This window comes from Xenopus laevis, chromosome 8L (assembly GCF_017654675.1).
Source record: "Xenopus laevis strain J_2021 chromosome 8L, Xenopus_laevis_v10.1, whole genome shotgun sequence".
Lineage (NCBI taxonomy): Eukaryota > Metazoa > Chordata > Amphibia > Anura > Pipidae > Xenopus > Xenopus laevis.
In genome coordinates, this window is record NC_054385.1 from 69,130,123 (window position 1) to 69,274,301 (window position 144,179).

The window sequence follows — 144,179 nt, forward strand, 5'->3', positions numbered from 1 at the left end:
ACATAGGTATAACAGTAGAGACAGTGGTTTCCCTTGGGGCTAGAAATATAGAGGACCCAGTTGGAGGATTGACCGATACACAATTACAGCGGGAAGATTGTAAGTAATGCAAAACATTAAGTTACTCTCTCCCTGCACATATTATTCTGCTCGTCTTCCTCAAGACTTCACCAAGGTCAGATTTGCTCATTGGATCAGCAGAGGAGCTCCAAGCTGAGCTCGGCCTACACCGAGTCCTCCTGGATATTTAGTTCCACTAGGAAATGTAGTTCAGCCGCTTACGTCTCTCCTCCCGTGTCCTAGGAAGCTACAGGAACCTCATACTTGAATCTCCTGCCCAGTCACAAAGTACTTTGTTCTGAACATAGAAGCACAAAGTCAATTAGCAATTTAGAGCCCACTAACTATTTAAAAATCAGGCCCTCAATACTACTATATATAACAATTTATAAAATGTTGCCTCTAGCCCAAGAATAGTTTAAATTCAGTGAAAGGTAAGCACCACAAGTAACCGTCAATCACTAGTAGAGCTCTAAAAAGCACGAACATGTTTTATTTGGGTGCTAGTAGTGGGTGCCTCTGATGTGCAGTGAGTAGCATAATATTGATAGCTGCCAAATGTAGCATCAATCACAGACACTGCATGTGCCATGGCCACTTCAATTCTGAGAGATCTATTCTTGCAACATTACCTGAAGCAAAATGATTGTCAAGACAAGACAGATCCAAACGTCACTGCGCAACATGATTGGTCATTAGAAATACACTCGTTCTTTTTCATTTCATTTTACCAACGTTTATTATTTTTAATAAACAAGTCAATAATGGAGCAGTCCATATACAAAAATTCCAAAATATTGAAACTAGTTCTTTTTCATCAACGTCACTATGATTTCTGCCTTACTGCTTCATTGTCCCTAAAAGTATTGACAGTCATGTTAAGCACCCACCAACCAGTTATGGAATAAGAATATAATAATTATAATAATTATAGCTCTCCTCCCAAGCCCCAACTTACCTAATGTGATATAATGCTGATATATTGTGGCTATGGGGCTACTATTGTGCTACACAGAACCCATTTCTAAGCACAGATCAGTACGGTATGGCCATTCATGTGTGTAATACAAGGGCAGACTAGATCTGATTATTTGCTTCTAGATGGCCTTTGAGACATTATATATACTTCTAAAGTATTAGAGGACTGTTGACGGATACTAAGGGAGCTTGTGGGGAGCCTCAATGAGAGATCCCAGCCACTCACTCAGTTTGCCTGAATGTAGTGTATGAGGGGACATGAGAAACCATTATTTCACTGTCACACATAGAATATGTCATCAAATCATATTGCCTGTTAGACTGTCGTGTCTATTATATCTATAAGTGTTAATTATAGGGATCCGTGAGTTCCCAGTGACTTTCATTTTCCCTGACATCCTCTGCAAGAAATGATGTGTTTTTTTTTCATGGAATCCCATTAATAAAAATGGTTTCTTCCCTTTACCAGCAAAGCTTTGGTCCTGTCGGTTCATGCAGGGTCTGGGTTACACCAGTGGGAATGGCAGGTGGGCTGTCGAAGCGGGAGCTTGATGCCAGACAATAACTGCTCACACATGGTTAGAGACTAATGAATTGCTAATTTAAACGTGTTAAGCATGATGGCAATTAATCTGAATTAACCTCATCAGACCTTTTGTCTTCAGGCAGTGTTTATTAGCCCATAGTATTCATACTGGCAATGATTTGCTGCTTAGGGGACACCGGACAGTTAAAGTGTAATGTGCTTAAAGGAAAACTATACCCCCAAAATGAATACTTAAGCAACAGATAGTTTATATCAAATTGAATGACATATTAAAGAATCTTACCAAACTGGAATATATATTTACATAAATATTGCCCTTTTACATCTCTTGCCTTGAACCACCATTTCGTGACTCTATCTGTGCTGCCTCAGAGATCACCTGACCAGAAATACTACAACACTAACTGTAACAGGAAGAAGTGAGGAAGCAAAAGGCAGAACTCTGTCTGTTAATTGGCTCATGTGACCTTACATGTGGTTTGTATGTGTGCACAGTGAATCTTACGATCTCAGGGGGCGGCCCTTATTTTTTAAAATGGAAATCTTCTATTTATGATTACCCAATGGCACATACTACTAAAAAAGTATATTATTATGATAATGGTTGATTTACATGAAGCAGGGTTTTACACATGAGCTGTTTTACTCAGTATCTTTTAATAGAGACCTACATTGTTTGGGGGGTATAGTTTTCCTTTAAATACTAATTATTATCATATGGAAGAAGACCCTGTACCACTTCTGTTACCTCCTGTCCCATGCTACAACAGAGCAGGAAGTGAGGAGAGCAAAGGAGCAATCGGTAATGCAAGGGAAATCTCACTAATCTGAGAACTGTAAAACTCAATATAAATATATTATTTAAAACAGTCTAAATTCCTTAATAGTGAATAACAAGTTTAATTATAGCTCTCCTCCCAAGCCCCATCTTACCTAATATGATATATTGCTGCTAGGGGGGCTAGTATTCTTTCAGAATGTATTTATAACAACAGAGCTCACAAGGTGCATTATAATAATAATTCATTTTGAACACAAAGTATTTATTTCTGCACTTAGAAGATTTGTCTTTAGACCCTTTTTCAGCTAGTAATAGCGCCATTTTAATACAACAGCTTAGTAAATAGCTCCGTTATGTTTTTTCCTATAAGGTCAAACAGTGCAGAATTGCCTACTCACTGTGTTGCACCCGCTGATTGGCTGCTGCTCTAATAGCTTCAACACCTGCCCGCTGACAAAACTCCCTTCATGGACAGTGATATTCATAGGAGAGAAAAAGAACAGAGATTACAAAGCAGCCCCCCTGAAAAGTTGCCATTCGTGTAATGGGGTTCCACATTTAGGTCTCAGCAGGCCATGTATTAGCCTAACTCTCAGGTGAGTCAAGTTCCATATGACTTTACCTACAGGGATAGTTACTTTACAGCAGTGATCCCCAACCAGTAGCTCGTGAGCAACATATTGCTCTCCAACCCCTTGGATGTTGCTCCCAGTAGCCTCAAAGCAGGTGATTATTTTTGAATTCCAGGCTTGGAGGCAAGTTTTAATTGCATAAAGACTAAGTATAGTGCCAAGTAGAGCCTCTTGTAGGCTGACAGTCCACATAGGGGCTACCAAAAAGCCATTCACAGTCATTATTTGGCACCCCAAGGGACTTTTCATGCTTGTGTTGCTCCCCAACTCTTTTTACATTTGAATGTGGCTCATGGGTAAAAAAGGTTGGGGATCCCTGCTTTACAGTATGGTATATCCCCCACAGTGAACAGTGAAACTGGAGGTTACCTTCAGTCCATTTTGTATGCAACTTGTCTGTCTATTCCTTCTTCATAATTAACCCATCCTTATCTGTAAGCCTGAGACACTGGTAACAATTACAGAAGGCTCTTATTAAGCTCTTTCTCTGTCATCAGGTGAATAGCACACAGTGAGATTTCATTTGATCACATTTTGGACGTGTCCAAACAAGAGGCATTAAAACCCCTGTAATTGACTTCCATTTCTTATAGGTGATTTCTTATTGTGAGGTATAGAGGCTATAGAGGGCATCATTGAAGTGGCAAGTGTGGGCTTGCAGACATTTTGGGGTTTTCTCTCTAGTCATTATAAAGGTCTATAAAAAACACAATACAAGTGAAAAGTGAATGTTCAGAAGGCACATTAGCAGTTTCTGCTGTAGCCCAAGGGACTGATTTACTAGTCTAAATTGGTTTATATTCATTTGTAATTCTGTTGTACTGATCCCTAAGCAATGGCATTCTTACATAGAATTACCTACAGTCTCTGCTCCACGCTGCTTACTCATTTTGGGGAGGAGCTTGGAGAGATCTGCTCCTTTAAAATGGGTGATTGTCTGCACAGAATGTGGACACCAACTATATAATCTGCCAATTCCTCAAGTGCATTTGGATTTAGTCAACTGTATTGCTGCAATGAAACAGACACTTAAATTAAACAGAGATTTTGAGGCTGGGTGATTGAGAAATAGGAGGATGGTTCTCAATAGAGAAAAGAAGAATAAAAAATAGAAAGTGAGACGATATCACCTGGCAGATCTGTATTACTCTTATATCATCTCAGGTCTCAGGAGTAGAAATGGTTTCATGTCAACACCAAAAGGGTTAAGGTCTTGCAGCAAAAGATGAGTCAGTTCCCCATAGGCAGTGAATGAATTACAGGAGTCATTTAAGGTGAAGGATCTAATGGGGAGGGTTATAGTGCCACCATGAGGACAGATGTAAGAAGTGCATGCATTAGAACCAGTTCTTGACAGGGCAGAAGTGTAGATCCATGGCATGAGATGCAATATGTGGTTTATAGATTTGCTTTAAATGAGTTTGAAGACAGACCTTAAAATCAGTTTGCTGCAATTCTAGCTGATCTATTAGTGAGGCCCATAGACAGTGCCAGACACACAACAGACTTTATGTAGCTAGATAGAAATAAAGGCATTTATAGTGCAAATGAAAACCCTGAGCACAAGAGGAGGTGAATATCTCAAAGTGCAGTTAAACAGAGGCCTCTTGTGCTCCGCTTGCTCCTGTCTCCACGTTTATGGTCAGTCCTTGCTTTTTGTCCAGATTGAATCTGGAGAGCAGGATTATTACTATCTAGGGCCTGGGTAGTCCTTGGGACATATATTTTCCAACAGAAAAATCCTTCTTATGGGACCCCTTCATTCTGTTTGCATAAGCTGCACATTAGGGAAGTCAGTTGGAGGTACAAGATGGGTCCAGGGAAAAAGAATGTGACAGAGAAATAACAGGAAGCTTGTGGCATTGGTCACAATTCAGAGGACCAAAAGGGAACCATAAAACAGTTTTGTATTGAGATCCACATTGGAATCCTTACATCTCTGCCTCCAGTAGCTTTGGGCCCCAACCCAAGGATTGGTATGAATCACAAATAATCTCTGTACAGTGTGGCATAACATGTTACCGTTATATGGATATAGAAGAAATGTAATAAATTAAATGGATAAAGTTCTATAAACATATGTAGAACACTAAGGAGCCACAGCGCTGTACAGTGCATAAAAGTAAAATATATATATATAGTGGATAATGTACCCCCTACTGTAATTTATAAAGATATTATGTTACCGAGGAGTTATGTGACCATATAAAAGCACGAGGCCGCAGGCCGAGTGCTTTTATACAGGTCACATAACTCCGAGGTGACTATTAATATCTTTATAAATTTTCAGTGGGGGGTACATTATTCATTATAATCTACAATTTCTGGGTTCAGTTTGTACTTTCTGACGAGTTCTTTGCTTTTTAAATTATGCCATACTTTAGTATATTTAGCTGGGTACCTTTATTTCTTCTTGCTATGGTCATGTCACATGTGTGTTGCAGCTGGGATGTAGTTCTTTCCTTTTTTTCTTCACAGGATTCCTCTCCATTTTTGCGCCCCCCCCCTCTGCATTACCAAAGTCTCCTCCCCTTTGTATACACTACCTGGAGTCTCTCTCACCCTCCCTTTACATTATCTAAGTCTCGCTCCGCCTCCCATCCACTCTGAAGGCTAGCTCCCGCACTGTGTGACATTTTCTTTCACTGCATCACAGACGGGTGAAGGCAAGGGAAGGAGGCGGAGCGAGTCTTCAGAGAGTGGACGGGAGGTGGAGCGAGACTTTGGAAGGGTGAGGGAGGGGGAGCGAGACTTCAGATAGTTGATGCGAGGGGGAGTGAAAATGGAGAAGATAAACGCTAGTGAGGCAGCTGCAGATTTTTTACTGGAGTGAGATCTGCTATGAAGGAAAGAGAAGCCGAAGGGAGGGGGTGGAGCGCGTTGTGGGAGGTAAGCAAATGCAGAGCCGAAAGCTATAGTGGTGGGAAGATCGGGTAGAGGCGATGGCAGCAGCTGCGAGTGCTGTCCCTTTAAGTTTATAAACGGCGCGTTCTGGCGTCAGAACGCGCCGTTTATAAGGATATAATTTACAGTCTGGTCCCATTGGGAAATGACCAGACTGTAGATTATAAAAGTATACATGGGGAAGACAAATCACACAATGAATATACACAGAGCTCATATCAGAACAAAGAGCTTAAGTGCTATGTGGTAAGAGACACAGTGGAAGAGGTCCCACACAATCTATGTGGATAGGAGGCTCAGGCTAACATAAAGGCACAAATTGGTGATGAAACTGTGAAAGGGCTTTGAACGTTAGTAGAAGGGTTTTTATACACTATCCTTTGCTTAACAGGCAGCCATGCTAGGGATTTAGTATGGGTTGAGCAGGTTCCCTTTTAGGAGAGAGCATAAGGATCCTGGTAGCAGAGTTTAAGATTGGAGGGAAGAGAGATGGGAGTCAGGAAGACCAGTGAGGAGGAGATTGCAATAGTCTAAATGGGATAATATAAGGGCATGGATTAGCTGTTGTTTGTGAAAGAAACAGGCGTATCTTGGCTATATTGTGGAGGAAGAAACAACAGGTTTTGGCAGTATTATTAATATGATTAGAGAAGGAGAGGGACTAGTCAAAGATGACCCCAAGCAGCGTGCTGAGTTAACTGGGTTAATAGTCATGCCATCAATATTAATGGTGAAAGGAAGAGAAGAGCTCGGTTTGGGTGGAAAGACCATGAGCTCAGTCTTGGTCAAGTGGAGCTTGAGGTGGCGTTGGTTCATCCAGTTAGAGATAGCTACTAGGCAGTCTGCTATCTTTGTTTGAACGTCAGAGGTTAGTGAGGGAGTGTCTAAGTATATCTGAATGTCATCGGCATACAGCTGATATTTAAGGCCAAATGAACATATAAGGTCTCCTAAAGGGAGAGAGTGTACAAGGAGAACAACAGAGGACCAAGCACAGAACCCTGAGGCACCCCCACATTAAGATGGACAGGGGAGAGGATTTATTTGCAAAAGGTACAGAGAAGGAGCAGTCAGAAAGGTAGGAATAGAACCAGGCTGCAGCTTGATCACAGATACCAATTGAATGGAGAACTTGCATTAGAACAGAATGGTTAACAGTATGAAAAGCAGAAGATAAATCCAGGAGAATGAGAATTGAGTAATGCCCTTTGGCCTTAGCAGTCTGGAGATCATTTGCAACTCTACATAAGGCGGTCTCAGTGGAGTGTGCAGGTTGAAAGCCAGACTGCATAGGGTCGAGCAGATTATTGGTGCAGAGAAAGTTAGTAATATGGAAGAAGACGTTCTAGATGTTTAGAGGCTAGCGGTAAGAGAGAGACAGGGCAGTAGTTAGACAACAGGATGGGTCCAGTGAAGCCTTTTTCAGAATGGGCTTGACACATGCATGTTTGTACTATACAGCATACTGAAGCTAGCACAGTTGAAAGATGCACATACTGAAACTGGTATAAACAGTAATCATGACTGTATTGGTCCTAGATCAACAGCCATGCATAAAAACCCTGTATTAGTGAATGGCTGTGCATTTCAAGGCTAACAGGAACAAACAGTCATGAACCTTGGAACTGCCACAAACCTTGTCATGCAACCAGTGCTGCACACATAAACCTCAGAGTGAAGCTGACACAGACTGGCAGTCATCCAAACTGATCCAGGACCAGAGATCTTAAATATTAAGACTGATGCAATGATACTTTTGTCACTTCTCTGACACACACACATATATATATATATAAATTTCTAATGCTAATGGACTCCAGCTGTACAAATATGGCAGCCCCCTCATACAGGAACATGGGGCATCAGACACGTGATGTAAAAGCATTGTGCAAATACTTTATAGCAAAGTTATATTTCAAAGGCAATATTATGATAGATGTAAAAAAGAGTTTAATTTCTGGTGTCAGTATCTCTTTAAAGGGATACTGTCATGGGGAAAAAAAAATTTTCTCAAAATGAATCAGTTAATAGTGCTGCTCCAGCAGAATTCTGCACTGAAATCCATTTCTCAAAAGAGCAAACAGATTTTTTTATATTCAATTTTGAAATCTGACATGGGGCTAGACATTGTGTCAATTTCCCAGCTGCCCCAAGTCATGTGACTGGTGCTCTGATAAACTTCAATCACTCTTTACTGCAAGTTGGAGTGATATCACCCCCCTCCCTTTTCCCCCCAGCAGCCAAACAAAAGAACAATGGGAAGGTAACCAGATAGCAGCTCCATAACACAAGATAACAGCTGCCTGGTAGATCTAAGAACAGCACTTAGGGCTATTCCACACGGGGAGATAGCGACGCGTTTGCGGTCGCGGCGACAAAGCGCCGCGACAGTCGCCGCGACCGGCGCAGGCGACAGTTTTGTATGGGCGCCTATGTAAAAACGCCTGTGCTAACCACACGAGGCGATGCGCTTTTCAACAGTCGCCTGAAAATGCCTCGCCAGGCTTTTTCAGGCGACTGTTGAAAAGCGCATCGCCTCGTGTGGTTAGCACAGGCGTTTTTACATAGGCGCCCATACAAAACTGTCGCCTGCGCCGGTCGCGGCGCTTTGTCGCCGCGACCGCAAACGCGTCGCTATCTCCCCGTGTGGACTAGCCCTTAATAGTAAAAACCCATGTCCCACTGAGACACATTCAGTTACATTGAGAAGGAAAAACAGCAGCCTGCCAGAAAGCATTTCTCTCCTAAAGTGCAGGCACAAGTCACATGACTGGGGGCAGCTGGGAAATTGACAAAATGTCTAACCCCATGTCAGATTTCAAAATTGAATATAAAAAAATCTGTTTAGTCTTTTGAGAAACGGATTTCAGTGCAGAATTCTGCTGGAGTAGCACTATTAACTGATGCGTTTTTAAAAAAAAAAACATGTTTTCCGATGACAGGATCCCTTTAAGGCCACGTGGCATTCTGACTCTCATAATACTCTCAAGGAGCCATCTTCAAGCAGATCCCAGTATATGTGAGCACTTTTGCAATTTTCAGTTATTTTTTTCCCTCTGTGTGATATTAGAAATGTATGGTTGTTAATATAATGCTTTTGGCTCAGCACCTTTATGGTTAAATCTGGTTAAATGATTCTGCAGGTGCCATGTCCAAACAGATGCCACCCTGCACATTTCTCTTCCTGTCTCCGTTAGATTTTACAGCTGTCTCATACTTTTCTATTGAAAGCGTTGACAGGCTATTAACAGTGTTTTAACGTCATGAGTTCTCTGTGAGCTTTTACAGCAGCAGCCTGTATCAATACCCATGGCCATCTGTTACTTACAGACTCCAATAGCTTGTAATTCCACACACTATAAGGGGCTAATTTATCAAGGAGTGTAGGTAAATGTATTTATTTCTTCCAACTTGGCTCAGAGAAGTCATACCAGAAAACCCTTTCCCTTAGTCCCATAGGGAGAATTACCTAATGAGATCTCCTCTGTAGGCAGGAAACTAATTAGCAATCATAACGTGAACCATCATCAACATGACCTAAGGGAGGAAACTATCATGCTGCACAAAGGGAAATAACGTACATCTCTATAATGTCTCTCATGCAGTGCTAATTATTTAGAGTTAAGGGGTAGTGAAAGGACTTTTGGGAAGATCACAAAGCTAACATTAACAGTGATCAAAATCACTAAGTAACATAATTCCTTAAGTTCCTCCAGACCCAGTAATGTTTCACAATGAGTAGAAGAGGCTTTCACTGGGAGACAGCTTAACCCTAGCACTGTACTCCATAGTTACAGCATCCCCACTGTGTGATGAATAATGTATCTGGGATTCTGTCCAGTTAAAATACATCTTTGACCTCAAGCAAACAGATGCCATTCTCTTTCTCCCTTTAAAGGAAAGCTACAGAAGCAGTTTATTGCCAATAGATTAGCCACAATAGTGCAAGCTATAACACTATATTTATTCTGCAGAATGTTTTACCATACCCGAGTAAACAGCTCTTGAAGCTCTCTCTGTTTAGGATAGCAGCTGCCATATTAGCTTGGTGTAACATCACTTCCTTCCCGAGTCTCTAGCTGCTCACTCATAGCTCTGGGCTCCAATTGCAGCAGGGAGGAGAGGGGGAGCAAACTGAGCATGCTCAAGCCCTAGCCCTGGAGGTTTAAGATGAACGAAGAGAGTCTGATACAGAAGCCCATGTATACACAATAGAAGAAAAGAAATGCTGTGTTTCTTTTGACAGAGGACTCAGAGCAGCATTGCTTTGAGGGTTTACTGGTATATTTATATAGACCTTTGTAATAAAGCTTACTTAGTTTTAGTCTTTCCTTCTCCATTAAAAAGGAAGGTAGAGAAATGTCAGTGGTCCAGGGTAACTTTGAATTTATTTTTGGAGAATAAGCTGGAATGGTTGTAGATTCTCAAATGGGAACGGTCTGCACATATATGGTTTTCTGCCTGAACTACAACATGTTGTATTTTAATATTAGGGCTGAAGTTGAACCCATCATGTTAGGTGATGCCACTTACCTGCTAATCACTTAATACAGGGCACATGCTCCACCCTGTACTGCATCTCTGTGTTGCCTTAAGCACAGAAGGGACGTGTCAAAGTTACTTCCGACAACGCTTAAAATCTGATTTTCAGACTCCCTTTTAATATATTTTATATTAGGATTACTGCAGAAACTGTCATTTCCTTTATGCCCTGTGCAGTGACCTAAACCTATTGCAATTTCAAATATAACGATATTTTCAAATACAAAGACAAGAATTAGACTGTTCCCTCGGGAACTCTGAGCTACTGATCTCTCAGATGAGATGTTCTACACCAGGGAACACATTAACCCTTATTTGGGGTTCACCAGTTGTAACAAGAAATAATTATTGGACAAACTAAAGCTGTTCATACCTAAAGTTTAAAAGAAAAAAAATTATATATATATATATATATATATATATATATATATATATATATATATATAATTTTTTTTATATAAATATCCAAATATATGGTTTAAATGAAGTACAAACCACTTTACATCACAATGCTAAAGGAGACCTGGTTATAAGATGCAAAATATCAGCACAGATGTGTAGTCGCCTGCCTCTTTGCCCCTGCATAGGATCCCCACCCTCCCTCTTATAATAATTTATATTATGATATAATATAAAAAATATGATATAATATAAAAAATGTTGCAACTTGTAGAGTGCTGGAGGAATGGTAAATGAATGGTTTTGTATAAAGACCCTGGCTGTTGTAAGGCAGGGATTAAAGGAAAACTATACCCCCCGAACAATGTAGGTCTAATAATAATATACTTTTTTAGTAGTCTGAGCCATCATAAATAGAAAATTGCCATTTTAAAAAATAAGGCCCCCTGGGATCTTAGGATTCACTGTGCACACAAACAAACTATACACGTTAGGTCACATGAACCAATTAATAGACAGAGTTCTGTCTTTTGCTTCAACACTTCTTCCTGTTACAGTTAGAGCTCGAGTATTTCTGGTCAGGTGATCTCTGAGACATCACAAAATGGTGGTTTAAGGCAAAAGATGTAAAAAGGATAATATTTACTTAAATATATATATTCCAGTTTAATAAGATTCTTTAATATGCCACTTAATTTGATATAATCTGTTGCTTAAATATTCATTTTGGGGTTTTCCTTTAAGCAAGATTAATTTCATGGCTGCCTGCTGGGGAAAGTTAATCAGAGGCTGGCTTTGTATTGGAAAGAAAATTATCTTTGTTTTTGAATTCATGTAAATGGTTAAATGACTAATAAACAAGTTGCGGCCTTGCACCACCATTCAACCTGTGTGTGTTTATAGTTATTTTGGGTTATGAATTTTGTATCTGTGAATACGACCTACCTTTCCCATGGCTATTTCACTCTACCACAGAAGAAGATTGCTCCATGGTGCTTGCTCTTTCCTTCTCCTTTAAAGAACAGCCTGGGCAGTTGTTGATGAGATCTCGTCCTTATTGGGGATTGTGAATGTTTTCAGATCAGAATAAGCAGAGCCAGGGAAGTGGATCCACACAAACATACTGAGAATAAAGATTTCTCCTGGTTCATATGCAAAACAGATGGGATCCTGGGAAGCAAATCACAGTTTTCTTCTGAAATTTCCATTTTAATGGCATACCCTACAGACTGGAGCATGCTTCTGGGGTTTAAAGCAAAAACAAGGCAGTTACTCTAAATGATGCAAAAAGAACTTTAAGAAAATGCATTGAATAAACAATGTCTTGGCCTTACATTTAGGGCAATGGCAGACAGGGCCATGTAGAGCATGTAATAGCTGGCCTATATGACCGAATCGTCTCTCCTTTTACTTGAATGACAATCACAAAGAGCTGCAAAGTGGTCCTGTCTGACTTTACCCTTAATGGAATTAATTTGGAAAATGTATTTTTCAATGCATTTATTGCTGGTTCAAATAGATGGTCTGTAAAAAAAAAAAAACCAGAAGGCTACTTTTACGGAAAACAAAAACAGTGTTGGAAATTAGGCATTTTTTAAAATTGTTTATTAAGCCCAATTTGCTTTTAGGCACATTCTCCTACAATTTGGAATGGAAGGAAAGTGCATTTTATACAGTAGATGTGATGAAACTTGATATACTGCCCCTGATGGAGAGATTCTTTGAAATGCTATCAGTTTAGTGTAGAATTATAGTATGTTCCTCCCGTGTAACACATGTATGGTGTAAACAGCATTTTTTGCAAATGGTTTCATAGTTCTGTAATATTAACAACTTCACGTTTGCTTCAGACAACTCTCAAAATCTGATTTTCACTAACAAAGCGCATCCCTATTAATACGTTATATTAACAAAATATACATCAGGATCACTGCAGAAACCTTGCCATTCCCATTGTCCAGTAGTGTTGTAATAAAATAAATTTGTATGAAAGCGTTTCAACAATTTCAAATGAGTAATTTCAAGCCCCAAATCCCTAAATATAATTTTTCCTGTACAAATTAAATATACATATATATTTAGATATAGAACATTATTTTCCAGCTTAGATAGTTTTCTGCACCATATGAACTTCGTGTCCCTTTCTGCTGGGAGTTGTCCTTTCTTGCATAAATCTTGGTAGAGTGGGGGGAAAAAAAGATAATAAAGGTTCGGGGATTTTGATAAAAAACTACAAATGGCAGACAGGTTCTGTACATGTAGAAACACAACGATTATGCGGAGGAAAAATTCTCAAAATATTGGTTCCATGATAAATAAAAAAATGCTTTGTTTTGAAGCATATGAACATTACAAAAGTGACAACTGTATGGGGGTTAAGGAGCCTCCAGTTAAGAGTAAGGTACCACTGTTCTGTCTGTCCATACAAGTACAAAAATGGCCGTGGAATTCAGCAGTAGTCTTTACAAAGGAAGTGGAAGATGATCGCTAATAAACAGAATGGAGTCCTAGTCGGTTTTCTCCACATTCCCGGAGATTATCTCTGCAAACTTTCTCAGTTGCTCACTGGCATTGCTGGACTCTTGTTGAAGTCGCTGGTTGTTCTGCCGGAGACAGGCCACTTCAGCTGCTAAGGCTACTTTGTCCAACTTTTCCTGTAGAAGTACAACAAGAAATATATACTGTGCCACAGATTATCTCATCTCATTGTTCCTTTAACCGTTATGTGCAAAGAATGGAGGGCCTATGTTGTTGCAAATGGAGGTCTTACTTTCCCTGGTTAGGGGTTCTGGCTGCCATATATAAGCAACACACAATAAACTCAGCAACAGCTGCAAAACAGTAAATATCATTCCTGGGAGTTTCATTCCAGCCACCAGATACTGTAAGTCACTTTTGAGCAGCTGATGATAAATGATGGGAGCCCTTCTGAACCTGCACAAGGACTTTATGTGGCTGGAATTACTATTACTTTTATTATTAAAAAAAGCTCAATTTAATTGGTTCGGGCTTGATTTTTTTCAGGCCTTTTCCCGAAGGATTTTTTTTGATTTTTGCCCGCAAAGTTCGATTCTCAGGCTAATTCCAGCGTACACCACAAAAACTTCAAAATAGGTTAAAGACCTCTGCCACTGACTTATACACAACAAGGTTTGAGATAGCGGGTTTTTGGATTCAGGCTTTTTGCTGCATTGGGCTTTAATAACTCTTTAAAAATTTGAGTTTGAGTTTTGCCCCAAAAAGCCCGACCAGTGTTTATTGCACAGTGTGACTGGGTTGTGTATTTTGACCATTCACTACACTGTATAATCAGTTTTTTAAAAAAAAAAAATATTGGCTTAAAGAATAAACAGCCCCCAAATGACCGACTTTCTATTCATATGAAAAGGAAAGTTAAGTATATCCAAGTGGGCGGAGCTTCAAGCTACATAAAGAAGTTTTCAGCTTCTTGACTCAGTGTAGGGGGAGAGGTATGTCATTTTGGGGGCTGTTAATTTATTCTTTAAGCCAATTATTCTTTAGTCCCTTTTTGAGAAATGTTAAAATAAAAAAGGATTTTTTATCCTTTAAGGGATTTTATACCATTTTTAGTTCTGTACTGCTGTTGATTACTTTTTATAACTTAATATAATTATTGTTACACAGTGTGACTACTTTACTAGGCATTCTAAGCATTGATTTGAGTAATTCTAGTTCATGTTAGCTCCACATTGATGTGCTTATTCATTTTCATCAATGCCCAGTGTGATAAGTTGATCAGGTATTTTGCCTACTGATTATACCACTGAGAACTCAATTTGTCAGTATTATTTACTGGCATTTTATTTGGTATTGATTTATTGGTATTCTACTTAATTTTTCGTTATTTGGACAAGTGTATAAAGAATGCACATTGTGTGTGTTATGCCACTTGAACCACCACGTGTTTATAAGTTTAGTGCAAAAATACAAAATACTGTTTGGCCTGGGTAACAAAGCATTTTTGCTGTTGCGCAGGAGACATTTTCAAACATTTTTGCCAGTAAATGTAATTTCCCTAAGAAAAGAAGAAATGCTTAACTTTTGTATTTTCACCCAAATGATTGTTATAGCTCAATAAATATTACAATTACATTACTGCACCTGTTTAGCAACCCATGCCAACCAATACAATTTTGTGTTTTCACTGTTCTACCTGCAGCAGGTTAATAAAAAAAACTAATCACTGAAAATTAGCTGAAATTATTCATTTATTTCATGGAGGTTTTCTACAAAACAACTGAATTTGAGTTCAAACATTTACATCTAAGTCCCTAGGAAATAAGTTCTACTTTTCTTTATTTCTGCAATACGTTCCACACTTCAGCTGCACTGAAACCACAAATGTTTCTCATCTCATCAAAAAGCCAGGCTAAAAAAGAAAGTCTATGGGGCGAATTCCCTAAGCGGTGAAAATTCGCCAGTGACAGCTTGGCAGCCATTGCAACACTTTGCTAGGCGTAAATTTGCTAGGACAAAGCCAAGTCACTAAAGTGAGAAGTTTCATCCAGGGCGCCGAACGCTAGCGTTACTTCGGCAGTCAAAGCGAAGATGGGCTAGCGTTGCCTAATTTGCATACGGCAGGAAATGATAAAGTTACATGGCCGTATATGTTGCAGCAAATACATTACATTAGACAAGTCCAGGGAACGTTAATAAATAAAATAGAGTTGTTATAATGCCCTACACATAAGCCCACTGTATAGTTGATGTTCCATATGTTAGAAAGTGGAGGGTGGAACCAGGTTACCCAAAAAAATTTTTAAGGACCTTTGCAGGCTATCACTCTGAAAAAAGGAAAAGACGCCAGTGTTTTTTGGGACTTAGAAAAATGTTGCACTAAAAATTGAGGAAGTCCTATGCACTTCACTGGCCTGAGCTGTCGAAGTCAAGCCTGGTGAATGATTTTCAGTAAAATCCACATTTTAGTGAATTTGCAGATTTACGTCTGTTCGCCAGACCAAAAATCCGAGTGAGAAGCAACGCTAGCGTCTATCTCCTTCTCTAGCGAAGTGACGACTGCGTCCGTTAGGAAATCATCAAAGTTTCTAAATGACGTCACACTGGCGAATTTTCACTAGCGTTAGTCACTTCGCCCTTTAGGGAATCTGCCCCTATGTGGGCCAAGTTTATGCACTATTTTCATATGCTCGCTATGGAATCTACCCGCCTTGCACTACTAAGCCATACCTTCTGCAGATCTGTATGAAGCTGTTGCAGCAAAACTTCCAACTGCATCACCTTGCCAGTCAGGTCTGGAGTCAACTCTCCACTGAAATAAATATAATGTAATGTATCAGCAATTTAACATATTCAATAACATTTTAGTAAGCTATAAATGAGAATCATACAATAGTAGAATTATAGAGGTGTCCCAGGATAAAATAATAAAATTATTTTTTACACTTCTATTATTAGTGATAATAGGTCAACAGCCAGTGTAACTATACGAAGGAGCAGATTAAACACGGACAAAAAAAGGCAGATCATCCGCCCCATGTGCCCCTAGCCTAACACGTCGTTTCCACATCCTTATCACCTTCCATAATAATTTATAATAAACAATAAAGTGGATAACATGGGTGCAGATTAGCAATCTAAACCCATAAAAGGTTTTTGTTTATTTTAGTTCTTGTTATGGCATATAGCTATTTCATATTCTCATAGCCAGCAGCCCTATACCCCTTAAAATAGGACTCTCAAACTGCTTGTAGTTTACAGCAGAATAGCCATCCCACTCCTTGAGGTGTTGTGCATATACTTGTCCTGGAGTTTTGGGTAATGTGCCCAGTTCCATGTGCATTAAGTAACTTGTACCTTGATGCAGCATATAGCACTTGTGCCAAGTTCAGTAAGTGGATGATGTTAAAAGAAAGTAATTGCTTGATGTAAATTTAAATGCATAAACATTTATTCACCACAGGTACAGATGCTCTAAGTCATAACAGGCAAAGCAAAACTATAATGCGGCTTATTTGGACTTTAATGTAGCAACATGCATAACCAATTTAGTAAACTCTTTGCTTCTGCGTTACTGCAGAAGTAGATTACAGTTTAATCCAGTCTATAAAAAAGTGAGATATATACAGTCTGCCAGAAATAAAGCACATACTCTCTTAGAAGTTCCATGTACCTGGATGTAGGAGTGCTACGTGGAGTGTGCTGTCGTTCTAGGCTCAGGTGAGTGGTGCCAGTATTTGGTGCAGGACGGAGCTCAGCAACTTCATTCAGAGAGAAAAGTGAAGCAGCTCTTTGCACTAAAGCATAAAAAAAAACCAGGATATGTTACAGCGATTTAATGTGATTGGATCTTCACTATACTGTATAATATACAATAAAGAGTCTGATCTTGCTCACACACGGTACAATACAGTATCTATTCATACAATGTCTGATGTTCCCACACTGTAAAACACTGGAGTGGATTTCCTTGGCAGCACAAGATACAGGTCCTGCTCTCCCTGACAGTTACAGAAGCAACTTACTGTACAATAGTTTGATCTACCTCACAGCTTCTAATGCAGGACCCAATCTCCCTAACACTTTACAGTACAGAGTACATCATGGATCACGGGGTCTGACTGTTTTAAATCTCACACACACTGGACAGTATATGGTTTGATGACCCAAAACTGTAAAATACAGTGTCTGCGATACACCTATATGGACACAAAATAGCATCTGTTACAGCAAAGTGGCAGTGCAGATTTTTCTTACTGAAGTTATGTGTAAATGGAATGACTTTACATGTGTAGCATGAATAACAACATAAGATCCTGCAGCTATAATAAGTTGCACTGGATGTAACTCCCAAAAGCAGTGATCCCCAACCAGTGGCTCGCAAGCAACATGTTGCTCACCAACCCCTTAGATGCTGCTTCCAGTGACTCCTCAAGGTGTTTATTTTTGAATTCCCGGCTTGTAAACGAGTTTTAATTCCATTAAAACCAAAGTTCACTGCCAAACAGAGCCTTCTGTAGGTTACCAGTCCACATATGAGCCACCAGTATTCAACCACAGTTTATAATTGACACACCAGGAACTTTTTGCATGCATGTGTTGCTCTCCAACATTTTTAACATTTGAATGTGGTTAATGGGTAAAAAGGTTTGGGATCCCTGCCCTAAAGGAACCCTGCAATTACCAGGCTGCCACTTACTCTAGGGTTCCTTTGTGTCTATGGATGCGATTGCACACAATTCATTAGATAAGGCTGGCCTGGCACACTGGTGCTCACAATTTTCAAAAGAGCGTGTTTGGATGCAATTACCTTTGTGCCCAATATCTTTTAGATGCATTTTAACAGTTCATATATAGTAAATGAACCCCAAAGTCTCATCTTCTTTAGATAATAAACTTCCCCAAAGTTTGATACACATCTGTATCTTTCCCCACACTGTGCAGTACAGGCTCTGATCTCCCCAGAAATATACGATACATGGCTGCAGGATATAGTCAGAATCCCCCTACTCTACACAGTACAATACAGAGCATGATCTACTCTACACAGTACAATACAGAGCATGATCTACTCTACACAGTACAATACAGAGCATGATCTACTCTACACAGTACAATACAGAGCATGATCTACTCTACACAGTACAATACAGAGCTTGATCTACTCTTCACAATACAATACAGAGCTTGATCTACTCTACACAGTACAATACAGAACATGATCTACTCTACACAGTACAATACAGAGCATGATCTACTCTACACAGTACAATACAAAGCATTATCTACTCTACACGGTACAATACAGAGCTTGATCTACTCTTCACAGTACACTACAGAGCTTGACATACTCTACACAGTACAATACAGAGCTTGGTCTACTCTACACAGTACAATACAGAGTTTGATCTACTCTACACAGTACAATACAGAGTTTGATCTACTCTACACAGTACAATACAGAGCTTGATCTACTCTACACAGTATAATACAGAGCATGATCCCACACTGAACAAGGTTTACATCTACTCCACTACAATCAATGCAGGGGTTGACCTCTGGCAAACACTGATAGGTTAGAGGTTGTATATTGCTGTACCAGATCTGTTCAAAGATCCGACACAGGCTTTTCTGCTCCATTTTATTAGTATGTGATTTAAACCTCTTACCTTAAATCACCACTTGTGTGAAATAAATATTACAATCTTAACACACTTCATTCCAATACACACCTGAGAATTAAAGATAATAGTTTCATTCCCTGGACAGAAACATGTGAAGTGTTACCTTCATAAGCCTTGGCAGCACTGACCAAGCTTGACCACTCTAGCCCAGAAGCAGTGTCTGGCAGCGGCATCATGCCTGGGTCCATATGCGATGTGTCACGTATCTCAGTGAGAGACAGCTCTGAGGAGGAGATATTAGCTGTAGATACAGAGAGAAAATACAGCTTAATTAAAAATACCATTTTAAGGTTAGTCTTGCTTTTTAAAAATGGTATACTGTGTAACTGAACACACATGCTGCCATTATAAATGACTATTGGAAACCCCCACACCATTCTAATACCACGATTACATTTTTAATGAATGTTGCAAATATAGTACATGAATGGTGAAGAAAAGAACACATAAGTAAGAACACAACTGACTAGTTTTGTGAATACTGTAGTACCATTGTAGTTTTTGTAAATTGTAGTTATTAAAAAACTGTCCTGTTCCCAAGGAGAAATGAATTGTGGTGAGCACAATATTTATTTCCTTCTTGCCAAAATGACAGCAGTGTGATCTTGATTATCATTATCTGCAATTCTGAATACAATCCTGCAGAAGCTTGTTCCAGATTGAAAATCTACAAATGCCACAGCTCTAAGCAGCTCCCATTGAGTTTTTTTAGCTCATACGTTATAAAGCACATTGTTATTTCTTCACACAGAAATGCCTGTATGATACTAGCAACAAGGACATTACATGAGATATCAGTTTAGGTAACAATATATCCATGATTACCACACTCATAGTTTTCAGAGGCAAAAACCATCGTCACAAATAAGTAAATGTTTCCATTACCATTGCTTTTTTAGCTGTATGCTCAGAAAAGGAGATAATTCTCCACAAAACTCTCCCAAATCCTAAACCAGTGAAAAGTGTGTGCGGACAACATGATTTGCAACACTGTGTATGTATATACATTATGTGTATGAGAATATTTCAGATATCTTTGTGAAAATAACTCTTTTGCTAAATATACCCAAAATAAAAAATAATAATAAAAAAACATTGTACTGAGTTTAAGTATTTTCGGTGGTCAGGCATTAAAGGGCATATACAAGTAATATCTTACTAGACATGTCTATTTAACTAACGGTGAAACACAGGCCTTTCTTAAAGGAACAGTTTAGTGTAAAAATAAAAACTGGGTAAATAAATAGGCTGTGCAAAATAAAAAGTATTTCTAATATAGTTAGTTAGCCACAAATGTAATGTATAAAGTCTGGAGAGACTGGATGTCTAACATAATAGCCAGAACACTACTGCTTTTCAGCTCTCTAGCACTTTAAGGGGGGGGGCACATGGAACATAACTGTTCAGTGAGTTTGCAATTGATCCTCCGCATGCAGCTCAGATCGAAAAGCAACAGATATGTCTCATGTAGCCCTCCCCTCAAGTCACTAATTGGTTACTGCCTGGTATCAGTGGAAACCAAGAGAACTGAAAAGCAAGAAGTTGTGTTCTGGCTATTATGTTTGACATCCAGTCACTCCTGCTTTTATACATTACATTTTTGGTTAACTAACTCTATTGAAGACATGTTTTATTTTGCACAGCCTATCTATTTACCCAGTTTTTATTTTGATACTGAATAATTCCTTTAAGCATTGGTCACTTTTACTTAATTCTTTCCTGTAGGTTGAGCATGCAACATCCCAGCCCTGGCACATAAATCACTGCATGTCCAACTAAAACTGCAGTCTGAAGGGGCCAACTCAAAATGCTACATGCAGTATAAAGGCGAATAAAGGAGATGGAATCAAGAAAACGGTAGTCAATAGTATTATATAGGCTTGAAGACAATAAGCAGGTGGATCCTGCACCAAACATTTTCCAAGTACCACAAGTGACAAAAAGAAAGAGTTGATTTTATAAAAGCAGTTACCACTTTTCTCTGATAGGCTGGGTGTGTGCTGCCGGCGGACAGGCATTGTGTTGGATGGGTAAGAGCTGGTGAACAAGGAATCCCCACTTAAGGAACAATCCAGTCCAGGAGAGCAGGCAAACCCTGGGTCCCTGCGGCCGCTGCAGAGGCTCTCGTCAGAAAGTGTTCTCTGCAAGGTTTTTTGGGGAGACTAGGATAGAAGAGAGGATGTCATAAGAATGGGTTGATCTTTACCACAAAAAAATGTTTTGGACTTTGCATTCTTATTATGCAGTCACCCAAAACAAGGATATGGTGCATTACGAGTGAATTAGTTTCATTGTATGAAATAAAAACCCTGCATCTGAGTTGAGTGGTTAAGACCCTGCTGCTACAGTGGAAAATGTCAATGCTTAAATATAAGCCTACTAGTGTATATATATGTATATATATATATATATATATATATATATATATAGCAAGTCCAAAAACTGGAGCACACTTTTATATAAAGGCAACTGCCCAGGTGCTGGTTAAATTACTAACTTGTATATATCTCCATACAAACCGCACACATAGGACTTGTAAGTGAAAAAAAGTGAAAAATTTATTCCGACGTTTCGGTTCACATACAGGAACCACCTGAGGAAGGTTCCTGTATGTGAACCGAAACGTCGGAAAAAATTTTTCACTTTTTTTCACTTACAAGTCCTATGTGTGCGGTTTGTATGGAGATATATATATATATATATATATATATATATATATATATATATATATATATATATATATATATATATATATATATATATATATATATATATATATATATATATATATATACTGTCAGGGCCGCCATTAGAAATCACGGGGCCCCGTACAACAAAATTTTTGGGGCCCCCTGGGCCCCGCCCACACTGACGACCAAGCTCCGCCCCATATCCCGCCCACATCGCAGTTAAAAGACCACACAGACATCAGCGCTAAAAAAGTAACCCCCCCCCCCACACAAGTTGTAAAAAGCTATTGATGGTCAGGGCCCCCTTATAAAAAAAATTGGGGCCCCAAAAAAAAAAAAATTAAAATTTTTTTTTTTTAAAAACATTGGTGGCAGGGGCCCCCTGTTAAAAAAAACTTGGGGCCCCATCAAAAAAAATGTAAAAAAAACTAAAAAATAAACAAACATTGGTGGCAGGGGCCCCCTTCTAAGTTAAAAACAAATTGGGGCCCCAAAAAAAAATTTGAAAAAAAAATTAATTTTTTTTTGAAAAAAAAAAAAAAACATTGGCGGCAGGGGCCCCCTTATAAGTTAAAAACAAATTGGGGCCCCAAAAAAAAATTTGAAAAAAAATTAATTTTTTTTTGAAAAAAAAAAAAAACATTGGCGGCAGGGGCCCCCTTATAAGTTAAAAACAAATTGGGGCCCCAAAAAAAAAATTTTTTTGAAAAAAAAATTTTTTTGAAAAAAAAAAAAAATGGTGGCAGGGGCCCCCTTACAAGTTAAAACAAATTGGGGCCCCAAAAAAAATTTAAAAAAAAAATAATTTTTTTTTGAAAAAAAAAAAAAACTGGTGGCAGGGGCCCCCTTACAAGTTAAAAAAATTTGGGGCCACCAAAAAGAAAATTAATTTTTTTTTTAAAAAAAAACCCAAAAAAAAACAATGGTGGCAAGGGGCCCCTTACGAGTTAAAAAAAAATTGGGGCCCCAAAAACAAAAGTTTTAAAAAAAAGATTGGTGGCAGGGGCCTATAGAATATTAAAATAATACATTGGTGGCCAGGGATTAAAAAAAAAAAAACACAAACTGGTGTTCAGTAGAATTGAACTCATGGCTTCAGTACTTCAACTTCGCCTCCTTTCGTGACTTCGGGTCTTTTCACCGCTTCAGGACTTCGGCTTCGGCTGTTTTCGTGACTTCGGGTCTTTGCGCTGCTTCAGGACTTCGGCTTCGGCTGTTTTCGTGACTTCGGGTCTTTTCGGCGCTTCGTGACTTCGGGACTTCGGCTTTTTCCGTGACTTCGGGTCTTTTCGTCGCATCGGCTTCGGCTTTTCGGCACTTCCGCATTCGGCACTGAAGAGGCAAGACGTACGGCTCGGGTGCTCGTAAGGGGGGCCCGGATCTTCAAAAAAATGCAGCGCTGCCGGGCCCCCCTTCATGCCCGGGCCCGGTATGCTTGTCCCCCCTGTCCCCCCCCTGATGGCGGCCCTGTATACTGTATATGTATATATATATATATATATATATATACTGTATATATATATATATATATATATATATATATATATATATATATATATATAGTATATATATATATATATATATATATATATATATATATATATATATATATATATATATATTTTTTTTTTTTTTTTGAATAAAGACCAGCAACACTGGTGTTTCTTATAATCAAAATAGATGTATTATAATATTATAAAGTGCATATACAGCCGATGTGAAGTTTCAGTCCCAACAGGGACTGAAACGCTGAGGTATTCTCATCCTTGGCAAATTTCTTGTGGTGTTTTCCTATTTGCCTTGGAATACTTTGCTGGGTGGTATGTATATCTTTGCTTATACTGGTGTACATGTACTATACTGAATGGCAAAAATGTTTTTGATGTATGTTTTAGTATTTGAAGTATAAAGAATTTTTTCTCATACCTCCAATTTTTCTTTTGAGTGTGCATGCCCAATACATTTTCGTCTTGAAAAGATCAACCTATATGTTCCATGCTTTCATATCTAGCATTGCAGCAGCAGCCTAAAACTAGCAATACAACAGTTTCATTTTAAACTGCCAGTTATATGCCCAGCTTTATACTAGAAGTCTATATGCAACAATGTCCCTATGGGAACCTGTATGTAGCAGTGCCACAGGTCAAGCTAAACACTTACAGTCAGTACATAATGCCACAGACCTGTGCCTAGTTAATTTATAATGTAATAAAAACACACCATGCAGTCCTGCTCGTGGTCTGATCCAAAATTATCCATAATGATAAGCCTTTTCAAGTCATCCTCAATAGTGGACTTGTAGTTTTTGCGAGGTGATCGTAAGTCTCTGAGTGAGGCTCGTAGCCTGGGCTGACCAAAAACATTCTTTGTGTTTACATCTACTTGCCTGAAAGAGATGGGAAGTGAGTGTAGTATATTGAAATAAATAGCTGACCAGAACAAAATCTACTGGATGTGATGAACGTAGTCCCAAGATGGAACTTGCTCCATACCAAGTCCAGAGGACACAGTGATTTCTTTGCAGATACTTTATTTAACTTTATGCAAAGTGATGCCTTCTGAAATCAGAAGATATTTACTTGTCTCATGCCATACACACAGCACTGCCTAGATACCAAAAATTAGAGTTTTAATTCTCCCATAAGGCATCATGGGCGGAGACATGCAAATCACTCCTTTGTGTCCCTTTGGCCAACTATGCATCCAGAACCGCTGGTTTATAGCACAGATACAGCCTAATGGTTCAGAGCCATATATCCAAACTTGCAGACAGCCTGTTTCGATCTTGTTAGAACATCAGTGCAAGATATTGGAACATGGCTTCTGAGAGGTAGGACTTGGAGAGTAGAAAAATGGAGAGACAAATTTGGTTAGGGTGAGAAGGGCTTAAAGGAGCCAAAAAGCCCTTAGCTAGCAATTATATGCAAAGTGATGCCTTCTGGAATCAGAAGGTTTGTACTTGTCTCCGACCCTTCCCAACTATAGTAAGGTGATCCCACAGGTGTCTAATAAAAGGGCAGCCAAGTATGGAGGTTTACTTTGAAAGCAGCTAGTAAGTTGCAGGTAAAACTTAGCCCCTTTGTAAAATGTATAATGAAGCAAGAGAATTCTTAATGAATCAGATGAAAATTGAGCATAGGACTGGCCAGATATGGGATGACTTTGACGTAGTTGGCCAGCTTAAATATATTGCAATATATGGACAAACAATCCCTGTTTTGTTTAAAGTGCAAGTCATTTTTCAAAAGCAGTATGCACAAAATGCCTCTCTTTCTTTCATATATTGATAATGGGTTGAGTGCAGAGGACTCTTGTATTTGTCTATATTTACTTGTCTCATGCCATACACACAGCACTGCCTAGAAACCAAAAATGAGAGAGACATGCAAATCACTCCTTTGTGTCCCTTTGGCCAACTATGCATCCAGAACCGCCCATCTCACCCTAACCAGAATTGGCTCCCCATTTATTTAACTTTAAAAGGGAAGCGGCGGACCTATATACTACAGATAAAAAGATAGCCCAAGGTAGGGGGCACTATGTGCTGCTTTGCTCCTTCTTTTAATTCACACAGTAGTTTAAAGGGACACTTGAGCTCTAGCAGTGTATAAACAACGCTACTTACAAGGATGAACACTTTCTGGATATAGTCTTTACTAAAAACCTCTCTCTTTCTTGTTTTAACAGTGACCCCTTTCACCCATCTGATCTTCATTTGATTACATTTTCCATCTCTCACTCTGCTTTCCCAACTTTCTTAATACGGAATACACGTAACATAGACCTCCCGGCCTTAGCTTAATCTTTCAGGTCTAGCCTCTCCCCTCTTTAGGAATATGTCTGATCCCAATATCCTGGTTATTGAGTACAACACAAACTGTCCTCCATCATTGGCTCATTTGGCCCCATTCAGTAACAACTTCCGAAGTGTCCCGGCTTCTCTTGTCCTCCTCACTCACAACTTGCTCTTTTGACCCTATGCCTTCTTCTCTGCTTAAACACTGTGCTACTGAGCTTACTCCAGCTTTTACTCCGTTCTTCAATTCTTCTCTGGCTTCTGGAAATTTCCCCTCTCCATCAAACAGGCCTGTGTAAAGCCTGTTCTTGAAAAGGCCATTCTTGACCTTTCCTGTCTGTCTAATTATTGTCCTTGTCTCACTTCTACCGCTGCTTGTAAACTCCTAGAACCTATTGTGTTCTACCATATTATTAACTTTCTACAAGCCCAAAATATGTTGGACTCATTACAAACAGGTTTTTCCCTGTACAAATGAGTTACAAATGATCTTCAAGTTTCCAAAGCCAAAGGTCACGTCTCTATTCTAATCCTCCTTGACCCATCATCTGCATTTGATACTGTTGACCACTCTCTCCTGGTGCAGATTCTGTATTTGCTTGGTATCCATAATCTGGCTGCATCTTACCTTTCGAACCGATCATTCACTGTGTCTTATGCTAATAAAACCTCTTCTCCAGTTGCAACCAATATAGGGATGCCGCAAGGCTCTGTACTTGGTCTGTTGTTGTTCTCCCTGTACACTGACTTTGGGAGATCTCATCTGCTCATTTGGCTTTAAATAGCATCAATTTGATGATGATATCCAAATATATTTATCAATCCCTTCATTAACAGCTGAAACTGAGACTCAAATCTCTAACTGCCTCCTAGAAATCTCTCAACTGGATGAACCAATGCCAAACTCAACCTTACTGAACTAATCATCTTTCCACCTAAGCCTGGTCCTACTATCTCCATTGATGGCACATTGTCTGGGGGTATACTTCGACACATCTCACTCTCTCATTCTCTGATCATATTAACACCACTGTCAAAACCTGTCACTTTTTTATGCAATATTGCCAAAATCCATTCCTTTCTTTCGTACAGGCCTCACTAACTCCCATCTCTCCCCTCTACAGTCTGTAGTAAATACTGCTGCCAGAATTCTTCTCGTCTCAGCCAAGATAGTACAGATACCTTCCCCTGCTTAAGTCCTTATCATTGCTTAACAAAAAACAAAGAATAACTTACAAACTCCTCCACATAACCTTCAAAGCCATTCGTCCCTCTGCACCTCACTACATCTCTTCTCTTGTCTCTCCAAGTGTTCCTGGCTAACTCCTCCGCTCCTCTCAGAGCAACTCGATTGCACCTCCCACTACTGAAGTTTCTCACCTTAAGCCTTTTGCTGCTCCTTACACTTCTTGCACCCACTTTAAAGGGATCCTCTCATCGGAAAACATGTTTTTTTCCAAACGCATCAGTTAATAGTGCTACTCCAGCAGAACTCTGCACTGAAATCCATTTCTCAAAAGAGCAAACAGATTTTTTTATATTCAATTTTGAAATCTGACATGGGGCTAGACATTTTGTCAATTTCCCAGCTGCCCCTGGTCATGTGACTTGTGCCTGCACTTTAGGAGAGAAATGCTTTCTGGCGGGCTGCTGTTTTTCCTTCTCAATGTAACTGAATGTGTCTCAGTGGGACATGGGTTTTTACTATTGAGTGCTGTTCTTAAGCTGGCCATAGATGCAAAGATCCGATCGTACAAATCATCGTACGATTGGACTTTCCCATCTCCTGACCCGCCACTAACCATTCAGATCAAAGTCTTACCAGTCAGATTAGTTAAAGAACAGATCAGCAATGTTCTGCCCCTGACAGCAATCGTACGATATCTATGTCCAACCAAAGCTAGTAGCCCCATGTCAGATTTCATTTCAAAATTGAATATAAAAAAAATCTGTTTGCTCTTTTGAAAAATGGATTTCAGTGCAGAATTCTGCTGGAGCAGCGCTATTAACTGATTTATTTTGAAAAAAAATTTTTCCCCATGACAGTATCCCTTTAAAGACCATAGGAAATCTGTAATGAATGTATATTGCAAAGTAGCTTAGAATTATGTTTTCTTTTATTAGGCAAAACATTATTTTTAGGTTGACACTCCCTTTAAGTCTGCTTTTTTGAGCATTGCTACAGCAATTAATCCTCTCTCTCTATTTCTAGAACTGTTGTTATACAGACTTGGACCAAGAAAGAGAATATTTCAGTTCTAAATACTGGAAGTGAGCTTGACTAACTTGCTTGAAGTTAACAGTGTCCCAAAAACCACGTGTCAAATGTCATTCAGAGATTACATTAAAGATTATGTTCTGATTTTTTTTTTAAGAAAGAAGAGGCAAGCTGAGCAGGGGTAAAGGATGAGCAATTTTACTTATTGAGTGATGGGATGTCTTACATATTGTACCCCTGAATATTTTTAAGTATTGTTCCCCTTAAAGATAAAGCTTTACAAATACTCCATTCATACTTCATGACAAATGGATAGCCTTACAAATGGATAGCCTTAAGTTGCATATTTCTGTTTTTCCTTTTGTGTCTGTTACAGGTAATATAAAATATATTTTTTCAAGAGGATGGTGGCTTAAATTTACCTATACCTTTTTAAAAGATAGGAGAAAAACACAACAATAAAATAAACCTTGTAAACACAATCCAGGGAAAGCAAGAGCTATAAACTATTATAATATTTGTGATCTTGTGCAAAACACTTTTGAATGGAAGAGTTAGTCAGCAACTCATACTTAATCAAAATTGTAATGTGAGCATCTATTGGTAGAAAGGACACTAACTGCCAAATGACAGCAACGTGTTGAGAAATGAATGGCTAAAAACATCATTAAATAAATCATACTTCTTTGGTTCTGTGAATGCAGTTTGTGTTGATGGTGTGTCCTCTGGCTTCTTCCACCCTGCTGGGATCTTGTTTCTCACATTCTGACGGGAAAAGAATGATTTGGGAACAGAGCTGGACAACTGGAACGAACTGGACTGTGTCATTTGGGGAGGGTTGGAACTTTCAGGGGGTTTAAAAAAGCTTGTCCTGTAGGAAACAAGAAAGAAATGTACTTGTGAAATGAAAGGCTAGAGTAGCAAATGGACATTGCCCTTTGAATAGCGTGATTAACCAGGAATCTATGCAATACTGAAACACACATACAAAAGTAGGATCTCATCTCCTAATGCTGTACAAAAAGATTATTTTAAGTCACCATCAAGGTTCAAAGAGAAAGAAACTACATGCATACTCAGTCACATGGCCTTACACGTCATTGAAAATCTGTGGGTAGAACCTAAACATGCTGTGCATGAAATATGGCCCAAGACGATCTCGGAATTTGAAGTGAAAAAAAGAGAGTGGGCAAATATTCAAAATGCATTTAAAAGCTGTGGTCTGTGCTAAAACAGGTGTTAGTAAATATTAAAGCTGGCCATAGATGCAAAGATATAGTTGTACGAAACAAAGGTTTGTACAAATTTTGGACTGTGTGTGGATTGTCCCCATGTTTTTCTTACCATGGCTATTGGTCGTTAAGTTGATCAAACAGGTTAGAAGGTTTCTGTTGGCTACCAATAATATCTTTGCATGTATTGCCTATCTGACGATATTAATGTGTGACTGTCACTACTATTTGTCAGACATAACATTCGTATGATTGCCGTCTGCCAATTAATGTCCAGAACATTGTCTCATTTTTACTACTTTATTTAATCTGAATGGTTAGTTGTAGACCGTTAAATAGAAAAAAATTATCTTGTCGTACAAAGAATAAAAACTACACGACTATGGCAGTCCCCTTTCCAATGTAGAATTAGGTTCTACTGTACCAAATACATCCATTACTTCAGAATATATGGTGAGCTCCAAACACACTACATAATATAGGGTTATGATTCCTTCACTGTACACAACAGTGTACCCTGCACAATGTAATACAATATATGGCCTCATCATCTTCATACTACTATACAATACAGAGTTCATTCTCTCTTATACAGGCCTAATCTTCTTCGAAGTGTTCTGTGAAAGGTCAGATATCTGTCCATGTGTGCTACTGCACGGCAACCGGATGTGACGACACACACCAGGCAAGAAGATTTGACAACATTTTTTAACCCTATATTGTACAAAACAAATATCAATACAAAACTGAAGTCCACAATGCATTGTCTGAACATCCTGTACACTGAAAAATGATTTTATTTGCTATAGGCGTGCTATGTTTACAAGATTATTCATCATTAACTTCAGTCCTGCTGCAGTGGGGTTATAAATGTATCACATTCACAACACATATATAGATATTAGGGGCAGCTACTCTGTCTGTATGTTGTTTTTGGAGTGTGTTAGACATCAGAGAACGTAAAGCATACCATCAGCAAACATACAAAATCCATGCAGATAGTGTACACTATACAAATCAGGATTCTAAGTTTACCCACTTTAAGTCAGAAAATGTTAACTGGTTAAACATCATGTTCGCAAATGCAAATTGTATAAAAGATCTGATGCACTACATAACCTTTGTACCTTTTAGAGGAACAGTTCAGTATAAATATAAAAACCGGGTAAATAGGCTGTGCAAAATAAATAAATGTTCCTAATATAGTTAGTTAGCCAAAATGTAATGTATAAAGGCTGGAGTGACTGGATGTCTAAGTAGCCAGAACACTACTTCCTGATTTTCAGCTCTCTAAATGAGTTAGTCAGCGACTTGAAGGGGGGCCAAATGGTTCAGTAAGTTTGCAATTGATCTTTAGCAGTCAGCCCAGAATCAAAGGCAACAGTTATGACCCATGTGGCCCTCCCTCAAATCACTGATTGGTTACTGCCTGGTAACGAATCAGTGGAAACCAAGAGAGCTGCAAAGCAGGAAGTATTGTTCTGGCTATTATCTTAGACATCCAGTCACTCCATCCTTTTATACGTTACATTTTTGGCTAACTAACTATATTAGAAACATTTTTTTATTTTGCACAGCCGATCTATTTACCCAGTTTTTATATTTACAATGAACAATTCCTTTAAGCTTCAGTTTGGAACAAAAACCTAAAAATGACTGTATAATAGATTTCAAAAGTGGTGTTATGATCACAGTTAATCTGTGGCTATAGCTCTTGTTTTACACTATATAAGACTTTCTGGAAATGTCTTCCACCTTTGAAGTGCTACTGTGTTTCTGAAACCAGAGAAGAATGAATAGTTGGAGCCATGTGCTATTCACTCATACGTATTTATTGACATTAAGCAACAACATAAAACATCACTACCTAGCACTCATTTTATACAATGCTATTCAAAAAAGCTTAGGCTGTCAACAGAATTATTTTAAAGTCCACAAGATAGTGACAGTATTTCTTTAAGAACAACCTTAAAGTTATGCAAAAAGGAAAGTAGGATATCTTGTAATAATACTCACCTAGCAATGCCATGCATTTTTTTTATCTGATCCTGATACCAGAAAACCATAAAGAGGGGAAGACCTCACTGTACCTGAAAATTACTGCATATAGCAAAACCTTTATTCTATTTTAGAGCTTCTATTTTAGAAAAGATGACGAACTATGATTTCGGTGACCTCAATACACATTACCTGGCTTGGTTAAATACATTTCCTCCAGTGGTTCCCGGTGAGTACAGTTTGGGTCTGTACCCCTTGCTGGAGGACAAGGACTCTTTCCTTTTTTCCCTGGAGCTGCTGTCGTGCATGCCTGGATAAGTGGAGCAGGCCACTGGTTTCTGTGGCTTGTCCCGGCGTGGGGTGAGCCGCGCAGGTTTGGTGTGGGGGAAGTTAGGGAGGGTGGTGTCGATGCCACTGTCGTTGGAAGCGCCTTTGGAGAGAGGTTCAAGGTCTAAATCCGGTTGTTCGGGGGTGTCGAACCAACGCTCATCACTGTGGTTGCTGGAGGCAGTGCTGGATAGTGTGTTGCTGCTGGAGTGGCTAGAGTACTGTGGCTCACCCTAGAGGGGCAAGGAGGGAAGGTGTAGTTACATGCAGGGACAGAGAGGAACACAATGACCTTATGAAGGAGTCTGAGGTTGGGGTCAAGCACATGCACTAAAGCTTATGTGCTCCTATCAGGGCTGAATACCATCTTTTCTGGCTACCCACAGCTCCCCAGTACATTCTATAACAAAGAAATATTGTGATACTTACACGTGAATGGCGGTGAGGAGAATTCTTCCCTGGTATCTCCTGCCTGCTTGGCCTTTTGTTTACCCCTGTGCCTGCACGATTCTGGGCTGGAACGTGCCACATCGGTTCTGCAAAGACACAATATGTCATCATTCTTTGTACGTAAGCATTAGCATCACTGACAGTGAATAATGAAAATGCCTGTGTGTTAATCTAAGAGGTTAGTGAGAGATGCTGTGGGGGAGGGGCACTGATTAGCAGGCAGTTTAAACAGAGAGGCATAAGCAAGATGATAGATGAGATAAGCTTGGAACATTGTTTGATAATATAAGATACCTATTCAGCATTCACTAGCATTTTAACACCTATAAAGACTGTCTCACTCCTAGGATATTTTTCTACACATTATGTATAGCAGAGAGCAGCATACTTTAAGTGCCCCTGCTGGTCTCTACTGTCCTTTTAATCAAGCTACGTAAACAATATAGAGTGATATAGTATTTTAGAGTGGAGGATAACTACATTTTGCATTCATGGGTAAATGTAGTCCAATGAGTCTGGCATGCACTGTAGTAATGGGTCCAAACCTTGGGCAGCAGCAGGGAAATATTGCACAATTTTAAATAATTATAACAAGCTGTATTTTTAGAAATTATTTTGGGTCAAAATTAATGGGAGAGAGAGATCTGCACACTTCCCAAAAGCTAGGGGATTTGATCTTGCATAATGGCCTACGGCAGAACACATTATAAATAAACTCCTACTGGTGTCATCTACATACCTGCCTCATGAGAGTGGGCAACATTGCACACAAAGTCTGATCCCTTCAAGCTTGGTGGCAACTGCTGTGCAAGTGCCATGTTTTGGACCTTACATACAGTTACATCATATACCCGGTCTCAAGATTGTAGTAGCATAACCCGCAAGCACTCGCCCGCACCTGTCCCACGGATCCAGACAACAGCTGTGCTGCAACGTGAATCACGTCCCCAGAATCAGACGAACTTGACATCAGTATAGGCAGTAGTACGGAGCACACGGTGGTCGGAGGAGTTAAAACTGTATTTATTGAATATCCATTAAAACGCGTCAAACGTGGGGGAGAGGTTACATCCATGTAATGAATTTATGGTTTTAATGGATATTCAATAAATAACGTTTTAACTCCTCCGACCACCATATACCCTGTCTCACACTGCTGCCCAAAAATTGTGAATGGGTCTGCAGTGTCAAATACTGAGGGAAAGGGATTCTTTCTAGGCAGTACATGACGTGAAGCGATACCAGAGACTTTTGTAACCTAGTATCTACCCTGCCTTTCTTTTATTACTAGTGTGAGTTACATTTAATTTTGCTATGCATAGATGCCCAGCCGTAAACTGTTTAAATGACTGGTATTGTCCATTTTATGACTTCCATCCCCAGGGATTTGTTATTTGTTACAGGTTGCAAAGTAAAAACGATGCATTATTCTGCATTATTATTTTTATGATTATTAGTATTATTAACAAGCACAAGTACACAAGAGGTTGAGAGGGGCCTGATAATTAGAGGGGAGTTTTGAGGTTGTATTTCTATTTAAGTCTTAGGTTTTCTAATTTTGCCCAAAACATCATGTTCCTTTTCCCAGCCTTGGGAAACACGCACTATATTGAAATACTTTATTTTGTTGTGTCCTCTGTTATATACCGGTACGTAATTGGACAACTGCAGAGTCCTACTGTGCTATATTAAAACTTTGGGTGTGGGGAATAAAAAGTAGTTATGACCTCAAGGCCTAGCAGCACGGTATTCTTATTTCTTACTTCTGACCAGACCTCCACCATCAGCATAGCAAAATTATGAAGTGGATGAACACTGCTGTATTATGTTACTTCTGTTATATTTTTTTCCAGATTTCTTTCTACTTTCATACACACCTCTCTAGACTTTTAAACATGAAAAGGAATGGAGCTGCAATTAAGTACACAGAATCCTTACCTGACTTATGTCGCTCTAAGTTCATATCCTGAGTGCCGATGCCTGCTGGATATTTATCAGGACTTGGTATGCCTTCTTGTATGTAGTATGGTTCCAACTGCAGCATGGAGCGCTGGGGTGTTCCAGTTCTGCTGAAGGAATAGAAAAACAATTCTTCACTTTGCTTCCTTTTTGACAACATTCCAAAGTAGTTTATATGTTCTTTATACAAACATATTTGCATATTCTTCTTGTAACTATCCTTTTAATCTCTGCTATTTTTATTTTCATGTTGTGCATATTCTCCACTATACACCTTGTAAAGCGTATTCAGACACTATAAGACTGGTCTTCAGAAAATCTGCAAGTCTGTTGGTGCATAAAAGGTTGGCGAAATAAATATATAGTGAATAAAGAACCCCTTATTGTAAAATATAAGGGTATTATAAGTCACAAAGGAGTTTCAGGACCATATAAAAGCATGAGTCGGAAGGCTTTTATACAGGTCATGGAACTCCGAGTTTACTTCTAATATCCTCATATTTTCCAACAAGGGGTACTTTATTTATTATAATACACAAGTTTTAGTGAGTCATGTGACAAAAATGACATCACTACTCACCATTTATAACCAGTGACATCACTCGTCACCGTTTATAAGGATATAATTTCCAGGATATTCATGGATTTTGTATATTACAGGATAATGACAGAACTGGCGAGTAGAGGTTATTGTGATTCAGGAGAAGCTAAGAAAATGCTTTGTAAATAAATTACAACTATACAGTTGGACAGAATTATGGACAACTCTGAAGGTGGAACACACTAAATTAAATATCAGTGTGTTTGCAGGGCATGAACTGGCAAATAATAAGCAGCTGGCTAGTGTGAATCTGGCCAAATCATGACTGGTAAAATAGAAAGTACAACAGTGAAGGCTTGATACAAATAGCAATACATGTGTGAGGAATGGCGTTATAGAAATGTTCCACAGCTACTGGATATAAAAAAAACATATGGAGGAATCTCTCCAAAGGAGCAAATTGTTCCAGAAATTATAGTTAATGATAGTATCACTATTACATCCTCAGAGAGGTCAAACAGCACAATTTCTGTTTTAGATAAGTGGTTCTGAATAAGTTTTTTTCAATTGTAAAATTATTTAAAATTAAACTGACTCTGCAAAATGTTTCAATATATTTTCTGGGTTCCAGTGTATCAAAAAATCCCCCAAAACAAAACAAAAAAACAGACCACTAGCTACTTTTTCAGATTAATTGAATAAGAATAGTAGTCAGGAGAATGTCACATCTGCTGAAGTGGAAACTTGAAATATGATGATTTTACATAATGGATGTCATGCTGTGCCAGCTCTTATCCTGATGTGATGCAAAGAGTGTTGAACTGCTTGCCCCTGCAACAGCAGCACATAGGGATCATGGGCATGCTTTTAACCCATGATGAAGTGTCACAAGACCTTAGAACAAAACCATTTTGTGTACTTTTCACTTACACCTAAGGATCATAGCCATAATTTACATATGAGTAAGTCTGAAATAGAATAAAAACTGACATTCATTTTGGCAGGAAAATGTATAGCACTTAGATGGCTGTCAGGAGACCCTCCTTGTACAAATGTGGAAAACACTTTTGCAGGAACATATCACACTGGCCTAGTGTTTATACAAAGGAATGTGCCAAATAAGTTTGATCTGGTGTGGCAAGGATGGGCAGAAGCTCTAAAGCCAGAAGTTTATATGTTCTTTATACAAACATATTTGCATCTTAAAGGGATCCTGTCATCGGAAAACATTTTTTTTTCAAAACGCATCAGTTAATAGTACTACTCCAGCAGAATTCTGCACTGAAATCCATTTCTCAAAAGAGCAAACAGATTTTTTTTATATTCAATTTTGAAATCTGACATGGGGCTAGACATATTGTCAATTTCCCAGCTGCCCCAAGTCATGTGACTTGTGCTCTGATAAACTTCAATCACTCTTTACTGCAAGTTGGAGTGATATCACCCCCTCCCTTTCCCCCCCCAGCAGCCAAACAAAAGAACAATGGGAAGGTAACCAGATAACAGCTCCCTAAAGGTGGCCATACATGGAGAGATCCGCTCGTTTGGCTAAGTCGCCAAACGAGCGGTTCTCTCCCCGTTATGCCCCGATATGAGGTGGGCAATATCAGGCTGATCCGATCGTGGGCCCTAGGGCCCAACGATCGGATCTTAACGAATAGTTATGGGTGGCATCATTGAATAGATGCGGCCACGATCCGACGGGATTTTTCGTCCCATCCGATCGAGATCTGGCCAACTTTCGGCCAGATCTCAATCGGGGAAGCCCGTCGGGGGGGCCCATACAAAGGCCAATAAGCTGCCGTCATGGTCTGTCGGCAGCTTTTATTGGCCCGTGTATGGCCACCTTAACACACTAATAACAGCTGCCTGGTAGATCTAAGAAAAACACACAATAATAAAAACCCATGTCCCACTGAGACACATTCAGTTACATTGAGAAGGAAAAACAGCAGCCTGACAGAAAGCATTTCTCTCCTAAAGTGCAGGCACAAGTCACATGACATGGGGCAGCTGGGAAATTGACAAAATGTCTAGCCCCATGTCAGATTTCAAAATTGAATATAAAAAAAATCTGTTTGCTCTTTTGAGAAATGGATTTCAGAGCAGAATTCTGCTGGAATAGCACTATTAACTGATGTGTTTTGAAAAAAAAACATGTTTTCCCATGACAGGATCCCTTTAAGAATTTAATTCTAGTAGAATTTTGAAACAGTACTGCCCATGGTTGAATCTGAAAATCAACTCCACAGAAGTGATGCAGCAACAAATGCTGCATGTGTGAAAAAGTAACTCACTTATCTGGATTTGCCTTGTATCGGCTGTAGCTTGCTCCTCCTGAGTTAGGGGTAGAGAAACTTCCAGAGGTTTGTCTATGAGGTTGTCCTTTGTCAATAGTGGTAGGTGATGTAGCAATGTACGGCGTTTCAGGGAAGCTCACCGGCCTGTACAGACAGAAAATTCTTTTGAGATTTGGAAAAGTTAGGTGAACACGATTTCACTCTCCTTGGGCCCTGTGGGCATCTCCTCCCTGTCACACCTCTCAGTGCTGTCTGTCTCCTTAACACATGCTGTGCCAGTTTTTCAGGATTAGGTCACTACTTGTTATTTATTATTACCTAAAGAATACACCAACAGGAGATACACGAGTGCCCTACCATGTATGATACTGCTGTTTGTTGGACAGTTATCAAGACTGCCTGCCTCCACTGTAGTATTAACAGAAAATAGAGCCAGTGTTTTCTAGTGAACAGATTATAGTCTCCTGGAGGAGGAGGGTTATTTTTATGGTTCTGCGTCCCCAAATTTAATTTAAAAAAAATGAACAAGATGTTTTGCAACAGGGGAAGACCCACCTTCTGCTCCCATGAAGAGAATGTGGATCCCGGGGAGACAGTGATGTTGCCTGCTTGGGCAGTCTATTGAGGGATAGTGCATGACTTGGGGTCACCCATTTCTGGGAAGGGCTGGCTCCTTGGTGGGTGGCAGATCCGCTCCACTGCCAGGTTGTATTGCTGCGGAAGGGTGGGCGAGCTCCAGGGGTGGAATTGTCCATTTCCTTGTGTTCCACAGAGGTAAGTTCATACGATTCAAACAATCCCCTGTAAAGAAAGACACACAAACATATTAATTCCCATCTCAGGGCCTGAGCACTACTGTGGAAGCAGTAATATGAAAAGCATATGACATTGTCATTGCAGAGGAGAAGCTGATGCACAGTCCCATTTGCAATCAGACTTAAGACTAGCTGGGCAGAGTTTGACTGAATGTTAAACAATCTCTGTAAAGCACTGGGTAAATGTGTCAGTGCTATATAAACAACAGATAAAAGTTATAATAAAAATGACGTTCCCTTGAACAACATTTCATATTGTGACAGAACAACACTCTATTTTTAGGTATGCCATGTGTATGCAATTCTAGTCTCTGGGGTATACGTAATTAACAAACATTACTGAGGCTCCTTTCCCAGTTCTGGCAAGGGCATCCACCTCTCTTATGATACCTGGGGCTATAACATATTGTTGTATTAGATCATACAGTAGCTTTGCTTAGTCCTCTTGGTGCGACCCACTCACTTCTTATAGATAGTGTGCTAATGAAAAAGTCCTACATGTTTTGAAAACTATTATTGTGGCTAAAAAAAACAAAACAAAAACGTGTTATCCCGCCCATTACGCGATGTAGTTAAAAAAACAAAAACACCTACGACACGAAAAGGATGGATATATTTATTGTGGTGCTACAAGCAACCAGATTGCTAAAATTGCAAACTGGATAGTTGCTGAATAAAAAACTCAAAAAAACCTCGCCAATAACAAAAGTAAACCACCTGCAACATCACTCTCTACTCACGGCAAAATCACTCCCTACATGATACAACCCCTTTAAATGCAGCAGTCCATCAATTGCAAAGAAAATGCACAATGAAATGCAGCAGTCCATCAATTGCAAAGAAAATGCACAATGGGGCACTTTTAAGCTGCATTTCCCACAGGCAACACATTCACATGTGCCATTGCCCCTAGCAGCCAGTGTGTTAATGTGAAGCATTACAGCAACTACTCTTGTTTCTGTTTAAACCCCTAAAGAGCCTATTTATCGTGCTGCGTAAAAAGCATTACCGGAAGCATTACAGTTAAGGTGGACATACACATTGAGATCCGCTCGTTTGGGGATTTCGCCAAAGGAGCGGATCTCTCCCTGATATGCCCACAGTAAGGTGGGTGATATCGGGCTGATCCAACCTAAGGCCCAACGATCAGATGATAATGTATGTGGCCGTGATCCGACTGGCTGACTTTCGGACAGATATCGTTCGGGGAAGCCCGTCGGATGGCTCCACACAAGGACCAATAAGCTGTGTATGGCCAGATTTAGAAAACAAAATCGAAAATATGATTAGTTGCAGTGAGCAACATCACTGGTAATGTTTCACTCCACTTTATACAGCATGATAAATAGCCATATTTACAATCCTTTATTTAAAACAAATATGTTGGGTACAGAGTTCGAACCATTTAGAATGCATATGCTCACCAAACCTATTTTTTTTATGGTCTTGTAGTTCTACCTACATACACTAAGCCACAAATACAGGTGACACAATAAACTATTCATAAGGCTCCAAATTAGGAAAAGGCCATCTTCCAGAACCAATATGAAGCAAATAGTTATTTTTTACAGTGATTTCCCATTTCTTTCTATTGATAGAACAATACCTTGTACTTGAACCTAACTAAGCATCATTAATCTATAGTAGTGTTTAAATGGTTTTTTTTTTTTTTTTTTTTACACCATATTTAAGGTACGGAGATCAAAATTAAACTATGCAACGACTCCTTATCCAGAAGGTCTCATGCCTATCTATGCATTGCACAAAATCTTCAGAAAATTCAGTCTTGGGGCACGCACAATGCAGATTTTTTTCAGTTTTTGTACTGCAAATGCATTCATTTGATCTTATGAAGTGTATACCTGGGAGCTGGAAGAAATATGGTCTGCTCTGCATGAAAGTACCCTGAGCCAGTGAACTTGTTAAAGAAGAGGAGCTTGGCATGGGGCAGACCGTAAGCAATTAGAGCAGGGGTGCCCAAAAGGTAGATTGGGATCTACTAGTAGACCTTTAGCTGATGATCAGTAGATCTTAACTGTCAACAAACAGCTTGTTTATATCACACTCTTGTTTCATGCTTTTCATTCAGATATTTATTATGTTAAGGTTACCTACATTTTCCCATCAATCAATAATTAAGTAATATTTTTCATTGAACAGAATGTGAACAATACTTTCATGGATGTAGATCATAATGGGACAACATCACTAAAAGTAGACCTCACATTAGTAAAGTATGGGCACTCCAGAATTAGAGTCTCTGGGGACACCTTATAAATTGCCCCCCCACAGTAACGGGTTCCCTCTCCTTTAAGCCCTGGTACACGCCACTATGTGTCTTACATTAAGAATAAATTGATGTTGATTGCCTGTACATGTAGTTATATGCTGCTGTTTTTGCTGTTGAGGTAAGGAATGAACATACTAATATTGGTTTTCATATTACATAATGGATAACAACAGCCTGCTGGGTGTGTAGCTGGTGAACAAGTTTTTTCTGAGGCCTAAGTTATAGTTACACCCCTGATTTTTTTTCCAAGTGCTGTGCTGTCTAATTGTTGTAAATTAAAAAAGTGCTTTCTGCTGACAAGCACTATTCTAAATATATATGTATTGTGTTCAGCTAATGTGTTAAGTGTATAGTATACATTGTAACATTTAATGTTTATTTTTGATAATGCAGTAATAACCAATAGTTGTACCTAGCTGATGATCCATCATTGAAGATTGACACGATGCAAACAGATTAGCCCTGTCCAGTTCCAACAGTGCTTTAAAGATCTCATGCATGTCCATATCTGCTATAGCTTTATGCAAGCAACAACTCAACAATACTGCAGCAGAGGCTTCTAAAGCCACCTGAGGAAATTGTCTAAACTTGTCTTGCAAGTTTTTAGAGGGTGGGGTTCATAAACTTTATTTTATCGACACAATTATAAAAACAAACTAACATCCTAAACTAAAAGCACAGCCCACACTTGCTTATACTTCTGCTCTGAATTTAGATTACTGTACTTGAAAAACACTTAATGGGCAGTTCATAAATGTAGGGCTGTATTTGCAGAGCAGTACATATGTACATACACGTAGCACTGCAGATAAAAATAAGTAGTTACTATGTAAGAGTACACAAATACGCATAGAGATTTCTTGATATCTTTATCTGTCTTTTATAGCACCCCATTTATTGCAAGGGTGTGGCTGTGGCACCAGATGCACAAATTACAGTGGACCCATCTTTATTAGAAGAGTGGGGAAAAAAACGATGTATGTTCACTGCATATATGCAGAAATGAGTGTCTATGTGCAAAGCATTACATAATTATCTCCTGCCAGAAGCTTGGATTTTCTATCCGCCAAATGAGTCTGTTACCATGGTTTTCTTCTAAGGATTAACACAATAAGATCACTAGGCCTCAGAACGGGTCCTTACATGTTAGATTACAGCTTTGATATACTTTGATTTTTAGTAGTAATACTAATCCAACTGTACAGTACACACGCAGAGACATAATCCCAGTACACCCTGTAGTGTTTCTGATCTGTGCCTGGAGGTAAAGCGGGCCAAAATATGTGCCTAAGATCCCAAAGAGGGTCATATGGTAATTTAACCAATGTTAAATGAGATGCTCCTTAAACTAATGACAGGTTCCTTGACCCCATTTTGGGCACTTGAAAAACACCAGCATAGCATATGCTCTGTCTGCCGAAACCCATTGAAATCAGTACAAAACTATACAGCACTAGAAATATATTTAATTTTTGCATAAGAAAAAAGTGATATTTAGCTTTAACACTGATGGAATGATGCAGACAGCAGTTCTTCAGTTTCTATTTTGTGTTTTTTTAAATGTTTAGTTTTTTTGTTTTACTCTCAGCCTTGGAATTTCAACTTCTATCTGATTGCTTCTTTATCCTAATAACAGTTTAAGCAGTTTAGTCAGAATGAAAGATCAACAGAATAAGTGGGTGGAATAAATAAATGTGAGTCTCGTCAACCCCTCCTACATTAAAACCCATCCTAGATAAGAATTTAGCAATAACACTGAAACTGAACCTTCAAATCAGAGCTGTGTTTCTGCTGCCAGGTTCCATGACCCCAATAACATTTTCAGTTGCAGACTCAAAACAGGAAGAAAAATTATAAAAAACAAAAAACAAAAAAAAAAAACATAAATAATGATCATGTTGAAGAATAGCTTACAATAGGCCCATGCAAAATACTCAATTTTAATATAATATTTATAATAATAATATTAACTTCCCCTTTTCAAAATCTCTCAAATCAGGAAAAAAAATCTCTCTCCCTCCTGCACTGCAAGTCTCTTAAAGTGGACCTGTCACATACACATAAAAAGCTGCATAATGAAAGTCCTTTGCATATTAAACATGAAACACAAATTATTTTTTTCATTTAAACATTCAAACCCGTTATAAAGTATTTAAATATTTGAGCTGTCAATCAAATATCTGCCCCAGCTCTCTGGCTGAGGCTTAGAGGTGGGGCAGTCAATTACTTTTACTTTCTATTCAGCACTTAAATACCTAAATATCACTGCACTTCTCACATTCCTCCTTAGGCTTTATAATTATGTAGGGCACTGAGCATGAGCATTAGATTCCCCATTCTGGTGCATACATAAGATTTTGGAGTGAAACAAAATTATCTTAATAAGTTTCCATATAATGGCTCCTGCCTGCTTGCTGTGGTAGTGTAATTCCAAGACTGAAGGAAACAAAATGTAAATACTACATTTAGGGGCACATTTACTATGAGTCGAATATCGAGGGTTAATTAACCCTCGATATTCGACCATCGAAGCAAAATCCTTTGACTTTGAATATCGAAGTCGAAGGATTTACCGCATTTAGTTCGATTGAACGAAAAATCGTTAGATCGAAGGATTCTAAGGATTTTAATCCATCGATCTAACGATTTTCCTTCGATCAAAAAAATCTCAGAAAGCCTATGAGGAAGGTCCCCATAGGCTAACATTGGTGCTCGATAGGTTTTAGGTGGCGAAGTAGATAGTCAAAGTTTTTTTTAAAGAGACAGTACTTCGACTATCAAATGGTCGAATAGTCGAACGATTTTTAGTTCGAATCATTCGATTCGAAGTCGTGGTTGAAGTAGCCAATTCGATGGTCAAAGTAGCCAAAAAAAAACAACTTCAAAATTCAAAGTATTTTTCATTCTAATCCTTCACTTGAGCTAAGTAAATGTGCCCCATAGTGTAAGTCAAGTAAAGCAGGCTAGCTCACACAGCGAGTTAAACCAGGGTCATTTCCCTGGCGCGTTTATTGCGTCACAACATTTCGGGGGCGTTCCCCCTTCGTTGTGACGCAATAAACACACCAGGGGTATGACCCCGGTTTAACTCGCTGTGTGTGCTAGCCTGCTTTACTTGATTATTCGTCATTTTGGGGGTGCCGTCTCCCTAAGGCTTCTAAGCACCAAGCGGAAACACTACTGAAGGGCATGAGTGTGCACGTGACCTTCCTTTTACACCCCATAGTGTAAGTAACAGTGGCGGAACTACCGGGGGAGCAGGGGGGGCGAGCGGGCCAGGGCCCGCAGCCCCTCAGGGTGCCCCGGCAGTCCGTGCTCCACATACAAATGCGGCCGTACGGAGGGGGGTGGGGCCCGGCTGCGCGTCACGCACAGGGCCCGCCCCCCTCTACTGGTAAGTAAAGTTTATTTTGCTCAGCTAACATGATAAAGAATTTGGAAATATTTCTTAGGGTGACAGGACCCCTTTAAAGGGGAACTCCACACAAACACAACTCAAGTAAAGTAAACATAATTTCAAGCAACTTTGCAATATACCGTACATCAATTTAAAAATATGCAGACTTTTCATGATTTTTAATGGTTTACAATAATTCCCTAAGTTTAGCCCCCTGCTCTCCTTCTGATCTGTCTGACTACTTTGCTGAGCTGGCTGACTACTGTAACTTTGTATCAGCAACCAGCTGTCCTTAGCCTGCATCCTCCAAACCCCACAATTCCCTGCACATGTGATTTCATTAAAGAATGGAACAACACAGTGCAATGCATTGTGGGTTTTGTAGTTCCTACATGCTGTCTGTAAGCTATGGAGACGTTGTTACAATTTGTAACATCAGTGTTTAGTCCCTCCTTCCCTGCCAGGATTTCAAATGATGCAGAAAGATAAGAACTGTTAACCAGCTGCATTTCAGCATAGAAAATGGCCTTTATTTATACTTTTTGAAGAAACAGGTAACTGTGATGGGTATATTAGGCGTTTCTATGTCGGCTTGTATAGGGTATAAGGAAGCTTTGCCTTCCACTTTATGTACTGTGCATTGTGTACTCTGCATAAATGCTTGTTAAATGGTTAGGTATGTCTTATAGTTAACATTAGTAGCAGACATCTTTCCACCAATTGAATTGGAACAAAGAAAAAAATATCCACTACTGACACAGCTGACTGGACTGGCTCCCTGATTTCTGAACAGAAACCGCACAGTTCTCACGGTAACCTAACCAAAATGACTATTCTTCTGCTTTATCCAGCTCTAACTCCTCTGCCTGATTGGTGTCATTTAAAATACATGAGCCATGTATTCTACTCTCTGCAAGAAGTTTATGGAATACTCTGAAAACAGTTTGACATTATTCATCTTTCCCATCATTTATTGAGGTCAGTTTTAGGACAGGGTACAGACCTTAGGTTGACAATCTTACAAAGGGCTTTGGCCGATAAATACTTTTTGTAGAGTTAGTAAGTGGTACCACACTTAAGTGCTATACTTCTATAATTATTTCAAGGGATATCCAGGCCATTCCCTCCAGCAGGCACTTATAGATGAAGGGTGTTGTGAGCTGCTGTAGGCTAGACCTTTGATTTTTACAGCAATTTAAAAATCAAATGCTCAGGTCCTCTATACTTGAACGCTAGCCATCATCTCTGCCACTTGGACAAATAAACCACATCAGCATTTAAACATAAGCTTGATGTAGAATATTTGGCATCTTGTGTGTATATAGACCCAATTAAAAGATCAGCTAACATAAGCATATAGTTGTTCTGTGATCTTATTCAAATTAGCGTCTTACTTAATGACTTGCATGCCTTTGATAAAGTACTTTACACAGTTACATTTCTTAATTAAAAGCATACCAAAGGTACATGCAGCTTCTTAATATAAAACAATGTTTTCATAAAAGTACTTATTATAAAATACCATGGCTTCTGTTATAAAGACTTTGTTAATTAATGCTATTAAAGCTGGAGTTAATAAATTTCCATTTTTTTTAACATGAATCACTCATAGCTGCTGCTGTGGGTTGAGGTTTATACTTTATAGTGTAATCCTATTGGTGGCTGACATAACCTAGGCAAAACCAAAGTTTTCAGGAGTACCAGGTGTACCTTGGGCACCCTCACTTATCTCTATGATCCTACTTATCTCTATGCCTTGTACCTGCTGCTCCATTGATTATTTGTGTCCTTGACTTCCTGTAATCTATCTTGTAGAAAAATAATTTTGTAGGGATGTTTATATGAAAGCGTTACATCCTCTAAAATATTTGAGAATGGACTCATTCCCTTGTGGGTTACCTTGTCCTCACCCTAAAATATCTGTAAAAGGCAACAGCACCACCATTCCAAAATTATTTGCAAGTATGTGTGAGTGAGCAAGACAGATGACAAAGAATGATTAACTCTTATGTAGCGGTAATTTCTGTTGACTGGCAAAGGATTGAGTGTGGACAACAGGCTGTCTTCCCCACTAAGCACTGCTTTTTCATGTCTTAATAGTACTGGTGCACTCTTTAATCCTACCCCAGTGCTTTCCTTGTAGGACCGTATTGTCTTCACCAATAAACACAAGTTAGGCATAACCTCACTTCCAAACTTGGAATATTAGTCTAATGTATTTGCCTAAAGAGGAAAGATACATAACACTACAGGCAGACAGAGAAAACAATTTGGTGAAGGCTAAGAATAGGGGCACATTTATGTTCTTTGTAGGCCGAAAAACCGCTCCTCTGATGCTGCCCTGATATTAAATGTGCCTGCACCCAAACACATTGCATTGGCTAGGGTGACTGCATTTTGCACTAAAAACTGTGGCATCTGCCTTTTGGGTTCCTTCCCAGCCACAATAGACTGAAAGCCTCCTCCATACTTTCTGGTCTTGCTTTGTTTAGGGATGGAATTGCACACTTTGATCATCAAGCAAATACTTACATAGAAAGTGTCCAAAGTGTTTCAACCGTTATGGCATTCATCAGTAGAAAAAGAAAGGGAAAAAAAGGCTGTAATGGCTGAAATGCATTGGGCACTTTCTATTATGTAACCATTTTTTAACAAAATATGTACTTTCAATAACTGGAGAGTTTAATTATCAATTGACTTGGAATGAGGTGGATTAGAACCACACTGTTACTCTTTAGGTTGTGCACATCCAATCTTATTCAATACTGCTTTGTTTAGGTTAGTTTCTGAAGGTCTACCTTGTACAGTTTTCTGCAGAATACTTTAATTCAGAACCACATTGTGCCAGGTTTTTGCACTTTGCACACTGTGTTTTCTTGAATAGATTGCTTCCTCCTATCACAAACATTTATTTTAGGATATGGACACTTGTAGATTTTCGTTTCGGTGCGTGGCACGGTTTTAAAAAAGCAGGCCGCTAGTGTAATGTGCCATTGCCTAAACTTGAAAACACTACTGTTGTGTACTTGGACAATGTTCACAAAGGTTCTTTACTCCCAAAAACACGCCTTACAATTTATTGCATACAAATGAAAACCACATGTTACTAGAGCGGAGTTGGTGGATATATAAGTGTAAAGGTCTGTTTATGTATGTGATCTTTGTGTACTGAGGGTAATTTGGAGGGGTTGGACTTGAACTGTTTTTTTTTTTGTTTTTTTCCAACCCAAATTAACAATGTAACTATATAACTGTGTACATATAACTGTGTACATTGAAAGAATGTGGAAGTGGCCTACCTTCGTGGCACCCCATCCTCATGTGGGGGAATGATAACCACTTTGACAGTGACCGAAGTACGCAAAAGATCAATCATCTGATCATGTGTGAGGGTCACAACTGCCACTTTGCATATCTCCACCAAACGGCTGCCCTGACGCAAGCCTGCTTGCCAAGCAAATCCATACTCTTCTACTTCTGCAACTGTTCCATCATATTTGACATGGAAACCAAGCTGACCAAGTCCATTCCTCCGCAGTGTCATGTCCACAGTTTCACACCCTGTGGTCATTATCTGGAAACAGAAGTTTTTAAATTAGTAACTTTTTCCTCATGATCTTTTACTCCTGGCTAGTTAATATTAAATATCATGTGCATTTTTGAATGGTACACAGGAAATAATGCAGATGCATATACAATACATTTATACGTCTGTTCCTAGACAAAAAATGTGTTCATCAAGCACCATGCTTTGTTGTGCATAACAGACAAAATTACATACTTTCAAAAAAAAAATCTATATATTGGAGTTTTGAAATAAATGTTAAAAAAATTTAAATGTAATGGGGGCCTTTAGAAGAAATTTTATGAGACCATTTATGGGTATGTGAAAAAAGGGATTTGTTTTGTACACCCTAATTAAATTACAAAATCACTTGAGAGAGAGAGAGAGAGAGAGAGAGAGAGAGAGAGAGAGAGAGAGAGAGAGAGAGAGAGAGAGAGAGGTATAATTACCTGATTATATATTTGCTAAAGTTAAAAAAGAGTAAAACCCCTCTCCATCTAGTTGCAAATCAATTATTAATACCACATTAATTACTAATATCTATTGTTCAGCTTTTCAGTTTCTAATGATTGTGAATAGAAGAATTTCAGGCAGTTAGTTCTTGGGACTTCTCGACTTCTATTACTCTCATTTTCCATCCTTTTCTTTAATGCTGGTCTTTGTGTGGACATTCTGATACGGCTTTTTTAATTAACCTTTTCACTTTCAAACACCTATTAGCCTAGGCTGAGGTGTGCAAACCAATTACAATCTACCATTTTAGTGGGGGGTTTTCCCCCGTTTTTTATTAATTTTTGTTCAGCAAGTGTTTTGTAATGAATGCTGTCGCTTTTTTTAATTAAATTGTGGTAATTCTGTTTTAATTAATATATTACCCTGATCTGTGCAGGCACTTTTATTGTTATTTCAATTAATTTTGTTATTTTAATCATGAATTTAGAATAATATCTACACTAGCACTTTAAATAATTAAATTGTTTTAGTAATTTATATTCACTTAATTTAGTATACTAAAGTAATTTATAATCATTACTTAATGACACAAAGTACCTAACAGGGTAATCACAGTCTGTTGTCCAACATCATCACGCAATAACGAATCACAATTTGGTTTCTTTAAATATTTATTGAAACTATTCACAATCATTAGAAACTGAAAAGCTGAACAATAGATATTAGTAATTAATGTGGTATTAATAATTGATTTGCAACTAGATAGAGAGGGGTTTTACTCTTTTTTAACTTTAGCAACCATTTATGGGTATGCAAACTATAAACGTTTGTATGTTATGTACATAAACCCATGGTTCTCTTGATCCTTTTAAAAGTTGTTAGAACCACACCAGCGGAAAAGCAATACCTTTGTCATAGCATGCTGCTTGTTAAGCAGATATTTTTGGCCTTCACCATAAACTATTTTTGGAGGGAGTAAAGACACTATCTACAAATTTCCTGAGCAGCAAAAGAGCTTGAGCCACCCAGAGTTACAGAGTTATGGCCAAGAAGACCTGAGATAATGTCAATTGAGTGGCCTTGCAATAGCCATTCCTTTTATTATTAAGATGAGATTTTGTTAATATGGAGCAACAGTTAACTAACCTTCAGCCTTTGCACTATTTCCTTTATGTCTTCACCATTACCATCCAAAGTTCGTATGAATATATGATCCCCTCTGCCATAAAATATTTTGAGGGATAAAGGTTCTGGTGTCCACCCAATCACATCAGCACAGTAACAGTTAAAGACCACCTCTTTAGTAGCAGTTTCAATAAGAACCATAAACTCATTCGAGATTCCTAAAGCACACTCTGTTTCTGCACCCCGAGAGAAATCTTGAGCTGCTACTCGCCAGGACAAAGCCCCAGCACTCTGCATCTCAGTCCCTATACGTGGTCTGGTCCTCTCTTTCTTCTTTGATGTCAAAGAAATGAGGTTGAATTTGCCTGTTGTGTCAATGGGTGTATTGGTGATATAGTTCTCAGCTAGGTCCTTGATGTATTCTTGTCTGGTGCGGGTAGCCATGGTGTGGAATTTGTCTGACTTGTGGGCTGCATTCTCAGCGTTTATAACCTTGGCCAAAAGAAAGTCCCGAAAGACATCAGACTTCCGGAAAGGGACTCCACTGGGTACCGGAGGCCCAAATGGTGGGACATCTTTTGATCTGGTTACAGCCACACTATGGAGAAACAAATACTCAGTTACAAAAATGCAGTCTACAGACTAATCTATGCCACAGTTCTGAATGGAATAGGCTGCCTGCTTAAATCGTCAGCCCAGATACTAAAATGTATAAGGCAGTTGGGACTGTATGTACATCTGAAATCTGCATAAAAACCTTTAATCCAGGAGTTTAGTCCTTAGAAGTATATTTGATGTACCACATCTGTCCCTATACACAGTTTTCTGGTGTGCCAGATTGCATCCAAAACTTATGTAACAAACGCAAAGCACAAGGACTAAAGAAACAGTTCTCATAATTTGGAATATCACATACAGTATTGTTTAAAATTTTATTATAAAGATTAAAACTGTACACCTGAAGCCCCAAAGGCTATAAGCAGCCCTCCAAGTGATTTTATATTTTTCGGCCTACCCAAGTGACCGACATGAATAAATGACACCATAATTTCAATACGATTAGGGCACAAAGTACATCAAGTACATCAGTTAATCAGGGAGCTACATTGAAACAGTAATTATGTAAATTACAGGTGTCAAAAGATTAAACACAGCAAGTGAAAGTTACAAAAGTGTATTTCTGATAAACCAAGTGAGGATTTACAAACACGTATTTAACATAAGGAGAGTTATAGAAGGAACAAACATAGACCCTTACTTTTGATATTTGCATAAAATTCCTGAATAGAAAGGTCATGTATTGCTCCAAAATTGTTCATATTCAGACATGCGGCCATGCGCAGCAAGCAAAACATGCATTAACAACAATAAAATTGTTTCAAGGATTTTATCATATAGTTTTTTGCTTCTTCAATGCTTTCTGACCTAAGGTCTGTTGGCAGTGGCGTCACTACCGGGGGAGCAGGGGGTGCGATTGGGCCAGGGCCCGCACCCCCTCAGGGCCCCCCCAGCAGCTCACACACCACGATTCCCGGGCGGTTCTGGGTGTACGGTGTACGCCCCCATCTAGTTACGCCACTGTCTGTTGAAGTCGTTTGCACATGAATAGGAAACTGGCTACAGGATCGGGTACAGAGGGTGGTTGTTAATGGTACATTCTCTACTTGAAATAAGGTTCTTAGTGGGGTCATTCAGGGCTCGGTATTGGGTCCACTTTTATTTAACTTGTTCATTAATGACACAAAACTATCCAGCCCAATTAATTCCATCCAGGATGTGGCATCCTTGCAACACGATCTTGACAAACTGGCAATCTGGGCAGCTAAGTGGCAAATGAGATTCAATGTTGATAAATGTAGATGATAAACTTGGCTGTAGCAAGCAATGCCAGTCTGCAGCATCAAGAGCAAATAAGGTCTTCAGCTGTATTAAAAGGGGCATAGAGACATGGGAGGAAGGGGTCATTCTTCCACTGTATAGACACTTGTAAGGCCCCATCTAGACTATGCCGTACAGTTTTGGTCTCCATCACTCAAACAGGACATTATTGTACAGAGAAGGGCAACTAAGCTGGTAAAAGGTATGGAAAATCTTAGCTATGAGGAAAGACTGGCCAAATTGGGGATGTTCACACTGGAGAAGAAGCTCTTAAGGGGAGATATGATAACTATGTATAAATATATAAGGGGATCATATAATAATTTCTCTAATGCTTTATTTGCCAGTAGGTCTTTCCAGCTGACACAAGGTCACCCATTACAATTAGAAGAAAAGAGGTTCCGCCTAAATATTCGGAAGGGGTTTTTTTTACAGTGAGAGCTGTGAAGATGTGGAATTCTCTCCCTGAATCAGTTGTACAGGCTGATCCATTAGATAGCTTTAAGAAGGGGTTGGATTGCTTTTTAGCAAGTGAAGGAATACAGGGTTATGGGAGATAGCTCATAGTACAAGTTGATCCAGGGACTAGTCCGATTGCCATTTTGTTGTCAGGAAGGCATATTTTCCCCCTCTGAGGCAAATTGGAGAGGCTTCATATGTTTTTGTTTTTTTTTGCCTTCCTCTGGATCAACTAGCAGTTAGGCAGATTAAAATAAATAAATAAATAAAAGGTTGAACTTGATGGACTTGTGTCTTTTTTCAACCTTACTTACTATGTTACTATGTATGGCTAAACTAATATCCACTCAAAAGGTCAAAGTAACTTTAGGGAGGGACAATGAAACTGGTCACTAGGAACTTTCAGTCTTTACAAACTTACCTGTAGCGGACGTTCTCTGTGCAGGGTTCATAGACTCTAACAATAATAAAAACATGTTGGAAATGAGAACGTATATTCTGAGGTGTAAAGGGAAGGGCACCAGGTTCCTGGAAGATGACAGTCACAATGTCGTTTCCTATGTGTCGCTTTCGAAGGAGCTACAAGAGAGAAAATGCAAGGTTTTGACACACTGTTCTTGACAAAACACCACAGCTTATCCTTTTAACTGATAAAATTAGCCTATCATATAAACCAACATGTAACAGGTAAACATATACAGGTCTTCATCCAAATAAATTGACAACATGTTCAGAACACTCTATACACATCCTTGTGGGAAGTATTGAGGGTGACATGATTTAGTAGTGTAGTGGTTAAGTTGATCTTTTTATACATGCCAGTATGGTAATTCTTTTTTCACAAATAATGGAGTGTTAAGAGTAGCCAGACTGTATACAGTATGAAGCCAGAGAAGTATAAATTATTAAATTAAAGGTGATAGGTGAATAAACAGCTAGCAAACCTGCAGAGGACATATATGCCTTTTTTGCAATTATTTTCTGAATTGTGAGTTTATAGAATTAAGGACAGTAGCACCAATAATCAAGCCATGATTTTCATTTAACAATAAAAAAGTAATATATATATTTATACACAATAAAATGTCATGAAAATGTCATGTTCATCTATAATCCTACCGACGGAATGGATCATCGCAGTTCACTGTCCTGGAGGACAAGAGGGACTTCTGACTGTTACCTGAAAACATGTTGCCATTTTCCAGAGACAATTCTTCAGCATCTTGCTCTCAGATACTTCAACATCTCATGTAGGTAACACTTATTACAGATGAAATTTGCATTTTAAATGGAATTTAAAACGATTTAGAGAGAAAACAATGACACGAGTAAACAGACCTGTTGTCGATTATTTGGAGTATAGGGAAGTAGCGTGGACACGTGGAACATTATCTCGTAGTCCTGATAGCTGGTGTACAGAGAATGTGTCCCGGTAGAATCCGCTATGGGTAACAGAGAAAGGTGACACTTTCTCTTAGTACAGTACAAAGATAAAATCATATTTAAGTTGCAATAGATAAGGACGCCAGCATTCAGTATTTTCAGCAAAAATACATTCTTGTCAAGGCAATCAATTCTGAACAATACAAAGCTAAACAAATAAAAATAAAATAAAATGCAGAGTATTTAACTGTGGACTATGGTCTACTATGGTCATAGTCAATGTTCCCTCTAATTCCTTCTTGGCTATGTGCACAAAAAAATTATTTTGCGCGCACATTTTAAATGTGTAGGTGCAGTTTTTAAAAACTGTGTGCTCCGGTAAGGAATAAAAAAAAAAAAAAAACGGTGTCTTCACACAAAATTCTTTGTGTGCACCACAATTTGTTGTGTGTGCTGATCTTAAAATTTGTGCGCGTGCAAAAGCATTGGTGTATTTTTTAACAGAGGTTTCTCTTTCATTATATAGCGCTTGCCTAGATAAAGACACTCTTCACATAAGGCGTTAAAACAACATCATTATCAAAGGAACATTGAATTCTGGAATTTGTATAGTTTGGTATAGGATTTATATGGATAATATCCCACCTCAGGAAAGTAATAAGGCAGCTCCTATTCCTATGTATTATCAGCAGAGAGGAGGAATTTTCTCATCATATATCAATATTCTCATAGAGTACTCCTTGCACATATATGTTAGGAAACACATTGCCTCCCAATGAAAAAGAGGTAAACTACTAAAATATTGATTTTCTGTTATATAGCATAAATCCAAGAGGTGATCTCTTTTCACTTGCTATGCATGAGCCAGGAAGTTATTTTGTATTAGGCTGAGGTCAATATCAAATAAAGTTGGAACACGAACAGACATTTTACTAGTATTCGGAATAGATAATCTATGTTTAAAAAAAATAATTATATTAGGGGAGATGGAACTAACACCAGACCCTGTAATTTGGGCCCCATACAGCAGGGTATATACTGTATGATTGCTACGTTACTGACGATACATGCAAATTGTTTTTGTTATTGATCTGATCAGACCAAATTAATGTTTACTGGGTGTAATGTCTCTATAGGGGTCTTCTTCAGCTAATTTTTTTTTATAACTTCCCTATCTAAGATGAAATCAGGCCTAACATTTGTCTTTGTGTTATCTGATGTTTAATTGCAGATAATTCAACTCACTGTAGTGTAAATATACATCAGCTAGACAGCTCCCATACTAGGCCTGGGCAACTGATAAAATTTATCTTACTGGCAATAAAATCACTGACATTTACACAAGTACAAGTGTCACAGCAAAAGCCAGTATCTTTATGAAAGATGGTCTTATTTAGTCTAAGTTAAAAAATATCACATGAAAATGTTCACATTTACCAAATATGTGTTATAGTAGTTAGTATCAGTGTCATGCTGGGTCTCATAGGGCCCTCCAAAACAACTGCCTCCCTGGTGCCATTCTCAAAGCAATTAGGTATTGAAGTGCTAAATAACTACTGGTTTTTATACAGATCCATGTAGGAAATAAGAAAGGGTTGATGGGAATTCTCCGCTGGTAGGACAGTATGTCTGTCTCATTAGTTCTGTTTTTATTGAGAGTACATGTTGGCCTAGCACACAGTCTCCAAGTAATCAGCAAAGACTGTTGCATGAGTTCATATGACACAATCTACTTACTTTTAGTGTCCAGCTGGGCCGCATACTTGCTGAAGCCTCTAAGACAGACTTTTTCTCCAAGTAGAGACATAAATTCTTCAAAGGCTGGCCCTGCACACTCATTGTTGTACATCTCTTCTTCAGAGCTTTGACCGGCCTTACAATACAATATTCCAACTTTGTGTTTTGTACAAAGCTGATCAGAAAAAAACAGAGAACTTACATAAATGTACATTCCAACCACAGGACCACTACTGTCTAGAATTATACTGAACTAATACTTTGAACTTGCTTTGTCATTATGCTTATTGTAGTGTAGTGTAAGTCCCAATCAGAAAATGTACACAAAGTATTTCTATCTGAATATAACAAAATTGCAACAAGGTTAAAAAACCTAATCAAATTTCCAAACAAACACATTAATAAAAAAGAGCACTTAGACAAGCGGGGAATAGGCTGGATGATCTAAAGACAATGAATTTCATTAATATTCCACGGGCTATTTACAAAAATATTCATGGGTGCTGACCCTTAAGTAATAAATTTCACAAGCTTACATTAAAGCAATGAAATACTTAATAGTAACAACATGAAGTGTCCACTCTACCTCTAATAACTAGAAAAGAAGCATTGTACACCTTTATACTTGATACTGGAACAAAATCAGTGTTGCTGCTATATGCAGAACCCCCCTTTTTTCGTCCTCCATTTACTGTCAGTTAACTTGCACAAAGAACTACTATCACATTACCTCTGAAGGCACAAAAGGCATTTAACACCTGTCCATCTGGAAAGTAGGTCAGGAAAAGAAATATGCTGCTGATGTGCAAATTAGGATGTACTGTTCAAACAGACACCATTTGTTGGGCATTACATGGAACAACAGCAGTTTGATAAATGGAAAATAAATATATTCTGTGCTCTCATTCAATTCCTATACAATGAAGATGTCATACCTACTAACTTCATCTGCCTCCTCACCTTTTTTTTTTAAATATTTTTAACTAAAACACTTCAGAAGTCACCATTTCAAGTTGTATAAAAGGGTATAAAACTATAGACAAGTTTGATAAAGAAAATATGTAAGTTTCTGCACTCCAATTTAACAGGGCATGAGAAGGAGCATTAACAAGGGTATATTTAAAAAGCAGTACAGTCCCTTTTTAACATTTCAACAGTTTGGCTTGTTCTGAACATACCATTTGTCCATTGTTTTAATTAAGAAATATCTACAGTTTTTGTTTCTTGCACTAAAATGAAATTGAATTTAAGTCCAACTTGCCGGTTTGTGTGAGCTGCTTAAATTAAACTAACAGTCCATTTAAAAGTGCTCTGTATAATAAGCCACACTCTCAAAGAGGCCCCCAACTACTGCCACAGTGTAACCCCCATATATTTGCACATATTGTAACTATTTAATATATATAGACAAATTGATATACCCCCATCTTTCCCCCCAACCACAAATGCTCCAGATGGGGGAAGGGAGGGGTTTGTTTATACATAGGTCTTTTCAGTAGACTGGAAATATGTTTTCACTCTGCTCACAGGACTAGAAAATAGAATGCACACCTACTTTCAATTTTAGTTTGTTTCCTGTTTAGTAAAATAAATAAACACCTATTGCACTTCTAGTCAGTACTGAACACCAAAGTTTACAGTAGAAACATTAGCTTTGTTATGACTGAGTAATCAATTAGATCTTGCACTGAACAAAGCCTTGACTGTTGAAATCAAATACTTAGAACCACTGTTAGGGCTTAACTTGCTATTTATGGGTCACCTGGATTTTATCTTTACCTGCTACAATTTATCCAGAACAAAACTGGAAAATATTCACAATATAATGAATGCTACAAACAAAAATTCATATAAGGGTTGAATTATATAGTGAATAAAGTACCCCCTCTTGTAAAATATAAGGATATTATAAGTTACCGAGGAGTTTCATGACCATATAAAAACACAAGGCCGAAGGCCGAGTGTTTTTATACAGGTCATGGAACTCCGAGGTAACTTCTAATATCCTCATATTTTAAAACTGGGGCTACTTTATTTATTATAATACACAAATTTCAGTGAGTCATGTGACAGAAATGACATCAGAACTCACCGTTTATAACTGATGACATCAGAACTCACCGTTTATAAGGATATAATTTACAGGATATTCATGGCTTTTGTGTATTATAAATTTAATTAATGCTTTTCTATCCGTAACAGACCACAATTTATTTGGGTACAGGATTGCATGTCATCACATCTCTGCATTCTAATTTAATATTTACTAAGTCCTGTATACTTGTACCCTTGTGGTTTTTAATGAATAAATGTATAGAGAAGTCTATATTGTGTATATTGAGAATAAGTGCGAAGGGCAAAATGCACATTTTGAATATTCTGCAGATAAAGAAACAAATAAATGTTGTCCTGAAATGATTGTAAAAGGGTAACAATGCAATTTACTCCACCCTGGAATATTTATCAGAAATGTCTTTCAATCGAAGAGACTTGTATTCATAATTTATAAAGCAGCAGGGTTGAACCACCCTTTAACCAAGATTGTTAATACTAGATATTAAATTTAGCAATTATTTCATGATAGCAACAAGCTTTTAATGCAGTGTTTTAATTTCTATATGATGTCTTATCTAATACTGTAAATATAATTTCTCTTCTTTATTGTGGACTTGATTTACCGGATGTGTTCCTTTGTCATCATAAAAGCTGTTCTGTTATTTATAACTATGAACTGAATTGCATTTATTATTTTTCCACATCCTACATGTTTACTTATCCTCAGTTCACTTGTGTCTTATTCCCCTGGCATGTTCCTTACCCCCTGTTCATCCAATTTCAGGAGTTGCTCTGTGACTTTAGATGAATTCATTGCCAGCCGCAGGCACTGGGTATTAAGTTCAGGGATTACAGCCTCAAGTACATCTTTCAGTGGCAGCCCCCTCACAGTTCCATGTTTGGCTGCTGATGGCACTGCATCCTCCTGGATCATACCCCTCAGAGTGACCAGCTGAGTGAGAAAGAAGACAAATGATATATACACCTACAGAATTAGCGTTCTTTGATCTTGCTTTGTTTTAATATACATATACGGCATTTGTTATTTCTTGCATTAAACAGGGTAAAATCTGAAACTGAAAATAAAGTCATGTACTACTTCCGGTCCATAAAAGCAGGGTCAAAATATCACCAGCCCACTGACAAGCCCTCTGTATAAACAAACAAACATCTCCTTTCCCCAAGGTGCAGCAGGTTAGTTTTTAGATAAAAGCATCGCATTATACAAAAAGCTTTTCAATGGACTGGTGATTTGTTTTTATTGTGCTCTTATGAACAGTAACTAGAATGTGACTTTGTTCAAAAGTAATTCACCCCAGCCTGACAATAACACATTTTACTGAAAAAACAAAACACATAGTTTATAATCTCAATTATACAGACTTCTAGAGGAAATGTTTGCTTTGCTGAAAGCATAAGAATGGAAGAATCCTGAGAGTCTGTATATACACTCAGTGTCACACAAACACAGCATTGTTTTGATCCCTGGCCCCTGGAAACACAGTTTCTTCTGTATGAGTTATCAACACACTGTACTGCAAATTCTCTTCACTTACTAAAATGAACAGCTTCTTTGTTAAATTTAACTGATAACAATAAGTTTGTAGGTGACATCACAAAGAGGACCCATGACATATAAAATTATCTTTGCATCCTTTAAAAAAGCAGTAATTTGGAAATACATTTGTGACTGGGCATATTGTAAGTCACAGATACTGAGAATACCCCAAAATGTCGTTTTTCAATTATTTTTTTTATGTTTGTTCTCTAACTCTCAGGCTTGGAATTTGGATAACTATGACTTAGTTATCTTAATAGTTGCTAGGAAATTAAGAGTTAAAGCTGAAATAAATGTAAAGATAAGCAATAAAAAAAACCCAATAATACTGAAGCCTGTCAGTCTTTTGTCACAAAGACAGTTTTTTAGTTACCAGCGTCAATGACCCCCCCTGCAGTTGCAGGCTGGAAATAGACAGAACAGGATGACTGAAAATAAAATCATTAAAAATACCGGTTGTTTAAAACAGGTATATCTATAACACAGTAAAAGTAATTTTATGGGGACCCGTCACCCAAAAATATTATTCAAAATCCTATTTTATCACATTTGTCAAGAAAAATGAACTTTAATTACACTGTATAAAGTATTTGAATCTTGTTTCCTTCAGTCTGGGAATTCAAAATGATAGCAAGCAGGCAGCAGCCATTTTGTGGACACAGTTATTAAGACAAGCCTTGCATCATCTCAGAATCTTGTTTGTGCACCAAAATGAGGGACCCGATGTCCATCCCCATACCCTGGTTACACAATTAAATGGTAAAGAGAACAGGGGAATGTGGGGAGAGCAGTGACATCTAGGAAGTGCTGAATTGAAGGTGAAAGTAATTATATGCCCCACCTCTATGCCTAAAGCATAGAGGAGTAGCAGACAATATTTGATTGACAGCTGATATTTTTAAATGAGCTTACTATGAATGCTTTAATAAAAATAGAACTAAAAAATAGAACTTGGATTTCATGTTTAATTTGAAAAGGACTTTTATTAGTTCTTTATCACCTTAAATGTAGGGTTATATTCCCTCATATTAAAAGCCAGCAAGGAGGACTGTCTACTGCTGGTGATAAGCAGGGTGGGGTTAGTATTAGGTCTTTGAGGGTGTGGTCTGCCAGAAACAGCAATTACTGTATATACAGGTATGGGAACCATTATACAGAAAGTTCTAAATTACAGAAAAGCCATCTCCCATAGACTCCATTTTAATAAAATAATTAAAATTTTTAAAAAGCATTCCCCTTGTCTCCGTAATAATAAAATAGTACCTTGTTCTTGACCCCAACTAAGATACAATTAATCCTGAGTCAATCATGTTTAAATGATTTTTTTTATAGTTGATTTAACATATAAAGATCTGAATTAAAGAAAGCACTACGGATAACAGATTCCATAGCTGTACAAACAAAGGATCACAGCAGCTCAGAATCTGTACAGTGAGATCCCACAAAAGTGTTCCTGTTTCATTATTCCCCTCGGTTTTAGCACTACTGTGGAATCTCAAATAGTATTGTGACCCATTAAAATGTAAGCTCTTGAGGTTTTTGTTGTTTCCGAAATCATATCCTGCTAACCTCACTGGTCCTGAAGATGATCCTGTAGTGGTACTGTGGTCCAAAGTCTTTGCTGTCTTCCAGCTTCTCCCTCTTTAGACTGACAGCAACAGGGCCCAGCTTATCATCCACACCAAAGTAGTTACAGTGTTCTGGAAAAGGAAGTCTAATGTTACTCATATTACATTTTTTAGATCCCCAAACAAAGACACATGGCCAACTGGTTAATCAGAACAGTTCCTAGTAATGCCATATTTAAAATCCAACTACATTTTAAACAAATTCATTCCTTGATTTGAATTTGAAACTGGAATATGAACAGGAGAGGACCTGAATAGAAAGATCAGAAATAAAAAGTAGCAATAGAAATACATTTGTAGCCTTACAGAGCATGTGTTTCTTAGATGAGGTCACTGACCGCTATTTGAAAGCTGGGAAGAGTCAGGTAATTCAAAAACTAAAGAAAATAAATAATGAAGACCAATTGAAAAGTTGCTTAGAATTTACCATACTAAAAGTTAAACTTTTAAAGGTGAACTACCCCTTTTAGGAACTTGTTTCAGTATGTGGAGGGTCACATTTTGGCCAGAGAAGACACTAACTGAATCTTTTGGAAGTATGACCACCACTGGGAAAATTTAGATTCTGCTATGGCCATAAACACATGCAAGCTGACAAACAAAATTAACAAGATGTGCATTTAGATCATGTGTAATAACAAACATAATTGATGAATGTCAAGTAAATTTAGGAATTTTGTTTTGTCCTAATTGCTGCAATAATTTTTCCCCCATTATCTGTGCAACCTGTTTTCCATCATTCTCTTCAGTGTTAAAGGATTCCGAAATCAACCCTGTCCTCTGAGGATGAATAGCATATGACATTTTAGAAAACAATCTCTAAAAGAAAGATTTAAAAACAGGAATATCTTAAACCCTATAAAACTAATTTGATATATCATATATTAAAAATGAATAGCCATCCAATATACCAGAAAGCCAAATGTTTAATTTGGAACAGAATGGTCCAGCATAGCTTCAGTTTTTATTTTAAGGCTGTACATTTTAATAACTAGAATCTCAGACATAAAGTAAGAGGTGCCAGAGCCTCTAAGAACAAAAATATACATTTCAATACAAAAAGATTGTATCCAAATTTTATAAAACCATGTGTCAATCACACAGATCAGTGTGATTGACAGATCCAGTGCTCCCCTACACATTCCTAGTCAAAGTCAAATAAGAAATTGTGTCCTCTAGTGTTTTTTCCCTATAGGTCTGCTTGTACAGTAAAAGTCGGAGCAACTAGATAGTCAATGCCTAGTTTTAAACTTTTACTCCTACTACAGCAATATGCCCAGCCCATTGGTTGAGTTTTGCAGAGTTCTGACTATGCTTTAATAGTCTTCAAATTTGCTAAAATTCTAATTGCAACACCATTAGATGTTTATGTTTAGGTGTATTCTGTAAAATGAGGTACTAATTAAAAGCTTTTTCAAACTGTAAAGGCATTTAGCCTAAAGAGATGCTAAAATGCATTGATCAATCACCCATGCCTCTGTGCAATTTAACCTCAAAACAGAAACAATTCCATCAACAGTTATACGCCAAAGGGCATCTACAACACATATGATTGACTATTTGTTCATGTCACTGTCACAAGGTAGCTTAGCTCCAATGCAGAACTGATCCTTAATTCCATAGAACTCTTAAAATCATTAAAACCTAAAACTCCATTAGTTACATTGCAGCGTGTGGTCATAGCTATGAGCAACAATCAGAACTATGCAATAGCAGCTAAAGCTCACCCCAGGGTCGGACTGAGCCGGCAGGACACCGGAAAAAAAACCTGGTGGGCCCCAGCTGTTTTGGTTCCTACTGGCCCAGACCTGCTTCCTTCAGTCTCTGAAGCCAGTCACGATGACAAGGTGCGCTGGAGAGAATTACGTGCATGCGATCCGGGTGTAGAGGGGACTTTGCGGCTAGAGGGCCGAAGACTGCAGGCCCGGTGGGCCCCCAGTCCGACTCTGGCTCACCCCCCATGTCCCTCTGCTACCAGCAAACCAAACTATGTTCCTGCTCATGATGGTTAGTGAAGCTGCAGCTTTACCATAAGGCTGTGGGCACACAGGCTGAAGGTACCACTTCTCTCAGCCTGAAAAATATGCAACCTGAGGACAATCTTCAGCCGTGTGCCCACAGCCAAAAGCTGTAAAGTTCAATAGTATATCTATCATATCTAATACCCATCACTTTTACTTGCACACATTTTACTCTGTATAACAGCTGCCATTAAAGCAGTACCTCCACGATTTCCTTTACTTTAGACTAAGCAAAATGATATTTCATCACATCTGGCCTTGTACTATTATACAGTAACTATGTTGCCCTCTGGCTGCTTCTCACTCACTGACATCACCAGGTTATGCTAATTAGAAAGCTACTGAGATGGGCTCTGCTAGACATCCAGAAGAGGTAATGATGGTAACAGGAGGATTTTTCAGGATTTTGGAGAAACTGGATACAAAAGGTTAGCTAAAATTTGTACTGCCTTCAAATTTTAACATAAAGAATCATATAAAACAAACTAGAATTGTTCTTACCCTTGCTATGAAAGTACTCCTGATAATATCTTGCTCCTAAATCTACATGTTCAATGCTATAATGTTTTAATCGACCTTGGCTCTTCTGCTTTTCCTTGGGCACTTCGAGCACAGAGATACTAGCATTTGTACAGTACATGGTTAGTGAGGGCTCCAGAAATCCTCCCTCACTGCAACAAGGGGTGCCAAGAGATGCTTTAGAGAAACTCACATTACGTTCACTCAATCCACCTGTCTCATTCCTGAAATGAGGGCAGCTAAGGAGTAGGTCATTACTATTGTTGTCTCCCATGTCCTGTTCAAGGTTCTCCTTAAAGTTTAGGTCTTCTGTACTGGTGAAACTTGGGTCAATATTCCCTAGACCATATGCTCTTGACACTGCCAAGGACACAGCAGATGCAGCAGAGGCCCCAGTTGTAGTGTTCCGCCTTTGGGCAACATAGGTTCTGTTAGCTGCAATTTCGTTGAGATTAAAAAGCATGCTCTGTACATCATAATGCGCAAGTGTTTTCGGGCATAACCAGGGCTTGATGTTTTCATCCTGCTCATTGAAAGATCTGCCTGGCTCACCTTCACTTTTATTGTTTCTGAGCTTCCGAAATATTGACAAGTCACTTGAATCCCCCTTGGTGTTCTTTTTGCGTGACTTTTCTTTGTCTTTTAGGCCAGAATCATCTTTTTGAAACTGACCGTTCCTCAGGTCGGTTATAGAGCTTCCTATTAGATGTAGACTGGAGGCCATACTGGATTCCTCTCTGAGAAGACTATTTCCTTGGTCTGGGGACTCATCACCTTGGTCAGGCTTTTCATTTTTAAAGTCTTTAAGCATATCAAAAAAACTCTGTTCCGAGATACCTTGTACATTGATTGATGAAGTGCTACCATATTCTCTAAATAGAGGCATGCCATTACTGAACTTTGTACCTCTGGGTTCAATTGCCTCATCCATGTCACACTCACTAAGGGTCATTTCACTGTTGCTTCTGTTTCGAAGTGGGATAAAAGTTCTTCCAGGAGACCTTGGCCAACCATCATGAAATTCAACATCCTTTGATCTTTTCCTAGATAACCTATGAATGCCCCTAAATGCTGGGGAACCCCCACTACTTTGAAAATGCTGCCCATTTTGAAACCCTCTATTAAGATGGAAATCATTCAGCACTTCCATATCCTGTGAATGGCTGGAAGTTAAAGACTCTTTTACAGTTTCTTTCTTTGGAGGCCAGTCTGCAATCCGGGCACGCACCCCCATCTTTGGCATTGCAGGGGTGATGGCATTAGTCCTTGAAGCATCCCCAGAAGAAGAAAGCTGGACACCATTGCTGTTCTGCGCCCAGTATCCATGAGGATAATACTCCACAGCTCGGAAATCATTGCCTTTCATGGACGCTCCCCCGGCCTCCACGCCATCATTTTGGTAAGACCTGAAACTTGTCATGCTCCAATACAGGTAAAAACATCCACAAGGGGGGAAAACGTTTCACAGCTTTTTGTTTGGCTAAAACAATCAACCATTTTTGATGATTAGGAAGAGGTATTAAGATTCACAAGATGAAGATTTTAAGACTTGAGTATAGTTAACATTGCGTCATTCCTCTGGTTGTTATTAGACAGGTAAGCAGATGTTGATTCCAAGAGAGTTTTTTTCATAGACAATCGTTGGACAGCTCCACCTGCTGTAAACAAGAATTAGTTATGGTTTATTTAGAATACAACAATATCACTATAGCAGTGTAATTCAATATAATAATGGCAATTAAAGTATACATTCATTGCAGAATATCTGACCCTTTACTAATAAATTATAATAATAAATGCTATATTTGATGAATATAGATAAATTAGGAGCCCTACCTTAACTTTGAGACTTCTCTTCTGCCAGTCAGTGGATGTGGAACTTTCCAGTATGCTGTGGCCCTGTAAAAAACAAAAACAAAACAAAACAGACGTAAAGAAACTGGTGGTCAAAGGATAAAAATATGCATGCATAGAGGAACATAAACATTTATGAAACTGTACTACTATAGCACCACTACATTAATTATATTTAAAGCATTGATTCGTAAAGCCAAAGTAATCACTGGAATTACGAAACTGTATTATTAAAGGATACATATTATGTGAGAAACAAGAATGTACCAGTGCATTATACCCTTTTAAATATATAAGAGATGTAGTTTAAAAAAAGAAGTGTTTCAGGCTAATAAATTCTGCAAAAACTCTGCATATCTGTTCCACTTCCTGCTGCCTTCTTTCCCAGGCTGTGCAGGGAGCCCACGGGACTCAGCACACTGCAACCAATCAGCAGATAGGGAACCGAAGCCTATTTTTGCTTATGTAAATGCAGGGCTGTGAATGGCTATCCCCTCCTACTGTGCTTCTGGCATGCACCGTTAGAACACAATCACCTGTCAGTTGAAACACAGACAGGGACTGTAACAGATCTATGGGGAGCTCCAATAAAGGGTTCATTTTTAAATGTAATGATCATTTTTACCCCACAGTGAAACCAGCACCATATATTATTCATTAATGCCTACAAAATTTAAGCTATATGTCACATTTAACAGTTTATAGTAGTATTTTATTTTTATTGGATACAAAACAGAAAATCCCAAAAGAGGCCATCTACCTATTTCTGAATGATAACTCAAGATTTGTTAACTGTGAAAACATCAAAACCACCTATCACGACTCTGACTCTAGCCAAAGACTAGTCATACTGGCTAAATGGAAAGAGATAATCACACTCCAGCAAGGGTATGAAAGGAGAAAGATGGAATTTGTTCCAGACACTATGCAAACAAAGGCTGATACTGAAATTCCAAAACTCAGTTTAGAGTCAGAAAATCTTCATAAAGCATAGAGAAAAACATTGGAAAAATCAAAATGAGAATTAAATTAACATTTCACATATTGTGGAAACATGTGACCAAAATGTTACAAACCATATATTAATATGTTTGTCATTGTTAAAGTTACTGTTATGTGACTGCATAATATGTATTGCTTTAATATTAAATAGTATGCAGCATCAGACTGGGGTGTCTAATTCCCACCGGGCTGCAACATAAAGGGCTGTACTGTACTGTTCTACAGGTATAATTTTCTTAATGCCAAAACAGAATGTGTGGATGTTGACATTTATAATCCCTATATAATTTTGCCACCAGCACTGTTGAAAAGCATTGCACGACAGTTTCCAGCTGTTCAACTATTTAAATACCTATAAATGTAAATCTAACGTTTACCAAACAACATATCTGTGGTCCATACATTCTGTTTTTGTAAAGTGCAACACATAACAGGTTAATGGAACACGGAACAAGGTAATAAGGTAGGAATTGTGGTTATGAACTGAAATAATAGTGGGCAGAAGATTAAGCTGCTAGGAAAATCAAGGGTCTTTGAGGACTGGCCATTTACAATATGCTACTACATTAGAAGATTGTTAAAGAATTCATTTTAATTTTTGTATCAAACGCCATTGCCCCCTCCTGCTTCACAGGTGCACTCACTCCTCTTCCCCTCCCCATGTCACAGACTATCAAAAGGAATACAAGTCTATTCCTCCTCTCCCGCAGCTGCCTTCCAACCTTTAAAGCCAGCTGCTCTCTTTAAATCAAAGGGGAACTTTTATAAGTGGCTGTGATCTGTGCAGCAAACGTTTTAATGGGAGGGATATGTAATATTAGACTGCACTCCTCCAAGGACAAAGAGAATCGCCCACATGGTTAACTCTTCCTAACTCACAAAGGAAAGCTCTCATCTTAAGTGCATAGGCAAAAATGTTGTGTAAGCTCTGATAGCAAGCTATTTATTTTATTACTATCATTATTGTTTTATTATTAATTTTATTGTTAAAAAGAAAACGTTCTAGTGGAGTTTCTTACGATTGGCCCATAGGTAGACGTAAGCCAGGCAGATAACTTTCAGCAAATTTCCTTTTCCAGAAACTGCCTCCAAAGGGAAAGTGGGCCAATAGAATTCAGGAAAAACTAAATGGCCCCATTCAGAATAACAAACGAAAAAGTTAGTTATTATGACATTGACATGCCTGTACGTACAACACAAACAGAAGCTCAACGGTCTGAAAGTCCTAATGGAGAAAATCTGTGGAAGGCCTAAACGCAGGTCTATCACCCTTTCAATTTAGCACTGCATCTTGTCAGAAGTGATCTGTCCCTTTGTACAGTTTTCTCATTGTTTGAATGTGTAACAGAAACCTTGAGACTCGGCTTGTGCTCATTCACTCCTTCCCTTTTCCATATGACATTAAGGGGGTTATTTATTAAGGTTCAAGATGTGCTTTCCACAAAAATTCGAGTTTTCAAGGTAATTTTTGGTCAAAGCTCACATTTTCAGGTTAAAAACAGAGGTCTCTTGAACAATTTGAAGATGTTAATAGTCTGCATGAGTTTTGTTTAAAGGGTTTTGCATGAAAACTTGGATAATTAGAGCAATCCGAGTTTTTTCCTGTGGAATACTTGATTAAGTTGAGCTTTTGGGCTTTGCAACTCGAACTCGCAGAATCAAGTATTATTCCGATCATGTTTTTTCTTAAATAAGAAACCATTTGAGTTGTGAGTTCAATCGAGGTATAAAAAAAACTCTAACATTCAACCTTTGATAAATAACTCCCTTAACGTGTGACTGTGAAACGGATGCCCTGTTACACCGGGTAGCACCTCCTCTTTCTCCATTTTTTCCCCTAAAATACATACACCTTTACCTTTGTTTTGGGGATATAGTATCTTTTAGAATCACGCTTATCATAGAATAGAATTGTAAAACTCATCCATAGAATCAATACTTACAATCCCCTGTGTAATAACTGCCAGAGTCTTTCTCTCATTAAACACACCTAGCTGGATGGCGTACTTCCTAAACCACACCTCTCACTCATAAGAAGTGTTTTTCCATGCAGTTATTTAACCCTTTCAGTGCGCAGGCTGACTGCTTTGATCTATACCATGCAAACAAGCACGCAGAATATTTCAAACCAGATACTATTTCTCGAGGCAGTTAAAAAGGTTCCATCTTTAAAGTTTTAAAATAAAATGTGCAGGAGCACATTTAACTTAAGGATACAGCATCATATTAAAAAATTCAAGGAAACCTTTACGGTTCTTTAACGAATCGCAGTATCTACATACACAGCCCATTTTAGAAAAAGGGTTTGCAGCAAATTTTCCCCAGTAGAGGCTTTCTATAAATATGAACGCCTGTGATGACCTGTGCTTTAGGGCATGCTGGATTTGCCCGGTGTGCAGTTGAACATAAAGGCAGCTGAAGAAAAAAAAAACTGTGCAAGCTAACTTTTCAGATTTGATTCTTGTTGAAGCTTTCCCTTTAAAGATCAGTTTTACCAAAGGCAGAATTTTGATCCAACCGCAAGGCATCCTGTCAGACCACACAGCTGTACAAAACATTAGTGCAGAGTTCTCGTGTTCTAAATGCCTCTGTTCATTCATGAAAGGGGTTGGGCTCCATCCAGTCCACAGAGAACGCCAACACACCCAAACGGAAGAAATTCAGAGGTTCTGCATCGGTGCTAGTGAAACAGGGTCTTGTGCGAACATGATACAAGCTAAATAAAATCACACCGATCACAACCTTGTCAATGCCATATTTATCCCTACTGTGCACCTATAACGGGCTGCCATTTAAAGTCAAAATATGTCCTATTTGTAAGATTGGTTTACATTCACTTTACTTGAAAAGTGAAATAAAATAATGAAAGAACACAGAGCACAAAGCTCATAATGTAGTAATGTATGGGATCCTTTTTTCCGGAAATCCATTATCTAGAAAGGTAACTAGTAGAATGAGGAGAGACTCATTCTACTAGTTACGTTTATACTGAAGACTTGCGGTGAAGTCTTAGAGGAAAGAAGCACAATTGCACTTAAAAACTGGGCAGTGCGCTGAAGTAATCCAGTACATTATCTAGAAAGCTCTGAATTACAGAAAGGCTGTCTCCCATAGACTACATTTTATCCAAATGATCCAAATTTAGAAAAATGATCTAATTGTTCTCTGTAATAATAAAACAGTACCTTGTATTTCATCCAAACTAAGTTATAATTAATCCTTATTGGAAGCAAAATCAACCTATTGGGTTTATTTAATGTTTAAATGATTTTCTAGTAGACTTAGGTATAAAGATTCAAATTACAGAAAGATCTGTTATCCAGGTCCCGTGCATTGTGGATTAGAGGTCTCATACCTGTACAGGTTAAGGGTAAGGCCAGACGTGGCGTTTTTGCTGCGTTTTTAAAAAAGAACAGCCAGGCGTAAATATGCTACTGAAACCACACGTGACCGTCAACATGCGTTTTTCATGCTATTTTCAGCACGTACGATTATTTTCCCAACATGCACTTCTCATTGTTCTCATTGAATTTGGACGCCATATTTAAAATACGCTGCGTATTTACGTACAGTGTGATTTCAAACGTGCAGATCCCATAGAGTTTATTGAATTGGTAATTTCTTGACTTACTGGCGTTTCTGCTATAAAAAAAAAGGCCAATACTGGAGTCCTGTGGCGGATTTCAGGTTGCAAGCGCCCTGTGTGAATTGCCATAGTGCGTTTTCCATTAGTTTCAGTGGTAGTGCAGTTTATGCGTATTTACGCCTGGCTGTTCATTTTTAAAAATGCAACGTAAAAACGTCGCAAATACGCCACGTCTGGCCTTGCCCTAAGGGAAGGCCATTTCCCATAGGCTACGTTTTAAGCAAATAATTCAAATTCTGAAAAATGATTTCCTATTGTAATAATAAAACAGTACATTGTACTTGATCCCAACTAAGATATAATTAATCCTTATAGGCAAAACAAATCTATTGGGCTTATTTAATGTATAAAATATTTTAAGTAGATTTAAGGCATGGCGATCCAAATTACGGAAAGACCCCCTTATCCGTAAAACCCTAGGTCCCATACCTGTATTGCATTTGGTACCAACCTCCAAAGAGTACAGCAGGTTGTCCAACCTTTTGGCTTTGCTGGGCCACATTGTAAAAACAAAAACTGTCTGGGGCCACACATGAAATACACAAACACTTTTGATTTATAAAAGTAAAGAAAATACACAAAAAAGAACTACAATAACAGTTGGCTAACCAGATGGAGCTATACACTGGAATATGGGACACCTGGATATTAAATAGACTTATTATTATATTATTATTACTAACTGGGCAATGGGCAGAGTCCCCCCATCTCCTATATCCTTTGCAACATGAAGTTTCCTCGGGAACCAAGCGTTTCAAGCTGGGCCACATTCATATCCATCCTGGGCAGCATGAGGCCCTCGGGCTGCAGGTTGGACACCCCTGGAATACAGTTTACCACTTTTTCACAGGTACTCAATACAATCTACCTGGGTGTCTATAAATGTAGCAGGTCCTTCTGCAGTGCTATTGCCAGTACCTGGGCACACTCTGCTCCTCTTAAAAATGGTGGGGAACTGGCTATTACTCCGCAATATCGACCATCCATTTTTATGGTAAACACTTAATATGGGCCAAGATGGCAAAGAAGTAACAGCACTCCAAAGAACTGCTACACAATGTTTTATTGCTAATCCCTATTAATATGGTCACAAGTAGCAACCAAAGAACAATTGTACAAATATTTTGTGTTTACATGGATTCAGAGAAGTCTAAGCCTGTTTCTATACATTGGCACAAAGTGAAAGGGAAAATAAACATACTGGATCCCTATTGTACTGACAGTAATCAGCATATGAGTAGCCTTAATATGTATCTAACTACATCTTCATAATAACCTATACCTCTATATTTCATTATTACTTTTAACTGGATTACAATGAGTACAGCTTTGATGCGAGAAGACTAACCATTTTCGTGCATTATTCTACAAAGTATAAGGAACTGAGGGCTGAGAATGCTCATTAAATGCTAATGTTCATTTATAAGGAAATCAGACCCGCTTCCTGCTTTTTAAAGCAAGCAGGGGGTAAAGTAATTAGATGTGCACTGTGCCTTTTATTGCATGCCCCTATCAGATATTTAAACAACTGTTTTATATAAACACACACAAAAACAGTGCCCCCAAATAAAACTTTCACTTAAGATGAATGCAGTTTTTAACAAAACACTGAACACTGAAAAGTGTAGCATGAATGAATCTAACTTCAGAATTAATACTTTATTCCACTTAGACTGTAAGCACTACAGGGCATGGGTCTCCTTTGCCTTGTCTTTTTAAAATCTTAGCACTTAATCTATACACTACATCAGTGCTATACAACTTCTGTGGTACCGAGGGCCAACATTTTACTGGCCTATGTGGTGGAGGGCCGATAATGGAAGTCAGTGTTGGCCATGCCCCCTTTTAAACCACACCCACTGAAACCACACCCATATTACCACAAGAACTTTTCAGATCATATCCACATTAACAGTGGTAGCACACCAAAAAAACCAAATGGTTGGTGCTCACTGCAGGGAAATCCCTCATCACTCATATGTGAAAAATTTAAGTCATGTTAAACATACCCTTAAATCCATATGCCTCATCCTCCCCTGTGGATAATACAACAACCTCCCCAACACATGATTAAACACCTTAGGGGCCCTTAAAGGAACAGTAACACCAAAAAATGAAAGTGTTTTAAAGTAATGAAAATATAATGTTCTGTTGCCCTGCACTGGTAAAACTGATCTGTTTGCTTCAGAAACACTACTTTAGTTCATATAAACAAGCTGCAGCGGAGCAATGGCAGAAATTGAAAAATGGCTATATGGCACAGTGATGGTGAAGTCAGGATGGTGATGTTCCTGTAGAAGTATGTGATTGCACAGCTCAGTAAAAGGCAACGGCAGGAGTCGTGTCTTATTACCTGTATTCATTTTTTTTAGAAAAAATCCTATATCATACCTCCCAACTGTTCTGTTTTTCAAGGGACAGTCTCAATTTTGACAGCCTAAAGTCCCGGATTGTTACTGAAATGTCCCGACTTTCTATTTGATCTCCTGCACTAAACAGCCAGAAAAAGATACAAAGTTTCTAAAACTCAATTGGCTTTTGGCAGAGAGCCCAGAATATGTGGCAGGTGCACTGAGATACTTTTCTAACAATTTAATATAAGGAAAGATACAATTATACCAATTTAAGATAAGCAGGTCTCTTGGGAAAACTATGACTTGCAGCTTAAAGGGCAATTCACCTTCATTAACAAAACTGTTAACACATAAAACTACAGAAATATGTTCAAACTGCTCAAATGAACATGGTAATTAGGGGGTGTGGCCACAAAAAAGGGCACGGGCAAAAATTTTCATCGTCCTCCATGCAGCAAGTCTTTTTGTCCCTCTTTCTTAATTTATTTCTAAAATGTTGGGAGTTATGTGTTTGATACATTTTTTCATATATGTACAATATAATACTGCAGGAAGTCTTATTTAAAAATTCAGCTGTATGTATGCATGTTTCTGTTTTTTTGTAAAAATTACACAATGCAAAGTAAATTGAGGATCAAAGTGGTTTTGGATCTTTGCATTCTAAACACAGCATCCAAATGGTGAATGCTATCTACAATATTAAGGCTGGGGAAAGTGTGAAATGATACAAATGCATACATGCGATCACGTCTGCATCTATATTATGCACTCATAAATGCATCTGCATTCAAATGTGCATGCAGCTTCATGAAGATTTTTGTTGGCAGTCTTGCAGAAAGATGCATTGGTGTTAGTTTCCTAACCTCTATCTCAATGCCCAGCAGTCTGTTATTATTATTGGGATATGACGATCAAGGAATGTGGCTATTTTCATTAGGTATAAGTAGATTAGACCAGACTCCCCGGGGAAATAAACACTATCCTTGATTCCCTAACACAATAAATAATTCATGAGTACAGTTTAATCTCTAAATTGCAGAAGACATTATTGAAATAAGGAATAGCAAGCAAACTATGAACTGACTGACTGATACTGTACATTGTCTATCCTTTTGTTGGCATTAAGAATATATGCTGTGGATTAAATCCAGTTCCAGCTTGAAGCTACAGAAAAAGAAGTAGAATAAATAATAGAAATACAAAAACAAACTGGTCCAAGAATGGCATGCTCAATGATTTCAAATTACACTCAACTACAGAAAAAAACACAACATTATCATCATTGTTTAATAAAGCTAATTATACTCAGTCTGCCATGTTCAGTTTGCAGCACAAATATGTAACCAGCGGCACCGAGAGATTTAATTTGTTTAAACCCTTAATGTTTTAACCTACATTGTGAACTCATTCTAGTGACACATGTGAACCCCCAGAGCTTTTCATGTATGATATATTTCTATACAGAATATGGGCTGAACTACAGTGCATGCAGAGACAGGTCCTAGTATAAAAGATGTTATTTAAAAACAACTGGAGAAGAAAAGGAGTTGCGTTATGTGATGCTTGAACATACATCTATAAAAACTCAGCATTTCAAAGGCCTCAATGAAAAGGGGGGGGGGGGGGAATGATCCGTCAGAGAGATAATTAGTTATGACACCCATCCAGCCAGATCAGCTCATTCAGAGATGACCTATTTGTGGAGTCCAAAGAAAATAAGTGGCTATGTCAGGTTTAATTTGGGTCTAGCAGTGGGATAACAACAGAAGAACACCCACAAATTCCCACAAAAAAAAAAAAAAAACTTGCCTTTCTTGATACTGACGCCAGCTCCAATGAAGGCATTATTTTTTCCTCTTCATTTTACCTCCACAACAGATTCACTGCCACAAAGTAAAATCAGATTAACACTATTAGGGTCAGGCCACACAGGGCGTTTTGGGGAGATTTGGTCGCCTGGCGACTAATCGCCTCATTTTTGTGGCGACCAATCTCCCCAAACACCTTCCCTGAATCTGCGCTGGCTAATAAGAAAAAACTTTCACCAAAATTGAAATGTTTATCAGTACTATGGAGTGGTGGTCTTCACTTAAAATAATAGCCAAATCTTTTTGGTTGTGGAGATTTATGAAAGCATTATAGTTTCCCAACAATCAATCAAACCAATATTGGGGTCCCTGTAGTGGCTATGGAAGGATTGCTCCACCCCTTCACTGTGCCCATAATGGAACTTATACAGTGAAGGAAACCAAACTGTTTAACTGCCTCATAAAAACAACAAAAAAACCCAAAAACCATTAAAAAAAAAAACCCAGACATGGCAGTATGATCGATACAGAAATGGCCAATGAGCACTGCATGGTCATTACATAAATAAGATAGTTTGAAAGTATTAACTCAATAACACTTGCACAAGCAGAATACTTTTTTCCCCAATCCTATGCTGCTTGTCTCTCTCTTCCTCCCTTTGCCTAAAGCTAAATTCCCAGTGTTCCCTTCAGGCATTTTTTCCACTCAAAACCAGCTCCACTCCAGTCCCCAACACACACAGGGGTCATTTATTAATACTGGACATATTTGCCCATGGGCGGTAACCCATTGCAACCAATCACATTGTTGCATTCATTGTTCTACTTACAGCTGGCAAAATAAAAAGCTAGTCATTGATTAGTTGGGTTAGTGCCCATGGGCAAATTTGCCCAGTATTGATAAATGAGCCTCGAACATTGTTATACGTCATTTTAAAGCCAGTAGGAGTTTTCGCTTTATGTGACCAGAATTATGTAACTAATATTAAGATCTGGATTTATATGAATAGATGGAAGCTACGAGTTTGCTGGTCTTAAATTAGGTATTTTCAGCAACAAGTTCTGCTCTTCTCTGCAACTTAATCTTCTGCTCACACACATACACTACCATGTGAACATATTTAAAGAAAAATAATAGGAAAAGAATTCTGCTTTTAAAATGGCTGAGTTTTGCCGTGTCTCAACAACTGGGCGTTTCTACTCCAGCTGAGCAAAATATTTCACAGCTGCAAAAAGCTGTGTCTATATCACTGGGTTAAATGTCTTTTTTTTGTTAATAGTGTAACATAATTCGTTAGTCATAGCTGAGAGCTGCAGCGACAAGGCACTATGAAGGGCCTGAGGAATGACCACCTCTTGGATACTCATCAGTATGTGAACTCATGATACATTCTGTCACATCCCAGAGAGACTTCATCTAGAAGAAACTGCAGCTGTGTAATGTGGTCATTCCTCGGGAACAGTGACCTAATGGCAGACATTTAATTACTAAGGAGCAGACTCATTCCAACGCACAAGGATGTCTGATAGGCATTGTATTCATGCAAGGATCAAACTCTGTTTTACATGAGTAAATTATATTGTTCTATTTAATTCCTAATCACTTTCTTTTTTTACAGCAAATAAAAAGCAGGAGGCACAATGACGAAAAGGCATCCACTCTCTGTTATCCAGAAAGCTCAGATTTAGGGAAAGGCCATCTCCATTTTATTGAAATAATCCACATTTTTAAAAAATATTTCCTTTTTCTTTGTAATAATAAAACAGTACCGTGTACTTGATCCAAATGAAGATATAATTAGTCCTTAATGGAAGCAAAACGAGCCTACTGGGTTTATTTAATATTTACATGATTTTCTAGTAGTCTTAAGATCCAAATTACAGAAAAATCCGTTATCCGGAAAACCCCAGGTCCCAAGCGTTCTGGATAACAGGTCCCATACCTGTACAGTCAAGCTTTGGTATACTTCTGCACCGTGATATACTATCAGTGAAACACAGAACAGTTCTGGCACACACACAGAACATACACACTGGCGTTTGGATGAACACAGAAGAACTATATTTATTATACTGACCTAATATACAAAATAAATGTTGTTTTGCTTTTATTTTCATGGAAACAAAGGTAATCTGATTCTGCAAAGGATCTATTTCATTAAAGGCAATAAGTGAAATTTCCTTTATCAAGCTAACCTGTATGGCTGCTCCCAATGTAGCTTTAGAGCTGCAAGATCTGACTCACTAAATGTGTTTCCAGATGGAGAAAAATAGAGCGTTCCCTTCTGAGATAATCAAGGACTAAAAATCCATTATATGTTGTGTACTGGTAAAGAAGGTCTCTGGGAGGTAGTTGATGCAAGTGTAACACTTTAGCATCATTATACAACAGAGACTAAGATAGAAAGCTGCAGTTTTACCTTAAATCCTTTAAACTGCTAGTAAAAGAAAATGCAGATATGCAGAACTTGTAATTTATGTGTGTGTGTGGGGGACGACAAGTGATTGTAAGCCCATGGTTACCGTAAATGCTTCTGCACGTGAAAGACACAAGGCATTGCTCTTTTTGTAATAATGCACAGCCTTTTTTAACAGGTTAAATATATTTTTTATTATTACTGGATGTTGATGCACAAATCTCCTTTAGTGGCTGAGACTGCCTGAATTCCCTCGGTTTCTGTTCTTAACTAATGCTGTCAGTGTAGCTTAGATGAGTGCTGTGTGCAAAGCATAACATTTGGTGCATAGAGCTACTTTTTTTTTTTTACCCAAAATGTTGTGTTTTTATTCAGAATTTTAACCAGCGCTGGTGCAAAATACTTTGTGCAATTCAAACTGCACCAGGCAACCCTTCACCAAAGTGCACTACTATTATTCTGCAAGGCAGGAACAACTGACATACTGGCACACAAGACAAGTATAGACTAGCTCAAGTACTTTACTGATTGCTGTTTTGTCTGGGACAAAAATAGTTGCACTTAATAATGCTGAACCTTGTGTTTGTAAATGAGCCCTATAATCTGGGAGTTACAGGTGAATGCATTCAGTAGTTTGTGGAACAAATCCAGGGCAGCAACTTGTCTGCAAAGTTCTTTATTGGGAAGCTGAGTTACACAACATGTTTCGGGCCTACGCCCTTTATCAAGTGCCATTACACTGATCAAGGAATTTGTTTTTACCTACATCTAGCTATTGCTCCCTAGCCCATCTTTGTAACTCAAAAGACAAAGCTGTCCCCAACATTTTATGACATGTTGAGGCCCTAAACACTTGCTAGCACATATCCTTTCATGCCAGCAAGAACACCGCAGAAATGGCCAATGAGGACTCCATTAACCCAAGATATGTCAGTCACAGTCATATGAAAAAGTTTGGGAACCCCTCTCAGCCTGCATAATAATTTACTCCACTTTCAACAAAAAAGATAACAGTGGTATGTCTTTCATTTACCAGGAACATCTGAGTACTGTGGTGTTTTCTGAACAAAGATTTTTAGTGAAGCAGTATTCAGTTGTATGAAATTAAATCAAATGTGAAAAACTGGCTGTGCAAAAATTTGTAATTTTGCTAATTTGAATGCATGTAACTGTTCAATACTGATTACTGGCAACACCAAATTGGTTGGATTAGTTTGTTAAGCCTTGAACTTCATAGGCAGGTGTGTCCAGTCATGAGAAAAGGTATTTAAGGTGGCCAATTGCAAGTTGTGCTTCTGTTTGACTCTCCTCTAAAGAGTGACAGCATGAGATCCTCAAAGCAACTCTCAAAAGATCTGAAAACAATTGTTCAGTGTCATGGTTTAGGGGAAAGCTACACAAAAAGCTATTTCAGATGTTTAAACTGTCAGTTTCAACTGTAAGGAATGTAATCAGGAAATGGAAGGCCACAGGCACAGTTGCTGTAAAACCCAGGTCTGGCAGGCCAATAAATATACAGGAGCAGCATATTAGGTGGATTGTGAGAGTGGTTACAGACAACCCAAAGATCACCTCCAAAGAACTGCAAGAACATCTTAATGGTGTATCTGTACATAGTTCTACTATTCAGCGAAATTTGCACAAAGAACATCTGTATGGCAGGGTGATGAGAAAGAAGCCCTTTCTGCACGCACGTAATAAACAGTCGCTTGTATGCAAAAGCTCATTTAGACAAGCCACAGTCATTTTGGAACAAAGTGCTTTGGACTGATGAGACAAAAATTTACGGTAGTTGTTATTTCGTCATAACAAAAAGCGTTTTGCATGGTGGAAGAAGAACACCGCATTCCAAGAAAAACACCTGCTACCTACTGCCAAATTTTGTGGAGGTTCCATCATGCTGTGGGGCTGTGTGGCTAGTTCAGGGACTGGAGCCCTTGTTAAAGTCAAGGGTCAAATGGATTCAACCCAATATCAACAAATTCTTCAGGATAATGTTCAAGCATCAGTCACAAAGTTGAAGTTAAGCAGGGGTTGGATATTCCAACAAGACAATGACCCTAAACACACTTCGGAATCTACAAAGGCATTTTGCAAAGAGAGAAGTACAGGTATGGGACCTGTTATCCAGAATGCTCGGGACCTGGGGTTTTCCGGATAATGGATCTTTCCGTAATTTGGGTCTTCATGTCTTAAGTCTACTAGAAATTCATTTAAACATTAAATAAACCCATTAGGTTGGTTTTGCTTCCAATAAGGATTCATTATATCTTAGTTGGGATCAAGTACAAGCTACTGTTTTATTAATACAGAGAAAAATTTGGATTATTTGGATAAAATGGAGTCTATGGGAGACATCCATTCCGTCATTCAGAGCTTTCTGGATATCGGGTTTCCGGATAACGTATCCTTTACCAGTAAAATATTCTGGAATGGCCGTCACAGTCCCCCCCATCAAAGGAAATAGGAGGCATCTAGAGGCTGTTACATTTGCAAAAGCAGGCTCAACTAAGGATTGATGTAATATCTCTGTTGGGGTGCCCAAATTTATGCACCTGTCTAATTTTTTTATGATGCATATAACATATTTTCTTTTAATCCTATAAACTTTATGTCACTGCTGAAATACTAGTTTCCATAAGGCCGGATATATTTTAAAAGAAAGTTGCTACTTTGAAAGCTCAGCCAATGATAAACAAAGCTCCAAAAAATTAAGAGGGGTTCCCAAACTTTTTCATACAACTGTATACCGGGCTTTACCAATGTTTTCTTTTCATAATTATCTGAAATACATAATTTTATTATGATGCATATTTTTTGTTAATCGAATAAACTTTACGTAAATGCTGAAATACTACTGTTTCCATAAGGCATGTTATATGTTAAAAGGAAGTAGCTACTTTGAAAGCTCAGCCAATGATAAACAAAACTCCAAAAAATTAAGAGGGGTTCCCAAACATATGACTGTAGATCATGGCCTAAATTGGCAGATTTGAAAGCATAACCTCACACAAGCAGAATAACACAAAGTTTACATCTTTCCCAAAGCTGCAGGTTTCGCTCTAACCGCTCACAAAGAAACTGTGCAATACATGGGGGGGAGCCGGAATGTCTGGGGTTAATAAGCATATTAACCCCAGATATGCCAGTATAATTATCACAGAAAATGGATAATGAGCACATAAAAACCCCAGACTTAACAGCTGAATTACTAAATAAAATGGATAACCAAAAACGCTATTAAAATCCCTAAATAAAATTAGCATATTAACCCCAGACATGCCAATATAAGATAACTGTAGAAATTACCAATAAGCACTCCATTAACCCCGGAAATGCCAGTAAGATCAGTGCAGAAAACAATTGAAAGCATTACATGACTTAAAATACCAAAAACAAAGTTCTTCTTTCCTAGTGTTTCCATGGTGCTTGTCTGTGCCTACCTTAGCCCAGCTTAAATTCCTGTAAACATATCCGAGATGGCGGTATGTTCCACAATGGAACACACGACCATCTTGGCTTTTTTTTTTTTGTTTTTTGTTTTTTGGAGATGCAGGAAGCAGAGAGCTGGCCAAGAACAACCAAAGATGAGCCAAGCAACATGGGATATTTTATTAGAACACAACGGGCTGTCCCCTGAAAAGAGGTACAGTTGGGAGGTATGACATTGTTGCATATAACACACCTAAATCCTTCCATTCCACACAAAAAAACTCTTAACTTGTCCATTTCCTCTACATAACCCACACCACGATAGAATCTGTGTACTATCCCCACCGGCAAAACTGTAGCTCTTGAACTTTCTATATATTATCCTTAATATAGCTCCCCTTTCTGTTCTATTTTATCTACTACACTTTATTCTGCACTCCATTCCCTGTCTCATGTGACACAGTCCTATAATAAATAATGTCAAACTTAGAACTAACACTTAGAGCAGTTTGAATTGCAAAGTATGCCCTTCTGTAATCTAACAAAGCAGGCATATTCTGAATACGAAAATTTCAAACAGTGTAGGGATAACATACTCACAATAATCCTTTCTCCATTTTATCAAAAGCCTGAATAATTAGTGGTCAGTGAGTGGGTTGGAAATGACTTAACAAGAAAGAATAAAGCCTCCATTGGCTGGGGACCAGGGACAGTTTGGGTTATGGAGTGGGATTACAATCACCCTATTATTCTGAGAAATGGTTTCCTGCAGGAAATGAGGTCAGGACAGTCTCCCAAGCAGTAGGAATTTAGCATCAGAGGCAAATTGAAGACCTTAGCTTTTTGGCAAGATTGTGGCAGGAGTCCTGAATATTTCAACAGGCCTTACAACTCATATACAAGTGAATTATCTGTAATGTTTGACATCATACCATTTTCTTTCAATTATACATTTGAAACAATCCTTAAAATCTAGGTAAATGCTTTCAAAGTCTGCACTTAAAAGCATTATAGGAATAAAAGACTAATAATTGCCAACATCATTTACAATGCTTTTCCCTATTACTAATCTGAAAGGTATTCATGGGAACATAGTGCTTTCACTGAATGGACAATGGAATGAATGCTTAGGAGACACTCACAGGGACACTTAAAAACTTTGGGCTGAAACATTAGTGAGTAATCTCACAAAAATACATTTTTAAAATAAACCATGACTAAGGTTTGAACATACATTGCCCTTCCAGGAGCACTGCTGCTCTCCAAATTAAAAAACTAGATTTATTCCCACAAAGCACTTTTAAATTTAAGAGGAAAACATCCTCAAATGTTGGCCATAACACAGAGAAGTAAAGGTTGCAGCACAGTTGCTTGCAGACAGTTCTGAAGGAATATTCTGTGCATTACCATGATATTTACTACATGAATTATATGTAAATCTGTGTTCAATGTATACACCCATTTATTGTACAGCGTCACAGGATATGTTGGCACTTTATAAAGAAGTGAAAATAATAATAATACCTGTCAGTGCTTGGAAGCCATTCACTTTGACAAGTTCTAATATTATATCCATCTCCCAAGTGAGATGCTATCACCCAGTCTGCCATTACCTAAATAGCTACAAGGTTGACAGAAATCACAAATATAGTATTTTGAATATAAGACTGAAAATACACAGGAGGAGTGGCAGAACTACTGGGGTGCAGAGGGTGCACCTACTCAGGGCCGGTCTGAGCCACCAGTTTTAGACCAGTGGCAAAATTAAGAGTTTCAAACAGAAAAGTCACTAATATATTAATAATATAAAACATATATATATATATATACTATTTGGCAAACATTTGACTTTAAAAGCCAAGTCACAACTATCAGACCATATTTTAAGCTCACACTAGAGGGATTTTGCACGTGAGATAAAAAAAAAAAATAAAGAAATAAACATTAGAGCTGCTAGACTTAGCAACTGACATATGAAGGCAGATATAAGTGCATACAATGTTAAAATAAAATAGGCACAAAATTGTTTCAGTAACTATAGAAACAAGTTAGTTGCTATGGGGTTACTAGACCTGAAGCAAGCATGTCATCTATTTTTCCTTTTTTTATGGGGGGGGGAAGATTTTCTAGTCACCCCCTTCATCTTTAATAACCAAGCCCATAACACCCCTGATCTGCCCAGTTATGCCCTGTCCCACCCCACAGCCCCTTGTATAAATGAAGGAGACTAACGAAAAAGTCAGGAGGGTTATTGAGTTTCTAAGTAACAATGTGTGTGAATGTGTGTGAACACGCGCAACTGGCCCCAGGCCTGATCCTAATTGGGTTAAGTCTTTTTTTAAAAACACATATACTCTATTGACAATTAGATTTGCATAGTTCATTTTGTTTAGTAAATCTTTTGAGAATGGCATATCCTGCATAGAGATCATCATTTATCTCTATGTTTGAATTTATTCATTTGCAGTTATTATTAGGCCCACTGATGTACTTTATCAAGCAATAATTTTCAAATTTTCATACACAGCATTAACTTGTATTTCCAAAAAGGGCAAAACACTTTTTAAAATTACAATTTAAAAAAAACACTGTTAAAGTGGACCTGTCACCCAGACATAAAAATCTGTATAATAAAAGTCCTTTTCAAATTAAACATGACATCGAATTTCTATTTTTTATTAAAGCATTTTAAAAACTACAATTTTAAAAACACTATTAAAATGGACCTGTCACCAAGACATACAAATCTGTATAATTAAAGTCCTTTTCAAATTAAACATGACATCGAATTTCTATTTTTTATTAAAGCATTCATAGCTGTTGTAAGCTCATTTAAACATCTCAGCTGTCAATTAAATATTGTCCGACTCCTCCACTATGCTTTAGGCATAGAGCCGGGGCAGACAATTACTTTCACTTTCCATTCAGCACTTCCTAGAAGTCACTTCTCTCCCAACATTCCCCTGTTCTCTTAAACATTTAATTGTGTGGCCAGGGCATGGGGATGGACATAAGGTCCACCATCGTGGTCCCCAAACAAGATTCTGTTTGATGCAAGGCTTGTCTTAATAACAGAGTCCACAAAATGGCTGCTGCCTGCTTGCTATAAATATGAATTCCCAGACTGAAGGAAACAAGATTCAACTATTTTATATTGTGTAATTAAAGTTCATTTTGCTTGACTAATTTGATAAAATAGAATTTTGAATATTTTTTTGTGGTGACGGTCCCCTTTAAGTGCAAGTCTTTTATATGTTACAATGTACATACCTGAACACTTATGCAAGTTATGTTTATTTTCATGTGTAGAGCGTTTGTTAATTTATTTACTTGCGCTTTAACTGCTCTTAAACCATAGCCATCAATTATCATATATTACACAGCATTTTTCACCAAGAATGATGCTTTCCCTACTGCCCATGTGTCTGCATTATGTACTGTATTTAAGCCTGGAACATTAGGAATTTAACAGCTTACTTTTTGCAGAAAAAATAACTAGACGTTTTGTAGTTAACCGGAAAGACATTCTACAACACTGTCTGCTCCCAGAAAGTCAAAGAAATCAGCAGTAAGATTGGTCTAGCATACTGCATTTAAAATAATGAAAGCACATATTTGTTGCTATGAGTTACCTAAACTAGGATGAACTATGATCTTGCAACTTGCAAAGTGTACCATTATTTGTCTTTTTGTAAACTTTTGTAAACTATAATGACAGACTTCACAGTCGTTCCGTGCTCTTGGCATCTGTGATATTGCCTTTTGACACAGCCTCACTGGGATCCACTCTTTTCAGCATTGCACAACTTTGTTTTATGTCCCTGTCAACCTTTTTGAAATATGTTGCTAACATAAAATTCAAAATGAGCAGATATAAAAACAATAATATTTCTCAGTTTTATTGTCGGATATGCTGTCAAAATTTGCAATTAAATATAGGATTGAAATTATTTGCAATGCCTCCCATTCTCTTTTTAATTACATTTTGAAAATGGGGTTGTAGTAGAAGCCAGAGTAAACTACTATACCTAAAACAGCTTGCTATTCAGTCACATATTTGACCAAACTACTAAAAATACAACAGCTCACAGCTTTATCACATTCAAGACTTTTGTCAGGGCTTCTCTGGAATTCCCTCCCGTGTCACATTATCCCAATCTTTAATTCTGCAGCTTTTAAACATTCTTTAAAAACACATTTACCCTCATCTAGTTCAGTCCTCATACATGATACACCACTGATCCCCAACCAGTGGTTTTTAAGCAACATGTTCCTCACCAACCTCTTGGCTGTTGCTCCCAGTGTTCAAAAATCAGGTGCTTATTTTTAAATTCCTGGCTTGGAGGCAACTTTTGTTTGTATAAAACCTGGTGTACTGCCAAAGAGTCCATAGAGGGGCTACTAAATAACCAATCACAGCCCTTTTTTGGCACCCCAGTAACATTTTTCATGCTTGTCTTGCTCCTTAAATCTTTTTACAATTGTGTGGCTAATGGCTAACAAAAGTTAGGGACCTCTGTGCTACACTATAAGTCACTATTACCTGCTAAATAAAATACTCAGTGCTGTGTCTCTCACTCCTAACCTTGCCCATTCCCACACCTTACATTTCAAACCCCTCTTCTCCTTTAGGGTAATGGCATAGGAGGAATTTTGTTGCCCCTGCAAAAATAAGGCAGTGACCCATTTTCTAATGATAACTTGATACAGCAATTACAATGATATTCTGTGGAATTCAAATATAAATTGACCCAATTAGTGAACTACTTTTTCTGAATGCTATTCTGGGAGTTGTATCACCTGCATTCAAGCAACAAAAAGCCATGTGTGCCATTACCCTTAGATTGTAAGATCTAATGACCAGGTCCCTCTTTATACCCTGTATTTGATGTAATTACTACTGTCTTATGTTCACCCTACTATTGTTCAGTGGTTCAGGATACCTTGGCGCAACATAAATGTTTCTTAATAAAAACATTCTATTCACATCCTATTATTCCCCTTCAAGTCTGCCAGTCAAAACATTTAATGGTTGCTTAAGCTTGCTAAAAGTCCAACAGAAGAACTGCAGAACAAAAAAAGCATCACAAAAATTTGTATAACACGATCTTCATACTACCAAGGAGTACTGGTGATAAAGGTGTGAATCATTTCATGTTGCTTTAAATTTGCTGTAATTTAAAAGCAACAGTAACATCAAAAATTAAAGTAGTAAAGTGTTTTCTGAAGCAAACAAATCAGTTTTACCAGTGCAGGGCAACAGTACATTATATTTTCATTACTTTAAAATACTTTCATTTTTTGATGTTACTGTTCCTATAAGATGTATTAATAGCCCATGGTCAGCATGCTCCATCTGAAAACACACATTAGAATTTTTACATTCATCTTTTAAGGCAATGGCATGCAGATTTTTGTCTTTGATGGCACCAGAATGTCCAAAAGTCACAGTCTCTGTAAGTTCCTTTAACGTACTTCCATAAAATGTACACAGTGCAAATAGTGGTGGAAATTTGGGTAGTTTCAGCACTGCCTCTTGTATAACTAAAATACAATAGGACTACACTTTACTTTTTTTACATGAAGCAAATAGCTTAGAAACAGGTAGCTCACTAGGCTCCTGTTTCGTTTATTTATATTTTCTCTTTTGCTGGTTTCTTTTTTCTATTTTTATGGAGGATTTTGTGTATTTCAATTCCAAAGATAAAATTAAAAAAAAATAAATCATGCAGATTTTGAAGGCTTACTTTGCAACAACAAGTTTGCTTTCAGTCCATAATTGTACTCTACTGATTACATACAAAATAGCCTTTGTTTCCTTAAACAGAAGAAGAAGAACAACGAGACTTACCTGTTCCTGGCAAGAAGCACAAAGACAAAAATATCATATTTTTTTGGCCAGCTACATGAAATGTAAACACATCCTTGCTTGTAGGAGGCTAAGGTGAAAGGAAGGTGATAAAATATTACATACAAATACTGTGCATACACTAAGTGCACCTTTGCACCTGGATTTGTATGCTATTTTTCTAATTTCCCAAGGCAAGGCTATTCTATTTTTCATAGTTTTTGAAGTTAAATAAAAAAAAAAAAACTAGCAGGCAAGCTATGTTCATAATTAGTTTGTTTTGGCTGCAACGCACACAAATAATTTGTGTAACAGTAACAACTGACAGAGTAGTACCATCCTGACTATTACAAAATATTTATAGGAAAAATATATCCTATATAAACACACACACACAACTTGTGAGCTCTGGGGTAGGGACCTCTCTTTTCTTGTGTCTCTTACTACATGGCACTTCATTTCCATATATTTATACTTATTTATTTTATTTATTAAAATGCTTGACCCTTACACCTTAAATAAAGTTACACATACAGTTCACACAAATAAATATATATTTATAAATGCAGGTTTTTGCCCTGTTATTTTGACTTTGCACATTCTGGCTTAAAAGTTAGTTGCAATATCTACACTCCTGAATGTAGCCATCACAAGGAGATGCAGCTGATTGCAAATTTAGTTGTACCAAAACGAATTATTGATTTTGTTAACATTAATAGCAACAGAATTGCAAAGAAATCTCTCAGAAATAGCACTTGACTCACCAATGAACTAAAAATGCCAGATGTTTTGTGAGGTATGACAATTGTTTTTGTAACCAAATATATAAACTATCTTTCAATATTAACTACAAAGTCTATAAAACATACAGACAGGTTATGTGAATGTGATAGGGACCTTAGACTAAATTCCACTGGGGCAGGTGAATGATGTATAATCTCTGTAATCACTGTGGAATAAGTCTACACTATATAAAGAATAATAATAATAATATTGTGAACATGCCTAAAGGCAAAAGATATGTAGCATTGAACGGTAACTAAACATTTTTCCATTCAAAATTTAATTTCGGGTGTATAGTTTTCCTTTAATGAGATCTGACGACTCACAGGTTGTAATATTGTGCCATTGCCATATGAACACAAGAACTAATGTCAATTTGAAATTTAGAGGTCACCTCAGTCAAATACTAACAGGTAATAATGACAATAAGTTAATAATAAGTCAATTCCTCCCAGGAGCAGGGTGTCCTAACATTACTGGGTGAGTTAATGAAAGCAACAAACCCATTAAATTAGATTTTGTGGGTCAGTATTTTGCTAGGACCTATCTCCATTAACAAAATTACATACTTTCAGGTAATAAGCAGCTACAAAAACACTTAAAGTGGCAATAATGTCTGATAATCATAATCAAAAAAATTTAAATAATCTTCATGGGCGTTAACCAACTTCTGATAGCGTGATGGGACTCTCTGTTTGCAATATACACACCACTTTAGGAGACAATTTATGCAGACACCAAAATACCTAAGATACTCTCAAGGTTAAAGTATGCATACCACAACTTCATTTCCATGCAAGTGGCGAGAGTTTACATTATAAAAGATATCTGTACTTGACATTTGACAGCAAGAGAGCTCTGCTATGTAGTAATAAGGAATGCTCACAGAATACCCCCCAAAACAGGTTTGTGATACTGATGGAGCAACACAAGTTTAACAGGTTTGCAGATACTGACGGGTTTCATGGACTTCTGATTCAAAACAAAAACTATTTTGAAATACACTGGTATAAAACAGTTTTTTGCTGCAAAGTATAGTGCCATAAGACACCAAGTCTGTAACTTCCCGAGTAGTGCACGTTTTTCAACAAAAAACTGAATTCCCAAACAGCTTCATGAAACAACAATCATTTCAAGACTCTGGCTCTGGTTGCTTGCAGCTGAATATTCCGTAGGCAGATGGGTTTGAAAAAGAAGAATTCCTGTACAGAAATGAAATTATACACAGCTGCCTCTGTGAGGGAGGGTGGGTTTACACAAAGTCTCTCTGCTATAAAAACATGTCCTTTGAAATTGTGTTGGAAAGGAGACATAGGGATTTGGAGGACAAAAGCCTATTAATGTAGTGTATAAAGCCCTATCATCATGATATGCATTAGCAAGGAATAGGGGTACGTCTGTTGCAATACAGACATAGAAGTTATTTTAAACACACCCATGTTTAATTTCCTTTTTCAAAATCGAACAGCTGAAAATTTTCTGGGACAATGATTCCCACGTTCTTGGGGAAGAAAAGCAGATTGGTGCCAAATAATTGATTGCTTAGGCACGGCTTGTTGAAATGATTTGAATGCAAAAGCAAATAGAAAACAAAGCGCAGATATAGAAAACACTTGTTATCTTAATGGGACATTATCATTGCATGGTTTCTATGTCATACAGAGGGATCTCTTGACTGACTTACTGAAATGCATCGTCAAGGGATACAGATACTGTAAATGCACCATAGGGAAAGTGTTTGAAAGTGGTCTGTAATTATTCAATTGGAGAAACAAAATCTATGAACAAATAAAATACCCAAAAAAGGTACATGGAAACCTGAAAGCACCTGGCCCTTCAAATTAATTTGAATCTTCACATGTATTTGCAGCAAAGGTAATCCCATGAAAAATCTCTCATTACACATTTTCGGGCATCTATAGCCCCCACAGATGATAAAGCACCCGTCTGTCATTACCCTAAATTATGTTTTCTGTGTCTGTATATGTGATACAGACTACGCGCAAGTAAATGTGGCCATCACACTAAAGGAACCTTCCAAGTCCCAGTCTGAGCCTCCTGCTTCTAAACTATCCCAAAAAGTCTCTCAGTATAAAACATAAATAAACCCTGCAGCTGGAAACCCCTATGGTAAGTTCTAAGGTTTTCCGCCCTTCTGTATTATTATGTACTAGACATTAAGCCCGTTAAATTAACGGGCGCTAGAACATATGTAGTCAAACATTTATAAAAACAATTGTTCTAGTCTAAAAAAAAAAATCGCCAGAGACGGTCCGTGGAGCACATGCGCAGTAGCGCAATCCCACGGACACAGGGACTGGACGCAGAGACACTTCAACTTTATTATATAGGATATGCAGTGCGGCTTCCAATTCAGGCACAGGGAGTTACACCCATAAAGCCAACACTCAAAGTGCTGGTGTCATAGGTACAGGTAAGTCAGATTCACAACAACCTGATGTGGGTATTGAACTGGCCTGAGCCCCATGAATAATAGGGCTCTGCATAGGAATGGAGCCCTTCTTTTCAAAGTATTTCACTTATCATTATGTTATGTATGGTGCAATACTTTTTTTTACTTACAAAATGTATGTGGCAGGAGGCTTGCTGGCCACTGCAATAAATGTATTTCTTACATATTATATCTTAGACCTGGCATCGCCATATTGCATATTATTGTATACAGGCTTAGCATTTGTTTAATGACTTTGAGATCACCTGAAACATTTCCTGTGAAGGCCTGGACTGGCAATCTGTGGGTTCTGGCAAATGCCAGAGGGGCTGCTGTAAGATGCCATAGACAGTCACTATTTATTGGGCTGGGGGAGGGGGCTGTATGGGCCTGTCTGTACTTGAAATGCCAGGGCCTATTTTGAATCCCAGTTCATTCCTATTCCTGCGAATGCCCATGACTGCCCATTAACTGGATGATGAGTACATGGATTTGCTGCATCCCTCGAATTAAACAGATACACCATGAATTCACAACCCCAAGATGCAAAGACAATAGAAAAGTTTTATTTTTGTGCAAAAGTTAGTGAGCTCTGTGTGGCAGCCAAAAACAACGGACTCAAGTCTAAAAGGATTTTTTATGCACCTAAAAGTCAAGTTGGCCAAATCTGCTGCCATTCAGGAGAAAGTTTTTGTCAAACAGTTCAGTATTTGTATAGGGTGATTCTATTCATTCAAAAAACAGCAGGCTAGCAACCCCATAACCTGTCTGTGTATCTAACCTGGTCTGAGCACACACAAGAAAATGAGGGTGGGTCAACTTAGCAAGGCGATCTGTAGCCAAAATGTAAATTGCACAGTGCTTCAATAAATAGGATTTATTACAGCAGCCATATGAAAACGTAATCTAATTACAAGATGTTTTAGAAGGACTTTCGAAGCCGTTTGCTGTTCACGAACGTATGTTTATCTTAAGTTGAGTTCACTGCAGCTGCATGAATTGTGTGTAGTAGAATCATATTCCAAGGATCTTGCATTGTTTCGATGTAATGGTTGGCAAAAACAAAGTCAAGAGGGGAGAGAAGAATTTTTGCTTTTGTTTTGTTTGTTTTTTTAGTTCTTCTAGCCTCCCCCTAAACGGACATGCAAAAGGCAATTTTCTCACTTTGCTCAATTTTTTAAGATGTAGATGCTACATATACAATTTTATGTGCAAGATACATCTGCATTTACTTCTATATCCAAGAGTCTAATGGTATGCAGCACTGATCATCCATCAAGTAGTTTTAAAATGAGTTATAATTCAACAGGTCAACCGAGGAAGTCTACATGTTGGATAACCAAGATATACAATTACGAATAGGTGTTGTAGTGATTTGCCAGTGTTTTTTAACAGTCTAGACAATTTTAAACATTGTAAAAAGTTTTTTTTAAGGAACAGGACAAGATATTTTCTTTGGTTATTTTATAGAACCAGACCTCAATTTCAGACAAAACCTAACTGATCTGCCGCCTAAACATAATATTCTGTATAATAAAAGTCCTTAAGCTTGAAACTCATTTTTTTAAATTAAAACATTCATATTTATTATAGATGTATTCAAAAACCTGAACTGTGAACCAAATATTGCCTTCCCCGCCTCTAAGCCTCAGGCATAGCAATCACTTTCCGTTCTGCGCTCCCTAACATTTCCCCTTTTTGCTCCTGCAGCAAAAATGCCTTATTTCCCCAACACAAATCTTGCATAAAGAATTCAGATTCAGCCAAATTCTGAACGAATCCCAAGTATTGCAGTTATGATGAACAAGCATTCTTGATCAGCTGTGGACTATCAATGTGACTATTTTTTCATTGTTCATTTTATTAAAACATACTATGTCATGCTCTTAGCAAAATGAAATCTAACATGAGGCCATTTAGAACAGTTAAAGAGTCAAGTGTGATAAGTGTTCTCCCCGGGAAGTTTTTGCCAGATGGACCCCTTGCATTTTTTCTTGATTGGCCTGCACCTCACACTCGTTATTAAATTTTTTTTTTTTTTACAGAAACCTTCAGGACTACATGCTGTATTTGCAGATTTGTGCAGTCCTATTGGCTTCTGTAAGTTATATATTTCATAATGCATGTGAGGCCACTGAAATTTGGAATGCTGCCCATTACTGCTTAGTAAGAAGTTGCAAGCACTAATTGATATGCACCATAGTGATTCAAACTGAATTTAGTGTCCATAACAGCAGAGCATCAACATATCAGATAATATTTATGTAGCAATACTCACTACACTACTTCACTAATAATACACAAAACTAGTATACAGTGCAAATTTTAATAATAAATGGTATAGACAGGGAAAAACAATGCAACGGATAAAAATAGATATGGTTACAAAGCTTTATTGCAACATGTTCAGATACACAGGAGGAAGGAGGTTCCTTTTCCCATAGCAATTTGCATGGCAAAAAAGCAACTGCAATGTGGCCATAAAAAGGTACTCACTTCTCCTTTGTTCAGTGCCTTTGTGTTCCCATGACAGCTGCCCCCTCAAAAAAATAAAATAAAACATTTCCTCAATTACATTTTAGAAGAGTTAACTTATGGCTTACATGAAAAAAAAAACGGAAACACTGTCTGTTAATAGCTTTTCCAATCTGTGTATACCCAAGCAGACGCCGATCATTCTCTTCCTATAACAAACACTGCGCTGAAAAAACAAATGCTTTATTTAATACGGCTGTTATAAGCAGCTGCAAGTATAGAGTGTGGCCATATATTGAGAATTGAATGGGGGAAGAGGATTGGATTTCCACCAGACTACAAAGCATGAAGACGAAATTCTACCCTACACATTTTACTTGGCCAGTGCTGGACCTTGCAAGGCAGGAGATTTGAAGCGTGGCATATGGAAACTTCTACAGTAATGTCAGGATGCCAGGAAAATGTTAGAGAAAATATAACACTTAACCATGCCTACTGAATTCTACCAAGAAGGAGTAAATGTAAAAAAAATCTACAACAACAGGAACCTGAATGGAAAGTTAAGTATCAGCCATGACTATTCCATTAGAACAAGCATTCCATGTTGCTTTGAATAGTGCCAGGCTTGGAATGATGGGAAGGGGCTTGGGGAATTACAAATGAATTTTGTTTCTCTACTTTGGTAAAATCTGTGCAAAATATCTTGCAGCTCACTGCAAAGCACTATATACTTGCCCACGAGGTGCATCAGTAAATGACATTTTCAATTTAGACTGATCCAGTAGGACCACAGTATGTTGTTGAAATTCATCACTCAAGGTGGTCATCCAAATCTCCCAACAAAATCTATTAAAGCTGTGCTGCGCTGTGCTGGAGGGAAACAGTTACTATTTACCCAAAGCTGAAAAATCCTGGGAAAAGATTGAGTGGTACGCCGAGCAGCCACCTGACTATTTAACACTTGGCTGGTAGTCAGTTTTAATCATGTGCACATGCTGCTTGAAAAGTACATTTCAATATCTTAAGATTTCTTCTTTTAGGGGTGCTTCCTGGGAACAAATGTAAGATTTTATTATTTCATGACAGTATAAGTGATAAGCATTACCTGTTAGAAAATAGGCAAAAAAAATTGTAATATGACGCAGAGACTAGTGATGAGCAGGCCAGCCCGACATCTGTTGGACCCATGGGTCAGGTCAACTTCCACACATTTTACTGGTCTGCTCTACAACTTTACTCTGCTGGCTTCCAGGCTCCATTTATAGGTGCTCCTGCCCAGCCACCTTTCATGATATCAGATGTGGGCAGGTTGGGAGCAGATCTTTAAAGTGAGGTGCCAGCCAGTTATTTTTCTCTATTGGAGAAAGACATGTTTTGTGCAGAAACCATTTCATCCTTACAGAAAATACAGACAGGGGGCTGGCAGGAGAGAAATGCTAGTTATGGAAACTATCTGGCTGAAAACATGGTGGGGAAGGAGGTATGAGAGCAATCATGGTGGAGGTGGTGTGGAGGGGTTTGAAAGCAACCGGCAATGGGGGAGATGAAGGTAACTGGAAGGGTGGACTAGCACTACTGCCAAATATAGTGTTTTTAAAAACATATGCTCTTGACTAAATTTCAACATATAAGGTAGGATACTTAAAATGATTAAAAAAAATTGCGGCTTATAGAAACTCCAACATGTAAACTAGTGATGTGTAGAGGTGTTGAGACTCAAAGGCACATTCTGGTCACAAGAGGGAAAGGGTTGTCTGTTTAGTTGGGTTCGGATAGGTGGAAGGAGCAGATGCCCAAGCTTCTACTTGCCCCTCCTGTCCAGCTTTTTCCCCTGGCCACCTCCCCCTTGGTGACATTAGTGGTGGGGACCTTCTCTTTCTGTGATGTCACACACTAACAGTAATGTAACCCATGTGATATACAAATTTCTGAACACATTAAAATAGGCAACTACATTTTTCTTCTCAATATTATTGTAGTTAGGGGATTTTAAAAACATCTAGAAAAATCATGTTGCAAAGTACAAGTTATTTTATCCCAGGACTCCAGGGGAAAAAAACAAAATATCATGAATACAAATGGCACAAGTCTTGTGGCATACACAGCAGCCAAAATATCAACTGCACATACGTTCTTCCATGGGTAATACTTCTACTTCTCCAAACAACACTCAGAGTAGTACATTCTAAGCTTTGAAAACTCCCGTATCGGTAAATGAATACTATGCTACTATAATAACCCAACCTATGTGGTATGCCGAGGCCCCAAGTCATGCATTAGAAGTAGCATAGGTGGATGTTCTAGGCCAGGCATGTCCAAAGTGCGGCCCGGGGACCAATTGCGGCCCATTTTTAAATTTACACCGGCCCTCAGCCTCCATCATGAAATTAATAATAATGAGGCCCCCAGCACAGTGCGATCAGGAATCCCATAGCAGTAATATTAAGGCACATTAGTGAAATGATGTGCCACTTGGTCTATACTGCTACCTGTGTGCTGAAGGTGTTAGCAATGGACACTTACTGGCACATAGAGACGCGATGTTTTCGCATACTTCTTTAGCGCTGAAGGTGTCAATAGACGTACTGACGTGCCAGTACAGTAAACTAAAGAAGTATGGCGTCACTACGTAGTGTTATGTGTCTATTGCTTACACCTTGTGCAGTGGCAGATCATTTCACTAATGTGTCCAAATATTACTGCTACGATTACTCGATTCCTATAATTTAATGTAAATGGTTCAAAGAATGTTGGGCTGAATAGTCGGCCCGATTAGGATTAGATAAAATTATGCATTTGAACTGCGTTTACAAATAATACAGACAAACATATATTGATAGCTGAGGTCATATTTATAAGGAGTAAAGGAATTAGGATTGTATTATGGAATATTTGACAGTATGATTCTGCCCCTAAAAACAATTAGAGGCTGTGTCGACATAATGGAACATCTAAAAAAATATTCTCTTTGTCTCTCCGGATATGCTATGGCTTTAGTATCACTATATGTCTGTTCAATGAGGGTAAACCTACCAAAGTGGTTATAGTTCAGGGGCCATCTATACATTATGTAAGAGATAGAGCTGTGGAGTTGGAAGAAATTTTGCGTACCTGGAGTTGGCGTCTGCAAAAATGCGCCGATTGGCTCCTAATAAATAAATATTCCATAGATAATAGTCATAATAAAGTATTTTTCTGCTGTAAGTATTAAGCCCAGTGCATAGTTGTTTCACTAGTGTGAAGTCCAACTGAGCTATTATAACCTTATTGTTTTAATGTTTTTGTCATTTGATAAAACTTTTTTTAAGGAATGTTTGTAGTTTCTTTAATAAATAAAATAAAAAGCCACAATGACATAGGCTTCAATATAGATTTAGGCCCAAACTTGAACAGTATCTTCATTCATTCTGACCGTGACAGGTTTGAACGGCCAATAGGACAGTGAGTCAGTAGTTTTTTGGTTTATTCCCAAAAGCAAACACCATCATCATATAGCTTTAGAATTGCCGAGCTTTGGCAGTAATGAAATGCTTTGTATGTTGTGTTCTTTCAAACAACATAGAAAATACATTAGTATATTAAAAACAGAGGAGTCATCCTTCATTTACATGACCGTGTTCTAACTGTACAATATAGGTTGACAAACGAATGTATTTCATGTTTTTGATGCTGAATGGATAAATACTATACTGTACACAAATGTCTAAACTTTTCAGAAATAAAAATATTTAAAAAAACAAAAAAAACAAAACAGGAGTCAGATACCATAAACTGAGGAGCCGGAGGACTTATGTACCGACTCCACAGTCCTGAATAGCATGTACTGAAGTTATCTATTCTGTGTCTAAACACAGTAATGAGAAGTAAAATATACAAGAGGAATTATTTCTAAATGTTATTATGCAATTTATAACAGTTACCATCCAAAATGTAATCACCCTATGTGAATCCATAAATGTAATTTATGTCAAGTAGCTAGGGACTAGATTTTTCAGGTATGGGATGCCTTATAAGGAAACTCATCCAGAAGGGTGAAAATTACAGGAAGGCCATCTCCCAGGGAGTCCGTTTTAAGCAATTAATTCTAATTTTTAAAAATGATTTTCTTTCTCTCTGAAATAATAAAACAGTACCATGTACTTGCTCCCAGCTAAGATGGGTGAATCCATATTGGTGGCAAACCAACTCCACTGGGTTTTTAATGTTTACCTGATTTTTAGCAGCCTTGAAGTATGCAGATATATATTATCATAAGCATCCCTTATTCAGAAAAAAACAGGTCTCAATCATTCTGGATAATAGATCTTATAGCTGTACTGTACTGGAAATATTGCTACTTATCGGTCCACGAAAATTACTAAAAACCATGTGCATAAAAGAACCAGAAATTGCCCTTTAGTTAGTGGTTGCCAAACCCTGGGCTGCCCCATAAGATGTCTTAGTGCAGTGGAATGGCAGGGGCAGCCTGCTGGAGAAGTAGATTACTGGATATCCTTGCAACTATAAAAAAGTGATTGTTACTTTTATAAAATTTTAAATTTATTATGAGATAAGGGGGACCGAGCAAAATGTTTGACCAAACCAATGACCTGAACTAGAAGTCTAAAGACCTCTCCTCTAAGGGCCAATGCATGCAGAACATTTTAACTGTCAACCAAAATGAACGGTTAGTGTCACAAGTAAGTCTGCACAAGGGATTATCATACAAAACAGCAGCGCAAAAACCCTGTATAGAGGTCTTATTCCTTTAGTGACTAGCACAATGTAAATGTTCCCCCCAGTAATACCATGTTGTGTGCACTGAAAACAAGGAAATTGTGTTGAGGACAACTGTTCGCAATCCTGAACAGAAGCTTTGAAGGGTATTGATTTTTATTATCCCCTATGCAGCTTTTTGGGGCACATAATGACTGCATAATGCAGCACCAAACAAATGACTACATCAGCTTTTATTTAGAGATGTCCAGTTAGTACACTTCAACATTAGCAATGCAGCAAAACAGATATTTAAACACACAATGTTTTATACACAGTAAAACAAGACTACATTCTAACATGCAACATCCAAGAACAGCATAAACCAACACAATTGTGATGTAACCTCCTCCTTTCCAACACGTAGGAAATATATATATATATATATATATATATATTATTACACATATCACACATAACCCACACACAGAGAAGACAAGAAAGATACACATACGGCAGTAATCCCAAGCCCAATAGATGATCCTTAAGAAAATCACCTTACATCGACAGCTTCATTGCAATGCAATCTGTTCTCTTCCCGTCCAGATATATAGTCTGGTGAACGAGAGGCTGCCTGGTAATACTACAATCTCTCGTCCACTGAATACTAAGTGGGAATCAGGGTCTCCCCTCCCACACATGGTTTTTCATACTGCACAATCCAGGCAGAAAGGCTGTAGCTCTGAGACAGTTAGGAACAGATTGTCTGATATTGTAAAAAATAAGATAGCACTATGCGTATCTGTGATGCTTGTGTAATAGCAATGTGTTTTTATGTAGCTTATGTCAGGTTAAAGAGATTTTTCTATGTACAAGTGATGAAACTCAATTAGACACATACTCAGTGGACTGCAAGCCCAGTGCCATGAATGCAAAGCAAGCTGAAGAAATGAACACGTTAATGATACATTAACACTCAGTCACTAATGGTTGTCATTTTGTACAATGTGAAAAAACATAGTACGAAAACTCAAACTCATTATGGGAGATAAACTGTTTGTTTCACCCACAGTGTTAGTTGCTGCTATATTCTCCCAATTCTAGAGCAATGTCTTGGTTTATCAACAAAAGTAGTTACTATGCCAGACTTATACATGAGTATAATGATCTGTAGGTTTCCTACAAACATGCTCCATCACTGCCAATACATTAGGTCACAAGCCCCAGTTATAATCTGATTCTGACAAAATAAATTGGTGCTTCTAAGAAATTGTTATAGGGAACAAATTACTGCATAACATGTCATTTGCAACCTCCTTCTCAGTGACTGAGCTTGTCAAAAGACAGACCTGGGAGAGTGGGAGTGCAAAAAACAGATGTGGGACAGCTAGTGCAGGTTGGCCCTGTTAACTGTTACTTCTTCGAAAAGAGAAGTTTTGTAAAGAGCTACTCTGTTCTTCCTAATCTAGGCAATCCAGTTAAACCAGGGTTGTCATCAGTAAAAAATGTAGATGAGTATTGAACCCTGACAAAATTAGGCAGCAATTCCTTAGGAATAATTTATGCATCTGATCTCATGGTGCCTGAAATAATGTGAATTTGAGGTAAACGTAAATGTAGTTCAGTGCTCTGCCATAGAGAGTCCATTAAATATGTTCTGACACACAGAATAGGCAGTTTGTTTAAATATGTTTATGCCCCTTGTTTAAGATGGGTTCAATGAAGAGGGCAGAGAAATTGAAGCTACTCCATGTTTGGTCCTTGCGAGGTCGATAATTAGAGAACAATATTCCACAGTCCCCCATTTGTTGGACTGTTTTGTTAGGAGGAGTCCACTGTGTGGGGTTAGGGATTGAGTTATCTGCAAATTTGTAATCCAATTATCTGCCTTGCAAGGGCCAACCATGGAGTATCATATTTATGTGATTAAAGGAGATAGGTTATCAAAACATTCGTACTAGTTAAAAAAGGGATTTAAAACAGCTATCAGTCATACATTGCCTACCCTGCCTCTATGCCTCAGACATAAAGGCAGAAAATTGCTTTCACTTTTCATTCTGCATTTCCTCAATGCCATTGCATTATTCACATTCCCCTTCCCTCCTCACTGTCTATAATTATGTAACATGGGCATGAGCATCAGGTCCCCAACCTGGTGCATAAACAAGATTTTTATAGGATGATGAGCTTGGCTTAACAAATGGCGTCTGTCTGCTTGCTGTGATTGTGTGATTCCAAGACTGAAGGAAACGAGATTTAAATAATTTATATGAAGCAAGTAAAGTTTATGTTGCTTGGGGTGACAGGTCCACTTTAAAACAACAGGCACAAAGAATGTTCAGCACAAGCCATATTCACTGAACTTATGTTTAACAAGGGGGTGTGCTGCCTATTAAATACATTATGTGTACCTGCCTAGGAACTGGACAGGAGCAACATGACTAAAGGGAGTAGGGTTTAATGAATTAAAAGGGCATTTCCACACATAAACCTTGCAAGATACAGGTTTCATGGACTAGAGGGTTACACAAACGTTTATGGATCTTTCTGACATACTAGATGCATAATATATGCCAAACAGACTCCTAAATGAATACACAAAGCCTCTAAAGAATTATGCAAACATTGCACATATTAACCTCTCAGTGCTGTGGACAACAGGACTAATAGCAACCAGTTAGCAATCAGCTTTAAACAGATTTCCTATACACACCCATTAAACATTCTAAAAATGTGATTGCTATTTTTTAAAAATGTATTTTCTTTACTTAAAAAACAGTTTTTGGGTGGTTGACCCCTTTCTGTGATCTGAAGACAAAAATTATGCTTATAAGTTGCCATGCTAAAGCAAAGTAAATGTTAAGTTTAACGGGTCAATGAATCAGAAAAACATGCTAGATGACAATAATCACACCTGAAAAAGAGATGAGCCGAGAAGACTGCCCAATACTGTTTACACTCCTAGCAATGCAGGTTATACCCCACTAAAACAAAACAAATTGTATAGAACACACCAAGATGCCAATCAGCAATACAAGTTGTTCTAAGTTGCCCACGCATAGACGGGCAGAACACAATTCCTGACAAACATCAAGAAATCGCCTGCTCAGTATAAAAAGGAAAAGAAAAACGGCAATTGCTCGGCAATGTTTGTTCTTTTGTAGGAAGCCTGCAACATATTTAACCTAATGGTAGTGCACATAATGATATAATCCACAGTGATGTGACTTACAGGAATGTAACACGCAGAACACTGTAATTGCACGGACTATGCATGAAATGAAAAAGCTTATAACAGAATGATTTTACTTCCAGGAATGTAACGTGCAGAACAATACCATACAGCACACCTTATAATAAACCATTTACCTTGCAGGCAAATATTACGGCAAGGAATATAAATGCATAGTGAGCGACAAAAAAGCACATGGAGCAAACTACCGAGCAATAAAGAGGCTCTCCACTACAATGCAGGGTGGGGGAGGCACAGTGCAGAGTAAGCATGCAGCGCTCCATAGAAACATAGGAATACAGCGACAGATAAGAAAATCAATGAAATAGAAGATCTGTATGATTCAGATTTATTAGAAGAACAGTAATTCAGAGTAATTCAGGGATAGGCAGATCATGTCTGCATTATATCCATTTTACTTACCTAGTGCCACGCTTGTTCCCAGCACAATGATGTAATCCCGGCACGAGTGTAAATGGACATCAGTCAGAAGCCACCAACTGCTGGGATACACGAGGATTATTTCATTAACTGTACTGCAAATTGTTGCTCATCTACACTATCAATACATGAGCAACACACAAAGCAAGGATAACGTCACTGAGTCTTTCACTCGTATTATGTCACTTAGATACAAATCACCTCGAGTAACTTAACATACAGTACAGACAGACAGACTCCAGCAATACAAGTCACCTGCACAGTGTTTTAATAAGGAGAGAAAAGTCATGCAAATCAATATACTATAGTATGATACAGCATAAAAGGTGTACAATATACTGAAATCACTCCTTTTAGACAGAACCCTGTGAAGCCAGGTTCCACAATAGATACAATAAATAGCCCACTGGGGGCAAGCTAGGTTGTTCTGGTCAATGGTCAGTTCCAAAACCGCTAAAGTCTATATGACTCTGTATTGGCTGTGGGCATTGTCTCTGCTCACTTAAAGGAAAGGTACCAAAGCAATTTATTGTCAATAGATTAGCCACAATAGTGTAATATATACCACTATTTATTCTGTAGAATGCTTTACCATACCTGAGTAAACAGTTTTAGAAGCTGTTTAGGATAGCAGCTGCCATATTCACTTGGTGTGACATCACATGCGGCCTGAGTTTCCCTGCTCAGTCATAGCTCTGGGCTCAGATTGCAGCAGGGAGGGGAGGAGGGAGGGGGAGAAAGGAGCAAACTGAGCATGCTCAAGCCCTAGCCCTGGAGGTTTAAGATGAACGAAGGAAGTCTGATACAGAAGCCCATGTATACACAATAGAAGGAAAGTAATAGTTACATAGTTACATAGTTAAATTGGGTTGAAAAAAGACAAAGTCCATCAAGTTCAACCCCTCCAAATGAAAACCCAGCATCCATACACACACCCCTCCCTACTTTTAATTAAAATTCTATATACCCATACCTATACTAACTATAGAGTTTAGTATCACAATAGCCTTTGATATTATGTCTGTCCAAAAAATCATCCAAGCCATTCTTAAAGGCATTAACTGAATCAGCCATCACAACATCACCCGGCAGTGCATTCCACAACCTCACTGTCCTGACTGTGAAGAACCCTCTACGTTGCTTCAAATGAAAGTTCTTTTCTTCTAGTCTAAAGGGGTGGCCTCTGGTACGGTGATCCACTTTATGGGTAAAAAGGTCCCCTGCCATTTGTCTATAATGTCCTCTAATGTACTTTTAAAGTGTAATCATGTCCCCTCGCAAGCGCCTTTTTTCCAGAGAAAACAACCCCAACCTTGACAGTCTACCCTCATAATTTAAGTCTTCCGTCCCTCTAACCAATTTAGTTGCACGTCTCTGCACTCTCTCCAGCTCATTTATATCCCTCTTAAGGACTGGAGTCCAAAACTGAACTGCATACTCCAGATGAGGCCTTACCAGGGACCTATAAAGAGGCATAATTATGTTTTCATCCCTTGAGTTAATGCCCTTTTTTATGCAAGACAGAACTTTATTTGCTTTAGTAGTCACAGAATGACACTGCCCAGAATTAGACAACGTGTTATCTACAAAGACCCCTAGATCCTTTTCATTTAAGGAAACTCCCAACACATTGCCATTTAGTGTATAACTTGCATTTATATTATTTTTGCCAAAGTGCATAACCTTGCATTTATCAACGTTGAACCTCATTTTCCAGTTTGCTGCCCAGTTTTCCAGTTTAGACAGATCACTTTGCAAAGTGGCAGCATCCTGCATGGAACCTATAGTTCTGCACAATTTAGTATCATCTGCAAAAATAGAAACAGTACTTTCAATGCCCACCTCCAGGTCATTAATAAACAAGTTGAAAAGCAAGGGACCTAGTACAGAGCCCTGCGGTACTCCACTAACAACACTGGTCCAATTAGAAAATGTTCCATTTACCACCACTCTTTGTAGTCTATCTTTTAGCCAGTTCTCTATCCAGGTACAAATACTATGTTCCAGGCCAACATTCCTTAATTTAACCAGTAACCTTTTGTGTGGCACTGTATCAAATGCTTTAGCAAAGTCTAAGTAAATCACATCCACTGCCATCCCAGAATCGAGGTCTCTACTTACATTCTTGTAAAAAGAAATTAAGTTAGTCTGGCAAGATCTATTACGCATAAAACCATGCTGGCACAAACTCATAGTATTATGATTTGCTATGAAGTCCAGTATCTTATCCTTTATTAACCCTTCGAAAAGCTTTCCTAATACTGACGTCAGACTAACTGGCCTATAGTTTTGAGGCTGAGAACGGGATCCTTTTTTGAATAGAGGCACCACATTAGCAATTCGCCAGTCTCTCGGCACTATGCCAGATCTCAATGAATCCTGAAAAATTAAGTAAAGAGGTTTGGCAATCACAGAGCTAAGCTCGTTAATTACCCTGGGATGAATACCATCTGGCCCTGGACCTTTGTTAATCTTAACATGTTCAAGTCTCTTTTGAATTTCATCATGTGTGAACCATGCATCATTAGTTGTATTACTAGAATTGGGAGTGTTAAGAAGGAAACCTTCACTTACTGGTTCTTCATTTGTGTAGACAGATGAAAAATACGAGTTCAGAATCTGCGCTTTTATTTTGTTTTCATCAACCAGCTGACCCCCCTCTGATAGTAAGGGTCCCACCCCTTCCTGCTTCATTTTTTTACTATTGACATATTTAAAAAATAATTTTGGATTTTTTTTACTGCCGTGTTTCTTTTGACAGAGGACTCAGAGCAGCATTACTTTGAGGTCTTACGCGTGTATTTATATAGACCTTTCTGATAAAGCTTACTTAGTTTTAATCTTTCCTTCTCCTTTAATAGCTGCCTCCAGTATAGAAAAGTAAAAAAAATTATGGAAGAAATGTTGGCAAAAAAATGTAACTTAGTAGATAAATTACCACCTAGAAAACATCGCTAGGAAGAGCAAAGTTTAAAAGAAGATACACTATTTATGGCCGATTTATTTATGATATAATACCACCTCCCTTAAACGGTCAGGCCACAGCCCCTTTTGGCTTCTTGTACTGGGATCATGAAGACAAAAGTAGCCCATTTAGGCCATCTTCAGTTGCACAAAATGCTCCTGTTTTGTAATTGGCCTAAAGAATTACACTACATTGCACCTCCGAGTTTATGCAAGTGCTTGCTGCCTTGACTTATGGACTAAAACTCCTGTTTAATACTGCAGATCTGACCTTCACTGTAAGCTTAGTGCTCCCAGTGAATATCACTGAATAATAACATTTTAGATTAATATTATGGCAACAAAGAACATATGGAATCCACACAATCAACATTTCCGATATCATTTTACAAATACAGGACAGCTAGATCTTTTTTTCCAATTATTTCTATGAAATACTTGCTTCCACATCCCCAAGGCTATCAGGCTATAGAACGCAGTCTCAAAATACAGGTATTATGTTACCTAAGGCAATAGTTTAAAGAAAAATATACACTCTGGAACATCACGGCACGTCTGTACATGTCATGTTTATGCTACACTTCTCTATGTAAAGAGACGTTTTATCTTCAGGAAACAAGTCTTCAGGCCACCTATCAGATGCATCATTGGTTATTACTAGCTAAAATTTTCACAGGGCAGATATGGGTATGCAGTTTTATATTTTAAGAAGAAGACACGATTCCAAAAATAAGACGCAAAGACCTATTTAGGCTTTGACGGCCCTTGTTCATATGAACACACACAGGCACATGAGAAGCAACATTGCTTCTTGGTCTTCAGAAGGACCCTAATTCAATTGGAACTAAATTATAAGATACCAATTATAGACAAAGTGCTCCAAATTTCTCCAGACATTGTCTTACAACTTCATGTAATTTTAAAACCCAAAAGGGGGGTATTGCAATCCATAGTAGAGGTATGGGACCTGTTATCCAGAATGCTTAGGACCTGGGGTTTTCCAGATAACGGATCTTTCTGTAATTTGGATCTTCAAACCTTAAGTCTACTAGAAAGTCATGTAAACATGAAATAAACCAAATAGGCTGGTTTTGCTTCCAAAAATTATATCTTAGTTGGGATCAAGTACAAGGTAATTATTTTTGAAAATGGATTATTTGAATATAAAGGAGTCTATTGGCAAAATAATTTCCATAATTTGGAGGTTTCTGGATTTCCAGATAATGGAATCCATACCTGTACCTGATAAAGTAAGACAATATAGAAATAAAAAAATAATCTCTCTTATACATTATTTTCTTTGGCAGTTATGTTAAACTGTTATTTTGTTCCTGTTAAGTTTCTATTTAAACAAAGAAATAGGTGTGTGTCAAATCGGTACAAACATTTAAAAAAAAAAAAAAAAAAAAGTCAACTAATCCACTACTGTTGGATTTGAATAAAGGAGATTTAGGAAAAGGAGAGAGGAGGACATTTAGAAATAATAACCGATTACACACTACAATCACTGTTAGACATTTGTTTCAGTGGATATTGTAATGAGAACTAGCACAAAACTTGGAAATAATCAGAAAGGGTAATGCAATAAATCAAGTGGTTTGAACTGGATTTTCCCCTTGAAAAACACTTAAATGCATAAAGTGGATTGAAAAGTAGCTAGTTATAAATGCCCTTAATAGAAGGCTGCATGACAAGAGCACAACCATTAAATTTGACACTACAAGAAAGGAGGCTTCTTATCTAGAACTATATAGAGCCAGTAAGGGCAATTAGAGATCTCTATGTTGAGAGAGGGTGTGCCTAAAACCTTTTTATAAAAATTAAGACTTAAAGGGATCCTGTCATCGGAAAACATGTTTTTTTCAAAATGCATCAGTTAATAGTGCTACTCCAGCAGAATTCTGCACTGAAATCCATTTCTCAAAAGAGCAAACAGATTTTTTTTATATTCAATTTTGAAATCTGACATGGGGCTAGACATTTTGTCAATTTCCCAGCTGCCCCTGGTCATGTGACTTGTGCCTGCACTTTAGGAGAGAAATGCTTTCTGGCAGGCTGCTGTTTTTCCTTCTCAATGTAACTGAATGTGTCTCAGTGGGACACGGGTTTTACTATTGAGTGTTGTTCTTAGATCTACCAGGCAGCTGTTATCTTGTGTTAGGGAGCTGTTATCTGGTTACTTTCCCATTGTTCTTTTGTTTGGCTGCTGGGGGGGGGGGGAAGGGAGGGGGGTGATATCACTCCAACTTGCAGTACAGCAGTAAAGAGTGACTGAAGTTTATCAGAGCACAAGTCACATGACTTGGGGCAGCTGGGAAATTGACAATATGTCTAGCCCCATGTCAGATTTCAAAGCTAAATATGAAAGAATCTGTTTGCTCTTTTGAGAAATGGATTTCAGTGCAGAATTCTGCTGGATCAGCACTATTAACTGATTCATTTTGAAAAAAATTTTTCCCATGACAGTATCCCTTTAACTTGCTGTACTGCTTCCTGTTTCATTTTTCTTATGCTCTAAAATTCTACTGAAGGCTTTTGCAAAAACTTAAAGGAGAAACCCTAAGAACCAATTTGGATAGAAACTAATTTTATATACAGAAATTTACAGCTTACAAATTCAACATCTCTGTAACAGCAAACTACTACTTGTGACATGGGCTGCAGTAACTTTGAGCTTTACATTACACTGTCAAGCTCTAAAACATGTCTAAGGGCAATGGCATACAGTGGTAGTTGTTGCTCAATGTTTTAAATGCCAGAAAATACCCTGCTATAGACAATACCGAATATAGTCTCTTCTAAAACACTTTAATCACGTAATTTCTCAAATATGCAGGTGAAGGCATTTTTAAGAAATGTCACCATTTGAGTGTTCTAGTAGACAATTCTCTGTATTGTCTATGGCAGGGTATTTTCTGGCGTTTGTACACGCAAGAAAAGGCTAAAACGATAAATAGCACCATGTGTCATTGGCCTAAAGGGCACATATTTTAATAGCTCTTGCCTGTTTCCAAATCTTACCTTGTGTATTCTTCTTATGGCTCCCAACTGTAGTCCATTTGTCAGCTACATCGATTTCTCTGCCCTAACCTCCACCTAAAGTGACCTTCTGGGCTGATTCCTGGTAGATTACTGGAGAGGGCTCAACCTGAGGGCAAAAAAGAGAGATGAAAACAATTTGAACAGGTGAATCACACTTAAGGGAAAGATTACCGCATGCTTCCCTGTTACACAATTACAACACAAGAACACACCGCCATCATCATTAAATAAAACAAGGTGCAATATTGTTCAACACAGAAGGTGATAAACAACACAAGGGCTAAATAATTTCTAGGAGAAGATAGCAAAGGATTTAATATAAATATAAACATAAATTCATACTGCCTAATTTAACAGACTCTTTCGACACTTTCATTGTGTAACAGCCTTAAATAAAGTATAAAATGACAAGGAAGGGGCCTTCTGACTCATTGCACAGGGAGATGGGAGGACAGCTGACTTGAAGCCCAGTGAATCGGATATAAAGAGATGGTGGGTGGACTAATAACCAAGTCAAAACGGAGGGAGGAAAAAACAGATCCTGATTTCAGCATTACGTGAACGCGCAGACATCCAAAGCACTATGTGAAGAGTGTACTGCATTTGCCATAACCCTTAAAGAGGATGTCCACCCGGAAACTGATTTAGCAAAATAAAAGAAAATATAATTCTAAAAAACTCCTGGAACAATGCAACAGAAGCCATGTTATTAACCTGAGTGGATTTTTGATACATTGTTTCACGTTTTAAAAGAGTAGTAAAAAAAAATGTAGTTACATTTACAAATGTAAAAATGTTAAAGTCACTGAAAATGTTTAATGCGAACAGGAAAGATGATTAAAACTACAATTTCTTTAAATTTGCAAAATACTTTTTGGGTGGAGTTCTACTTTAAGGAGTAAAAAAAACAGATATTAGATAAGTAGCAACCATTAGAATAAAATAAGTGTAGCTGTGCATCAACTATCCCACTACAGTATCTACACATTATAAATGAGATGGTTTAGCTGCAAACAGGCCACCTGAAATTACCATTAGTCTTCACTAAGAAATGCTAGCAACTGAAAACCATAACACTATAATTAAAAGTAATCATAGAATTATAAGAAAATATAGGTGAGAGAATGGAATAAAAGAGATTAGGAAAACCTAATGAATGAAAATGTGTTAGGTAAGTGAACTGTAACCTGGTATTGTTTATTTTTTAAGAAAGGCTCTTTCTTGGTACCTTCCATCTTGAATTCTATGCTGTTGCCTGGCTGCTATAGGAACTAGGACTCTAGCAACAGGACTATCATAAGAATTCCAAAAAAGAGAACAGCAAGACAACAATTCAAAACTCAAAAAAAAAATCAAAATTGTTTATTTGCATAGCCCAAGCAAGTTGTATAGCCCATTGCTTCATGGCTGGCAGGGGGTAGTCTTAGAATACACAAGCATATACAATAAATCAGAATTGAATAGCTTACAAACAATAGGAGTAGATCAATGATAAATGGTACTATAATACCACGGGCTACATCATACTATAAGTTAAAGTGGACCAGTCACACAGACATAAAAAGATCTTTTCAAATTAAACATGAAATCCAAATTCTTTTTTTTTTATTAAAGCATTCATAGCTGTCAATCAAATACTGCCTGCCCCTCCTCTATGCCTTAGGCAACTAGCAAAACACAAACATGACTAAAGAATTACATTTCTAAAATTGCTTTTTTGTTACAACATTAACACAAAGCTTTCGTCACAAATAAAATGATAACCATATAAACTCACATAAAGATATTTAGAATTTAAGGCAACAGAGCTTAACAGTATCTGTTTTTTTTGTTTTGTTTTTTAGCTTGCGTATTGCTTGGGTTTGACTATAAAAAGATAAAGTCTCACTATGACTTCTGAAGATTAGTAATAATGATCTCACCATCTGGTTTATCTTTTGGTGAGCCTTGCAAGAAAACATACACACCTATTTGACCAGACAGGAGATCCAAGAATAGAACAATACAGTGGCTCACCTTAGGCAAAAGTAAATTCTGGCTCATTTGAGAAACGGCTATAACGAAGCAGGTTAATAAATTACTCAGCTGAAACTACAGATCAGCATAAACAAACATGCAGCAGTCAAATTCTTTCCCACTCAGCTCACACCAAATCCGCCTAAGGCAATACAAACGATCAGCCTCAAATTGGTTAAAAGATACTTTATGATGCTGTCACATTAACTGGAAAAAATATAATTATATCTAGTGAAAGTAAAAGAATTTAAATTCACTTAACCACACTTTAGACTCTCCATTAATGTACAAACTGTACATTAAGGCTTTTCAGAATCTTTCTGGGAGAAGATCACATAGAAAGCATTATACATAATATTCTGTACAACTTTTCACATAATGGAGATTCTTTTAAACAATTTGTTTTATCAATCACATGTAAAATAACTATGCAGTGTATATATTTCATACTGTGACAATTCACAGTAGTGTAAAGCTGGCTATAGACGCAAAGTTTAGATCGTACGAATCGAGAAGCCCACTCAAGATGATTTTTCTGTTATCTAACCAACCAGCTTACAAGCCATGTGTCATTGGCCTTGAAATGGACAGTCAACGTCACTTTCAAGCAGACCACATTCAATACAATGTGATCAAATGACAGGTGTACAAGCTGCCAAACCATATTATCTCATGTATAGTAGAGACCAAGACAAAACATCTTTCTATCAATGCAATGTCTTAATAGGGAAATAAGAAGTCCACCTGACCTACAGGTGTTGAAAGCAAAGAAAATAGGCAGAAGATTACACCTTAGTGTAGGCTCTTGTCCAAAGAGGGTGCCAAATGCTCCTAGGAACCCTACAAAAATGGCTTGTATTGCAGATTCTTTCCAGATTCTGTAGACTTAATTTCCAGGACCAATTAGATTTTACCAATATTAAAATCTACAAGGATGTTAGCCATCAAGTCTAATGCTTCTGAAAGAACACACAGAACATCGTGAAACGATGGCTCACGTTAAAAAAAAATATATTTAAAGGGGACTGTCACCCAGACATAATCTCAGTAGTCAATTATATATTGCCTGCCCCGACTATGCCAGGCAATTGCTTTCACTTTCCATTTAGAACTTCCTGCTACTGCTCTCCTCACATTCCCCCTCCCTCCTCACCATCTAATTGTGTAGCTTGTGCATTGGAATATGCATCAGGTCCCCCAATTCTGGCACATAAACAAGATTTTGGCACGATGCAAAGCTTGCTTTAATAACAGTGTTCACAAAATGTCTTCTGCCTGCTTGCTGTGATTGTGAATTCCAAAACTGAAGTAAACAAGATATAATACACAAGAGCCATGAATATCCTGTAAATTATATCCTTATAAATGGTGCTTAATGATGTCGTCGGTTATAATAGGAGCTTAGTGATGTCATTTCTGTCACACGACTCTCTGAAACTTGTGTATTATAATAAAGTATCCCAGGTTTCAAAATATGAGGATATTAGAAGTCAACCTGGAGTTCCATGACCTGTATAAAAACGCTCTGCCTTTTGCCTCGTGTTTTTATATGGTCATGGAACTCCTCAGTAACATAATATTTTACAACATAAAAATATTATTAATTTTTTTTAGCTTGACAACCCCAATAGAAAAGAATTTGGAAATGATTTCTTAGGGAGACAGGTCCCCTTTAAAAAAAATGTATCTGCAGTTATAATTCTTTGATATATGTTTTATAGGCTCTAAACAGGAACCAAGATATATTACGGCAATAAGATGCAGGCTTTGAAGAATAGGTCTAACCCCTCCCTATTGTATTGGCATTTATCAGTTAACTTTGATCAGAGTCTTGTAAAAACAGAATTGTGCACTGCGCTGCAGGTGGGATGTAGCAAATCAGTGCAGAGGCCAGAAAAAGATTTAAAAAAAAACGCGTGGTGAATGATGAACCGCATGTTTAAAAATCGAAAAGAAAACTAAGGGCACACATCGCTTTTGTTTGCCACTGCTATCAGGTAGAAAACAAGATGTCCTGTCTGCCTGTGAGTTTCTGAGAGGAATAAATGGGAAGTGCAATATTGGACTAACATGGAGCCGTGACATAAGGACCTTATCATAGAAATGTTTTTAGAACCACCGACAGTCATCTCTCCTTGTTCATTCATACACGTTTATCAGGCCTCTTATCTATGTTCCACTATATTCTTTTTCAATTGTTTCTGCAGTCCTTTTCCTTCAGTACTGGTTATACTGCTAACAGTTACTAACTCTCTTCTACTCAAAGTATCAACTTTCCTTTCTTCCATCCACAAGCAACTCTCAGTAAATTAGAAAGTTAGGAAGATATGCAACTTAACCTGAAATCACTGCTGCATATACATGTTTATTCAAAGAATTCTTCAAGCAAACTGGCCTTTATTCAAGCAAACAAGTCTTTATCAAGTGCTCTCTCTATTTTGTTGGTTGGTTTTATCCCACTGTATAGTTTTATGTCGCCTTGGTTACCCTTTTGCTACTTAATTGTACCTTGCTCTTGGCTTCTAGTTTTCTGCATCTCATATTTCTTTAGTCAGGAGGAAATTAATATGTCTGAGGCTAAAGTTTGTCAGCTTGTATGCCTGTGTGGATGGGTAAGCATGCTCTGCCCTGAAATGTTCAATTTTAGGAGAAGGTTTATCATCAAGGGCACAGGGTCAGTGACCCCCCTTCCTATTTGAAAGAGGCACAAGAAGAAGCAATAAGATTTTTAAAAAACAATACGATCATATACCTCCCAACTGTCCTGTTTTTCGTGGAACAGTCCCAATTTTAACAGCTCAACCTGCAGTCCGAGGTTTGTTAAAGGAAAACTATACCCCCCAAACAATGTAGGTCTCTATAAAAAAAGATATTGCATAAAACAGCTCATATGTAAAATCCTGCTTCATGTAAATAAACCATTTTCATAATAATATACTTTTCTAGTAGTATGTGCCATTGGTTAATCATAAATAGAAAATTGCCATTTTAAAAAATAAGGGCCGCCCCCTGGGATCGTAGGATTCACTGTACTCACAAATATACCAACAAACCATACATGTTAGGTCACATGAGCCAATTAACAGTTGTGTCTTTTGCTTCCACACTTCTTCCTGTTACATTTAGAGCTGCAGTATATCTGGTCAGGTGATCTCTGAGACAGCACACAGACCATCACAAAATGGTGGCTCAAGGCAAGAGATGTAAAAGGGCAATATTTACTTAAATATATATTCCAGTTTGGTAAGATTCTTTAATATGTCACTTAATATGATATGAACTATCTGTTGCTTAAGTGTTCATTTTGGGGGTATAGTTTTCCTTTAATGAAATCTCTGGACTTTGTCTTTGATCTCCTGCACTGAACAGCCAGAAAAAGATACAAAGTTTCTAACTTTAGTTTTTGGCAGAGCACCCAGAATACGTCGCAGGTGCATTTTTGTGCAAATTGTTACTTTTGTAACAATTTAAGATAAGCAAAACCAATTGTAACAATTAAAGATAAGCAGGTCTCTTTAGGAAACTGACTTGCCACTTAAAGGGCAATTCATCTTCATTAGCAAAACTGTAATAAAACATAAAAACCACAGAACTGTGTTCAAACTTTCATGACCTGCCAAATTGTGTTGCCACAAAAATGGGCGTGGTGGAAAAAATTGCTGCACTCCGCGCCAAATATCCCGAACTACAGCAAACTGCAGTCATGTGGCTCTTGTTGTAGAACATTAACCCAATACAAATGTGGGATATTTGTATTGTATTGTTTCATTTGTAAGATCTTTTGGGCAGATTTACCTCTTATATTGTTTTTGACCAGAGGATTGCCTGATATAGAGCCCCAGAGGGTCAAAACGTTGCTTCTGAGTATTGCCCAAACTGCAAATAATATTTAAATTATGGTTGTGCTGTCATGTGAAAACAGTTCAGAGGGTTGCCTGGTTTATATACTGTGTAAATCATGTGAAGAACTAATAAGTAAATGTTCTACCACATGGATGCAAAACTGAATTCATGTTGTCTATGATGTGACATTCAGCGATGACACGGATAAGGAAAAAAAAGACTTTGTTCAATGTCAGCAGATGGGAGCTATACCATATAATTTCCATTTCTTCTGCTCTCGGGCAATCTATGCACAGCCCCTCTGTATTCTCAAACAGCTGCTGTTCCCGATACTCCCATTCCTCACCTCCAGGCCAAAACTGCAACTATCATCCTGTCATCTGCTGTCTATTCCACTCTAATAGATGTCTCCTGTAGGGAGCCAATAATGTAACAGTTTCACTACTATAGTAATTGTGCACAATGTCATAATAGGGTATACAAAACCTGACTATTCAGGCCTAAATCATTCTCTTGGTGGTGCGAGTAAGAGTAAAGTGAGTATTAAAGTAACATGATCGAGAATTACACAGCTTCCAAAATGTTTAAAATTTTAGTTAATTACTTACAACTAGAGTAATAGTTATAGGACCAGTTAATTTCATTTACACCTAACCAGTTGTTATCACTGATCATGCTTTACATGAAATATTATAATTTCTCTTCCAATCACAACAGATACTGATTTGGTCTATCAGAGAATACAGTAATATGAAAAAGTTTGAAGTTTGGGAACCCCTCTCAGCCTGCATAATAAATTAGTCCACTTTCAACAAAAAAGATATGTCTTTCATTTCCCAGGAACATCTGAGTACTGGGGTGTTTTCTAAATAATGATTTTTAGTGAAGCAGTATTCAGTTGTATGAAAATAAATCAAATGTGAAAAACTGGCTGTGCAAAAATTTGCAGTTTTTCTAATTTGAATGCATGTAACTGCTCAATACTGATTACTGGCAACACCAAATTGGTTGGATTAGCTCAGAAAGCCTTGAACATCATAGGCAGGTGTGTCCAATCATGAGTATTTAAGGTGGCCAATTGCAAGTTGTGCTTCTGTATGACTCTCCTCTGAAGAGTGACAGGAAGGGACCCTCAAAGCAACTCTCAAAAGATCTGAAAGCAAAGATTGTTCAGTATCATGGTTTAGGGGAAGGCTACAAAAAGTTATCTCAGAGGTTTAAACTGTCAGTGTTAACGGTAAGGAATGTAATCAGGAGGTGGAAGGCCACTGGCACAGTTGCTGTAATATCCAGGTCTGGTAGGCCAAGAAAAATACAGGCGTGGGATATGCGGAGGATTGTGAGAGTGGTTACAGACAACCCAAAGATCACCTCCAAAGACCTGCAAGAACATCTTGCTGCAGATGGTGTATCTGTACATCGTTCTACAATTCAGCGCAATTTGCACAAAGAACATCTGTATGGCAGAATGATGGGAAAGAAGCTCTTTCTGCACCTACGCAAAGACAAACAGAGTCGCTTTTTGTATGCAAAAGCTAAGTCACAGTCATTTTAGAACAAAAGTGCTTTGGACTAATGAGACAAAAATGGAGTTATTTGGTCATAACTAAAAGAGCTTTGCTTAGCAGAAGAACAACACCGCATTCCAAGAAAAACACCTGCTATCTACTGTCAAATTTTGTGGAGGATCCATCATCCTGTGGGGCTAGTTCAGGGACTGGGGTCCTTGTAAAAGTCGAGGGTCGGATGAATTCAACCCAATAGCAAAAAATTATTCAGGATAACGTTCAAGCATCAGTCACAAAGCTGAAGTTAAGCAGGGGTTGGATAGTCCAAAAAGACAATGACCCTAAACACACCCCGAAATCTACAAAGGCAAAATTTATGTAGAGGGAGAAATACAATATTCTGGAATGGCCGTAACAGTCCCCCTCACTTGAATATCATGGAAAAATCTATGGGATGATTTGAAGCAGGCTGTCCATGCTCGGCAGCCATTAAATTTAACTGAACTGGAGAGATTTTGCACGGACGAATGGTCAAAAATACAGCCACCCAGAATCCAGACACTTGTCAAAGGCTATAGGAGGCATCTAGAGGCTGTTACATTTGCAAAAGGAGGCTCAACTAAGTACTGATGTAATATCTCTGTTGGGGTGCCAAAACTTATGCACCTGTCTAATTTTTTTATGATGCATTTTACATATTTTCTGTTAATCCTATAAACTTTGTCACTGCTGAAATACTAGTTTCCATAAGGCATGATATATTTTAAAAGAAAGTTGCTACTTTGAAAGCTCAGCCAATGATAAAGCTCCAAAGAATTAAGAGGGGTTCCCAAACTTTTTCATATGACTGTATACCTGGCTTTACCAAAGTTTTTTCTTCATAATTATCTAAAATACATGGCACAGGGAGCCCATGATGTCCAGAAAAAAAACAGAAAGAGTTTTTCTGTTTGTGTTTATTCTGCAGCTGTTGCAATGTTTGTGTGATGGCGACAAGTACTTAGCAAGTCAGCTTGTGTAGGTGCTAAGCCACAGCTAAATAGTAAAAATAAGGAGTGCTGGGTAATTGGCAGGGATAAGGATACAGTACAGTGGATGAGGGAGGGAAACAAAGTATGGGGGTGTGGGAAAGAAGACAATAAAGACATAAAGAAGAAAACAAAGGAGAACATAAGAGCGCAGTGAAAAATAAGAGACTGCAAGAGAGAGAGAATGAGGGTTTCTAGAGATGGGGAAAGACACAGAGAAAGAAATGCAGAGGCAGTATAGTACTGACAGATACTTGGTGAGAATGCGGAGGAACTGACAGCACAAGAATTATGAACTCCTTTTATATTACTTCAGTCAGGAAAGTATATGTTTTTGTTTTGTGTAGATATTCTGTAACACACCAATCCAAATAATGCATAAATGCACTGAATTAATAAGATAAGGAACCAGATAAGGACTGATGTTTTCTTTTGTTGTTAATTGTTTCCAATGAGGCAAAAATGTATATGCCAGAGAAATATACTATAAAAAGAGGGTAATTAAAAAGTACAATTGTTTTAGGGGAATATGAGAAACAGAATAAGGTAAAACCTAGAGGAAGAGCTGGTAATGTAGAAGATTTTTAAATGGTCTAGACAGGTAGTGTGGGATAAAACCAGATGATAAGAGGGATGACAGTTATTTGACACAGAGAAGATACCGGATACACATACAGAAGAACAACAGTGAGTACAGTTTTGAGACACGCAGGAAGGAACAAATAGCAAGGGTGCTATAGGGTTCTGAGTGGGAACAGAGTATAAAGCAAATGCAAAACACAGTGTGTGATAAAAGGAAAATGGGGCATGGAGGTCGTAGTCATAATATTTTTAAATGGATTGGGACCTTTAAGAATCCCATCTCATAAAAAACAGTAAATGAGGATTGTTATTCCAATAGTCAAATCCACAAAGAGTTGAACATTAAGTACAAGGGATTAGTGACAGGGACATCTGTCAGGAACAGATGATGAGCCCTAGGAAGGGGGTGAGTCAAAGAAGCAGCAGCTAGACAGGACTACAGTTCCCAGAATGCCCCAGGGGAGTGCCATGGGCAGGGCAGACAGCTGTCTAAATAAAATAAGCAGACCATTTAACTTTTATACCTGTTTAAAAAATGCTGCATCTTGTGAAAACAATATGACAACACAAAAAATGTTAACTATACCAGTGGTTTTCTATTCTGAGCAGCATGGGCTAAATTAAGGAGGGAAGGTGCTCAACCAGTTGAGCTATCAGTAGGTATCATATTAGCCCAAGAAAAACTAACTCAAGCACAAACTGCTTCCTAACTGAACAGAGAATGCTCTTCAAATCCATATTAATCTCATACTGTGTATAGTAAGGCATTGTTATTATTTCCAGGTTTCCCATAAGAAAACATAATATGCAAATCCCTTAAGTGTGTATTCTCTGGATAAAGAATGGGACACCTCTGAGATTATGGTAACATACCAACAATCAAATGCACAAACAACAGTGGTCTTTATAGCTAAAGCAAACTCCTGTTCTTTCTTGGAAAAAAAAAACATAGGAAAAAGCCTACAATTATTCAGATGCATGAACGTCATTGTACTGAACCTTCTCCCACACATAGATGGCATAAAAAAAGACAAATAAAGGCAAACAAGCCTTAAATAAAGATCTAGCTGAACAGATATTCAATATGTGTGTGCAAATATGCAAGGAACACTTAACCTTACAATATGCTCACTTATTTAGAAAAAAACATTAGATCTGGTTAACCATCCAGTTAATAATACAATAAAATGTGGTGGCGAGTGGTTCTATAATTTAGCTACTAGTGTTGCTGGATGATGAAAAGAAGCACAAAAAAAAAAAAACATAAAAACAACAAGACATACAACAACATATACGCAACAACTTATATGCCCCCTTTGTCCTGTACACAGTTCAGACTGCATTTGCAGTACTTGAGTTTTATGAAGGGACATGAACGTAAATATTTTGTATTATTAGGAACAGAAGGTGATTTCTCATGCCTTCCCAAAATATATCATCAAGCTTATTTAGTAATTCTTTCCCACAACCTTCTACTTACTATACAATTCTCTGTCCTTACATGCTTCCCTCTCATCAACAGTTGCCTCATTCTTCAAGTAACACCAATTTTCAAAAATACACAAAAAAGGGGGTTTGTGGGAGCACTCTAAGGCTAAGTAAAATATACAAGTATAACAGTAGTGCAACTGATCTGGCTAAATCAGCTACAAACACACAAACGAGAAGAAATTGATTAATGCATATTCTCTGGTCCCCTGTTTCATTAGTAATTTAGTATCTATGGAAGTGGATGTACTTTCAAAAATAATTATTTTTATTTACAAAGTTATGATCATAAAACTGACAAGCCAGCTTACCACATAAAGGTAAACCCCAAATGGTGGTCCTAACTATTTACTGCTAGTCATATTTTTCCATGAGCTGCCACGTCCCTGCATAGCTGCATTTCTTGGGAAAAGGGTCTCCTAACCTGGCCATTGGTCTCAGGCGCAGGCTTAAGCCATCCCTACCATTAGCTTTTATAAGAAGAGAGATGGCCAAGACCAAACCATTGGTGCCAGCATCTGGTTTGGCAGAATACATAGACTGTAATGTGTTGTCATTGCTACCTACTTGCTAGGGGCACTAGGGCGGATTTACGAACATACCAATAAAACAACACTGGTTCTTTTTGGTATTTGCACTAATGCAATGCAGCAAATCAACCTTCCTTACTTGCAACCAAGCAGAGTAGTGCATGCCAGTTTCTTACATACATCATGTAACATTCTTAGTAGATTCATAAGCCCCAATGCCAATCTTCCTCCATTCGTCCACATTAGTCTCCCTGCTTACACATCTACTTTATTATCATAATCTTTTATTTATATATCACTGACATATTCTGCAGCTCTTTACGGTGATTATACATAATTCACATCAGTACCTGCCCAATGGAGCAGGAAGGATAAGTTAGCTTGATTCCATTCTTTGGTCTCACTGCGTAATAAGAAATTACGAGTATAATTTTAAAACTTGTGTGTGATGCTTTGTCATGTTATGCTTTAGACCACCATAACATGTAATTATGCCACTACGTTACCCTGCTCTTCTGCTTCACTCCTGTCCCAGGACTCTTTAACACCTTTTTCCCTACAAGTAAACAAATTGTGTTATCTTCCCCGAACTCTGTTACCTATCATTCCCTGAATATCTTCCACTGTCCTAAATATAACTCACCTCGTTTTCTTTCATTTCAAAAAGGCTGTTGTTCCTTCTCATACACAATCTTTTTACACAATATATTATGATTTTTAAACTAAGTTTCTCGAACCTTGCTACCCTTCCCATTCGCTCTCCACAAATCAATGTACACCTCCGAAACTACTGTAGTTGTCATACACCCTCATTAACAGCCCTACAACTTCACTCATTTATCAAGAACCCTTGGTAAGTCTCACTAACATCCTACACTATATTACCCTAAACAAGCTTCTGCTTTCACCTCTCCTTCCATTAGCAACTCTCAATCTCCTCACCTTTCCCTCTCATCAAAATATGTTCTCCCTTCACTGTTTACCAGAGGTTATTAGCTTACATGCATTATCTTATACTCTTCAGAATACTATTTCTCCATTCCGATACTCTTCCTCAACCTACATGATTTCCCCATATGATACTATCTCACTAGTTGCATCACTTGGCTAATGATTTAAATGCTAAGGCAGTAAAAAATTATACCTGTTGCCAATCTAATTAATGGGTAGAATTTGCATATAACTAGGAAAGTATTTTATTGCCAAGAGCGGTAGCAACCCTTTAGCCCTCCACACTTCCCCTAATAGTCCCTAATCATTTACCCCTCCTAATTATCTTTCCCCGACATCTTAGACTTTCACTATTCCCCAAACCTGTTTTAACCACTTCCTTGCCATCTTTACTTCCCCTGTGGTAATTAAGTGCTCTCATATTCTCCATCCATCACCAACTTACGACTCCCACAGCCCTCTAGAGCTTTTCTTACTTGGCCCCCCTCTCAAAGTCAATATCTGTTGTACAGTACACTATTGCCCCTCTCCTCCTTCTGTCATTTCTATTCTCCCACGTCACGATCTCTGCCCAAACTGCTCTCCACTTCACTTCTCTCGGTTTCCCTGCCATCACATTTCACTCCCCCGTACAACTTAGCACTCACCAGCTGTTCTCCCTTCCCAAAAGTCTTTACCCCACTATCTGGTGTCTCCTCCATCGTAGTCTGTTAGAAATATGTAGCCAACACCCGCCTCAGTGTATTCCCCATCCCGCTCTCACCGTGACCTCTCTCACTCTCCCCACAATCGACAGTCTGTCAAGAGCCTGTCTCTTTCGCCTTCGGTCTCGTTCTCGTTCTCGTTCTAATTTCTACGCTCTCATGCACTTCCTGGTCTCGTAAATGGACCATGCTGTGTGGGTATTACCAGGAGTATCTATCGTTGCAATTCAAATTTTTAGCACTTTACTCACCGACTGCAGCGTGTCCGTTCCGACTCCAGATATGGTAGCGGCTAGTTCCGATCTATGGAAAGGATCTCCGTGACGTCAGATCATGTGACCCTACCATGTGACCGCTCCATTGCGCATTACCTATTAGTGTGCGGTAAATTCAAACATGCAAAAGAGTCTACTGGGAGGCACCGAACTCTTTGCAGGACCTGCAACTTAATCCCCGGTGGTTGCCAACTTGTGATGTAGGTTAGGTGCAGGTTGTAAGCTCTACTCTAGGTTTTGGGGCAGTTCACTGTGTCTCTGGATGTTTGTACTGGATGAAGGCTTTTCACTGTTCTGGATGCTCATGTGGGTGAGGGGTGGGCACTGTGCCTCAGAATTGTGACTATATGAATCATCTATTCCCTATCTACTAGAGGGATGGTCCTTTCTGAGGATAGGAACTAGTCGCTACCCTTCAGATATGGTACCTGCTAGTTCCAAGTTGCTAACAGACCTCGGGTGACGTCTAGGGTTGCCACCTTTACTGAAAAAGATTACCGGTCAGTGGGGGGCAGGCACAAAAAGGGGCGGTCCGTGATGCAAAAGGGGCGGAGCAATGTGGCATGCCGCAAAAGGGGCGGAGCAACATCTCAGCGTTGTCCACAGCACTGGAAAAAAGGTAAGTTCTGCGCGAATTGGGGGAAGGCCAAGGGCTTTTTTTTAAAGTGTATTACCAATTACCGGCAACTGCATTGCCGGTAAATTTGTAATACCGGCCCCTGCCTTGGCAGGTGTTTTACCGGCTAGGACAAACACATGACGCCAAACACGTGACGCTAAGCATTATTTTAGTGCTGTCTTCATATTCTTTTATAAACAGAATACACGTGAGTGCAGCTTAGAAGTTAGTCATGGATGCCTGGAGAAGAACACTTCATTGAACAAAGTCAGTGCCACAAGCTGTTCTAAGTAAGTGTTGGGTTGCATTATTACCTTTTCTTGTGGCAGAATTAAATATTCATTTTCCCTTGGTGGAATACATCTGTATTTTTTAGGGGATGCACCAAATCCTTTGCGAAAGATTCAGCCGAATACCAATTCCGAACCCTAATTTGCATGTGCAAATTAGGGATGGGAAGGGGAAAACATTCCCCGAATCCTGCTGAAAAAGGCCGAATCCCAAACCGAATCATGGATTTGTTTCATCCCTAGTATTTTTGCAAAACTGATCTGCTGTTGCATGAGTCTGTGGCACTTGCTGTCGCTGGATGTGGATCTACAGTATTACACACTTACATTTTGAGGTGTGTGCTTTTTTTTTTTTAAGAGGGGTGATGACTTTTTTTGGACATTTTCATGTGTGTGCCATGCCCTGCTTGCCCTAGCCTCCTCGTGTCATACCCTGCCTGTCCTAGGCTCCCTGTGTGTGCTCTGCTTGCCCTAGGCTCCCTGTGTGTGCTCTGCTTGCCCTAGGCTTCCTGTGTTTTTCTCTGCTTGCCCTAGGCTCCCTGTGTGTGCCCTGCTTGTCCTAGGCTCCTTGTATGCTCCATTTCCAGCTTGCACTAGGCTCCCTGTGTGTGCCATGCCCTGCCTGCCCTATGCTCCCTGCGCTCCCCATGCCCTGCCTGCCCTATGCTCCCTGCGTCCGCCATGCCCTGCCTGCCCTATGCTCCCTGCGTGCGCCATGCCCTGCCTGCCCTATGCTCCCTGCGCGTGCCATGCCCTGCCTACCCTATGCTCCCAGTGTGCGGGCCATGCCCTACCTGCCCTATGCTCTTTGTGTGCCATGCTCTGCCTGCCCTATGCTCTATGTGTGACCTGCCTGCCCTATGCTCTATGTGTGACCTGCCTGCCCTATGCTCCCTACGTGTGCCCTGCCCTGCCTGCCCTATGCTCCCTGTGCGCATCGTGCCCTATGCGCCCTGCGCGAGCCGTGCCCTGCCTGCCCTATGCGCCCTGCGCGAGCCCTGCCCTGCGCTCCCTGCGCGAGCCCTGCCCTGCGCTCCCTGCGCGAGCCCTGCCCTGCGCTCCCTGCGCGAGCCCTGCCCTGCGCTCCCTGCGCGAGCCCTGCCCTGCGCTCCCTGCGCGAGCCCTGCCCTGCGCGAGCCCTGCCCTGCGCTCCCTGCGCGAGCCCTGCCTGCGCTCCCTGCGCGAGCCCTGCCCTGCGCTCCCTGCGCGAGCCCTGCGCTCCCTGCGCGAGCCCTGCCTCCTGCGCGAGCCCCCCCCTGCGCTGCGCAGCCCTGCGCTCCTGCGAGCCCTGCCCTGCGCTGCGCCCTGCCCTGCGACCCTGCCCTGCCCTGCGCTCCCTGCGCCTCCCTGCGCGAGCCCTGCCCTGCGCTGCGCGAGCCCAGCCCTGCGCTCCCTGCGCGAGCCCTGCCCTGCGCTCCCTGCGCGAGCCCTGCCCTGCGCCCCTGCGCGAGCCCTGCCTGCGCTCACTGCGCGAGCCCTGCCCTGCGCTCCCCTGCGCGAGCCCTGCCCTGCGCTCCCTGCGCGAGCCCTGCCCTGCGCTTCCCTGCGCGAAGCCCTGCCCTGCGCTCCTGCGGCGAGCCCCATGCCCCTGCGCGAGCCCTGGCCGCTGCGCTCCCTGCGCGAGCCCCTGCCCTGCGCCCCTGCGCGAGCCCTGCCCTGCGCTCCCTGCGCGAGCCCTGCCCTGCGCTCACCCTGCGCGAGCCCTGCCTGCGCTCCCTGCGCGAGCCCTGCCCTGCGCTCCCTGCGCGAGCCCTGCCCTGGCTGCGAGCCCTGCCCTGCGCTCCCTGCGCGAGCCCTGCCCTGCGCTCCTGCGCGAGCCCTGCCCTGCGCTCCCTGCGCGAGCCCTGCCTGCGCTCCCTGCGCGAGCCCTGCCCTTGCGCTCCCTGCGCGAGCCCTGCCCTGCGCTCACCCTGCGCGAGCCCTGCCCTGCGCTCCCTGCGCGAGCCCTGCCCTGCGCTCCTGCGCGAGCCCTGCCCTGCGCTCCCTGCGCGAGCCCTGCCCTGGCGCTCCCTGCGCGAGCCCTGCCTGCGCTCCCTGCGCGAGCCCTGCGCTCCCTTGCGCGAGCCCTGCCCTGCCTGCCCCTGCCCTGCCCTGCCGACCCTGCCTGCCTCCCTGCGCGACCCTGCCTTCCCTGCGCGACCCTGCCCTGCCCTCCCTGCGCGAGCCCAGCCCTGCCCTCCTGCGCGAGCCCTGCCCTCCCTGCGCGACCCTGCCCTCCCTGCGCGACCCTGCCCTCCCTGCGCGAGCCCTGCCCTCCCTGCGCGAGCCCTGCGCTCCGCTGCGCGAGCCCTGCCCTGCGCCTGCCCTGCGCGAGCCCTGCCCTGCGCTCCCTGCGCGAGCCCTTGCCCTGCGCGAGCCCTGCCCTGCGCGAGCCCTGCCCCTGCGCTCCCTGCGCGAGCCCTGCCCTGCGTGAGCCGCTCCCTGCGCGAGCCCTGCCCTGCGCTCCCTGCGCGAGCCCTGCCCTGCGCTCCCTGCGCGAGCCCTGCCCTGCGCGAGCCCTGCCTGCCCGAGCCCTGCCCTGCCTGCCCTGCGCTCCCTGCGCGAGCCCTGCCCTGCGCGAGCCCTGCCCTGCGCTCCCTGCGCGAGCCCTGCCCTGCCTGCCCTGTGCTCCCTGCGCGAGCCCTGCCCTGCGCTCCCTGCGCGAGCCCTGCCCTGCGCTCCCTGCGCGAGCCCTGCCCTGCGCTCCCTGCGCGAGCCCTGCCTGCCCTGCGCTCCCTGCGCGTGCCGTGCCCTGCCTGCCCTGCGCTCCCTGCGCGTGCCGTGCCCTGCCTGCCCTGCGCTCCCTGCCTGTGCCGTGCCCTGCCTGCCCTGCGCTCCCTGCCTGTGCCGTGCCCTGCCTGCCCTCTGCTTCTTGCGTATGCCATACTCTGCCTGCCCTCTGCTCCCTGCCTGTGCCATGCCCTGCCTGCCCTCTGCTTCTTGCGAATGCCATACTCTGCCTGCCCTCTGCTCCCTGTGTGTGCCGTGCTCCGCCTGCTCTATGCTCCCTGTGTGTGCTATACTCTGACTGCCCTACGTAGCCTATGGGAAGTGATCCTGGTGTGGTTTGTTGTGGGGGTTTGCTAGCATTTGGAAATGATTGTTGGGGCGACCTAACATGTTAAATTATATTCTGGCGTTTGCTGTGCTATTAAAATAATAAAATAATAAAAAGTTGCCACACATAGCGAGGCAATTTTTATTTGACCACAACCATTTTTGTTGCTACTCCCTAATTACCATGTTGATTTTACAAAATTTGGCAGGTCATGAAAGGTTGAACATATTTCTGTGTTTTTTTTCAGTTATTGCTAATGAAGGTGAATTGCCGTTTAAGCCGAGTCTAACTTCTCCCAAGAGACCTGTTTATCTAAATTGTTACAATTACTTATTTGCTTATCTTAGAATTGCTACAAAAGTATCTTAGTTGCACCTGGTGGCTGTTCTGGTCTCTCTTAAGTTAGAAACTTTGTATCTTTTTCTGGCTGTTCAGTGCTGAGAAAGTCGGGACTTTAAATTACAATTGCAGGACTACGGATTGATCTGTGAAAAATGGGACTGTCCGCTGAAAACGGGACAGTTGGAAGGTATGGTATGTGGATATGGTCTTAAAATTTAGCATGGATGTGGTTTAAAAATGGGGAATGGTAAACACCGGCTTTCATTATCGTCCCTCCTCCAAATAGGCCAGGAAAATTCCAGATACTTTGCTAATCCTATGCACAATGGGCATCAAACTGTTCAGTGGACCCCTGGCATTCACAATTAGGTACCTTATGCTATGTGGGAGATACAAACTTGCAAAGTAAAAGTTTTGAGGTGATTTTTTCCAAATTTTCATACATTTTTATTGAAACCAGTATGAAAAAAAAGCTTTGCTGTTTGGTAATTAGGAGTAGAAAGACATGGTAATCCATTTTGGATATGACACAATCTGTCTTTTAAAAAAATATATGGTTTCCTGGGGTAAACCTACTGTTCAACATTTTTTTGAAATTGTAGTACTTTGAAATTCAGTAATTTACTACTGGGAGTTTTTGATCTTTTAAAGTCACAAGCTTCATAAAACTCTACATATCTGGTATTGGCACGTACGAGACACTTGAGACTTTCCAAATCAGTTTGATTTTTGTGCATAAAATAAAATATAATATTTTTCTACTATAAATCCCTATATTGTGAAAAATCGTAATTTTTTCAATTACTTTTTGTTTTGTTATTACGAGCTCTAAATCAGTTTGTGGAAATATGCAAACTGAGGCTGATTTAGAAAGCTCTGGATTTCCCAAAAAAGCAATGTATAGTTTTCCTAGGTAAACTAAATATCCCCCCCCCCAGGAGATGCCCCTAATATGAGAGAGCACAAAATGTTCCAAAAAAGCTCTGACACTAGTACAAATGCTATACAAAATGCTGCTGGCTGCTGGGTTAAAACATATTTAGGGATAGCTGGTGCTTAGAGGTGCCTAGAATAAGAAAGTATTCCTATAAGTAACAAGGATGTATTTGCAGGGACTTTTAACACTTTAAGGGCAATGGCACACATTTACAGAATAGACAATAGTGATAATTGGCTTTGTTAAAATGCTGTGGGTTTTAGCAGATGTAATTCTTAGTATTGTCTATGGCAGGGTTTTTTTGGTGTTTTGTAGCCACAACAAGTAGCACACAACAAGATGGCACACAGGGAGAGTAGTCAACTGCAGTTAAAGGAACAGTAACATAAAAAAATGATTTGCCCTGCACTGGATAAACTGGTGTATTTGCTTCAGAAACACTACTAGTTTATATAAACAAGCTGCTGTGTAGCCATGAGGGCAGTCATTCAAGCACAGGATACACAGTAGATAACAGATAAGTACTAATATAGTTTATATAAATAAGCTGCTGTGTAGCCATGGGGTAAACCAGGGGTCCCCAACCTTTTTTACCTGTGAGCCACATCCAAATGTAAAAATAATTGGAGAGCAACACAAACAATGAAAATTTCCCTTGGGATGCCAAATAAGGGCTGTGATTGGTTATTTGGTAGCTCCTATATGGACTGGCAGCCTACAGGAGGCTCTATTTGACACTTTCCTTAGTTTCTATGCAATTAAAATTTGCTTTCATGCTTGGAATTCAAAAATAAGCACCTGCTTTAAGGACCCTGAGAGCAACATCCAAGGGGTTGGAGAGCAACATGTTGCTCACGAGCTACTGGTTGGGGATCACTGGGGTAAACCATTCATGCACAGGATACACAGTAGATAACAGATAAGTACTCATATAGTTTATATAAATAAGCTGCTCTATAGCCATGGGGGCAGCCATTGTAAAGAAAAAAGGCTCAAGTTACACAGCAGATAAGCTCAATAGAACATAATGGTCTTATCTGTCCACTATTTAACCTGTGCCATTTAGCCTTTTTTTCAATTTACACCATTGCTACACAGCAGCTTCTTTATATGAACTATAGTAGTGTTTCTGAAGCAAACACATCAGATTTACCAGTGCAGGGCAACACTACATGATATTTTCATTACTTTTAAACACTTTCATTTTTTGGTGTTAATGCTCCTTCAAACCTTCGCTAGCATGGGCAACTAATCTCTCTGAAATGCCTTTCCACCAGCAATAAAGTGAATCACCAATGGAAAGGCACTCTGATGACTTTTGGGTTTCCTTTGTGTGACTTTTGAAAAATAAAGAAATGCTTGTGTTCTCCCACAGGCAATTTACAAGATGACCATTGGGAAATCATTTCAGTGAGGTGTCGGTAGCAGAGATTTCACAACGGGCGACTAATTTCTCCATTTCACAATATCCAAAGAATAGAAAAGAACCCCCACTAGAACAGACTAAACTCAGGCAGTCACAAAGTATTATTGACACACTTATTTATAGTTAGTTAAATAGTAAACACTTGAATAAACACCACTAATCAGTGCATGAGGCTGAATATGCCACTTATTAAAATGTTATAAAGTGCTGTGCAATAAGTTATAAAGTGCAGTGCAAGGGATTATTAGTGAGGAGCTTGAAAGGCCAAGTTTCTTCTTTCCCTCATTAATATTCGGCAATTAATAAAGTGATACCAAATTGATCACCAATTTCTAAATTACTAATAATGCTAATAACTTATTGCACAGCACTTTATAACATTTTAATAAGTGGCATATTCAGCCTCATGCACTGATTAGTGGTGTTTATTCAAGTGTTTACTATTTAACTAACTATAAATAAGTGTGTCAATAATACTTTGTGACTGCCTGAGTTTAGTCTGTTCTAGTGGGGGTTCTTTTCTATTCTTTGGATATTGTGAAATTTTTGAATACTGACTGCAGTCAGACCTCCACCGGAATTAGAAGGATAAAAACCAAGGGGTGATTCGTGTTTGTATTTAATTTCTCCATTTGCCATCAGCCTTACATTGAGTAGGAAAAACAATAGCGTTTCAGAAATCAGCTCTATTGTGTAGTGCTCATCCAAGACGTTGCAGCGCACTCCAAAGTCAAAAAGATCACTCAGGTTAGTTTTTGGTTAAAAGATCATCCTTTATTGATTTACATCAGATTAAAAAGAAATGCTAGCTCATGGTCTGACGCGTTTCGTAACTATTGTGTAGTGCTGACTTTCCAAAAGCTCAGAATTGGGTGCAATTTCCTGAATTGCCTGCCTACACACCATTATTACAGCTTTAAAATCATACATTTATTTGTTCAAGAAATTAATTTTATATAGTAATTATATCTATACTTGTGTAATTCAGAAATAAAAAAAATGACAGAATGCCTTTGTTTACTCGTATGAATTATTGATATTTAATACTTCTCTAATTATGCATATTACACTTTCAATGGCAACTAAATATTTAATTTGGCATATATTTTAATAAAAAAGACGGTCAGAATAAGCTTGATCGATGATAGTGAGACAGAGAATAAATTCAACAGATCAAGAGATGGTAAGAAAAGATTAAGGTTTATAAAATGCATTAAAACATTTGGCTGTAATCTTTCTTTTACTCTCAAGTACACTCCTAACAGCATATTGTTGGGCATGCTACTAGGCTCACTAGAAGCGCTCCGTAACGTCCTCTACAGGCATTTACGGGACTATGGACCATTACCAACTACCCCACATCATGCATGGAAATTGGCATGTACAATCTCACATAGGTCTATACCCCTTAAGTCCCCCCCATCTGCCTCTTTGGAGGAATATTACTTTCCTCAGCTCCAGGGGTTGCAAGATTTCCATTACTGGCCCCAGCTACGAGTCAGATTCCTTAATGACCTTCTAGTTGACTTTAAAGTTTCCTACTATGGACCAACTTAAACAGAACTCAGGTCAACAAAACATCCAGTGGTTTAGATACCTCCAACTTAGAGATGCCTTTCATGCACAATTCTCCTCTCTACAAATTACATATGACTCCCCCAGGTTTGAAGAGTCCCTCTGGGATGTGAGTAAGCAAAAACTGGTCTCTAGGGTGTACATGTCGCTAATAGTCTGCTTCCAGGCCCCCTTCGATAGAGCCCAACAAAATGGCAAGCAATATTACCATCACTAGACCCAGATGATTCTAGTGAAGGCTTCTATGATTTTCTAATTTTCATCCAGAATAATTTCCATTAATAAAATAGCCGCATAAACACAATTTATTTGGAACGGTTTGTGAAGAACTTTACAAAATAAACAAAAACATCTTTCTGTTTTAACCCTTTAATTAACAGAGATCAACTAATTGTAGATTCTACTGCCTGAGACACTTGCAACTATGAGAACAAAAAATTAGCTTTTAAAGCTGATCTTTCGTTTCCCTGGCCATAAAATATGAGCACATTGGGGGGAAGCAGTGGTTTTTGGGTGGTATGATTTATACAGACAACACCAGATCCTTGAAAAATGTTCATGCTGTTGTCTCGTATTCCTACAATTTCCTGGCTGCTCCCTTCAGATCCTGTGGCCACCATCTAATGACTTCTGCTACATTGTCTTCCTGCTACTTTGTCTAGATGCACTAAAACAGATTTTTTTTTTTTTAAACATGAACACACCTGTTTTATTTTTTTTGGGGAGGAGGGGCCCGGTTTTATACATCTGCACATACTAAGTGTATGCACAATTTTTTTCACTGCTGTTATTTAATTTCACTGTGTACTTTTTAAAATATTTTCATGAGTTAATTACGTTTTATGCACATCAGTGCATTTTCTGTTCTTCATACCTGTTTTTAATTTTTTTTTTTTTACCATAATCCTATGAAAACCACTTTTCTCACTCGACTTAATTGTTTATGCTTATGCAATTTCTTAATTTATTATATTATATTAATGCTACACTACAGGCCACTTTTTTTCTCCTTAATCCTATTTAGAGTGTACATTAAAATGTTCATAAAACCTCCTCTTTGCATTTATATTTGGATATATATTTTTCAGCCCACACAAAATGGAGATGAACATAATTTTCTGTTTTGCTATCAAACGTAATGGCAGCAAAGGCTGTTACAGAAATATGGTAATGAAATTTCACTGCTATATGCAACCTACTGAACAACAAGATATGCTCTTTCAGAACAGGTGCAACAGGAAACTGCATTGCATATAGAGGAGGCATTGCAGATGTTCAAAACCTGGAACAAAAAATGGAATGCCAATTATTTCATGGTAGATTTCTGCCTTGAAGAAATAAATGCAATATCTAATGCAATATCTAAGGTTTTCAAAGGTAATGATTTTTATTTGAAATTAATGAGTGTGTTAGCTTGTTTGTAACAAAATATGTTTGGCCAAACTTTTAGACATTGAAATAATCTCATGTTACTTTCATTTTGAAAAAGCTTGGTCAGAATGGCTGAATAAAAAAAACCATTGTGTTCAAAATGTAAAAATGATATTACAAATGATCAGAGATGTTGCAAAAGCCATAACCATGGAAAGCCATACCAAGGCTCTTCATACTCTAACAAAAAGCCAGGCCTGGAAGAAAAATTAAACTTTTAGAAAATGGTTCTCTATAAAATGGCTTCCTGAAACAAATGTGATAGTCTTTCTATGCTATACAAATAAGTCATTATAGTGATTTACACACAATAATACAGTGCCATAGATTATTATTCTCTGTCCACTTGAATTGAACTGAATTAGTTTGTTTTTTTACCCCCCTCAACATCAGAAATGGGCCCATGTATATAGAAACTCTACTCTGCGTGTCAAATAAACACAAATAATGGTTTAGAATGGCAAAATAAAATTCTAAAACATAACTATTTGAATGGCTACAAGAACTGCACATTAAGGGGCCGATTCACCAAGGGTCGAATATCGAGGGTTAATTAACCCTGGATATTCGACTGGGAATTAAAATCCTTTGACTATCGAATAGTCGAACGATTTTTAGTTCGAATCCTTTGATTCGTAGTCGAAAGTCGAAGTAGCCCAAAAAACACTTCGAAATTCGAAGTTTTTTTACTTCGAATCCTTCACTTGAAGTTAGTGAATCGGCCCCTAAGTGAAATGATCGTTCTGCATTGTAAATTTTTTCCAATGCTGTACAAAAAGTATTTCTATATTTTATCAATATTTCCATTAATATTAAAAAGTAATTACAAAAACCTTAACTTTAGATAGTAAAGCTATCATTTAAACATTTATGGACACCACCATACAGCTAAGGGTACAATTCATCAGGGGCAAACTTAGAACACACAAACTAGCCTATGCTAGTGGGGCAGTGGGCTCTGTGACTTACCAGAAATTTAAGGGACAGTCTAATAAAGGTTAAATATAAAGTTGTTTTTTTTTGGAAATTGGTATACTTTTTAGGGACATACTTTCATTCTTGGTTATGTGTACCCAGCAATATTCTAAAATCCAATCTAATCAATCTAACTAACAAATATAGGAAAAGGTGGCAACCCTATCTACCAATAGTTCGTAAGAAGTAGTTTCTGATCACAGATTTAAGGAAGAAAACAAAATATGATTTTCGTTTTCCCCATAGTTACCAGCCATAAAAGCCTCCACCACAGCCTAAGCTCCCAATATTTCACTAAATGTTGTTTTGTATATTTCTTCTGAGTTTCATCTTGTGCATTGAACAAACAAATACACATTTTTCCTGGTGCCAACAATACCCTCCACTATCTTTGCCTCTTCCAACTGGACCAAAAAAAGCATTTATGTGCAAATGAGCCAGAATGTTTGCAGTTTGGAGACAAAACAAGGGCTAATTTAGGCTTAGACCAGATAAAATTGACCAGAAGTAACCTTTGACTTTTTATTTACTCTGGTTCTAATTGTGAAGTGTGGAGATTCCCTGTCAATTATACAGCAGCAAATTTAGGGGCCCAAAAGGTGTTGTTGAAGGTGGCAGGGGTTTCACTAAAGGAGACCAGCTCTTACTCGAATATAAATGTTTTTATGTGAAGACTAGGGCAACATTTTTCACCATTTAGGGACAAATTATGGCCTAATTTAGGAGAACTGAATGGGTGAAATATACCAACAGTAATCTGGCATCGGTACCATAGATTTTTGTGCAAACAATGACCAGACTTGTCACTTGCTCATAAAATGTATCCTGAAACAAGAAATATTTTTTTTCCCAACACACTTTTCCATAAATCATTTTATTGTGTTACATCCAAAAGGGGATATGAATTCAAACTACCACAATGGCAAATACTCATAAAGGCTTTCGCTCTCTATATTGCCTGGCTATTTTATCTAAAAAGTTCTTAGTATTCAATGCATATGACTTGACTATATACAGAAATAACCCCTCCCCCCGGTGGACCTACTATTTAATTATGTCCTACATGTACCACACTGCTGCTACTAGATTTTGTTGCTCAATATATAGTGCCCAATTTCCCATTGATTAATTGATTTATAACTGCATCACTAATCAATTGTTAATATCTTTAAATTGTAGGGAAGGGATTGGTGGCTTCAGGGACATAGGGATTTTCATCTGGAAGCATCACCCTAATCTTACTTATATAGAGCCCCTGGTCCATTACAACCACCACCCCTCCCTTATTAGCAGGCTTAACAATAACATTGTCTCTTAAGGGCATCTCTCTTTTTTTCCTAGAGAGGTTGCCATTTCACCTTATTTAAATTGGGTTTTCTAAAGGCTGTACCTGATTTTATACATGTGCTTTCATCAATATTTCTTGAAAATCAAACATAAATGGGCAAAAATATATAAATTCATCATGGCTTACTTTTTACCTGTTGACTCTTGTTTATGTGGAATAAACTTAAAATAAGCATTCCGTTTAGTGTGTCTTAAGTCTGATTCAAAATAGTGAGGTGGATACATAGGACAGAAGAATAAAACCTTCTGTAAGGCATTGTCTTCTTTAATCAATAAACTGGCAGAGGAAACATTTACCACCAATCTAGTCTCTTATTTTGTCCCTTCCATGATCTTTTTGTTTGCCCAATGGTGTTTTTTTCCTCCATGTCATGTCTTCTTATTGGTACAGTTTTTGATGCACTGATGAGAAATACATTTCTACATATGTTAATGACTGATTCCCGTCTTTATAACTATTATTCAGTCAAATCTCTCCTTAGCTGCTCTCACCATACTGCAGGGCCTCGAGTCAACTTACATTGTAGTCCGTACCATCGTACTGAAACTTCATGTGCTTCCACATTTACATTTCTTCCAGAAGTGATGCAATGATTCCTCTAACTTCGTCATCCAAGTCTCTAATCTTTATTCCAGTGTAGCTTTCTTTTTCTCAGTCTGGGTTGGTTCTTTGTGTATTATACTCTATTATAGCCAGTTCTAGGTCCATCAAGCATTTATTTAAGATACTCTTCCAGCATTCTCTAAATTAATTATCGTCACGGAACGTAGTTGGGTGCAGGTGAGAAGCTGTTTAAATTTATAACATTCAGTCCTTAAGTTTAAATCTAATGTCTGGCAGTTAATTTTGCCCCTTTATACAGTTTTCACATTTAGGGAGGTAGGGCATTGTTGGATCAGCTCTAATTTGGGGTGCCAGGCTAGTGACGTGAGGCAGTCTGAGCTCTAAATAAGTGGTATTTATTTACAAAGGAACTAAAAGGTATAACATAAAAAGGGAACTAACTGAGATGGAGGGAGGAAGAAAGGGATAGGGAAAGGTGCAATGGAAGGGAGTAAAAAATGCCTTAATAACAAAGTGTTTACAATGCTCTTTATATACACATAAGGAAGACCATTCAAACAAGCATACTACCCTTTTCCCAAAACAGCCACACCCAAAAGACATTCCCAGCCAATGAGGTCGATGTTAGCTGTTTTTTAAGATGGTTCATCTCTTCTTAGATAGACAAGGGAGTGAAATCAAGTAAGGATGCACTGTGAAAGAAATCTCATAATCCAATGCTCCAGGTATCCCTTTGTTAATCTATCAGAGTGTCATTCCCTTGGGAATTCTTGCTATCCCTGCACCCACACCCGTGTGTCCAGTTATTTTCATCTCTTTGATATGGACCTTACTGTAGCTGCAAGGATTGTTTTATGACAGGATGGCTGTTGTCCAGGCTTGCACCTTCACAGTTACCATTGATGGAAAGGCAGATATCTGTTAGCACATTGGGGCAAATTCACTAAGATTCGTAGTTGTGCCAGTGTTAATTCGCCAAGCAAAGCGAAGTTACGCTAGCGATGCTTAATTTGCATACGGCGCAAAATTGAAGTTACAATGGAGGTATATGTAGCATCACAAGCCTGGGAAACCTTCAAAACAGCAAATAAAATTGTTATTTTGCCCTACACATGTGCCCACTGTATAGTTAAGGTGCCATGAGTTAGGAAATGTAGGGGGAAGGAGGGTAGCCCCAAAAAAAATTTCGATCTTTTTCAGCCTATCACCCATAAAAAAAGACTTAGAAAAATGTTATCTTTTTTTGAAGCAATCCCTATCTACTCTATTGCACTTCGCCTGGTCTGAGGTGGCAAAGGAAGTCTGGCGTAAAAGGTAGCGTTCAGAATAATGCACACGTCAGTGAATTTGCGTAGTTACGTCCGTTGCGCAAATTCGCCAGACGTAAGGGTGCGAAGTAACACTAGTGAATTTACGCCAGCGTCCGTTAGTGAATCGCGAATTAACGAAAATGCGCTATGCTAGCGAATTAACGCTGTACACTGTACTGTTCCTTTAAATATTTGTACAGATTATCACGGAAAATATGTTGGCTGTTAGGAAACAATGATGGTAAGAGAGTATAACTCCTAAATCCATAGAAGCGTTCCAAATGTGATCCATAGTACCCAAGATAAAAGGTCGTTATCTCATACGTAGTTGGCATCTTAAAGCTGCACTGGATATGTATTTTTAATTTTTACGTTTTTCCAATGGATCGAAAACTGATTGTTACACTTTCTGTGCTCTCTCTGCTTTGCATTTGGTGTGTTACTGCATGTAGCATTGAGTTCTAGCACTAATATATGATTTAAGAAGAAACTGGTGGTTTTTCTAGAAAGGCAGAAAATAATGGAATGCGTTGCAAAGTATAAAACATTACATCCTAGGACCATCTGGCTGCTACCTACTCAGTGGACTAAGGCTTTGTTTAATCCTTAAAGTGGCTTTATCTCTACTAAAAAGCTTAGTCTTAACCAATGCCTTGATTGCCATAAGGCTGATTCATTAAAAAAAAGCACTTGATATATCATTTCTGTCTTTCAGTGGATTATTCCCCCTTTTTGTATTCTTTAGTTCTTAGAATTTTGTATAGGCTATAAGCAACTGAATACTATACCTGTAATTATGTAATCACCCTGTTGGTTTTTTGCAAGAGTATTATAACACAATTGAAAGGTTATTTGGGAGGTGAAATAGAAAGCAGTTGGAAGCCTGTCTCATTCAGTGGCATCTTCGATGATACTTAGAACACTGGCACACTAGTCCTATTGACAGCTTTTAAGGTTGCAACCTTTTCTTGAAAAAAATATCAATCTTTGATATTTTATTATAGTATTGTATTCCATAGCAATAAAAATTGAATCTTAGGGGCAGATTTATAAAAACTCAAATTAATCTCAGTTTTTATGAAAACAATGTCGACCAAACTTCCTTCCTTTTTCTATTTATCAATAATTTTTCTTGACAAAATGTTGCGACAAAATAGAGCATCAATTCGTATTGTGCGATTAAAACGTGGCTTTATCTAATTTCGCTGCGAAAACTCGACTTTTTTGAATTATCAGATTATTGGACGAATAGAGGTTTAATAAATAGGCCCCTAAATGTTTACAGTAAACAGCAACAACAAGGGCTTATAGGCACTCAAAAGATTCTACGAGTGCCTTCAAAAAGTAGAATTAAAAGGTCTTTATTCAAAGCTACATTAAAAAAAGTTAAACATTTCCATTTACCCTATTTATTTTGTGTCCTACGGGCACTTAGTCATGGGCCAATATAGTGGTCAGGTGGCAACACTAAGAAACTCGAATTAATCTCCATTTTTAATAAAAACAAAGTTGACCAAACTTCCTTCCATGAATTGAAATCATTTATCAATAATTTTCCTTAAAAAAATCAGAGCAACAACATTGAGTGTCAGATCATATAGTACGATTAAAGGTGGCCATACACGGGCCGATAAAAGCTGCCGACAGACCGTGTCGGCAGCTTATTGGCCCATGTATAGGACCCCCGACGGGCTTCCCCGATCGAGATCTAGCCGAAAGTTGGCCAGATCTCAATCAGATGGGACGTAAAATCCAGTCGGATCGCGGCCGCATTTGTTCGTTGATGTGGTCCGCGATCCGACCGCCCATTACTATTCATTAGGATCCAATCATTGGACCCTAGGGCCCACGATCGGATCAGCCCGATATTGCCCACCTCTCCGTGTATGGCCACCTTAACACTCAACCTTATTGAATTGTCGCTACAAAAATCCAACTTTTTCAGACTTTTGGACGAAAACCTTAACTTTATCGGATAATCCAGTGTAGATGACGATGTCAATCAGGTCCAAACTGGGATTCACAACAGGCCCTGGCATTTTAAGTACACAGAGGCCCAAGCAGCCCCCCACTGGCCCAATAAATAGTGACTTTCTATGGCAACTTACAGCAGCCCCTCTGGCATTTGCCAGAACCCAGTGTCAATAAACAACTTCAGGGACATCTGCCATTGACTTCTACATGACCTCGATCGTTTGAGATGAAGTATTTTCGGATTCAGATTTTTAGCAGCATTGGGGTATAATAAATCTCTAAAAATTCAAGTTTTACCATTAAAAACCTCGACCAGATCAATTTCAGGCCTAATAAATGGGCCCAGGCCTGGATTTGTGGAAAGGCCACAAATGCCTGGGCCTAGGGCAGCAGAATTTGAGGACATCCACCCACATGAAGACTTTGACTAGCTTCTAGTACTGGAGACCCACGTCAGTCTCCAGTGCTGTTCTGGACTATTAAAACTTGCACACATGCACAGGATGGGCACGGCATTGGAAGGGGGTGGAAGAAAGGGACGGTGCCTGGCAAGTAGGAAGGGGTGGCGAAGCGAAGGAGGAAGGGAACAGTGCTGGGCAGCAGAGGGAAGCGAGGGGACAGCACCAGTAGGGGAGGGGTACTATGAGTAGAGCTGGCCTAGGGGGGCCAGTTTGTAAATCTGGGCCTGAATGGGCCCCTAACTGTGTTACTGGTAGCAGCATTCAAAACCATAGTGGAATACTGTGGGTCACATCTCACTAATGTCAACAGAATGAGCTGTTAATAAACTTGCCTGTGTGATTGTCACTAAACACAATGAATGTTGCTAACATACATTTATAAAGGATGCCACATCTGAAGAAAAACTTTTGAGCTATTTCTACATTTCCACTCAGTAAGTGACATATCAAATCACATGTATTTTGTTTGTACCCCTCTCTGCTGTCACCTGCAGCAAGAGCCCAGTCACCCATTCCCTGTGATTTTCACCCAAACGTAATTCAATCTTGCCATTGAAAAGCACAAAATGTGGACCTCAAATTCTCCCCGATTATGGCAAGCTTTAGGCAAAGCAGAGAGCACAAACATGCCCCTGGGTGGGGTGTGGCATGACCAAGATGCAGGTCTGGTTGTATCAGGTCAATTTTGACAAACAGAACATTTGCCCTGTCCTGACCAATGTGCCAGATTTCAAGCTTATTCTGTAAAGGGAAGGACATATTCTGCACACATTCTAAATCTAGCTACATGGATAGGTCTGTATGGAGCTAGAAGGGAGCTGTGGTTCTCTCTAATTTATGAATCTGAATATCTAATTATCTGTTGTAAAAATGTCTCTAGTGAGCCAAAAAAATATGCATACCAGATCATAGTACATTGGTGGGTCTTAATGGAGGTAAGATGAAGCTGTGGACTACTCTAATTTATGGATCTTCTGATACCTCATATATAGTAAATGCACCAAGGAGAGGCATGGGTATATCCTGTTATCTGTAAGGTGTCTCCAATGTTCCTCCCAAAGAGTCAACAGATCTACATACAACCATACCAGAGCATGTATGTCCACATCACTGGGATAGCTCAGGTGACAGTTCTAGAAGTATATATAAAGTTATTATTATTAAAAAGTCACCATTGCTGGGCCAAATGGCATGGGCAAATCCCACCACTCCTGCATTCTGCTGCCTCAACCAGAGTTATATAGAGCCACAATAAAGGGAAGCGGGCTGAAGAGGTACTGTAAGTGCCTAGTTCCCACCGCCCTCCATTGTACCCTAGGCACACGCTTCTTCTGTCTACTTAAAAAATTAGCTTTGACTACATGACTATGTCTAACACTTTTGGAGCACTAGTACTCTTTGTATGGTAGGGTGATTTCTAAACTTTCCCATAGAATTACATTTAATTGTAAACATATATGACAAATACTAAGGGGCACATTTACTAAGGGTCAAAGGGAAGTTTTCGAATTTCAAAAAATTTCAAAGTAATTTTTGGATACTTCGACCATCGAATAGGCCAAATTCGACTTCGATTCAAAGTGAAAAACCTCACAAAAAAGGAAGTACTGTCTATTTAAAAAAGTTCGACTTCGCCATCTTAAACCTGCTGAATTGCTGTTTAGCCTATGGGGGACCTCCTATAACCTATCATGAGTGTTTGGGCAAGTTTTGAGAAATTGAAGGTTTTTTTGTAAAATCGTACGATTAAATCGTTCAATCACACGACTTTAAAATCCTTCGACTTCGAATGTCGAACTCCCCTATTTGATGGTCGAATTTCAAAGTTTTTTGCACTTCGAAATTCGACCCTTGATAAATCTGCCCCATAGTGAACTGTGTGGAGAATAGTTATAAATCAAACCTTGCTCTAAAAACCTGTGTGTAACCCTGTATTTGTTACTGTGGACAATAAGCATATCATGATATAGGACATAAAATAATATGTATTTGTTAAGTTGCCATTAAAAGAAACTTATAGGATGGCACACATCAGTTATGGATTTTGATAACAGTGTTTGTATAGTTTTCTTGATCATTAAAACACAGGTACACCCGAGTGTGAAAAGTGTTTAGCTCACAACAGAGGCATCGGGCCTAGGAACTGCTGGGGGACCAGTTGGGTTCTGAATGACCAATCTCAAGACATGTTTGTGAAACAATTATACTTCTCCAAGGTCTGGAGGCCCTACAAATGTGGAAACCGGTTACTAAGGTTGCCAAATTTTTAATGAAAAATATCAGCCTTCCTTTCTCTCTTTTTTACCACTACTGTATAATAGAGATTTCAACTTCCTGGGTGTGGTTTGCAGGAGACTTCTCACAATGGTCCAACCACTTCTCCAGTATAAACCTGAGAAACAACAAACATTGGAGGTTTGACAGCTCTGTTAAAAAACATTGACAACACTTTTTTCTGACCAGGTGGCAACCATACCCATACTTATTTTTATGCCACTAGTTCTAGGCAGGAGTTTAGGGTGAGGCATGCTGCCCAACCACACCCACAATTGTTCAGAAACACTGAGGATGTGCAAGAGATAAAATAGTTGTTTAAATTTCCCGTGCGCCAATCCCCATTGCTCCAGTCCAGATGATTAAAATTTGCACAAATTAAAGGGAGAGGACGGGGGGCAACGAACATCAGCTGGCCTAGGGGTTCCCGAAATGTAAATCCGGCCTTGTAGGTTTGCCTAGTTATGAATGGCTAAGTTAAATAATAGGTTTGATCATTCATGCATCCACTGTATTTTAGTTGGCAGCTACTAGTCATTTTGCACCCCTTGCACAGTGTGAATATCTGATGAGCTTTATTTTTGTAGATAGAAATTTAACCGCTTTACTTTATACTCAAATACCTTTTAAATAAAATCATTTTATCAGATGCCATGTACAGAAGAGGACACTGGTAATTTAGACACTATAAATCAGCAGCAGTCCCTTGTATGGAGTTGTAAAGAGCCTACTCACACTTCATGAGAATTACAGCTACAAGCTGGTCTCACTGCTGTGAAAAATGTAGTGTGCCTATGAAAACAAATCATTCTGCATGGCTGCGTTGGAAACTAATAGGGAGCAATTTAACCTTGTAACATGCATTATTAATGTGTTCTGCATAACACCTTTGAAATGGGCTAATTAAAATCGTAAGGGGAAACTTGCAAACTGTGGAGATTGTCCATAGATCGATTATTTTGAATGCTACATGGAAGTGCTGTATATTTATGGGTGAAGTATTGACCATAAACACATGCTGAAGTTTCCAAAACTATTCTGTTTAGTTATCACTATAAAAATTCAGTAGACAAAAAATATTAACTTTCTCTTACTTGACTAATTACCTTTTGATTAGTAAGTCACATTTTATTTCATTCCATATCAGCATTTCATGGGTGGCAAAAGGGCATTGGACTTGTGGGTAGTGGACATGTTTTAGGCAGAGTTTTGGCATTATGGGACAGGGCTGTGACCATTTCTATGTAGTGCATTTTTGTTTTCACTGATGTCCCAATCTCCTTGTTGGCAGGGCTCATCCACTAGGGGGCCCAGATGACCACTGGGCGCTGTTAACTTTTATGGGTGGCAAGTATGGGGTCCCATTATTACTTATGATACTGACACTAAAAAACTACTTTTTAAAATATGAAGGTACATTAAGGGGCAGATTTATCAAAGGTCGAGGTGAATTTCGAGCTATTTTTTGTGTACTTCGACTAGGGAATAGTCCAAATTCGACTTTAAAAATTCGACTTTGACCATTCGGTATCTAAAACCTGCCGAATTGCTGTTTTAGCCTATGGGGGACCTCCTACAACCTATTTGGAGTCAATTCGTGGACTTTGAAAAATCTTAGGTTTTTTTGGGAAAAACTTTGAATCGATCGAATGCGCTATTCCTTCGATTCGTAAGATTTGAATACGGACCTATTTGACCAAAAAACTTAATTTTGGTTGGTCTTTTTTAATTGGAATTTCGAAGTTTTTTCAATTCGAAATTTGACCCTTGATAAATATGCCCCTAAAAGTTACCTATAGGTCATGTTGATAATTTTTTTGCTATCTAAGTTATTGTTAGTTGAAGTTTCTAAATCTGACTGTTTTGCCAACCTGACTGTCCCATCTCAGCCTGTCAGTTTCCAATGCTAATGGACTTCTGCTGCACGAATATGGCAGCCCCCTCATACAGGAACATGTGGCATCAGACAGGTAGTGTAAAAGCATTGTGCAAATAATTTATGGCAAAGTTATAAGTAGCTTTCAAAGGCAATATTTTGATAGATGTAAAAAAAGATTTGAATTTCTGGTGTCAGTATCTCTTTAAGAGAACAAGAGAAGAGAACAAGACAAGAGTAGCCACCTACACCTGGGTCAGGAGGGATTGGGTCGACCCAAAAATGTGAAATTGTTGTTTTTTAATTTTCTGGTCTAAAGTAATTAGGGATGCACCAAATCCACTATTTTGGATTCAGCCGAACCCCCGAATCCTTTCCGAAAGATTGGCTGATTACCAAACCGAATCCTAATTTGCATATGCAAATTATGGGTAGGAAGGGGAAACCATTTTTTACTTCCTTGTTTTGTGATAAAAAGTCACCCTGTTCTTAAATTGTGCTATTTAAATGATTACAAATGTTTTTATCTTCTGTAAAACTCTTACAAGCATATTATAAACACACGTATGATTATGTAAGTTGTAATTTTGGTTACATTATCACAGATTGGCATGTCAAATTTGCATGAACTTCTATATACATAACTATGTAACAAATAAACCTTTGTATTTAATATGTAAATTATTGTTGTCTTTCTTAACACTGCCTTCATTTTTTTTTGTTTGTTTTTTTTGCATTTTAACAGGTCTGGTTGTTAGGAATTGCTAAGCAAGATTATTGGAGTAAACTGGTGTAAAAAGAATATATTCATATATGTCATATTCACAAAATTCTCACTCCACTTTTGTGGAATTCCAGGTGTCACTCTTTTTAACTTGGATCACCATTCAAGAATTACAGAAATCTGTCAGACAGCTTATGACAATTTGAAGTTAGTTTAAGTTTTTTAACTTTGGTGTCAAACTGGTGGAAACATTGTTACTCAAACTTTTTTGATGATGAAAAAGGAATGGTTTAGGGTGGTATAAAAACTCTAAAACAAATTAACACGGTGGAAGCTTTTTATTTATTTGAAATTGCAAATTGTCTCAGAATATCACTCCCAACATCATACTAAAAGTTATCTCAAAGGTGAACAACCCTTTTAACTAGGTCAATGAGTTCTTATCAATATATAGCTATATATAGTTGGGATTCCTAACTGTGATAGGGGTTGCTGCCACCTAGTGAGAATGAAAACATTTTTGAGGCACATTTATCAAAGAGTTTTTTAAACTCCTTTAATTTCGAATATATTCGAAATTTGACTGGGGGAATATTTACGAAAAAAGTGGAACATCTAAAACTCAAATGAATTCTACTGACCCCGAAAACTCGATTTGAATTCGACCAAACTCGATTCGAGTTTTTTCTCAGAAAAAAGCTTGAATGTCAGGAAGAATACAAAAATCTCCAAATTGGTCACAGGACCTCTCCTGTTGAATTAATTTGGCAGGTTTTAGGTGGCGAATAATCAAATTCAAATTCTTAAAGGGTCGGAGTTTGATAAATCTCGAAAATCTTGTTCAAATTTTAAAAAAAAAACCTCAAGTCGATTTTGATAGTTCCCTAATAATATTCTTTTCTAGTAGTATGTGCCATTGGGTAATCATAAATAGAAAATTGCCATTTTAAAACATAAGGGCCGCCCTCTGGGATCGTACGATTCACCGTGCACACAAACATACCAACAAACTATACTTCTTAGGTCACATGAGCCAATTAACATGGAGTGTCTTTTGCTTCAGCACTTCTTTTTGTTACAGTAAAGCTCCCCATAGACGCGACGATTCTTCTTGCCTAACGACCGATTTTAGGGAAGTCAGACCAATCCTTCGAAATTATCATGCGGTTAGTGGGATTCGCACGATCGTACATCTTACGATTTTTCGGCCGACATCTGTCAGGAAATTGATCGGCCAGGTCAAAAAATCTTTGTTGGTCCCAGTGCAATCTATCTATGTATGCAGGGCCAAGCAGGCAGCTCCCCTTTGTTTTCCTGGCAAATTGGTCTTTTTAGTTGATGGTAAATTCGTACGATCGTTCCGAGATAATCGTGGTCTCACGATCAGGATCTGATCTTTTAAAAATCTCAACATCTATGGCCAGCTTTAGAGTTGTAGTATTTCTGGTCAGGTGATCTCTGAGGCGGCACACAGACCATCACAAAATGGTGGTTCAAGGCAAGAGATGTAAAAGGGCAATATTTACTTAAATATATATTCCAGTTTGGTAAGATTAGTATTCATTTTGGGGTATAGTTTTCCTTTAATAAATCTGCCCCTTAATTTACAGAATTATAGGTTACCCCTCTTACAAAGGCACCACATACACATCATGTACCATTAGCACAATTTAATTTGTACAATATATACTGTACCTTTTCCTAGTATAATGTGAAAAACTCAAAATTTCTATGACATTTTTCTCCCAACTGCTTCTGCCATGAAGTAATGTGAAAGAGTGCCAATCTTAAGGTTGGCAAAAGTAGCCCACAGGAAACTCAATGGGAGAGAATAGAATGGCATGTATTTTTCCCAGAAAGAGTAGCATCCATATTATGGGTACCTTTTATGTAGGATTTCTAGCAGAGCATAGAATTAAAAACCATAACTTCATCTCAGCCTGTTTGTTCCATGATGTTCTTTTCTATTTATTTTTTCTAATATTCTAGTATTCACCTAGTGTTTATTCTGCAATTAAGAGAGTTGGCTGTGATATCCTCTTGGGGTTAGTGAGGAGTAGTGAGTAGTGAGGAGTAAACTGGTAAAGTGGAAGAGTCAGAATTTTTCTCTAACTGAAATTATTAAGGAATATACAGTAGTATGTAGCAATTCTTACATCATGGAATTGATTCATTTGTTTTAACTACTTCAGGTACGATGTTTATTTCAGCTGCAGTAATTTATAAATGAAAAATAGTTGACAAGAAGTGTGTCTTCTTTAAGTGTCCAATTAGCTTTAAGGCTACCTTACTGAAAAGCAATGATAGTGCCTTTGTGCCATATTACCCAACTCTCTCATGAATTAAGCACACGGGGATCAGGTTCACTTTGTTGCCCTGCCACAAAAGGAACAAAGAGATCTGATCTCATCAACAATTGATGATAGAGAGGTTTATTTATTAAAATATCCTGGTTGCAAAAGAGTACAAATTCTCAATATTATCAGTATTTTATTTTGAAAAAAAACATAATGTAATTTTGACAGCCTGCTTATGTGTATTGTGCTATTGAATTGACTGGCCTATTGGTGCTACTGAGCTTTATGTATAGAAGGCACCTGTTCATAATAATATATAATTAGCATGTGTGCACATGATTTGTCAGTATTTAAAAGTAGAAATAAACATATAGTTGCATTAAAGGGATTCTGTCATAATTTTTATGGTGTCGTTTACACTGCAAATACTTCACTCTACCATACAAAATTTTATTCCTGAACCAAGTGCATTTTTTTAGTGTTGATATTGGTGTGGAGGCAGCCATATCAGGTCATTGTGCCTGGTCATGTGCTTTCATAAAAAAAACAGCACTTCACCATGTAACTGCTTTCAGACAGGCTATTGTTTCCCGTACTCAATGTAACTGAAATAGTTGCAGTGGGACTTGGATTTTTACTAATGAGTGCTATTCTCATATCTACCAGGGAGCTGTTATCTTGTGTCAGGGAGCTGTTGACCTTAGTATTGTTCTATTGTTTAGGCTGCTGGGGGGAAAGGGAGGTGAGTGATATCATTTCAACTTGCAGCGTAGCAGTAAAGAGTAACTGAAGTTTATCAGTCAGTAACATGACTGAGGGAATCTGGGAAACCAACAACATGTCTAGCCCTATGTCAGATTTCAAAATGAAATATAAAAAAATCTGTTTGCTCTTTTGAAAAACTAATTGCAGTGCAGAAGTCTTCTTGAGCACACTGTTAAGTGATGCGTTTGGATAAAAACACGTTTTCCCATGACAGAATCCCTTTAAGGTAAATAGCTTTCTATTAATCCACATGTTGTGAACAAACACGAAAACAAGCCCAGTTCAACACAACACTGTACTGCCCAGGCATTATCCTGACAAAAATATAAATTCTTCCTCTTGAGATCGCTCTGGGGACAGGGAGGGAGGTCAGAAGCTGCACCAAAGACTTCACCCAGCAAGTGGGTCTGGGCCCACTGGTTTTTTCCCAGTGTACCGCTGGCCCAGTCTGACCCTGCTTCCAAAAGCTAAGCGAGCTGACAGCAACAGAGCAGCATATAGTCACAACAGAGGAATATTTTATCCACTCTAGGGGCTAGTGACTAAAAGGCATATGGCAACAACCCTTCTCACAGGATACTGACCCAATCAGACATAAGAGGGGTCATGTACAACTGAAAGTGCAGTGTGAAACTGCCATTTCTGACACAAATGTTTTTACCTAATATGCAATGTGTTTTTTCCCCACATTTCGAGCATCATTTCAGCCATACTGTGAGTTGTGCTCAAACAACCACAACTGCACTTGCACTGGTTGGAAGTTGAGATCAGATTTGCCATGCAGTGACTTGGTTTAACCCAAGCACATTTATAAATCATTACAGGAATTAGCCATTGGTCTTGAGGTTTTGCAGGCAGTGGTTGACTCAGAGAGACCCCCCCTACTTACTTACCCCCAAACTGTTTGTATGCTGGAGTTGAAATTCCCTTACCTTATTAAACGTGTGCAAAATTAAATATGTGCTGTGTAATTAGTTTTAGTATTATTTAGTATTACATTGAGGCGGTTTATAGGTTTAACACTTTCCTGCAGGTAAGGGTAAATTAAGGAGTCTATATATATTTATATTATTATTTTTTTTTCCATGGGAAAGCAGTTTGACCAGATGTCCTGAAATATTATGTATTTGTTTTAAAATCCCCACTCTTGTTTATCCCCATACACAAATAAACTGATTACTGAAATGCACAATACCTTATCCCTGGCATAAAGAAACTTAGTAGTAAAGAAACTTACCAGAAGATGTCACTGTGGAACAGGTTAACTAACAGTTGAGCAAGAGCAGTTCTATCCGGCAACATGTTGTGTTTTGGGCTTCTGTACCAGCTCAAAACAATAACACAGCTCTATAGCAGTGAAGCTCTGTGTTTCTGTATATGCTCCCAGTAGCTCCCCATCTTCTTTCTCCAGTCTCACTGCACTGGGCTGCTGAAGATTAGTGATCAACTCACAATATGCAGTATAAAACTCTTGATACAAGGCTGTTTAGTCACTTATGTAGATTCACTTTACAAATAAAGAGGAAACATGTGCACCAGAATTCATTAATAAACAGATTCATCTGACAATCAGAATGTAGCATTAACTTCTACACAGGACATGAGGCCAGTTGAGAAACTCGCCTCAGACGGCAGCAAGTTACCTAGCAACTTCAAGAACCAAGAGTCTGTTTTTTAATTAGAATTTAAATTCTGCAATTGCATTAGCGATGTAGCCCCCCGCTTGGCTTGCTCTGACATTTGCAAAGGTAAGTATCGGGTGTGGGAAGTGTTAGACTGGGCCGGTGGGACACCGGGGAAAAACCAAGTGGGCCACGGTGGGATCTGCGCTCCTGCCCGGACCATCCCCCTCCTTTGCCCCCAGCCAGACCAGAACAGGGTAAGAGGTAAGTACACATTTTTGGAGGACAGGTCTAGGAGCGAAGTGAGGTTTGGTGCTGGTAGGAAGGCCCTTTAGTTTTCATGGTGGACCCTGGCAGTCGCGCTCCCAGTGGGCTCCAGAATTTGAAGGCATGGATCATTTTCTATAGGGCTGCTGAACCTCTAGTGTGTTTACATAAAATACCTGATTTCTAGCCATATTCTAATTCAGATTTTAATTTTCCGTTAAGAAAAGTATGTATTTGTCAGGTTTGATATTATAAACACTTCTGGATGTTATAAAACGTGTCTTTAATGGTGTCACAAAATGTGACAAATGCTTATGTGAAAAATGCTTAAATGCTTATATAGAAGAATGTAACATGTTAACATGTCTGTGTGTATATAACTACATGATAGCAGTACTGACACAGTCATTGTGTAGCAGAGTTAAGGAGTTGTGTTTCCCTTTGGTAAATTCAACCAATACTAGCCGTGTTTTTGCTTTACAAACCCATGATTATCAAAATATTAGTACATCCCTGAATATATTTGTGCTGTTTCCTCGCTGCTCATTTTTCATTATTTCAGACAACTATGGTATTAACTAATCTGGTAATGGATATGGAAATAATATGTCACTGACTGACTGAAAGGTAGCTGCATTGTTTCCCTTTAAAGAGGTTTTTCACCTTCCGACACTTATTTCAGTTCAGCTGTTTTGCTGATAGTTCACCAGAAATAAATACACAGACTCCCTGGATTTGATTAAAGGTGGCTGATATAATCGATACAATAGTTGCTAATATTCCACAGATGCTGTTGAGAAATATGTCAACTAATGTAGCAAACTGTAACAGTTCACTGTTCTGCACTTGGGTTACTGAACTGCTAGACGGAAACACCAGAGACAGGAACATTAAAGGGGTACATATGATGTATAGGGTGATATTTGTGAGACCATTTGTAATTGGTTGTTATATTTGAGTTATTTAACTTTTTATTCAGCAGCTCTCCAATTTGCAATTTCAGCAATCAAGTGCTAGGGTGTAAATTACCCTATCAACCATAGATTGATTTGAATAAAAGAATGGAATACAAATATGGGAGGGCCTAAATAGAAAGGTGAGTCATTTAAAGTAGCAATAACTATACATTTGTAGCCTTACAGAGCATTTGTTTTTTAGATTGGGTCTGTGACCCCCAGAGCCAGGCGGGGCTGTTCGCGCAATGATGCTCACTGACGCTCACTGACACTGGTTTGTGCAAACTTACAAGTGGATATGCGTGAACAAAATGGTTTGTGTGCAGAACCCCCCCAGCTT

General features: G+C 38.7%; 1 protein-coding gene across 9 annotated transcripts; it reads right to left on the reverse strand.

Moving 5' to 3' along the window:
• Positions 1-12,431: 12,431 nt before the first annotated feature.
• On the reverse strand, positions 12,432-117,233 carry sipa1l3.L (signal induced proliferation associated 1 like 3 L homeolog). 9 transcript variants are annotated; one of them, XM_041572928.1, is made up of 25 exons: positions 116,746-117,233; positions 115,346-115,395; positions 103,824-103,950; positions 97,821-97,900; positions 63,236-63,298; positions 61,382-63,057; positions 58,801-58,931; positions 56,437-56,625; positions 53,619-53,793; positions 51,837-51,940; positions 50,920-51,077; positions 48,183-48,759; positions 46,318-46,592; positions 37,072-37,317; positions 36,514-36,660; positions 33,655-33,785; positions 31,696-31,802; positions 31,132-31,499; positions 28,392-28,580; positions 23,916-24,081; positions 20,978-21,167; positions 19,109-19,246; positions 16,995-17,118; positions 16,052-16,133; positions 12,432-13,497 (listed from the first exon to the last, which is right to left on the reverse strand). In XM_041572928.1, the coding sequence occupies exons 6-25, from the start codon at positions 62,817-62,819 to the stop codon at positions 13,351-13,353; spliced, it is 5,082 nt and encodes a 1,693-aa protein (XP_041428862.1). In that variant the 5' UTR covers positions 62,820-63,057; positions 63,236-63,298; positions 97,821-97,900; positions 103,824-103,950; positions 115,346-115,395; positions 116,746-117,233; the 3' UTR covers positions 12,432-13,350. The 9 variants fall into 9 exon arrangements, with proteins under 9 accessions (XP_041428862.1, XP_018085707.1, XP_018085710.1 ...); XM_018230218.2 differs by lacking the exon at positions 115,346-115,395 and having other exon boundaries at positions 97,821-97,897; XM_018230221.2 differs by lacking the exon at positions 115,346-115,395 and having other exon boundaries at positions 61,382-63,054.
• Between the last annotated feature and the right edge of the window lie 26,946 nt (positions 117,234-144,179).

What these genes read in the sequence shown, in the direction of transcription:
- sipa1l3.L (XM_018230222.2), bottom strand. Translation starts at nt 62,819, where the DNA reads ATGACAAGTTTCAGGTCTTACCAAAATGATGGCGTGGAGGCCGGGGGA. An exon ending in TCATCTTCAGGACCAGTGAG is followed by an intron (nt 56,626 to 58,800) that starts GTTAGCAGGATA and finishes TTTCTCACTCAG; the next exon opens with CTGGTCACTCTGAGGGGTAT. An exon ending in TGAAATTGGATGAACAGGGG is followed by an intron (nt 53,794 to 56,436) that starts GTAAGGAACATG and finishes TTTTCTGATCAG; the next exon opens with CTTTGTACAAAACACAAAGT.